General features: G+C 45.1%; 1 protein-coding gene and 1 non-coding gene across 2 annotated transcripts; both read right to left on the bottom strand.

Moving 5' to 3' along the window:
• Positions 1-60,361: 60,361 nt before the first annotated feature.
• HS1BP3 (HCLS1 binding protein 3) lies at positions 60,362-132,273 on the bottom strand. Its single transcript, XM_065402058.1, is given in 7 exon segments — positions 60,362-60,593; positions 80,559-80,694; positions 81,170-81,327; positions 107,596-107,800; positions 110,125-110,332; positions 123,010-123,175; positions 132,233-132,273. Coding segments are annotated over 7 exon segments (1,146 nt in total).
• Positions 132,274-133,525: 1,252 nt separating this feature from the next.
• On the bottom strand, positions 133,526-133,607 carry TRNAS-AGA (transfer RNA serine (anticodon AGA)). Its single transcript has one exon. It is a non-coding gene; the product is annotated as a tRNA-Ser (tRNA).
• Positions 133,608-144,179: the final 10,572 nt, after the last annotated feature.

Raw genomic sequence — 144,179 nt, 5'->3', positions numbered from 1 at the left:
TTTGTACATACCAACAGGAATGGGAATGGGAACAGCCACCCAGGAAAACAAGTGGGAGCCATTGTGAGCTAAAAAAACATAACAACTATTTATGTTCCACAACTCTGTGTGTGTCTGTGTGTGTGTGTATGTGTGTGTGTGTGCACGCTCAAATTACATGCATGCCTTAGTTCTATTGGGGGTGGTGACCCCTATGTCTGTCTATACCTAGTGAGCCTTCTATACTCTTGTAACATGTAATTGGTAAGGTCACCCTTGCCCCTGCATTACTTATTTTACCGTATGGATACTGCCTGCCCTCTGCTGGGTACACAGGTTTGCAAACCATATGGCTAAAGGACCTTTCCTGTTCCCCAGCGGCACATCGCTGCCATTGTTCCTGTCTCTCCTCACCCCCCTCTTCTCTGACCGTGCCCTGCCTGCTTCTCTATAGCTGTGCTTGGCACATTTGTTACAGCTGTTTCATGGCAATGCACCTTGGGCTAATGGCAAACATGCCCTAGTAACAGTCAGGACTATGTAAAACGCTGCATATGCTATCAAGGAATACTCTTGAGTCACAATTTATCCATTTGCCAAACTATGTGCATCTAATTAATGGTGTTAAGTTTTTTTCCTTGAAATGCCCTTTTTTGGCTAGCTTTCTCCCTTTCCCCTGTGCTCTATGCAATTAGGCTCATTTGCAGTAGTTTTGCACTCTCAACAGAATGCTTGCTTCATGAGGTCAGTTTAAAGATATTTGATACTTACACCCTTCCCCCCACTTTTTAAAGGACCCATCAAATGCACAAATGGTGACATCATTGACAGCAGTGGTAGATGCGGCTACTCCTCACCGCTCAGGATCAGGCCTATAATAAGGAGCAGGCCCGACAACAGCAATTCCAGGCCCCAGGACAGAACAGTCAGTGGGCTCCCATGCATGCACAAGCCGCACTGGTGCGGACACGGTCCGCCTGACATTTGGGCGGTGCTGCGCCTGTGCTGGCTGATGCCCAGTGAGCTGCTGGCTGCGCTGCTGGGCGCACTCTTCCAGCAGGGCCAGGGCTTCCACATGCCCGCCCGGTAGCGTTGCCAACTGTCTAATTGCGCAAACCCAAAGACCCTTGCCCTGCCCTCTGCCCCGCCCCTTCCCTGAGGCCCTGCCCCTGTCCTGCCCCTTCTCACTCCATCCCCCTTCCCTCTGCCCGTCGCTCTCCCCCACCCTCACTCACTTTCACCAGGCTGGATAGGGGGTTGGGGTGTGGGATGTAGGCTCTGGGAGGGAGTTTGGTGCGGGAGGGGGTGCGGGTTGCGGGCTCTGGGAGGGAGTTTGGGTGCAGGAGGGGGCGTGGGGTCAGGCTCTGGGAGGGAGTTTGGGTGCAGGAGGGGGTGTGGGGTGCAGGCTCTGGGAGGGGGTGCAGGGTGTTGGTTTGCGCAGTTCCTGGCCAATGGGAGCAGTGGAGTCGACATTCGAGGCGGGGGCAGCGCACGGAGAACCCCTTACCCCCCCACACTCCCGCAGGGGCCATAGGGCCAATCCGGCCTGTTCCGGGAGTGGCGTAGAGTGAGGGCGGGCAGGAAGCCTGCCTTAGTTCTGCTCGCTGCTGGGGGCTGCTGGGGGACCCTGGGCCCTTTTAAAGCACCCAGGCCCCTGGGCAATTGCCCCCTTTGCCCTCCCCCCACTCGTTGATGGACCTGATAAGGAGAAAGAGTTGCTTCCAAGCTTGTAAAACGTTTGCAGAAAAGAACACAATGCTTTCAAAAGCAAAGTTTGTTTCCAGATTCCAGCATGCTTCTGAGGGCAGATATTTTTCTTAAGTAGCCAGAAATAGGCTATTTAAAAAGAACACAATGCTTTCAAAAGCAAAGTGCCAATTTTATTTATTTTTCTTTACAGAATTTATTAGCTGAATTAAATGTTAAAGTTGTTAGGGTACTTTTCCTCCATTAGTTAGATGAAAGGAGAAAGATCTCTGAAGCTTGTAATATTGAACAGTTAATCTGGTTTTGATAGATAGGAGAAAGATAGTAAAGGGAAAAAAAGGCTTTTTACACTATTCACTTCTTGAGCTTTTTAAGTTCATCAAGGATTTAACAGCCTGTTGGGAATAGCCTGATGAAAAGTTTTAAATCCTTTAAGAGAGCCTGGGAAAGCTATTTAAGCCTTTCAGTCTATACTGCACCTCTGACATTTAGGAACTATAAATCTAGCCAAACCCATTTTACAGAAGTAAAGAAAGAATAAAGAAAGACACAGAGAAGTTAAGCTACTAGCCGAGGCCACACAGTGAGACAATAACAAATCAGGAATAGAACCCATCTGTCACAAGTCCTAATGCCTTTCTCTAACCACCCGACAACTTTGGCTCACTAAGACCCTACAGCAACCTCAGTTCAGAGTTTCTTTGTGACATTTCAGGTTAGATTTTATATTTTGCATTTTTGCACTGAACGTACTTTATGCAACTTATTTGGATTTTCCATATTTCCCCATTATGGCCCCAGTTCAGCAACATACGTAGGCATCTGCCTAACTTTGAATTCACAGGGACTAACACACATGCTTGAAGTTACAGATGTGCTTAAGGGCATGTCTACACTGTAATTAGACACCCATGGCTAGCCCATGCCAGCTGACTCAGGCTAAGGGGCTGTGACGCTGTATGGAATCTGGGGAACACTTTAGGATATTATGAATACCAATATTGTAAAATTGCAATGAGTTGTGCCGTATATGCTGTGTAAAGTATCTGTGAAAATGTTATAATTTGCCAAGTATAATAATCTTGTTTATATGTTTGTATCACCTTTGTATTATGAGTTATAGATATGTATGGTATATCTGTATTTCCAAACTTGTGCTGTGTTTCTGTGTGACACCCCCAGACAGATTCGCATCAGCACTAGGCCTGCTTGATGGCCCACCAAGGGACATCAACTGTACAATGAATCCATTGAAAGGGCAGGGACTACACCTTATGACTCAGCAAGGCATGCAGGGGCATGCCTCTGGAGAGAACTCTAAGGCCTTTCAATGCTATGTGCTATGAGTTTGTGTTTGGAACAAAGGAAGCACAAGCCACATGGCAAAAGACTATAAAAGGCAGCTGCATCATCTCCATCTTGTCTTCAATCCTCCTTCTTACCTTTTTTGCAAACTGAAAAGCTGAACAAAGGACTGAATGACCCATCCAATGGATGTGTTCCAGAGGGACTTTCAAGCCAGAAAACTCACTAATACCGCTAAGAAGCTGATATATGTACTTTGAAGTCTTTGTATGTTTGTGACTGCTTTACATTTAACTCTCTTCTTTTTCTTTCTTTTTTCTTTATAATAAACCTTTAGTTTTAGATGCTAAAGGATTGGCTGCCAGCGTGGTATTTTGGGTAAGATCCAACCTAAAATTGACCTGGCAATGTGGTTGGCCCTTAGGGGGTCAGAAGAACATTTTGTGAGCAGAATTTTTAAATAACTCCTCACCTGACTGGACCTAGGTGCTGACTGGGAGCCAGAGAACTGGAATGCAATAAAGGGGGCTGTGTGATTTCTTTTTTTGCTTCTTGATAACCAGTGTGGGGGATCAGGAGCACAGTTTGTGACTGGTTGGGGAGATTAACTTCAGTGTTACCCACCAGTCTTGGGAGTATTTGCTCTCCTTTTTACAGCATGCCCTGACCTTGGCATTTCCAGTGAAGGCTACCCCAGGCACCCTGTGTCACAGGGGCTCAGGCTGTGGGGCTATGTAGACGTTTGGGCTTGGGCTGCAGCCCAAGCTCTGGAATCCTCCCACTTTGCAGGGTTCTAGATCCCAGGGTCCAGCCTGAGCCCAAACATCTACACCACAATTAAACAGCCCTTTATTCCAAGCCCCTTAGCCAGAGTCAGCTGGCACGGGCTGGCTGCAGGTGACTAATTGCAGTGTAGACATACCCTAAGTGTCTTACTGAATTACGGCCTCTCAGCTGCATAATATACTTAGTACTGTACTAAAAGCAGGATTCCCAACATTCTAGGATTTATGGATATGTCTACATGGTAATGTAAGCCCAGGGTTAGCAGACCTTGAGTAGCAGGCCCTGGGTTTGTTAACCTAGGGCTTGAGTATCTACACTCATTTGTAACCCCAGGTGAGGAACTGTTGAACCCCAGGTCCCAACCTGGGGCTCCAGTGTCTACACTGCACTATGCAGGCCAGAGTCTAACCACCCATATCCCAGGCTTCTTAATGCCCTCCCAAAATGTGCTGCTCTAGCCCTTTGTTTGTGGTGCAGTGTGGGAATTGGGAAAACTTGACTGTCCACAATCTTGACTGACCAGACGACAAAGAAAGTCAGCCCATGGGATTGTGGAATCCCGACCATGTGTGGCTGTGTCTACACTGAAAAAGCAATAGGGCTTGAACCCTGGGTCCCAGCTTAACTCAGACTCAAACCCTCCACCCTCCCTGGGGTCCAAGCCCTGGGTTAATGCAATGTGTGTGAAGATGGAAAAGGGTTAGGCTTGAGCCAGAGTTCTAACCCTAGGCTTGCATTGCAATGTAGACATACTGTAAGAATGTCTTTTTGAATGCAAGAAATAGTGATCACCCAAACACTTTTGCTCATAAAACCCTGCTAATCAGTTTGTTTCAGCTAGCTCAGTGGTTTGAGCATTGGCCTGCTAAACCCAGGGTTGCAAATTCAATCCTTGAGGAGGCCATTTAGGGATCTGGGGCAAAAATCTGTCTGGGGAGTGGCCCTGCTTTAAGCAGTGGGTTGGACTAGATGACCTCCTGAGGTCCCTTCCAACCCTGAGATTCTATGATTCCAATTTGTAGGATTTTAAGGGGGTGAGGGGATAGCTCAGTGGTTTGCGCATTGGCCTACTAAACCCAGGGTTGTGAGTTCAATCCTTAAGGGGGCCATTTAGGGAACTGGGGTAAAAGTCTGTCTGGGGAATTGGTCCTACTTTGAGCAGGGGGTTGGACTTAGATGACCTCCTGAGGTCCCTTCCAACCCTGATATTCTATGATTTTTTATATGAAATGTAGTCTTCTTATCTATGTCCAGTTATGCTCCTTTCCATAATTGCTGCATTTCAATTATTAATGAATCCAAGGCAAAAGCTTTCTGAAAATCAAAGCTACTCTTTTACAATGGATATATCTTAAAAAGAAAAAAGCCACACACACACACACACCAGCTTGTCAGGGATGCCTGTACTTCCTTTTCTGAAATGATCCTTTTTATTAGGGCTGGTTGAGTAGAAAAACAAAATTTTGAATAAAAATGCTGAGTTTGGATCCCTTTGATTCCTGGGGATATTTTATTTGTTATTCATGATTATTCATATGGCTACTGAGTATTTACGAGTCCAAGCAATTTTACAATTTTAGTACAAATTATTCATCCAAAAATCATTAGGAAAGTTCATTATTTGTTATCCTTGCATTCAAAAAGTTTCAACCATCCAGTCAGGGAGCTGCTACAACAACATATGATTTAGGTGACCAATCACCTAACTTAAATAACAAAACCACCAGTATGAGAACCACCTATAGGTAGATCATTAAATGAATATATTTGGTGATTACTTATCAATAATGAACACATTCACTGAAATCAGGATTGGTTCATGAAAGGGCTAAATTCGTAACTATCACTGGCCCTCATTCGGGGAAAGCACTTAGGTACGTGCTTAACTTTGAACAGGTGCAAATGCCCAGGATTTAGGCACATTCTGAAGTCCCATTGAAGTCCCATGACTTCAATGGGACTTCAGAATGTGCCTAAATCCTGTCTTGAATACAGATGCTTTGCTGAATGAAGGCCACTTGTTTTAACAGATACTTGGATCTACTCTCTCCTTATTCTCAATTAGAAATTGTTTCATATGCTTCCTAATTTGTTCCTTTAAAACTTCCCCACAGCTAATATCAAATGGACTTAGGAGCTGCTGCTGTTACGCTCCTGGGCCTTTCATTTAGTACTATTTATTTGCTTAAGCTAATATTGTCCTATCCCCTCATCAGTGTAATGATTCTCTTCTGAAGTTTCTGACCTTGGAAAATCCTGCCAACGCTTTCGTTACCACCCCCACTTCCTTTTGCACTCTTGGACGGATGTTGTCTGCACTTAATGCCTTGTCAATACCAAGAGGCTCTAAATTGTCAAAGGATTTCTCTGCAGACTTCCTAGTTCTCCAGCGTCTCTCCCTGTAAATCTTATCACTGGTTTACGTAAAAGTCCACCCTTTTCAGTCCTAAAGCCAGATAAACAGTGGTCTAATAACTCTGCTATTCTGTTATTTTTAGACTATATTTCCCTACTATCATTCCTTCAAGGAATAATCTTTTCTGTCTCTGTCTGCAGCATACATTATAAATATGCATTCAGGTCTCTCCAGTTAATACTGCTTTCCCAGGATACTTCAAGCTTATTTTTCATTTTTTGTTCTTCTATATTTCATGTTTTTTCTAGCTATATTTGTCTTTCCCCCATCTTCTCCTCCAATTTATTAGTTGCCAGAGCTTTCCTATTTGTATAGTACTTCATATTTATATAGTATGGATCACCCAGAGACCTCAAACCATTTTACAATTAATTAAGGGAGTGAGTTAGAGCAGGGAACTGGGATTTGCTATCCTGGGTTCTAGTCCCAGCTCTGCCAGTGACTAGCTATGTAAACATAGGAAAGTCCCTTAACAACTCTATGCCTTACTATATCCATCTTAGAAATGAGCAGAATAATTACAAATCTCTTCTGGGTATTCAGAGATTTACTGTTTGTATAGCGTGCTGACAGTCTTGGATGAAAGGCACTGTATAAGTGTTCAGATATTATGGTGATGAGCATGGCATTAAAAACTAGACAGGGGTTAAGTAACAGTAAACCCATTTTACAGATGGGCAAACTGAGGGACAGATAAGTTAAATGATAGCGTAGTCCCTTTTATCTATACTATGAGGATCCCAGCGTACCATAGTAGTTACATATATAGTTATAGACACAGCACAGAAGACTGAAATTTTCTTTCTTGTCACAACCTTTAGTAAAAGATTAAACAAGAGGAAGTGAGCAGAGCTAAGGTTAAATTAAAAACCTTTCCAGACTGTCGGGTATTTGTTTTGTTCTAAAATGTCCAGGTTTTTCTTCCTTTAAGCTTAACTCTAGATTTCCATACTTTAAAAATGAAAACATTTTCAACAACATATCTATTCACAATTCTGTGCAAACGAAGTTTTCCACCTGGAAATATGGGGCCTGATCTACAACACATTGAAGTTAATAGAAAGACTCCCATTTACTTCAGTGAGGTCCAGATCACTCCCATATAGATAACTCACCCATTGCAGAAGTGAAGCCACTTCATTAAGCAGCCCATTAAACAGCAACACCTCAGCAATTTAAGAAAGGACATGATGAAGAACATTATATCCAATGAAAACTGGTTTTATCATCAAGTGAAAAAGCAAAGGTGAGATCAATGGTCCAGATTTCACTAGACAGCATACGCATTGACATCTCCTTTGCAAAGTGCTTTCAGTGGCCAACTGGGTCATGTCCTGGAAAACAGTACTAGCAGATTAATTAGTAATAGATTTCTAACAATAGTGTAGCAGATATGAACAGCAGAGAAAGATCAAGTTCTTGAATTGAATTATTATACTTGCATAGGTTCTTAGATTGAGCACTTTATGCTTTTGATCAAATTATTATAATTAATATATGCTTTTCAAGCAGCAATCTTCCTCAAAAGATTATTTTCTCTCAACCTTTTTCTATGGAGTAATTTCCATGACAACAATTTGAGTGATGTCAGAAGAAGAAAAAGTATGGCTCTCCAATACACAAGAGATTAAAAAAACTAGCTTAATTCTAAAGAAAGAAGCTTTTGGTTTTATTAGAAATAAATACTTGCTGTTGAAATATTCACAATTATGTTAAAAGGAAATGTAGTCACAAACTAGATCTTTTGCAGTATTTCTTTCTGGCAAAAAATATGCCAGATATGCATCCGAAGAAGTGGGCTGTAGCCCACGAAAGCTTATGCTCTAATAAATTTGTTAGTCTCTAAGGTGCCACAAGTACTCCTGTTCTTTTTCTGGCAAAAGTTACTTTCAAAGAAGGGTTACAAATGGGCTATTAACATCTGGCTTGAACCTTTATTTAAAAGTGTTTTTCTAGTAGGGTGCCCATACGTCTCATTTTGGCGTATGGGCACCCTGGGACTGTCCCAGATGTCACGATTTTTTTGGCAAAACTGGGCATTTGTCCCATTTGCTCTTGCCGACTGATGACTTGTATGCTATTCAGAATAGACTATTCTACTCGTAAGAAAATCATTTTTTTTATTATTCAGACCGTCCAGGATACAGTAAAAAATAAAAAAAGCATTTAGATCAGTTAAGTGGTGACTTAACATCATAAACCAGAAGTTTTCAAATTGTGGGGCGGGCACAGAGGAATGTTTTTTTGGGGGGCAAGTGCTGATGCCAGGTAGCTTGGACCAGACCCCTGTGGCAGAGCTCATGCCAGCGGCAATGCCAGGCAGCTTGTGCCAGCCCCATGCAGTGGTGCTTGGGCCAGCAGCAACCCTAGCAGGGCTTGGGGCAGTCCCGTGTGGCTTCACACCCTGAAGAACAGCAGCAAGACAAGGAACAATGCCAGTAACTACTGAATTGTAAGTAAAATATATGAAACTAAAAAGAATATATGAACATATAGATAAAATATATGAAACTGCCTTATCTTTTTTGCATACGGTAAGTAAACTCCCCTGAGCACGTACCCAGTGTCCTGTTTTCAGTTTAAGGAAATATGGTCACCCTACTTTGTAGCTAATGGCATAAGAGGGTCGTGCACTTTTCCTGACGGGGAGGACTGATGCTTTGTCCCGGTCAAAGCACAGAGTCAAGAAAAGAGCCAGGAACAGCCCCCAGGCCCACTCCAGGGCCTAGTCACTGAGCGACACTGCCATCTCTTCACAGCTTTCTGCATCCCGTAAGAGTCTGAAAATCCTCTACAAAATAAAAGAGAATCTGGAAATCTTCAAAATGAGAGTGTTTGCCAAGAAGTTATTGTTAGTGCAGGAAAAGTGGTATCTTTGCTCGTGCTTATTGTGCATTATTTTTCTTCTCTCTCTTCCTTTAGAGTCAAGTAATTCAACTAACTGTCATTTCTCATTCAATGGCTTCATCCAGTGTTGCACTTTCAATTTGGTGATCCTCAACAAAAGGAACAGCTTTGTAATGGTTTAAATTAAGGCTGCAAACGAGCGAGGGTTGCCGTCTTTCTACTCGCACAAAACCGAACACCCTTGCCCCGGCCATGCCCCACCCCTTCTCCGGGGCCCCACCCCCCCGCTCACTCCATCTCCCCCTCCCTCTATCGCTCTCTCTCCCGACCCTCACTCACTCACTCATTTTCACTGGGCTGGCGCAGGGGGCTGGGGAGCGGGAGGGCTCCAGCTGGGGGTGCGGGCACCGGGGTGGGGACAGAAATGAGGAGTTCAGAGTGCGGGAGGGGGCTCCAAGCTGAGGCAGTGGGTTGGGATGCAAGAGGAAGCGAGGGCTCCAGTTGCGGGCTCTGGGGTGGGGCCAGAGATGAGGGATTTGGGATGCAGGAGCGGCCTCGGGGCTGGAGCCAAGGGGTTTGGAGTGTGGGAGGGGGCTCTGGGCTGAGGCAGAGGGTTGGGGTGTGGGAGGAGGTACGGGCTCTAGGCTGGGGGTGTGGGTTCCGGGGTGGGGCCATAAACGAGGGATTCAGGGTGCGGGAGGGGGCTCCAGACTGGGGCAGGGGGTTGAGGGGGTGTGAGGTCTCTGGCTGGGGGTGCAGACTCTGATGTGGGGCCAGGGATGAGGGATTTGGGGTGCAGGAGGGTGCTCCGGGCTGGGACCAAGGGGTTCGGAGTGCAGAAGGGGGATCAGGGCTGGGGCAGGGGCACAGGGGGGGGCGTGAGGGGTCTGGGCTTTGGAGTGGGGCTGGGGATGAGGGTTTGGGGTGTAGGAGGCTGTTCCGGGCTGGGACTGAGGGGTTTGGAGGGTGGCAGGGGGGATCAGGGCTGGAGCTGGTGGTTGGAGCATGGGATGGGGTGAGGGGTGCAGGCTCTGGGAGGTGCTTACCTCAGGTGGTTCCCGGAAGCAGCAGCATGTCCCCGCTCCGGCTCTTACGCAGAGGTGTGGCCAGGTGGCTCTGCACGCTGCCCTGTCCGCAGGTACCACCCCCGCAGCTCCCATTGGCCGTGGTGCCTGGCCAATGGGAGCTGTGGGGGTGGTGCTTGGGGTAGGGGTAGTGTGTGGAGCCCCCTGGCTGCCCCTATGCATAGGAGCCAAAAGGGGGACATGCCGGCTGCTTCCCAGGAGCTGTGTGGCGTGAAGGCTGGCAGGGAGCCTGCCAACCCCACTGCGCAATGCCGCCAACCAGACAGTCATTGGCCCAGTCAGTGATCAGGTGTTCCAGTAGAAAACCGGACACCTGGTCACCCTAGAGCGTATAGGGCCTGATCCTGAAGTCCTTCTGCACACAAAACTTCCATTGCAACCAACGCACGTGAAATAAACTAGAGGATCAGACCTTTAATGTAAATGCAACAAAACAGTACTAATAATTAAACACAGTTAATGATGTTTGTAGCATGGGAGACCAACATGTGTAAGAGACCAAGTGATGCACAGACCACAGAAAGATGCATCTGACTGGAGCTCATCAGTCCCCACATTGGAAACCCTCTTAAAACCCAACAGACCTACCGCTCAGCCTCCCAGATGTTATCAGCAGAGACCAGGAAGCAGGAATGGCGCTCGTAGCATGTTCTGGGCCATGCAGGAACCAACAAACCCTGCTAAAGTTCTACTTTTGGACTCATTCCACGCTCTCTTATCCACTGCAGAAGAACTGACTGTGCTTTGTATAGCTGATTGAAACCACCAGTGCAGACTCTCCAGCACGCCATCGAACCAAGCTGGGAGCAAGTCTAATGAACATAGGTACGTTTCTGAATCAGGGCCTAAGTGTGTGGCTAACTTTAAATAATGGGAGAGCTCATTTGCGTAACATTGCATATATGCTTAAATACCTTGCTGAATCAGCACCATAGTGTGGGACGTGGTGCTGGCAGCCAGAGTTCCATCTATTCTAGAGCTTTCAAGGGTGCTGACATGGCTCAGCTGAATTGGTATTAGCAACAGCAGAAAATTTCCCCAGTGCAGGCAAGATCTAAGCAGCTAATCTGACCATCCCTCAATAAACTAGAAACTGAGCCTGTGTACAACCACATTGCTTTAATGACGTATTTATTGTGCCGTTTTATAAATGCACCATTTTACTTGGGCAGGGTAATTTCTGGGGTCACTGGGATTTGCTTTTATGAAGTAATCAAAACGTGTGCAAGGAGCTGTAGTGAGAATCCACAGAGAATATACCAATTCCTTGTACTATGTCTGAAACCCCTGCAGCATGTGGAATTACAGTTTCATGAATGCAAATGGAGCCTCCTTTTGAGCCCATTTAATCCACCGAGATGAAACTCATTTTGGATGGTTGCCTTCCCTTTAGTCATAACCATAGCCAAAGGAAGAGGCGAATTACAGGCTTGGAGGGAGATCAGCCTTTCTTACATTGTAGAAGCAGTAGTTGGCCTTTTCAGATCTGATCCATCTTTTTTTCTCTTTCAAGATGTTTCTTCCTTTTTAGTACGTTTTCCGATCTAGCTAAAGATTTTTTTTTAAATATTCTAATCCATTCATTTTAGAGTGATAAGCTTCCTCCTAAAAGCTAGTGGCAGAAGTGCTCTTAAATATTGCTTGGAGTGCTCACAATCTTTCAAAGAAAATCAAAATAATGTGTGTGTGTTCGTTCCAATAATTTAAATTAGGTTGGCCAATTGTCAGGAAAACAAAGGATCACTGATTGTAAACAAACCAAGGAAGCTTATTCAATGCAAAATTAAAACGTTTCTGTTTAGATGTGTATTAAAATATTTCTGGAAAAAATGCAGATGCATGAGAAAAGGTAGGCAGGTCTGCTTCTAATAACAATCCCTTGTATTTATACAGTGTTTTTCATTTTAAAAATCCAAAAATAGCATTTTATAGCCTGGCTGAGATTTCAAAAAGCACTCAGCATTGAAGTCAATGGGCGTTCTACCATTGACTTCAATGGGAGCAGAGTTAGGCCAACCTTTGTTCTTCTGAAACTATCACCCTGTATTAGGGTTACCATATTTTAAGTGTCCAAAAAGAGGACACTCCACGGGGCCCCGCCCCCGCCCCAACTCCGCCCCTTCCCCAAAGTCCCCGCCCCAACTCCGCCCCCTCCCCTGAACGCTTCGCCCCCCTGCTCCTCCCCCTCCCCTGCTTCCCGCGAACATTTGATTCGCGGGAAGCCTGAAGCAGGCAGGCAGCAGGTAAGCTGGGTCTGGGTCTGGGGCTGAGGGGGGGGGGGGGCGCGAGGAAGCGCAGCCCAGTCCGGCACCCCCAGCCGAGCGGCTCCCTCCGGCGGCCGGCCCCGGCCAAGAGGCTCTGGCCCCAGCGTCTCCGACCTGGCTCAGCTCGGGCCTTGGGGCGCCAGCCCCGGTTCCGGCCGAGCGCGCCGGCCCCAACCCCGGCCCGGCCCCAGCCCCGGCCCTGGGCAAGCGGCACCGGCCGGCGGCCGAGCAGCCCCGGTCCCAGCAACTCCGGCCGGCTTGGCTCGGGCCCCAGTTCCGGCCGAGCAGCTCCGGCCCAGCCCCGGCCCTGGGCGAGCGGCGCCGGCCGGTGGCCGAGCAGCCCCGGTCCCAGCGGCTCCGGCCAGCTCGGCTCGGGCCCTGGTTCCGGCCGAGCGGCTCCGGCCCGGCCCTGGCAGAGTGAGCGGCGCCGGCTGGCAGCCGAGCATCCGCCGGCCCCAGCGGCTCCGGCTCCGGCCCCAGCCCCAGCGGCTCCAGCCCGGACCCGAGCCCCACGACCCCTCCCTCCCTATTTTCCCAGACATGTCCGACTTTTTGGCAATTCCCCCCGGACGGGGATTTGAGGACCAAAAAGCCAGACATGTCCGGGAAAATCTGGACATATGGTAACCCTACACTATATGTATGGGAAACCTCCATCCCCCTGTGAAACACACTATAGTATGGCTGTATTAGCAATGCTAGACAACAGGGATATTTCAGGAGGGGACAATGCAGATATCCATATTAGAATCCTATCTAAACCAACAAGGATATAAATAACTGCATCAGGAGGCTTTCTGGGTCATCTCTGGGTGATTAAAAAGCCACTCTTTTTGTAACAATTTATGTTCTTTGGGTGAGGAGAGACAATCTGACTATTAAGAAAAGGTTTTTAAGGAGCATTGAATGTATAGGATTGGGGGGCTGAGGATAGAGGGGATTTTTTTAGTAGGAGAGGATGATTAGGTACTCAGCGATCACGGTGTTGGGTGTAATACAGAAATTAAGCAGAATAGAAGATAAGGTCTTTCTTTTCCTCCTGGCTCCAGGAAGTTGTGCGTTTGCCTGGCAGCTGGGGGATCGGATATGGGACACAAATTCATTGCCCTGATTAAACGATGAGGGTTGCTAATCTCAAGCAAAGCTCTCCAACGTAAATTCCTCTTTTGTAAATTTACCTTTAAGAGTTAATACTCACAGCAACTCCCATGTAGCTCATTCCTCTGGCTTCTGCAGGCCTATGGAAAAGTTGCCACACCCCAATAAACTGTAGCGCTGCAACAACTTTTGCCTCAGTTTCCCCAACCTTCTTTTGCCCTATTCTGGCCATAGACGTTTCCTGGCCCTCCAGCCAGGCCACTTGACAGTGCCCAGCTCCTTATGTCTACATGTAATTAGATACCCACAGCTGGTCTATGCCAGCCAGCTCGGGCTAAGGGGCTTTTAATTGCAGTATAGCTGTTCAGCCTCAGGCTGGACCCAGGCTCTAGAACCCTGTGACGTGGGAGGGTCCCAGAGCTCAGGCTGAAGCCTGAGCCCAAACATCTACATCACAATTAAATAGCCCCTTAGTCCGAGCCCTGCGAGCCGGAGACAGCTAGCACAGGCCAGCCGCAGCGAGCACAGCCCGCCCACGGGTGTCTAATTGCACTGTAGACAAACCCTCAGCCTTCATTTCAGGTTTTTTCCCAGCGAGAGGGCACTTCCCACCCCCTGTCCTCTGGGTCTTCTTTCCCCAGTTGGGCTCACCCAACTCTTTATGGAGTCAAACCCTCCTCTCCCGCAAGCTGGGCTTTATTTCTAATTAGTCCTGGCCCACCTTCGAGGCTAGTTAATCAGCCTCTCAGGCCCATATTAAGCCTTTCACAACGTGTGTGAAGTAAACACCCCATCACAAGGCCCTATGACATCAGGCAAAGCTATGTTAAAGGGACAGCTGTTACTGCAGTTTATCAAATGTTTTTGGAATGATGCATCTTCCACTAAGGCTGTTCGTCTCTATTCTGTTCTTCAGGAAGAGCGTCGGCCTAGGTTTTGGCATTGGCTCAAACAAAAAATGCCACTGAAAACTTTGAGGAGCAGACTCTCCATTTCCTCTCATAATCCACTAAACAAATTTGGGCCTGATTTATCCCTGGCTAATCTCTTGCGAATCCAGTGGATAAATCTGGCCCAATAAATCTCTCTTTATGATAACAAGAAGTGGCCTTGACCTAGTCTTAATGTCCTTGTCTTCTGTTGATGCAAAGAAAACAAAATTCAGATTTTCTAATCTGAGCCTCGGTGGGTGGTGGCTGGATGTTCAGCATTGAAATATGCTTCATAGAGAACGTCCATCTTCCCTGACACATATACTGGGCTCATTTATTAGCAGTCAGATGAATACTGACTCTTCTATTATAACTGTAGCAATGTAAGTCAGTGGTCTCCAACCTTTTTACGCCCGAGATCACTTTTTGAATCTAAGGGCAATCCAGGATCTACCCCGCCCTTTCCCCTAGGCCCTGCACCGTCCCCGAAGCCCCACCCTGCTAACTCCATCCCCCCACTCTCCGTTGCTCACTCTCCCCCACCCTCACTCACTTTCACCGGGCTGGGGCAGAAGGTTGGGGTTCGGGAGGGGGTGCAGGCTCTGGGCTGGGGTTCGCAGTGTGAGAGGAGGCTCTGGGCTGAGCCTGGGGCAGGGGGTTGGGTGCAGGAGGGGGTGAGGGGTGCAAGCTCTAGGAGGGAGTTTGGGTGCAGGAGGGGGCTCCGGGCTGGGGCAGAGTGTTGGGGTGCAGGAAGGGGAACAGGTTGCTGGCTCTGGGAGAGGGGTCAGGGCTGGTGCAGAGTGTTGGGGTGCAGGAGGGGGTACAGGATGCTGGCTCTGGGAGTGGGGCAGGGCTGGGGCTTGGGGTGCAGGAGACAGTTCGGGGTGCAGAAGGGAGTATGGGATGCTGGCTCCGGAAAGAGGCTCAGGGCTGGGGGTTGGGGTGCTGGCTCTGGGAGGGGGCTCAGGGTGGGACTTGGGGGGCAGGAGGGAGTATGGGGTGCTGGCTCCGGGAGGCTCCTGGTCGGTGGCAAGCGTAGTGAGGCTAAAGCAGGCTTCCTGCCTACCTCAGCCCCATACCGCTCCCGGAAGGGGCCAACGCATCCCTGCAGACCCTGGGGTGAGGGGGCAGCTGGCACGTGGCGCTGCACGCTGCCCCTCTCTGCAAGCACACACACCCCCAGCTCTCCCGGCCAATGGGAGCTGCAGGGGCAGTGCTTGCACGCAGAAGCAGTGCACGGAGGGAGACCCCTGCCCCCCGTACCCAGGGCTGCAGTGGCTGCTTCCAGGAGCGGTGTGGGGGGCGGGGTAGGCAGGGAGTCTGCCTTAGCGGCAGCCACACTCCACTACCGCTGGAGATCACGATCAACTGGTTGGTGACCATTGATGTAAGTGACTGAACCACACACAGCTGTTAATGAGTGACACGTTAAGTCATATTGCTTAATATTCCGCAGCTCCCGGAAGCAGCAGCATGGCCCCGTGCCAGCCAGGGAGCAGGGTTGGGGGCCACTCCACACAGCTCCCGGAAGCAGCTTCATGGCCCCCCTCCGGCTCCTACGTGCTCCAATGGCCCCCTCTGGCACTCCAATGGGAGCTGCAGGGGCAGTGCCTGCGGACGGGGCAATGTGCAGAGCTGCCTGGCCGCGCCTCTGCATAGGAACCGGACAAGGGACATGCCACTGCTTCCGGGCCTTGGAGCCTCCACCCCTGAGCCTCTGCCCGCACCCCAATCCCCTGCCCCAGCCCTGATCCCCCTCCCGCCCTGCAAACTCCTTGATCCCAGCCCGGAGCACCCTCCTGTACCCCAAACCCCTCATCCCTAGCCTCACCCCAGAGCCCACACCCCCAGCCGGAGCCTGCACCCCTTCCCACACCCCAACCCCCTGCCCCACCCCTGATCCCGCCCTCCAAACCACTCGCTCCCAGCCCAGAGTAGCCTCCTAGACCCCAAACTCCTCATTCCCAGCCCCACCCCAGAGTCCGCACCCCCAGCCAGAGCCTTCACACACCCCTACCCCAGCCCAGAGCCCCCTCCTGCACCCTGAACTCCTCATTTCTGGCCCCACCTCAGAGCCCACACCCCCTCCCACATCCCCTCCCACACCCCAACCCCAATTTTGTGAGCATTCATGGCCCGCCATACAATTTTAATTGCCAGATGTGGCCCTCGGGCCACCTCTGGTGTAAGCTCATGAAATTCGCCCCCTCCCTCAATGTGGAGAGAGACATGCAACAGCTTTTTGCTTCCCAGTTATGAATTCCACACACTGGGTTTTAGACAAAAACAAAAACAAGTTTATTAACTACAAATGATAGATTTTAAGAGATTATAAGGGATAGCAAACAGATCAAAGCAGATTACCCAGCAAATAAAACAAAAACACAATCTAAGCTTAAAATACTAAAGAAACTGGTTACAAGTAGTAATTTCTCACCCTAAACGTTGTTTTAGGCAGATTGCAGAGATTCTTTAAGGCCAGCTGCACTTGCCTCCAGCTTAAATCTTCAGATATTTCATTCACAGGCTAGATGACCTTCCAGCCTGGGCTCAGTTCTTCTCTCCTCATTCAGTCTTTGTTTCTTAGATGTTTACAGCAGTCATCTTGGGCGGGGATACAGTGAAGAACAAACCCTGATTATATCACTCCCCTGCCTTAAATAGGTTTTACATATGGTGGGAATCCTTTATCTTCCGTTGTGATTCCCCCCACCCCCATCTTTGGAAAAATACTAGCATTATCATGGTGTCCAGAATCAAGTGACTTGATCACATGACCCTGCAGCCATAACTCAAAGGCTGTTTGTAGTGTCGCCAGAAAGACTTCTCTGTGGATGATAAACATCTTCTGAGACCTATTGTTCTCTTTAACGGCTCTTCCTCACAGCAAGCCATCTACACTGATTGCATTCTATCTGGTGGACGTTCTCCAATGTAAACACACATGTAATTGATACATAATCAATATTCCTAACTTCAGATTCAGAAATGATACATGCAAACAAATAGGATAATCACATTCAGTAAAACATACGCTTTCCAAGGTTATCTCACATGCCTTATCCTGCACAAAATACATCATAATTATGACACGCTCACATCATAACAATATCTCGATGAAGAATAGGAGGAGGTAGTGTCACACTGAAATTTCATATGGAATATTGGGTTTTGTGCTGCATCAATTGGCTGTGTTCTCTGGTGTAAGGTTTCAATATGATCATAAGCAATTTATTGATTAGCAAGAACCTTTTCCAATCTTCTCATTGTTTCCATTGCTTACAGGGCACTCTTATGAGTTTTAATAACTGAATGGAAAACAGACTATTTCCAAGCATGCTAGGGCATGCGTAAAATCAGAACTGAGCATTACAGTAAAATAATCTCAGTGAGATGAAAGCATTAGTTCTGAAACCAACGTATAAGACAAGGGCAATGTACAGCCATCCGCATCAAGCTTAAGCCAGAAATTGGCATTTGTGGCAATATTAGTTTAATTGCTAATTGAAAGGGTGACTGCTTTCCATACCTCAAGGCAGAAACTCTCTGGACAGTTTCTCGCCACTCTTCTGCTACCTCAGATAAATCCCGTGAATGAAAACCCACTTGTACCAAAAATGTCCACACTGATCACTCTTCCAAACACAGCTGGCAGACATCGTTGCATCTTGCCATTAGCCCAGTCTGCTAATTAGTTGCAAAACAATTCAAGTGGGCTCCAGGACTCATGAAATGATAGTAGAAAGATATGACATTCTTAGTCCCCCTTTGTGAGAGTTTCCTGTGGAAGTTTAGCATTGCACTTTATCTCCCAGTACAGGTGGGTCAACTCTGTCAAACCAGTTCTCAATAGCTCAGGTAAACAGGAGCCTGAGTTTCATATGCTCTCAGAAGGTAACCAGATCATCACATGGAAAAATATCAGATACCTCAGTCTCTTTGGACCTGATTCAGGTCTCATTTCCATTGGCTTCAGAGGTGTTAATCTGGATTTAAATCAGGACTTTTCAAAACAGGAGTCTCTAAACAGATTATTTAAGGCTGCTTTGTCCAAGAATAGTAAAGGGCAAGAGCCGTTACAGTAGCTGGACTCAAGTGACGTGTTTTCCTTTACAGTTAGGACTTGTGTGATCTCTCATCTCCCAAGCCTTCATGATTCTATATTTATGGCCAATATTATGTGTCTGCTTTAACTATGTGAGGCAATACAATAAAGAATATATGAGTGAATATAATGGCTACCCCTTTGTGTATTACACTGAGAGATGGATTATCCAAACCTACGTTATATGAAACTACCTATTATTTGAAATGGAATCATGTTCCCTGAGAACAATTAATTACATTGATGACTGTGTATGCTCTCAGAATGTGTTGTGTCCACTCTTCACCCACTGGGGGGAGGGATAACTCAGTGGTTTGAGCATTAGCCTGCTCAACCCAGTGTTGTGAGTTCAATCCTTGAGGGGGCCACTTAGGGATCTGGGGCAAAATCAGTACTTGGTCCTGCTAGTGAAGGCAGGGGGCTGGACTTGATGACCTTTCAGGGTCCCTTCCAGCTCTATGAAATAGGTATATATAAGACACAATGTGCGCTATCCTGCCTGGAGCTGAGCACTCTCAACTCACAGCATTGAGCCCTACGCATTGTAATGAATGCAAGATACATAAGTTAACACCTAGGCACAGAAAACAAAGACCAGCTCAGTACAACATGTGCCAAAGTTGCCTGAAAACAGTTGCTGCCTGTTCAAACATGCAGGCCACAGACATGCAAAGAAAGTAAAGCCAGCCAAAAAAGAAAACCTTGAAAAGGAAAAGGCTCTACATTAATCCTCATCTGCAATTGAGAGTCTGTTTTGCACCAGCTGAAATTCAATTTGTAAGTGTTAATCAAATTGTTCACCTTACTTCGTAGGAAATAAGCACACTGAGTATTCGCTGATAAACAGTGTGGGATTTGAATGCAGAGGGCAGACAGCTTTATATGAGGAGAGCTGTGCTAACAGGCAGCCTTTACATTAGAATGCATGTGAAAGCACTCAGATGCTGCGGATTCACGCATAAACAGATGTCTTTGAAACCTCAAGGCCTATCTAGGCACTCAACCTCTTTCCATCAGTAAGTGCTTGTTGCTTTAAAAAGATGCACACTTAGGGCTGCAGTAACTGATGTCCTCGCCCTAGTCACCACACAGGTGGCATTAGATCAAGTTCCCCAACAAATATGCCTCACCTGGAAAGCTCATCCTCAGATATGGAGGGTAGATGCACCTTCCTTGGCCACTCACTCCAGTAATTGCTCTTTCAGGTTTGGTACACATAGCTGAATGAGAGTGGAGTGGAAATTGATGGACTCACGGTCAGGTCAGTCAGGTTATAGTGAGTAAACAGACTAATAAAATGGTTCCCAGAAGCAAGTCATTGATGTTAATACCACCAGGGAGAATTCCACCAGGGTTCTTTGATTTCAGTAGCACACTCTAGCTCTTTTCTTTGAGATTACAGATTTGGTTGCTAAAGGTAACTGTGGTGACACCATAGCTTTCTGTAAATGGACATTCAGCAGGGAGGACTGAACAACCTTAGAATTTATCTTTGCCTTTCCTGCTCTTATGGAAGCCATATGACTTTCCATAGTTGTTACTCATTTCCCTTGGCAAGGCTGTATCCTGAGTTGCTCAAATCTAAATATTCCAAAAGCTGAGCTAATTCACCCTTGTCAGGATGTCCTAAATGGCAACTATTTGAATGACCCCTCCCAATTCCTGGCTTTCTTCCCAGGTGCCCTTCCCACAAACACAATCTCATGCTGTTTTTAGCCTCTCTGCTGCAGAACCTGGGATCTCTTCTCCCTGGCTAGTAGCACTCAGCTGTACCTTGCGGCAGCTGGATGATAAGGTGCTGTAACACTTTACCCTTTATCTCTGTTTCCATGGCAAACATTTTGGACCCTGTCCTTCCCTCAGTAAACCCACCATCAATAAACGAGGAAACGATTGGCTGATCCTTAATGAAACTGAAAGCAATTCTCATTTACAGTACTGCCATGAGGCCAGTCACAATGAGTGTGGTTTCTTGTCACACACTGAGTCAGCTGCCTCTGGGTAACTTATGCTGGACACATTTCTCACAGTCTTGTTTGGACACTATCACATTTATTACAGGAAGGATGAATTTGTGGTCAAGGCACAGGATTGGGTGTCAGGAGACCTGGGTTTTTCCCTGGCTCTGTGGCCGCCTTCCTGTGGGTCCTGGTCAAGTCACTTAACTTTTCTGTGCTACCTCACAGGTGTATTGTGAAGGGACAGATTGTGTCTGGGCCATGCTGTAGAACTGAAGCCATGCCCCCCCCCCACAAATATGAATCACATTCCCCAATGTCCTGCCCCCCCAACACAGACTGCTCTCTCCTAGCACCACCCCCCATAATACAAGCCACTCCAAAAGCAACAGATAGTAGATGTGGCCTTTGTACTCCCCCGTGTGCTAGCCAGCCATGGAGAGAGAGTCACGCTGCACCAGGATGGAGATATCTACCCAGACCCTCAACAAGCTCTTCACCCCAACCCTCTCTTCAAGCTCTACACACTGGCTGCTGTGCAGTATATTCAGACACTTGGTATGTTTTACAGGAACATTTCCCGCACAAGCCTAATCTATGTTTGGCAGCCAATTTCTGGTGCCCTCCCCTCTTCAGTTATGGACAACGAAGCAACTCTGAAAACAATGAATAGGCTCTCAAGCCTCCCCTCTTCTTTTCAAGCCAATGCACCCTTTTCCCAGAAGACCTTGGTAATATATTGTCAGCACATCACTATGGAACTCCAGGAAGAATTGGACTCCTTCACAGAGTGCTTCCCACCCCCCTTCCCCCTTCCCAGGCATGTGCCTTCCTGGCACGAATAAGCCCTTAATGTTTGTAAAATACTTCACAGATAAAGGCTGCCTCAGAAGAGTATTATTATGACTCCAGACTCCAGCCTTTGCTATTTTGACTCCATCCAGTCATTCACAAGTAACAGCTAGCAATTCTCGGTTGCAGTTTACAAAATGCTGTGAGAACTATGGCAGAAAAAAAAAACATTCAAGACATTGAAAGCCACAGCTTTGTGCCCCCAACACTTCACTTCCTGCTTGGCACTAGCCTTCCAGGAATCTTGGTAACTGGCGTGCTCAAATGTGGCCCAGTTCCGTAATCAAGTGGTGATAGTCATTCAGCCTCTCTTTTGGCAGAGGAAATGCCTTAGTACTCATCCCAACAATAAATAAAGCAAAAAAAAAAAAAAAGATAATTAGGGTCGGAGATCCAAGGGAGATGGAAATTAGCCTCCCAGTGAAAAGACCTGTATAGATCCTGGGATTATGTGTACTTATTACTACCATTAAATGTGGCATATTAAGAGGTTGCTGTTGCCAAAAATGCTCTTCTTACCCTCTCTCTCGCTGGCTTTGCTGGGTTAGTTCTTGATCTAAAGGTCAGAGAAAAGAAGAGGGCGAAAGCATTATATTTATTTACCACTCTTGGCTATTGGAAATGCTGCCATATATATCTATGGAGCATGCAATACCCTGAAATACATCTTGGGAAAGTTTCCTACACAACAAATCACTAGTAAAACTCCACAGGTCAGCATTTCTCAGTCTCTCCTGGCTGGTCTCTCTCACCTTTGCACAGATGCTTCCCTATACTGTCTAGCTATTGTTCTTCCATTATCTTCACAGCCATCTCTGCTGCTTCCTCGTGCGGCTTTCTCTCTTTGTATTATAGTGTTTGACCCTTTGCATGATCTGTGATGAAATAAAGGCCAAATCACATCCTTGATGCTGGATTAGTCATCAAATAGAGGATGCTCCTTAAAATAGGGATGGGTGGTTACCCTGACATGAAAAAGTCATTGAAAAGCCAGAATACAGCCAATGTAATTTTGTACTCTACAGCACAGTTTTACAGTGAGGCATCAGATGCAGGAAGTTAGAAACTTGGGGGCACACAGGTTTTACTAGGGAGTCCCAGTTGCAAGTTAAGGTCCTACTTCAGTAAAGCACTCGATCACATGTGTAGCTCCTATTGACTTCAATGGGATTAAATCAAATGCTTAAAGTTAAGCATGTGCTTAAGTGCTTTGCTAAGTCTATCCCTAACTGCAGATCTGGTCCCATCCTCTTGAACATGCCCATAGCTGATTTGCAATTCTGGGGTCTATTCTCTGGGATGGGGGTGACCCTGCTGATTATTTCAGTGGAGGGTTGGTCCTGGTTTCAATATAATAGTGGCTAGTCAACTGGTGATTCCCCACTGCATCATTCTCACATGAACCTAATGGAACTCCAAGCCCATCTGCTGCTGGACTGGGTGTTGGCACAGTGCCACTTTTGAATGGGATCCATTCTGGCACCCATTATAGTCTGGGATATTACACATCCCCAAGTGTCAATTCCGCACCTCAAACAAAGATTTCCTTTCCCATCAGGGTATTGAGATAGCAACAGTTTTGAGTGTGGAAGGGAGAGATCTTCTGGAGACAGATTAGCTGATGGCAGTGATATATGGGGCAAGGATCTGGTGAGCAAAGAAAACACGGGAAGTTGGAAGGCATGTCCAGTGAAAAGGGATTTTGTTCCCAGGTGAGTGCTCACTTAACTGGAGATGGGATTGGGGGGCGGGGGGCAGTAGTGGATGTAGAAGGAGGGAGAATAGGGTTCCTACGTCAAGGCAACTAGAGAGTAAATTATAGAAGTGGTCAGTGGGGAGCTAGACTTTTTAGGCCCAATCCTGATCCAAGTTTTGTCAAGGTGAGTTTTGCCATTGACTTCAATGGGAGCAGAATGGGGCCTATGTTTGCCTTCCTTGTTCTGTATAACTGCATAGGTAGCCATGCATGGAGCTTAGTAAACCTCACTTATTTCTTATGTGTTCTAGGAGACACAGACTTTGGCCCTAAACAGCAGCTACATGGTTCAACTTCAGCAAAAAGAAAAATAAACATAAAAAAACCCCACCCCACTTTACAAACATCTGCTAATTAGCCCTCATAAGCCCTTTGTACGGTTGGTAGATGTTACATTCTCCATTTTATAGATGGAGAAAACTGCGGCCAACGCTATGGAAGGAGCCATATTAAAAAAGTAGACCCAGTGCTGTGTTCAATGCTCTTTCTGCTAATTTAAAGACTCAGGAGCTCATTCTGCTCTCATGCTGGTGTAAATCAGGATTAACTCCATTTAAGTCAATGTAGATATCCAGTGTAAAACTAGTGTGAATCAGAATCAGGCCAACTGAGGACACACTAGGTGGCCTAGCCTGTTAGTTATCATTACTCAAAACTGTACATACAGAACTAAAAGCCTGATTGAAACACAAGATAATAAGTGCTTCAAGCTAGAATTTATGAGAAATGGGTCATGTAATGGGAAACAGTTCTTTTACCCATAGTCCACAAGTTACTAAATAACATAAAGTTTGCAGCTTTGCCAGTCACCTTTCAACATGGTGAGTACAAATATATTCTTGTCATGTCATTATTTGACCTATGGGAGCTAATGGGCAGTTCCTGGAAATTTCTTGTTTGGGAAATATTTTTTATGAGATCTGGATTTGGGTCTGAGTCATTGTAAGGAAGTGTAGGAAAAACAAGGCAGTCACAGGCACTGTCTGCACTCACACAATAACCATGTTCTAAAACTACATCCCCCGGGGATCTGTAGAAAAAATGTGACTAGGTCTCATGTAGTGACAATCGCACTGCACTGGAAAGAAAGATAGCTGAGCAGAACTTTCAGCCATTCTCTGTCTCAAAAATCTAGAATGGTAACTGGTTCTCAAACCATGGTCCATGAACCACCAGCATTTATCTGCTAGATTAAGGAGCCCTTTACTATCAGAAATCTTCTCCCCATGTAGATACCTATAATTTTGTAAAGGGATCATGTATATACCTATATTTTGTAAAGGTGCTGCTCAGTACAAGAAAAATAAGGCTACTCACAGGAGTGAAGGCTGGGAACTTGCTGCTTTATATAACTACATCACAACAAAGTGAGGAGGAACAGCCACTAGCTAAACATGAAGAAAGGAAGGAGTGGCGCATAGCTCCAACACATAATACTCTGAGTATTGATGATCACTTGATGACCACTTTACTACATATAGACTGTGATCATGTCACTTCTGTTCTCTTCTCTTTTGTATGAGAATTTTGTAACCCTACAAATGTTGCCATGAATGTCCTGGCTTTCGATTTTGAAAGAAAGAAAGAAGACATCTACCTGAATAGCAGAGGCTGTCTTGTTGACAGGAGCAAAAGGGGGTATGTGGGGGGGGGGGGAGGGGGGAGGGAGAATAACACACTAGAAATGTAAAACTTTGCTTATCTCACTATAATGACAGAAATTATTCCTCCTTATCTTAATTTATGCAAAGTATATAGTTAAGAAGTCTGCACAGGCTGTTTCTGTGGAATCAGCCCTGAAGATTGAAAAAAAAATCTGCTTTCTAATTAGAAAACACTAGAAATTAGAATTTTTCACAGTTAAGTTCTATAATTTGAGAAAAGTTAAACAGTGGTTAAAACATCAGCTTACTGTTAAGAGCTGATGTAAAGATCTGCAGAGAGGAAGCCATTTCCAATGCACAACAACTAGTTTTTTTGGTCCTACAAAACTTAGGAACGGTGCTACAATTCTTGAGTGCCACCTACTGGCACTTTATCTGCTAACTATTTACATATATACAGAGATAGCTCAGATCACTAATTAGCCAAAGCAAATGTAAAGGAAAGTTGTAGAACTTACAAATGATTCTGGTGTGTATGTGGCTATGAAGCTGATGCAGCTTTTTCTTTGCACCATACCTTTATGTTTATAAGTTCTCTACCTATATGCAAAGTTCAGATGTCATTTTCAGAGTTGCCATAGCATGTAATGGAGAAGACTTACTTTTGTTCTTCCTTGTTGCTTTTCCTTAACCTAAAATGAAAATAATTGTCGACACAGTATGTGTTTGTTTCTTTACAAAATGTCCAAAATGTCCAAAACCTTCACATAGAGTCTGATTTTTTTACCATCTAAGGGGTGAATAAAGGCTTACTGGTAAGTATTATTAAGATGGGAACCTGCCAAGAGAGAAAAGAGACCTGTTGAAATACTGAAACAGAGAAAGATATTTCTATAAAGTGCTCTGAAATTTCCTTCTCTAATTTACACATAATTCTTTAGCTAAGGGTCTTATCCCACATAGTGTTTAGTGACTGCATCGAATCAGGCCTTATAGTTTTGTGACTAGTCACTCCAGTTTCCTTTTATTGGATGTCATTTAGAATCCAGAGACCTTCTCTCAGATTATAACAATTATGAAATCAGTCAAATTTAGAGCCTGAAATCTGGCAAATATATGATAACTGAGGTTCCCAGAGTGGATATAAATCTCTCGTTGCAATCTCTACTATGTCACAAACCACAGAAACACAATAGGAGCAATTTCTGAACATGAGCAAGAACCCAAGAGAGAATCAGATCAATGCGCACTTGCACGTTAACATCTGTTATTTGCAATGATACATCTATACGTCCCATTATTCTTGAGGATACTTTTTGTCACAAGATTTTGTTTCAACATACTTTTTTTTAAACAAAAATAATTTGTAGATAGAGAGAATTCACTCTGATATTTGAGTTCTGTGTAAGCTCAAAAGCTTGTCTCGCTCACCAACAGAAGTCCAATAAAAGATATTCCCTCACTCACCTTGTGTCTCTGATATTTCAGTCACCATGGCATGGTGCATTTCCAGTGTGACAAAAGCAAAGTCAGAACAGGGAGTCTAGAAACAATAGCTAATAAAGAAACCATTAATGCAACATTAAGGCTAAGAAATCAAGCTCTTAGGAGTTCAGAAATGAGGCCCTTAACCATCACTTTACATGCTCAGCTGGTGTAAATTGGCATAGCTCCATTGACATCAATGGAGTTGTGGTGATTTACTCCAGCAAAGGATCAGCTACCGAAAGTTCAAACTTAAATTTGTCCTCTGCCTTAAAGCACAGCATCATTTAAGCTTCGAATGAGCATCTATAGGGCCCAATCAAGTTGCATTACAGGCCATCCTGCTTTGCTGTGTTGTTTTGAGGATTAATTAATTAATGTTGGTAAAATGCTCTGAGATCCTTGGAGAAATTAACTGAGAAGCATGCTTTATATGCCCCAGTGTTTAGTAGTCTGGAGAGGAATGCAAAACTACTGATCAAAATCTCAGGTACTAGACCTGGCTACATTCAAACCTGCAACGAAACAGTCCCCAGCCTATGGCCTGGGTATAAGGCCTTTTTACAAAGCAGTCAGTGGCCTCTCCCGGGACCTGGATTTGTTATTCTGCTGTCGGCATTCCTTGTGGCGACATACAACTAACTTCAGGGATCAGGCCTGGTTTGGGCTTTGGAAATGGCTGTTCTGGAGTGAAATCCTGGCTCCATTGAGAACAGTGGAAGTTTTGCCCTTAACTTCAACAAAGCCATGATTTCACGTCAAGCATCTTCCTGTGTGTGGAAAAGGAAAAAGGGGTAGAAAAAGGCAAAGATGGCTTCTTCGCTACAGCCAGCAGGATTAACACACAGTTGTATGAAAGATGCTAATTTAGCCGCAAACTAGCCTCATCATGTTCTTGGCCTCTCATCTCTTTCAAAGTGCTACCGGTGATGATGCAGCCCCGCAGTCTTTAGTCTGATAGTCTAGGATTAATGGCGGAGTTGGCCAAAAGCAGCAAGCCAATCTGAAAGTTCTCAGTATCAGCAGGAATTCCATTTTATTGAGCCAATTTACTGGATCTTTTAATCTGGCCTCTAAAGCTTGCAATTTTACCCTGAAGGGCAGGGGAACATTTGAAAAGCCATTTCACTTCCCTCTCCATAGCCATATCTAAGGGAAATGAAAGTTGGCCACAGGAGAAAATGAACAATGGTCAATATCCTCTAAGCCATTCCTTGGAGCTCCAATCTCGTAATACTGCAAATCATAGGCGCCTTAAGCTTTATCCACACGAAATTGCTTTGGGTTTGATTCTGACTTCCCTCATGTTGGCAATATGATCTAGGAGTAACTCAACAGTTACACTTGTGCAAACCCTGTGTGAGGGAGATAAGGATCAGACCCTTTGTTCTTAAACTCATTACCAGATTCTTTAGCTAAGTAAAATGACAATTTCCCCCACTATGATGTAGTGAAGGAGATGCCAAATAATTGTTTGAGACACATAAACCACATCTTAATCCCTGTAAAATCAAAATACCTGTGTAGATTTTTTTAAAAGTAATAGCAGGTTTCAGGTTCTTTTAAGGGTCCTATTTCCATTATATTTTCTTTAAATGTCAAGTTGGTGTCAGTAAGTTTAAACATATCCAAGTCTTAATGCAATAGTTCGTGTTTATATATATTTTGACTTGGGAAGGAGAAAAGGCAGGTTCACAAATGAAGGCACTACCATCACCATTCATACATTGCCTTGTACACTAGGTAGATGGCATTTCCACCCATTCAAAGTGCTAGCAGCTGCTTATCATGTGTCACCAGCTGCCAGAACACATTATTTCTTAGAGTCCAGGTTCATTGTTGGAAATTCCACAGTGTCAAAACCTCAGCACTGAGAATATTTTCCTTTTGGCCTCTTTAATCGTTTGCTTCGTGTCGCCATTATATGCACACTCTTATCTCTCCTGTGGGGGAACCGGGTGACTGTCTATTAAGGAATTTATCAAAGGCACTGATATTAAAAGAAGAAGGGGGAGTGCTTTGTATTCAGTTCACGGGTATTTGCAAAGCAGCAAGAGACATTCTCAACCTCTTCGGTCTCTGCACAAAACATTCATTTAATAAAGGATATAATAATTTACACAGTAAAGAAATGGCATTTGTTAGAAGCAAATAAACATATGGATATAATGCATCTACTGTCCCTTTACATTGAAATCTAATATACTGTGTGTAGGTAAGTGCTGTTTGTAGTGAACATATTTATAATCCAAGAGACATACACCCATAACAGAATTTGCCTTTTCTGGGGAAGGAGAAGTTCAACTACTTGAGGATGTAAGCATGGTACCTTTATACATGCAGGTTTCTCACCTCTTATATTTATTAGGGTAGAGTGTTTCACATGCTTTGTCTTCTTCTTCATCATTTCAGAATAAAACAGCCATGTTCTTAAAGATGTGAACAGAATTGATTTGAGAATATACATTAGTTTTGGGGGTTCCCATCCCCTCAATATGTTGACACCCCACAAATCTCTTTCTCTCATTTTCTCCAGTCTGTATCCTCTGTCTACTCTCCACCCACATTGGAGCTATCAGATTTTCTCCAATAGGAGGTAGGAGGCAGTGTGGGCAAATGGTTAAGGCACTGGGGCTGGGACTCAGGAGACTGGGATCAAGCATTATCAAGCTCAAGCATTCAGTCAGGCCCCAAATGGGCATGAGAGAGATTTAAAAATCATATGATTTTTAAAATACACTTGTACCTCGATATAACGCTGTCCTCGGGAGCCCAAAAAATCTTACCACGTTATAGGTGAAACCGCGTTATATCGAACTTGCTTTGATCCACCGGAGTGCGGAGCGCTGCTTTACCGCGTTATATCCAAATTCGTGTTACATCGGGTCGCGTTATATCGGGGTAGAGGTGTAATAAGTTTTGGGCTCTTCTGATTTGCCTTCTAGCTTCTGAATTTTAGGGTGCACTTGGGTCATGTTCTCAAGCTTTTCTCTGCACCCAGGAGGGCCTTCCTTTTTTAAACGAAAGCTGAGATTCACATCTTATCACTTGTCCCCAAGTGCTGGGGCTTTAACTAAAACATCAGAGAGCATATTATAATCAAAACCACGAGAATGGGCACCATTGGGTTCATCCATAGATGAGATGTTCTACATGAGCTAGATGTTATTAATCTTATTCTTCCCTTCTTCCACATGGTGGCAGAGAGGAGTGGGGGACAGCCTGGAGGCCTGTTTCCCTCCCCCCGGAGAGAATAAATTCCATGTTGCTTTTCGCTTGGCAAAGTACTAGTCGTACATTTGGGACAGAACCCCTAGTCATTGTACATTTGGGACTATGGCAGCCCCCATCAGCGAAAGGTTTTACTAGTATCACAAGTTTACTCTAGGCATTGTGCAGTATCACCTTTAGCTGACACCATCCCCTGTGGCCTGGTTCTGACCAGCATAACAATGCTGAGGCATCTCCTAGTGTCTGTGTGGCTTGAATCAAATACAGTTTGTTAAGTTAAACCAGGGGTGGGCAAACTTTTTGGGCCAAGGGCCGCATCTGGGTGTGGAAATTGTATGGCAGGACATGAATGCTTACAAAATTGGGGGTTGGGATGCAGGAGGGGGTGAGGGCTCTGGCTGGGGATGTGGGCTCTGGGGTGGGGATGGGAATGAGGGGTTGAGGGTGCAGAAGGGTGCTCTGGGCTGGGATCAAGGGGTTTGGAGGGCGGGAGGGGGATCAGGGCTGGGGCAGGGGGTTGGGGCGCAGGAGGGAGTCAGGGGTGCAGGCTCCGGGTGGCGCTTACCTCAAGCAGCTCCCAGAAGCAGCGGCATGTCCCCCCTCCAGCTCCTACACAGAGGCATGGCCAGGCAGCTCTGCACGCTGCCGTCCTCAGGTGCCATCCCTGCAGCTCCCATTGGCCACAGTTCCCAACCATCCCCCTGGATGCCCCTATGCGTAGGAACTAGAGGGGGGACATGCCACCGGTTCCAGGAGCCGAACAGAGAAGGGCTGGAGTGCCGGAGCAGGGCAAGCTCTGAACCCACTCCCCAGCGGGAGCTCGAGGGCCAGATTAAAACTTCTGGAGGACCGAATGTGGCTCCTGGGCTGTAGTTTGCCCACCCCTGTGTTAGACACTAGACAGTGTTTTATCTTTATTTTTCTTGTAACCATTTCTGACTTTTATGCCTGATTACCTGTACTCACTTATAACTTCTCTCTGTGTAGTTAATAAACTTGTTTTATTATTATCTAATCCAGTGTGTTTAAATTAAAGTGCCTGGGTAACTTTATTTGGGAATAGCAGGCTAGTGTATATTATTCCCGTAAAGGAATAATTGACTTAATATATTTGGGCTGTCCCAGAGAGGATTGGGCAGTACAGGACATATATTTCTGGAGGAAAGTGCAGGACTGGGAGTGTGTTGGGGTGGCCCTGCAGTATAACCCAGGCTGGTGAAAGCCAGGATGTGACTGGCAGGCTGCAGTTACACAAACACACCTGGGCATGGCCTGCATGCTGGTGGCTTGTTGTGTGGCTAGAAAGCTTGTCTCTCTTGCCACCAGAAGATGGGCCAATAAAAGTTATTTCCTCACGCAACTTGTCTCTCTAATGCACTTTTATGGCATTTTTGAAACCCCTGAGGCACATTCCTCTGTCCTGTTCACAGCAGATCCCCTGACTCCTGCTATGGATGGAATGAGAGCACCAGCCCGTACAACCAAATGGGAGCAGGGTAGAGTCAGTGTTAGCAGAACTTTAAGGAACCAGACATGTGTGACTTCAGCCAGAGAGCACACCCAACTGCATGCCACGTAACCAAACAAGCAAAAAGCCCAACACCTTCCACCCATTACTGATCCACAGCACTCTGCAACAGACAAGATGCACCGTTGGAACATAAATAGATAAGCTAATTCATCCTGATTATGCCAGATCCAGCACAATTACAGTGATATGTTTGTTTTCCTGAGGGCTAAATCTAGATGTGGTGTGCATAGATACGATTCCATTGACCACTTGCCTCAGGTCTAAGTTTGAGTTTGTATGTATCAGCCCACCACCCCAATCACCCACATTTATCCATTATATATTTTTTCACGTCACAATTATTTCGTTAATGATTCTGAGAAATGGAGACTTGAAGGACAAAAGCATCTGGCTATTAAGTCACAAAGTGGTTCAACAGTCTGTGTTAATTCTTACAGGTTCTCCTGTTCCTGAAGATTCTTATTTGGTTCGACACATCTTTCAGGATAAAAATAATGGCTTAATAATGGTTTCTGACTTCAATTCGACCAGAGTGTAAGTGAGATCAGAAATCTTCTTCTTTTCCTTATTCCCAGTTAGCTGGGGTCAGGTTACTGAATCCATCTGTGATGCTGTATGGAACCTGGGTGACATGTTAGGATATTATGAATACCAATATTGTAAAATTGCAATGAGTTATGCCAGATATAAGATATCTGCAAAAATGTTATTTGCCAGATATGATCATCTTGTTTATGTGTTTGTATCTCCTTTGTATTATGAGTTATAGATATGTGTGTATGTCTATATTTCAAACATGTGCTATGCTTCTGGGTGACATCCCCAGATAGTTTGGCATCAGCACTGCCTAGCCTGCTTGATGGCCCATTAAGGACCATCAGCTATACAATAGACCCATTGAGAGAAGGCAAAGAATACACCTTATGAGTCAGCAAGGCATGTCGGGGCATGCCTATGGATAGAAAAAGCTTCCAAGCCATGTGCTGGGCAGCTTGTGTTTGAAATAAAGGAAGCACAAGCCACATGGCAAAAGACTATAAAAGGCAGCTGCATCTTCTCCATTTTGTCTTCAGTCCTGCTTCTTACCTCTGGAGGAACTTTGCTGGCTTGAAAGTCCCCCTGGAATACATCCACAGGTCATTCAGTCCTTTGTTCAGAGCTTCAGTTTGTAGCAAACTCACCAATACTGCTAGGAACCTGATATATGGACTTTGAAGTCTTTGTATGTATGTGACTGTTCTACCATTTAATTTTTCTCTTCTTGTTCTTTCTTTTTTCTTTATAATAAACCTTTAGTTTTAGACGCTAAAGGATTGGCTGCAGTGTGGTATTTTGGGGAAGATCCAAACTTACACTGACCTGGTAATGTGGCTGACCCTTTGGGGTCAGAAGAACATTTTGTATATGTGAGCAGAGTTTTTTTTAAAATAACTTCTCATTGTACTGGACCTAGGTGCTGACTGGGAGCCAGAGAACTGGAATACAATAAAGGGGGCTGTGTGATTTCTTTTTTGCTTCTTGATAACCAGTGTGGGGAATCAGGAGCACAGTTTGTGACTGGTCGGGGTGTTTAACTTCAGTGTTACCCACCAGTTTTGGGAGTATTTGCTCTCCCTTTTGCAGCCTGCCCTGACCTTGGCATTTCCAGTCAGAGCTGCCCCAGGCACGACGGGTCACACCATCTTTTCCAGGCTTGTGGTCCAATGCCAGTTCCAGATCCTCTCCATCCTCCAACATACAGTCTAGCCACTGTTTTCTTGGCCGTGCTCTTGTTCTCCACCCATAAACTGTATTCTCAAACAGGATTCCCTTCATTTATCCTTTGCATATGCCCACACCATCTCAGCCTCCTTTCTTGCAGCTTCTCTCTGATTCTGAAGACCTTGGTCTCACTCCTGATTTCATCATTCCACAAGCGGTCCTGCAATTTCATCTCCCCTGACTGCCCTGAAACATCTTATTTCAATGGCTTTCAGTCTTCTTAAGTGCCTCTCTTTGATTGACCATGTCTCTGATCCGTACAGATGACCTGGTCTTACCGTGATTTAGTATAGTTGTCCCTCAAGTAGTCTGGGCATCTGTTTATCATAAATCACTCCACTTAGCTTGCACTTGATTTTCCCCACACTCAGCATCCTGGCTTGCTGTTCTCTGTTGATTTCTCCACTTGCTGTTAACCAGTCCCTACTTAAATGCAGAAACCTGATTTAGGCACAAGCTCTCAATGTGGATATTCATCTGTCTTGGTTCCGTGCATGTCACCCACACGACTTCAGTCTTTTCTTTATTCATTTTGAGGCCAGTTTGTTAGTTCCCTGCTCCAGACATCAGTCACCTGGACGAAATCTTTCTCACTATTGGCCATTAGTGCAATATTGTCTGAATAGATCAACTATTTACCATCTTCCATTTGGGTTTGCTTACTCATGAAGTCCATCACAATTATGATTAGTAATGGACTAAGCGCTGATCCCTCATGGGGCCCAACCTTCACCTTGAAACTTTCACCTTGAAAGGGCATCTGCACTTTTGTCATAGTACCATCAGACAACCCATCACCATCTGGACAAGGGCCTCCGGTAGCCCCATAGAATCATAGCAGAGGCCATCACCTAGGTACTTTGTCAAAAGCTTTCTCCAAATCAATGAAAGCCCATCCATGCTCAGTGTTTCCCTCCAGCTTCTTTTCCACCAGCATTCTAGCATCTTGTCATCCCAAAGCCAAACTGCTCCCCTATTTGACAAATGTGACTATCTATGATTCTAACTGTTTAATGAAGTGGTACAGCAACTTAATTCCCTGATGCTTTGAACAGTTGTGTAGGTCACCATTTTATTTATATATTGGTACCAGTGTTGACTTTCTCTAGGCTCTTGGGATTTCCTTCTCTTTCACACTGCATGCAGGACTCATATGACCCACCGTAAATTAACCTCTCTCCTTGATCATTTCCTCTATGACTTCATTCAGACCTACTGCTTTCCCAGGTGCCCTCTTCAGCAGTGACGTCTGCTTCTCACCAGTCGACATCCGTGATTATTGGTTCCCACAATGGTAGTGTGACATATAAAGGGTTCTCCTCATTAAGCAGACCCTAATAGTATTCACTCCATTGCCCATGTACCGTGTCTCCTGACACAAGCAATCTGCCCCCTTCATCCTTTATGAATGGCATATTCAATCTGTCTTACTTCCTTTTGTTTCTTGTCCTCACAATCACATCTATTTCCCTTTTGGCAAGTGTAGGGCAGTTGTTCAACTCATTACGCAGCTTATCTAAAGCTAGGTGTCTCACTTTTCTAACTGCTTGCTTGGAAGCGCTGTAAGTGGCTGTCACAGTACAGGGCAACTGCATCTTTAGTCCCCTTCCATAGTCCCTCAAGGGCACCTATTCTAAGCTCCTGGCTCCTCAGCCCTCATCTCTCTTGGGCAGAGACCCAGGTCTCATTCTCTCCTGACCAGGGTTTTTTCCAGGCTACATACTGAGTTCCCCAGACTGCCTAAAAGCCCCTGTCTGTGCTTTGCTTTCTCTCTGAAGGCTATAAACAGTGTAATTGCCAGCAGTTATGAGTTACCACACAGCTCCTTTTAAGCAAGCTCATTTATTTTTAAGGTGAAAGCATTACAGAGACATATTAACAACAATGAAAGAACCTACACCCATGCTAGAAAGCTTACTAGAGGTCACCCCAACTCCAACCTCAGGCTCTGGTGGGTATCGTTCCTTCAAAACCCACAACAGGGTTACTGTCTCAGATTCAGAACCAGAAAAACCATGAGTTCAGTCTCTCCTTTATACAGCTGGGGCCTTTGGTCTTGGCCTCATGTAACAGGTGGTCAAAGACAGTGGCTCACTCCTGAGGGTGTAGCTTCAAAAGGGTTTTTGCGTAACTGGAGGTGGGAAATTTGCACTCATCTCCCCCTAGATATTCCGCAGGTATCACATCTGTCACATCTCCCCCCTTGAGAGAGTACATATAATCCCTGCCCACTATTATTCATAAACCATTCATTAATACAATGGACCCCAAAGATACTTAAACTTAGTTCAATAAGGTCTCCCAAGGAAATTGCCATATGTCACAGCGGCAACCGCTTCTTCTAAAGGATCATTTTCCCTCACCTTTCTGACTTCTCTCCTATTTCTTACTGCTTTCTGCACCTCCTTGTTCCACCACCGTTCTTCACGAGATCATGATCCATCCAGCTTAGTGCATCCACATAGCATCTCATATCAATACGTTCTTGAAGATACACCCCTCCTCTTTGGTTGTTCAAATTTGGGCATCTCTTGGCTTAAACCTTGTGACTGTCTCCCTAAACTTGTCTGCAGTCACATTGTCTCCACATCTGATGCATGTTGATCAGAAATCAAGCCCTAATAGCTAGGGCCCTACCAAATTCATGGTCCATTTTGGTCAATTTCACGGTGATAGGATTTTAAATATCGTAAATTTCATGATTTCAGCAATTTAAATCTGAAATTTCACGGTGTTGTAATTGTAGGGGTCCTGACCCAAAAAGGAGTGTGTGTGGGGAGGGGGAGGGTTGCAAGGTTATTGTAGGGGAGGTTGCAGTACGGCTATCCTTACTTCTGTGCTGCTGCTGGCGGTGGCGCTGGCTTCAGAGCTGGGCAGCTGGAGAGCAGCAGCTGCTGGACGGGAGCCCAGCTCTGAAGGCAGAGCTGCCGCCAGCAGCAGCACGGAAGTAAGGAAAGCAGGGTATGGTATTGCCACCCTTACTTCTGCACTGCTGCCTGCAGAACTGGGCCCTCAGCCAGCAGCTGCCACTCTCCAGCCTCCCAGCTGTGAAGCCAGCAGCGCAGAAGTAAGGGTTGCATCGTATGACATTGCCATGCTTACTTCTGTGCTGCTGCTGGGGGGTGCTGCCTTCAGAGCTGGGCACCCGGCAAACAGCTGCCGCCCAGCTCTGAAGGCAGTGCAGAAGTAAGGGTGGCAATATCGCGGACCCCCCGCCCCAAATAACCTTGTGACAACATTTCCCCCCCCCAACTCGCTTTTGGGTCAGGACCCCCAATTTGAGAAACGCTGGTCTCCCCCGTGAAATCTGTATAGAGGGTAAAAGCACACAAAAGACCAGATTTCACAGTCCGTGACGCTTTTCATAGACATGAATTTGGTAGGGCCCTACTAATAATCTAATAATACTTTGCACTTACATAGCCTGTTTCATCTAAGAATCTCAGTGCACTATACAAGTAACTCACAACACCTCTATGAAACAGAGAAGTATTATCACTCTTTTACAGTTGGGAGCACTAAGGGCTGGTCTACACTAACCCCCCCACTTCGGACTAAGGTACGCAAATTCAGCTACGTTAATAACGTAGCTGAATTCGAAGTACCTTAGTCCGAAGTTACCGCGGTCCAGACGCGGCAGGAAGGCTCCCCCGTCGATGCTGCGTACTCCGCTCGCCGAGCTGGAGTACCAGCGTCGAAGGCGAGCACTTCCGGGATCGATCCGGGGCACTTCCGGGATCGATCCGGGATCGATTTATCGCGTCTTAACCAGACGCGATAAATCGAACTCAGAAAATCGATTGCTTACATCCGGACCCGGATGTAAGTGAAGACGTACCCTAAGGCACAGAAGTGATAAGTGACTGGCCCAAGACAGAATTTAGTCCTGTGTCCCAATCCCATGTTCTGATCACTAGACCATTCTGTCTTGGCCAGACCAGAATGATATTTAGTGATAAAGAGACGTTCACGTAGATTAGTCTCCACTTTAAAAAAGCAGCCAGCAAGTCACTGCTCTGCAAAGCTCTTCAAGATGAAGCTTCCTCCGTCAGTGCATGCACTAGTATTTGACAGTCTACACCCAGGCAGGGTAAGTCAGGCAGCAGTAGTTTTACAGTCATAAAAAAAAGCCAAACACAAGTGAGCTGATGGTTGCCCCAGCACATTAGCTGCACCTCAAGCAAATTAGTCTCTTCTTCTGAGTCCCAATAACACTGAAATTGTCTGGGTTTGGTGTCTTCGGAGGAGCAGGGTATTATTTCTAAATGTGGATGAAAGGGCCCACAGAGCCTGTGTGCCAACGCCTCCTCCGTCTGTTCGTTGCTATGTTCATTACTGCCATTTTCTCGCTGTAACTCTAAGCTGGTGGCACTATGTTGCTGCGAACAGCAAGGGGTACTCCAAATCCTTAAACACAGATTTAGGTTCCTAAAACATTGTCTCCCATATCAAGTTTATTCTGCCATCCTGCAAATCCTCACTCACATGAAATCAATAGGATTACTCAGGTGACGAGGCACTTGCTGAATTGGGGCAAGAAGTCCCACTTAGACATGTGGCTGTCTGGAAGCAATGGACCTTACACAATACACATGCCCAGTCCAACCCGCATGTAGTAGCAATTCTGCTTGACAAATTTAACATTTACGTTGGAACAGCTCCCTTCCCATTTCCGCATCCTCCCCTCCACTCCCACCACCAACCATTTCCACTTCCTCGCTATAAAATTCAAAGTATAAAGCTGGCAGAGGATGTATGGAACCTGGAGGCTGAACCTTCTATATTATCGCCCTTTCCTTCTCTATCTCACTGTACTGAATCCAGCTGACACCGGTACAGGCATGGCATGTGTGTGTTAGCATACAGAGACGCCCAGGAATATACATCTATAGGGATATGTTCAGTGAAACAGGTCTCCCTACTAGCTTCTGTCTGAACAAACCCATCTAATTGATTTCCAGACGCTGAGTGTGAATTTTGTATTATGGAGCTCGTTGCCGAGAGCACATTGTATTTATTGAATCTGGTTGTGTAAGACAGAGTTTCTGGGATATTTTGCTTACATGAAAATCAAACAATGAGCCAAGATCTCCCCCTGTATTTGGAGTAGCTGCTTTTTACCTTCTTGGGGAACATGACTAGAAGAGCCCAGGTTTTTAAAAAATATGTGGGATTCAGTTAAGTACATAGGGCAAGACTTTTTTTAAAATGGGTGTCTCTAGTTAGACTCCTAAACAGTATTTTAGATGCCTAAATAAGTTCCCAGCTATTCAGACGTATTGAGCACCCAGCAACTCTCACTGACTTCACTACAATTCTCTACTGAACTAAGGGTATGTCTACACTACGAGAGTAGTTCGATTTTAGTTAAATCGAATATGTGGAATCGATATTACAAAGTCGAACGTGTGTGTCCACACTAAGGACAGTAATTCGACTTTTTCAGTCCACACTAACGGGGCAAGCGTCGACATTGGAAGCGGTGCACTGTGGGCAGCTATCCCACAGTTCCCGCAGTCCCCGCTGCCCATTGGAATTCTGGGTCGAGCCGCCATTGCCTTCTGGGTAAAAAAATTTGTCGAGGGTGCTTCTGGGTAACTGTCCTCATCCATCCGTCACACCGCCCTCCCTCCCTCCCTGAAAGCATCGGCGGGAAATCAGTTCGCGCACTTTTCTGGTCAGTGACAGCGCGGACGCCACAGCACTGCAAGCATGGATCCCGCTGCGACCATCGCTGCAGTTGTGGCCGTTGTCAACGCATCGCAGCTCATCATCGACCTTTCCCAGAGGCAGATAGAGAGAAATGAGGCGAGGAGGCTACGGCAGCGGGGTGAGGACCTGAACTCCGAGAGTAGCACACGCCTGTCTGAAACCACGACACCCAGTGCCGAGGACATCACGGTGGCAATGGGGCATATGGATGTTGTTGAACGGCGATTCTGGGCCCGTAAAACAAGCACGGACTGGTGGGACCGCATAGTGCTTCAGGTCTGGGATGAATCCCAGTGGCTGCGAAACTTTCGCATGCGGAAGGGGACTTTCCTCGAACTTTGTGAGTTCTGTCCCCTGCCCTGAAGCGCAAGGACACACGGATGCGAGCAGCCCTGACTGTCCAGAAGCGAGTGGCCATAGCCCTCTGGAAGCTTGCAACGCCGGACAGCTACCGGTCAGTCGCGAACCAGTTTGGCGTGGGCAAATCTACCGTGGGGGTTGTTGTCATGCAAGTAGCCAAGGCAATCGTGAAGGTACTGCTGTCAAAGGTAGTGACCCTGGGAAACGCGCAGGCCATCATAGATGGCTTCGCCGCGATGGGATTCCCAAACTGCGGTGGGGCTATAGATGGGACTCACATCCCTATCCTGGGACCGGACCACCAGGCCAGCCAGTACATCAACCGAAAGGGCTACTTTTCAATGGTGCTGCAAGCACTGGTGGACCATAAGGGACGTTTTACTAACATCAACGTTGGATGGCCGGGCAAGGTTCATGACGCTCGCGTGTTCAGGAACTCTGGTCTGTTTAGACGGCTGCAGGAAGGTATTTACTTCCCGGACCACAAAATAACTCTTGGGGATGTGGAGATGCCTACAGTGATCCTCGGGGACCCAGCATACCCGCTAATGCCCTGGCTCATGAAGCCCTACACTGGCGCCCTGGACACAGAAAAAGAACTGTTCAACTACCAGCTGAGCAAGTGCAGAATGGTGGTGGAGTGTGCTTTTGGCCGTCTCAAGGGGAGATGGAGAAGCTTACTGACTCGCTGTGATCTCAGCGAAACCAATATCCCCATTGTTATTGCAGCTTGCTGTGTGCTCCACAATCTCTGTGAGAGCAAGGGGGAGACCTTTATGGCGGGGTGGGAGGTTGAGGCAAATCGCCTGGCTGCTGATTACTCCCAGCCAGACAGCCGGGAGATTAGAAGAGCCCAGCGGGACGCACTGTGCATCCGGGAGGCTTTGAAAGACAGTTTCCAGTCTGAGCAGGGTCACCAGTGATTTTTAAGTTTGTGGACACAGAAGCTGAACTTGCCACCGTTTCTTTACCCAGTTACCGTTGACTATCCTCTCCAGTTACATACCCCCTTCACCCCCTTCCCAAAAAATAAACTCTGTTCTGTTTTGTTAATGAACACCGTTGTCTTTATTACTGTTTTCGCGGGAATGTTTTAAACCTGGGACGCAGACTGTGGCGGGGTGCGGGTTTAGTGTTGTGATGCAAATGATGCTTCTAAACTCCAGGAATGACAGGCTCCGCAGTGGTGGACTGGTTGTTTCAACAGAGCCTGCCAGCCCTCCTGGGCGGGACAGCGTGTATGTGTCGGCTATGTGACTGTCTGGCAGGGGGAGGAGGGTTACAGCTCCCCTGCTGCGCGGCTCTGTGATGCATTAGATCTGTAACTGCCCTCCCCCGCCACAAAGTCACAGAGCAAACCCCCCCTCCCCCCCCAACATGAAAACCACCTCCCAGATTGACCAGGGTCACTAGTCACTGCACTGGGTATGTGTCCTGATGCTGGACCTGACCCCGCCTCTGTACCCTGCTAAAGGTGACTGTCCTGTCCAATTACCAAGCCCCTTCCCCTCCTTCAGACAGACTGTCCTCCAAAAGAAAATCATGGAAACAGTAATTAACAGAAACGAATATTTTATTATGAACCACACATGAAACGTGGGGGTTGAAACTTGCACGGGGGCTTCTGTGAGGTGTGTAGGAAAGGACTTTTAAAATTTTGGGGAATGAGAGCCTTCTAGTGCTAGAGCAGTCTGCAGGGGTTGACTGAAAGTTTTAACGGCCCTTGCCGCCCCTCCTTCTTTGTACTTTGGGTGAGGGGGGTGTGGGACTTGGTGGCGGGGGAGGGCGGTTAGAGATAGACTGCAGCGGGGCTCTGTCCTCCTGCCTCCGGTCTTGCAGAACATCCACAAGGCGCCGGAGCGTGTCCGTTTGCTCCCTCATTAGTCCAAGCAGCTTTTCAGTAGCCTGCTGGTCCTCCTGACGCCACCTTTCCTCCCGTTCCATGACTGCTCGGTGCATTTGTGACAAGTTCTCCCTCCACTGTGTCTGCTGGGCTGCCTGGGCTCGGGAGCAGCTCATTAGTTCTGAGAACATGTCCTCCCGCGTCTTCTTCTTCCTCCGCCTAATCTGCGCTAGCCTCTGGGCGTGTGCTGACAGGCTGGGTTGGGAGACAGTCGCAGATGTGTCTGTGTGAATGGGAAAAATGGAGTGAATTCCTGAGACAGATAAATGAAGTTGTGTACAAAGAACCTAGTCTTTCTCTGTGAACAAGACCATGCACTGCACCTCTCACATGCGCACTCAGGACAAGGTCGAATTTTCGGCCCTCGCCTTCAGTGCCTGGGGTCTTGCAGTGGTCTTGCAGTTATCTGAGAAGCGTGGCAGGACACCTGAACTTCTGTAGCGTGCAATCATGGTAAGCCGTAGACTTCTGGCTGCTTAAAACTGTACTAGTAGCACTGGCCTCCTTTCACATTGAAAGCAATGCCAGTCTCTGCTGCCAGCAATCAGGACAGCATGAACTCTGCCCCTGTCCCACCCCCTCGCGGCTGTCCCAGGGAAAGATCCCTGTATGCTGCCCCTCTCCCTCCACCGCGTGGCTGTAAAGCAGTCCCAATACTAACATTCCCCTCCCTAATTCAAAGCAGGGCGTAATGAGCGACATCACCCTGCTGAGGATCTCGGAGTCCCAGAGGGAAAGGATGCTTCGAGAAAGCCTTCAGAAACCAGGGCCGTTTGCCGCCATGCTCTGCAGGGCAATGATACCAGAGTACCTGATGGTGTCGTGGCGTGGAAACGTGTCCTACCACGGAGGGCCCAATAAGATCACCCTACCCAGGAACCTGATGAACAGGCTGGAAATGTACCTTCATGAGACCTACGAGGAGTTCTCCTATGAGGATTTCGCCTCTATCCCCGGCCATATTGACCGGATTTTCGCGTAGGTGCACTGGGACTAAAGAGTGGAGCGTCTTGGGCATCAGAATCATGACTTACCGGACATTGTAAAAAAAATTTTAAATACTTGGGACTAAATTGTGAAGAGCCTAAGGCAGACAAATCATGAAAAACCCTTTGTTACTATTGTAAATATTCCAGTTTTTTTGCAGATAATTGTTTACATGTTTAAGCACTTTAGGAAAAAGCCATTGTTAATATTATAAATATTTCAGTTCTTGTAAAAATAAATGTTTAGATATTTAAAGCACTTACTGCTTGATCCTTCCCCTGATTCTGTCTCCGGGGTAAGGGATGGGGACGGTTGGTAGGGGATCTCGGTAAGGGTGATGAAGAGCTCCTGGCTGTCGGGGAAATCAGCGGTGCCAGCGCTGTCGACTGCCTCGTCCTCCTCATCTCCTTCTTCATCTTCCCCGTCCGCTAACATGTCCAACGAGGAACCTGCCGCGGACAATATCCCATCCTCAGAGTCCACGGTCAGTGGTGGGGTAGTGGTGGTGGACGCACCTAGGATGGAATGCAGTGCCTCGTAGAAACGGGATGTGTGGGGATGGGATCCGGAGCGTCCGTTTGCCTCTTTGTTTTTTTGGTAGCCTTGTCTCAGCTCCTTGATTTTCACGCGGCACTGCGTTGCATCCCGGCTGTATCCTCTCTCTGCCATGGCTTTAGAGATCTTCTCGTAGATCTTTGCATTCCGTCTTTTGGAGCGCAGCTCTGAAAGCACGGACTCATCGCCCCACACAGCGATAAGATCCAAGACTTCCCTATCAGTCCATGCTGGGGCCCTCCTTCTATTAGATTGCACGGCCATCTCTGCTGGAGAGCTCTGCATCGTTGCCAGTGCTGCTCAGCTCGCCACGATATCCAAACAGGAAATGAGATTCAAACTGCCCAGACAGGAAAAGGAATTCAAATTTTCCCAGGGCTTTTCCTGTGTAGCTGGTCAGAGCATCCGAGCTCGGACTGCTGTCCAGAGCGTCAACAGAGTGGTGCACTTTGGGATAGCTCCCGGAGCTATTACCGTCGATTTCCATCCACACCTAGCCTAATTCGATATGGCCATTTCGAATTTAGCGCTACTCCTCTCGTTGGGGAGGAGTACAGAAGTCGAATTTAAGAGAGCTCTATGTCGAACTAAATAGCTTCGTGGTGTGGACGGGTGCAGGGTTAATTCGATGTAACGGCGCTAAATTCGACATAAAAGCCTAGTGTAGACCAGGCCTAAGAGTCGCTGTCTTAAGTCCCCAAGACTTTTTATTTTACAAAACAAACTGAGAAGGCGATGGTGTTCATCCAACAAATCAGACTTATTTCAACGAGTGGGGGTGGAGAATGGGTGGCCCATGGAGCTCTCTGTGCCTCAGTTTCCCCATCTGGTAAAATAACACTTAGCATACCAAAAGGGTTTTGCAAAGCTCAATTAATGGTTGTGGACTCCCTTGAGATCCTCTGCTAGAAGACACCATATAAAGGCAAAATATTTTTATATACAAGATTTTATGTAGGTGTGATGCCCTTGGGATGGTTTCCTAGTTAAATGTCTAGACTGTAAAAGATTTTAACAATCCGTTTCAATGCTATTTTATCATTGGAGTGATGTAGGCCCAGAGGCTCAAAGGTACGTAGGGCCTAACTCCCACTCATTTCAATGGGTGTTAGGTGCCTTAATATCTTTGAAGAGCTGGACCAAATTTATTCCCCATCTGTAAACGGGGATAATTATACTTAACTCCTTTGTAAAGTGCTTTACGATCTACTGATGAAAAGTGCTAGGTATTATTCTGCCAGCAGGTGGTGACATTGAGTGCTATTTATTGTAAATTCGGCAAAAAGCAACTGTCATTTTAAGAAATGAAGTCGTAGAGGGCGGGCTCTATTATGGAGTTTACACAAAGGATCAATCATTTTTATTTTTGGATATGTTCATCTACGATAATGTAAACAAAAGAGGGAGCATCCCATGAAAATCACATACACCAGCTGTACTCATTAGATGGTGTAGTCCCTGTTATCATTATTAAAGAATTCACCATTCAGGGCTTCCAAAATACTCTGCTAACCCAATTGAATGTAATGCAATGGAGTTAAAGATATTGTTCTTCTCAAATGCCCACACTTATAATATTCAAATGATTCTTCTTTAAAAGACCAAGACAAATTGAACCTAATACAAACAGCTCTTGATAAAAATGAGAGCCCCTTTCTAAGAAGTTGCCCATCAGCAGACCCAATGACACTAATCTTAATGTGCATTTTAAAAACTGCAGAGCGACACCTACTGGCTATTACATTGTATTGTCTCCTTTCCCTTTCATGTAATCACTGCACACTCTCCATTGAGTGGCTGCCTACCACCTTTTCTCCTGGTATTTCTTGTATATCCTGTGTCATCCTAACACATAAATGTTATAATTGATGTGTGGTTAATTAACAAAATGCTCATAACAAGCATAGGATCAAATGTATCCCTAGTGTTTGTGATGATAAGTTCCCCACCCACCTAACCCTGCAGCTAATGTATGCTTGGCTGTAAATATTCAACAGCTTTGTAGCCAGAGAATGTATGTTCACTTCTTAGCAGTTTTCAGAGTTTTGGGGCAAAACCCTCTTTCTTCATGGAATGGGATACCCCACCCCGAAGGGAGAGATTAGTTCTGAGGGCCACATTCTCAGTCGTTCCTCCGGTCTCGAGCGTGGTGCAGAGATGGAGGGATAGGAGTAGAGATTTTATACGATCTTTGCATTCCCTGTTCAGGGCCTGGCACAGAGACTGCTCTAACCCTGCTTTCCTATGGATGCCCTCCAGCTATGCACCTGGTCTGAGAGCAGAGCTGGCCTAGAGCCCTAATGCTAGATGTGTGCTGGCTGGGAGGCTGCTGTGCGGGGGGACAGCCTCAGGAAAGCCCCCATAGGAGACAATCTAGTCCGTCTCCCCAGTGGATGCGTCAGGTAATACTCACTGCTGGGTACAATGACATTTTTTCTAGAGGTGGTTGGGAATTTTTCAACATGTTTTTGATTCATCAAAACCAAAACCTTTTGCAGGAAAGGGTGACAGATTTCCCATTTCAAAAACATTCTGAACAAAGCTTTGAAATAGTTGAAAAATCCCATTTCAACATTTTTGAAAAAAAAATGTTCTGTTTTTTCCGTTTGAAATGACTTTTCATTTCCAAATGTAAGTTAATTTATTGTATTTTTTAAAAAAATAAAAAGATCAAAATCGAACTTGAAACATTGAGATCGACCCAAACTGAAATATTTGTTGAGTTTTGGTTCACTGAATTATCAAGATTTCAACTTTTTGTCCCTTTTTGGGACTCAAACATTTTTATAATATCGAACATTTTCCCAGGATAGAAAAACCGTTTCCCACCCAGCTCTACATTTCCCCCCTTTTTTTTCTGGATGACTTACAAAGGCCCATTTTGCAAGAAGCTTTTGGAGAACCTCAGACCTTTTAACAAGTTTTTGCTATGAAGATGAGCAAGCGGCAGATAGAGAGGGAGCTATGCTTGGAGGGAATTTTATATAGGAGATGACACACTCTCTTCCCTTGGTCTGAGAGACAGCATTGCGCGTCATCCATGACAAGCTAATGACACACCAGTCTTTCGTCTGAATGGATAGACGAGAAAGAAATCCCTCCTGTACCTGCTGCCAATATATTTTTGGCTGGACAGTCAGTGTCTGGAAATGACTCCAGGCACATGCACAGAATAGGCTCAACACTGTTGTATTGGCAAAGTTCCAGCAAATGCCTCCACAACCTATAACAGTTTGTGTACAACCCATTGAAGCTACTAGCAATGTTTATCCTTCTCACGTTACAGCCACATGGCAGCCTTAAGGAAACACAACATTACAGCCAGCTGTAGGCAAAATTACTCAGCGGGGATAATGCTTAAGATTCTCCATATGCATGTGATAGGCATGTCTGTAGCCAACTCCTCCAACCTAACGTGAACCTCATATGTCGCATCAAAAATGGCTGGGAGAGAGTGTTATCATTATTCAGCTTAGGGAACAGATAGCCTCACGATTCCCAAGCCTCCGTCCAGCTCAGCCACTGTCTTTCTGTATGACTTTGAATGAAGGAATGAGCCCTGTCACACTGTCTGGAGTGGTTCACAACCGTGAGTGCCACCTTCAGGGCAGACTGTCAAGAGGCCGGACAGAGACCCCAAATGGCCTGGGTTGTGTTTTCTATAATTAGGTTTCTCCAATGCAGTAACTAGCGGGAACTCCCAAAGGACTATAACCGTCTTACCATGGAGTCACAGACAGCCCCCTTGGACATTCCAATCTATCTTGCCACTCAGGCAAGCTGGACTTAGTGATAGTTGGTTGATATACACCAAAGATCATAAAATATTCAGGTTGCTTCCAGTCCCAAGAGACCAGTCACTCACCCCAGGTCAATGTACCTTAGATCTCTCACCAAAACCAACGCTTGTAACCAATCCTGTAATAAACTAACTAAAGATTTCTACACTAGGAAAAAGAAATGAGAGAATTAAAGGTTAAAGTATGGCAAACATATACACGAATGAGTTACAGTCTATGGTTTTAAAGGTGACAGAGTTGTAGTAATCTGTCAGCTCTTAATGTCTTTTAGGGCTAGTTCAGATTGACCCTGGGAACATTTGCTTCTGTTTTGTAGCTCCAGCCCTGTGAAAATAAAAACAGCAAAAGAGATGAAAAATTTTCTCGTTAACTATTTTTGTTTCCTTAATCCAGAATTCAAGCTGATGGGATGAGCCCTTTTGCATGTAGCCTCTTCAGGGTGTGAAGGAGCAATTTACAAAGTCTTTGTATTGTGATGTCCCACAATGGCCCATTTAGTTTTGATAGGCCTTCTTGATGGGCAGGAGACGATCCCTAACTTGGTTCACAGTTTTGGAGCTAACAGTTTTTACAATCACAAAGCAAAAACGTAAGTATTATCTTATAGCATGTGATAAAGATATTGTAAGTGAGATCAATGAATCAGGGACATAGCCACAGGTAGGCCTGTGAGGGCCGCAGCCCACCCGCTTAGCATCTAGGCCTACCCAAATCTGAGCAGGTGTGCAGGGCTGCCACAGCGGCCCGGAGCATCACTCGGGCACCTGAAATCCTGGATAGACCTATGTGCCTGCTCTTCAGAAAGCTACACTCTAGCAGCTCTGCCTTGTCATTATCTGAGCCGCAGGCCAGAGGGTCCCCACCGCCCTTACTTCTCGGGGCTGCCCGGCCGCAGGAGCACACGCTGGCACGCAGCAGCCAAACACAATTAAGCGGCGAAGGACAGTGCTGCAGAGACACATTAGAGTCCCAGCTGTTCTGCCGCCCCGCCCCCCTCTGCCCGGCCATATCATCTGGCTGCTAACGCTTGGGGGGAGGAGGATTGGAAAGGAGGTGATGGGAACCACCACCCCACGAACGGAACTTGGGGCCTGGGTCCTCCCCCACGCAGCACGCAACATGGACCATTTGTGCTGAGAAATCAACCCCGTGTGCAGTCAAGGGTGTCCGCTGCGTATCCCCTCCCGCCGCTGGAGGGGGAATGGTTGGGCCCCCACCGGCGGCAGCTCTGAGGGGAGGGGGGTAGCAGGCACGTGGGGGGTGCTGCACCAGGTTCCTGCCGGGTTCAGTAATGCGCAGTGCCACATCTGGCCCCTGTGAGCACAGGGCGAGGAGGAGGCACCACGACTCCCCCCAGGAGAGGTGAGCTGAGCTCGGTGGAGAAGGAGCTGCTGGCGGCGATTGCCCAAGGTGAGGCATGCACGTGCCCAGCTCGGCAGGGGAAGCCCTGTGTCTGGAGGCACTAGGGCTAGGAAGAGGGCGTGGCGTTGGGGGAGAAGCTGAGCTAGCTCAGTCTGTCATTGCCCGTCCACCCGAAAGTCGGGGCGCACCCAAATTTCCACTCCTAGCTATGCCACTGCAATGCAGGCAGCAACTTATAACAATGTAGTTAGTGTTTATACTTTATGAAATGCTTGTAAGTCCAATTGTTATAAGTCTTAACCACACCGGTGAAACAGACTGCTTTCCAGCAATGAATTTGTTAGTGCTCAGCTAAGGCCTAAAGCCTTGGCAAGAGCTGGCATCTGGTCTGCCAGCCTCACAAGCCCTCTGTTTATCCATCTGTACAATGGGCACAATCATATTTAATCTCGTAGCCCAGAGGGTTGGGAGGTTTGACTGATGTTTGTAAAATTCCTCAGGATTCTTGGAGTATGGATATAAATGTGAAGCATTATTTACTAAAACATGCTTATACTGGTGCCCCACTAGAGATTTACTCAACATCAGATACCTATTACCATCATATGAGTGCTTTCCATTCAGAGACTGCTGTTTCAAACTGTGTGACATTGCTGCACTCATCAATAAGATCACAGTTACCATCCAAGCTGCACAGCAAGGATAAAACAAACAAAATAGGCACCTGGAAGCAGAAGCAAAAACTGTGATTTCATGATTTCCTTTTCTACCATTGTCCTAAACGAGTAAATGACGTACCAAAGTCTACACTGGCCAAAGAACACTTCTAACGAACACCATGAAAAGCAAGGCAATCAGAGCAAAGGCATCTGCTGCAGTTACTCAGCATGGATCTGCCCGTGAGAGTAAGGATGGTCCAGTGGTTAGTGTGTCTCCCTGGCCCTCAGGAGGCCTGCATTCTAATCCCTGCTCTGCCACAGACTTTTTGTGTGACCTTGGGCACATCACAGGTCTTTCTGTGCCTCAGGTCCCTATCTGTAAAACAGATACTCTAGCGGTTCCCTACCTCACAGGGGGGTTGTGAGGATACATAATGAGTGGGTCGCACATTTTGTTGCTTATGTAGACCAAGCTGTACCCTGCTGGGCCTTTGCCCCCACTACAGCTGGGACTCTGGCAAGATCCTTATTGATTTTGGTGAAAAGCTTGATTTTTCATTCAAATCAGGTTTTCCCACTCCTAATTTTCACCAAAATCAATAGGGTTCTGACCAGAGTGGGGGCCAGACAGAGTTGGTAGAGGGGTCCGTTAACCGTAACCTACCCCTCATTCTAAACCCTAACCTTGGGGTCACTGCCTCATCCCTGTATCCTGTGTGACCAAATGGTGATGTTAGTGGAAATCTGGTTTTTCCAGCTTTCATCAAAATCAATAGGCATCTCCCCATTGATGTCTAGAACATTCCCTGAGATTCTGGATTTGATCGGATGCAATTTTCACATCATCATATTATGTACAGACAAAGAGAAATGCCCTCAAGTTGCTTTCTCCTCATTGTTCAGTGGGTGACCCTATGCCTTTTTTACTACACACTATTCAAACCCTGCTCTGAAAACAACATTATTAATTTCCTCATGGGCTCTTTTATGGTGCTTATCACTCTAGTTACAGCTGAGTGCTTCAAAAACCTTAATTGATTTTCACAACACTTCTCTGAGGTGAGGAAGTACTACCAGCCCTGTTTTACAGCTATGGAACTGAGGCATAGAGACATTAAGGTCAACGTATCCACCATTTTGGGTGCCCAATTTGAGACACCTAGGACTTGATTGTTCAAAGTACTGAGAATGGCTGAAGTTTGGCAAAGTTATAGTGAACCGAAAACAGGGTCTTATAGTGGAAATTGCTGGGCAACCTTAACTAGAAGCAGCGCTACCTGTGATACCTAATAATAATAATCGTGCTCCCACTGAAGTCGTTAAGTGCAGAAATGTGCCACTGATTTACTTGCAACTGCTTGCGATCTCTAGTCTATAAAGTAGAAGTAGCAGGGAGTATCAGATGATTTGAAAGAGCTCAATTCATATCTCAAATTAAACCAGGGATTTGGATTCCAAAACCTTAATTCTCACTCTCCACACAAGCCCCTCCCCTAAAAAAAATGAGGTGAAATAAAAACAAAAATTACAATGGCAAATTAGAACCACCTTAATCAATTTACCATCCTTCAGTGACCTAACCATTTCTGCTTTAAGTGATTAGCATTGCTCTCTCTCTAGTTCTGAAGTGGGTGGTCATATTCTTGAATAATGACTTGTTAGTAAACATTTCTTCAGTCTGAACTGTATTCACAGATTGTATTCATAAGGGTCAAGACTATTGTAGAATGCAAGTGTGTTGTTTTCAGTCTGGAGGGAGCAAATATAATCCAACTACTACATTGCAGTACTTGAAAACATTTCCATTTTAGGTATGTGGCTGCCACAAAATGTACTGGTTTTAAAAGTTTATTCTTTTCTTTCCAGTGTTTTACTTTAAAAAGTTCCAGGCATCTCAAATGTGGTCTTCCTTAGCTTTGCAGAAGATTTCTTGGAGATGCCAGTGATGTGTATTGTGAGTTCCTACACCCTTATTAAAGGGTTAGGAGAACTGAATTTTTAATAAAGACATCTTTTCTCCCAACTGTTCATTACACATTTTGGAATTAAATAGGTTTTTACCAGAAACAAAATACAACAGTATGTCTAAAAGTCCTACTCTATCTCAAATTGTTCATCTTTCACTTTTGTCAGTTGTACTGTCATCATGTTACTGGTTGTCTAGTGATTATAGAGTCTTCCTGACTTTCTAATACAAGAAAAAAGTGTTAAAATAAACCCTTTTTTGGAAAAATATTTCAGGCCATCTTTATACATCATAAAGAAGCAACAAACAAACAAACACCCTAAAAAAATACCACAAGCCCATTTGTTTTTCATTTTCAGGTTACCTCAAAGGTTCATGGCCAGGGTAAGATGCAGATCTGTGTTTTTTCCTGGCTACAGGTTCTCGTTTAACTGTGTGAAGGTAAATCAGCCTATCTTTCCATTTACTCATCTCTAAAATGGGTATAATATGAAAGAAGAAAGCTGGTCTTGTGGGTTAAGATGCTAGCTTGGGACTCATGCCATCTAGGTTCAATTTCCAGCTATACCACAGATTTCCCATGTAACCATAGACATATCAGCTAGTTTCTTTATGCCTCAGTACCCCATCTGTAAAATGGAGATGATACTTTCTTTTCTCCCATCCTGTCTTGTCAATTGAGATTATAAGTTCTTCAGCTCTTTTTCTTTCTCAGCTCTGTGTTTGTAGAGTGCCTAATACAATGAGACCCCACTATTAACTGGTGCTAGGGTATGTCTACACTACGAGAGTAGTTCGATTTTACTTAAATCGAATATGTGGAATCGATATTACAAAGTCGAACGTGTGTATCCACACTAAGGACAGTAATTCGACTTTGTGAGTCCACACTAACGGGGCAAGCGTCGACATTGGAAGCGGTGCACTGTGGGCAGCTATCCCACAGTTCCCGCAGTCCCCGCTGCCCATTGGAATTCTGGGTCGAGCCCACAATGCTTTCTGGGGAAAAAAATGTGTCGAGGGTGGTTTTGGGTAACTGTCGTCATCCAACCGTCACTCCCGCCATCCCTCCCTGAAAGCGCCGGCGGGCAATCAGTTCGCGCACTTTTCTGGTCAGTGACAGCGCGGACGCCACAGCACTGCGAGCATGGAGCCCTCTGCGACCATCGCTGCAGTTATGGCCGTTGTCAACACCTCGCACCTTATCATCCACCTTTTCCAGAGGCAGATGCTGAGAAATCGGGCGAGGAGGCTACGGCAGCGCGGTGAGGACATGAAGTCTGAGAGTGGCACAGACCTGTCACAAAGCACGGGACCCCGCGCCGTGGACATCATGGTGGCAATGGGTCATGTTGATGCTGTGGAACAGCGATTCTGGGCCCGGGAAACAAGCACGGACTGGTGGGACCGCATAGTGCTGCAGGTCTGGGATGAATCACAGTGGCTGCGAAACTTTCGGATGCGGAAGGGAACTTTCCTGGAACTTTGTGAGTTGCTGTCCCCTGCCCTGAAGTGCAAGGACACCCGGATGCGAGCAGCCCTGACTGTCCAGAAGCGAGTGGCCATAGCCCTCTGGAAGCTTGCAACGCCAGACAGCTACCGGTCAGTCGCGAACCACTTTGGTGTGAGCAAATCTACCGTGGGGGTTGTTGTGATGCAAGTAGCCAACGCAATCGTTGAGGTACTGCTGTCAAAGGTAGTGACCCTGGGAAACGTGCAGGTCATCATAGATGGCTTCGCCGCAATGGGATTCCCAAACTGCGATGGGGCTATAGATGGAACTCACATCCCTATCCTGGGACTGGACCACCAGGCCAGCCAGTACATTAACCGAAAGGGCTACTTTTCAATGGTGCTGCAAGCACTGGTGGACCATAGGGGACATTTTACAAACATCAACGTCGGATGGCCGGGCAAGGTTCATGGCGCTCGTGTTTTCAGGAACTCTGGTCTGTTTAGACGGCTGCAGGAAGGTATTTACTTCCCGGACCACAAAATAACTGTTGGGGATGTGGAGATGCCTATAGTAATCCTTGGGGACCCAGCCTACCCGCTAATGCTCTGGCTCATGAAGCCCTATACAGGCGCCCTGGACAGTGAAAAAGAACTCTTCAACTACCGTCTGAGCAAGTGCAGAATGGTGGTGGAGTGTGCTTTTGGACGTCTCAAGGGGAGATGGAGAAGCTTACTGACTCGATCTGATCTCAGCGAAACCAATATCCCCATTGTTATTGCAGCTTGCTGTGTGCTCCACAATCTGTGTGAGAGCAAGGGGGAGACCTTTATGGCGGGGTGGGATGTTGAGGCAAATAGCCTGGCTGCTGAGTACGCCCAGCCAGACAGCCATGCGATTAGAAGAGCCCAGCGGGACGCGCTGTGCATCCGGGAGGGTTTGAAAGCTAAGTTCCACAGTGAGCAGGGTAACCTGTGACTATTAAGTTTGTTTACAGAGAAGCTGAACCTGCCCCCGTTTCTTTACCCAGTGAATGTTCACTATCCTCTCCAGTTTACATACCCCGTTCACCCCGTTCCCCCCCTTCCAACACACGTTTAAAAATAAAATCACTGGAAATTTGTTAATGAACACAGTTGTCTTTATTACTGTTTTCGTGGTAAAGTGTTGAAACTGGAACGCAGACTGTGGTGGGGAGCGGGTGTAGTGTAGTGATGCAAAGGACGCTTCTAAACTCCAGGAATGACAGGCTCCGCACTGGTGGACTGGTTGTTTCAATGGAGCCTGCCACCCCTCCTGTTCGGGACTCTGTGTGTGGGGGCTATGTGACTTTGTGGCAGGGGGAGGACGGTTACAGATCCCCTGCTGCGTGGCTCTGTGATCCAGGATAAGGACCGCTGCATAAGATCTCTAACCGCCCTCCCCCGCCACAAAGTCACATAGCTCCCCCCCCCCACAGAACATGAAAACCACCTCCCAGACTGACCAGGGTGCCTAGTGACTGCAATGTGTGTGTGACCTGCTGCTGAACCTGCCCCCGTGTCTGTACCCTGGTAAAGGTGACTGTCCTGTCCAATTACCAACCCCCTTCCCCCCCTTCAAACAGACTCTCCTCAAAAAGAACATGATGGAAACAGTAATTAACAGGAACGTATTTTTTATTAGCAACTACACAGTTAGGGGATGAAACTGGGACGGGGGCTTGGGTGAGGCGGGAAGGAAAGGACTTATCAAATTTTGGGGAATGACAGCCTTCTGCTCCTTGAGCAGTCTGCAGGGGTGGAGTGAGAGTTTTCATGGACTCTGCCGCCCCTCCTTCTTGGTACTTTTGGTGAGGGGGGTATGGGACTTTGTGGCGGGGGAGGGCGGTTACAGATAGACTGCAGCGGGGCTCTGTCCTCCTGCCTCCGGTCCTGCAGAACATTCACAAGGCGCCGGAGCGTGTCCGTTTGCTCCCTCATTAGTCCAAGCAGCGTTTGAGTCGCCTGCTGGTCTTCCTGCCGCCACCTCTCCTCCCGTTCAATGTGTGCTCGATGGATTTGGGACATGTTCTCCCTCCACTGGGTCTGCTGGGCTGCCTCGGCTCGGGAGCAGCCCATAAGTTCTGAGAACATGTCGTCCCGTGTCCTTTTCTTTCTACGCCTAATCTGCGCCAGCCTCTGGGAGTGTGATGCCAGGGTAGGTTGGGAGACAGTCGCAGCTGTGGGATGGGAAAAAGGGAGTGAATTCCTCAGAAAGATAAATTTTGTTGTGAACAAAGAACATAGTCTTTCTCTGTGAACAAGACCATGCACAGCACCTATCACATACGCACTCAAGACAAGGTCGAATTATCGGCCTTCGCATTCAGTGCCTGGGGTCTTGCAGTGCAGATCAGAGAAGCGGGGCAGGACAGCGGAATTTGGGTAGCAGGCTGACATGGTAAGCCGTAGACTTGTGGCTGCTTAAAACTTTAATAATAGCACTGGCCTCCTTTCACGGTCAAAGCAATGCTCCTAGCGTTGGCCAGTTCCTGCTGCCAGCAATCCGGCAAGCATGAACTCTGCCCCGTCCCACCCCCTCGCGGCTGTCCCAGGGAAAGATCCCTGTATGCTGCCCCTCTCCCGCCTCCACCGCGTGGCTGTAAACCACCGGTTACAATTCTGTAAAGGAACAGGCAAGTAGTCCCAATACTAACATTCCCCTACCTAATTCAAAGCAGGTCACCATGAGCGACATCACTCTGATGAGGATTTCAGAGACCGAGAAAGAACGGATGCTTCGGGAAAGCCTGCAAAAACCAGGGCCGTATGCCGCCCTGCTCTGCAAGGCAATGATCCCGGAGTACTTGATGATCTCCTGGCACGGAAACGTTTCCTACTACGGAGGACACAATAAGGCCGCTCTCCCAAGGAACCTCATGCAAAGGCTTTCCAATTACCTCCAGGAGAGCTTCATGGAGATGTCCCATGAGGATTTCAGCTCTATCCCCAGACATATAGACCGAATTTTACTGTAGCTGCACTGGCAAGGACTAAACTGTAGAGCGCCTAGGGCAAACCAATCATGATCAACCGGACATTGTTAGATTTTTTTGCAGTAGTTGCACTGCCAAGGACTGAAACGTTAAGCACCTAGGGCAAACAAATCATGAAAAACCCACTGTTAATATTCCTGTTCTGTTCAAAATAAATGTTTACATTTTTAAAACACTTACCGACTGATCCTTCCCCTGATTCTGGGTCAGGGTTAACGCCTGGGGACGGTTGGTAGGGGATCTCTGTGAGGGTGATGAAGAGATCCTGGCTGTCGGGGAAATCAGCCTTGTAAGCGCTGTCGACTGCCTCGTCCTCCTCATCTCCTCCGTCCGCTAACATCTCAGAGGAAGCGGCCGTCGACAATATCCCATCGTCAGAGTCCACGGTCAGTGGTGGGGTAGTGGTGGTGGCCGCACCTAGGATGGAATGCAGTGCCTCGTAGAAACGGCATGTCTGGGGCTGGGATCCGGAGCATCCGTTTGCCTCTTTGGTCTTCTGGTAGCCTTGTGTCAGCTCCTTGATTTTCACGCGGCACTGCGTTGCATCCCGGCTGTATCCTCTCTCTGCCATGGCTTTAGAGATCTTCTCGTAGATCTTTGCATTCCGTCTTTTCGATCGCAGCTCGGAAAGCACGGACTCATCGCCCCACACAGCGATCAGATCCAAGACTTCCCGATCAGTCCATGCTGATCTTTCTATTCTGAGATTGCATGGCCATCTCTGCTGGAGAGCTCTGCATCGTTGCCAGTGCTGCTCAGCTCGCCACGATGTCCAAACAGGAAATGAGATTCAAACTGCCCAGATAGGAAAAGGAATTCAAATTTTCCCGGGGCTTTTCCTGTGTGGCTGGTCAGAGCATCCGAGCTCGGACTGCTGTCCAGAGCGTCAACAGAGTGGGGCACTGTGGGATAGCTCCCGGAGCTATTACCGTCGATTTCCATCCACACCTAGCCTAATTCAACATGGCCATGTCGAATTTAGCACTACTCCCCTCGTTGGGGAGGAGTACAGAAGTCGAATTTAAGAGACCTCTATGTCGAACTAAATAGCTTCGTTGTGTGGATGGGTGCAGGGTTAATTCGATTTAACGCTGCTAAATTCGACATAACCTCCTAGTGTAGACCAGGCCCTACTGTAATACAAATTATAGTAATAAAAATAGTTACCTGCTTTATAGAGGTGTTGTAATGCTGAGTTTGTTAGTGTTTGTATGTCTGAGACCCTTTGGGGTTCTCTACTAGCAGTTGCTGTAGAATTCCAAAGTAGTAGTATTAAAATACAGGTCTTCCCAGGAGAGGAAAACATTGACTTTTTCTACTACACTCACAGTTTTTACTGTCTCTCACCTCAGAAGGTGAGTGAGTCATGAAACATGCACTTCTTTCAGAAAGCTAGTAATTAGCTAGAAATAGAATAGAGCAAAAGTCACAATGTTAAATACAAATCCATACACTTCATTTGGTATCATTATAAGAACCCTGACATGCTATTGCTGGGTCAAACCGAAAGTGGAAAAGCACAGAAAATTGAAATGGATAAAGGAGCAGTGTGAAATACAAATGGTACAGATTTCATTCAATATAATTACTGTGTGAAGCCCTGACAGGCATGAGCTGTTGCATGGTCAACATCTGGAAGGCCAAGTCAATCCTGCAATTACCACACTGTAAAGAAATGGGTCAGGGGAGAGAGGGATAGCTCAGTGGTTTGACCATCAACCTGCTAAACCCAGGGTTGTGAGTTCAATCCTTGAGGGGGCCATTTAGGGAATTGGGGTAAAAATCTGTCTGGGGATTGGCCCTGCTTTGAGCAGGAGGTTAGACTACATGACCTCCTAAGGTCCCTTCTAACCCTGATGTTCTATGATTTATCTCATCATATAGTTTGATGAAATAATAGACAGTATGAGAACCTTGGGAACTGTTGCAAGTTTCCTCATGATCCTGTGAGCATGGTTGCGTTTTGTTTAAATATAGGATCTAAAATGTCTGTCTCTATGGGAATTTCCTGTTCCTTCTCTGGATTTTTCCCTGATAAAGAGCTATTTGGGCTCAGTGTCAAGGCACTTAACTCTATGGAGTGGATGAGTAGGATTGAACCAGTGTAATCCACACTAGCACAGTGTTATTTGCATTGGCCTTGTTAGCACTACAAAAGTAATTTCCCCTCCCTTGGTATTCACCCCTTCTTGTCAACTGTTGAGAATAGGCCACTTCCACCTTAATTGAATTGGTTCGTTAGCACTGACCCCCCACTTGGTAAGGCAACTCCCATATTTTCATGTGCTATAATATACATTCTGCTTACTGTATTTTTCACTCTATGCATCTGATGAAGTGGGTTATAGCCCACGAACGCTTATGCCCAAATAAATTTGTTAGTCTCTAAGGTGCCACAAAGACTCCTCATTGTTTTTGCTGATACAGACTAACACGGCTACCCCTCTGAAACCAGTGTTATTTTTGTCTCCCTCTAATGGCTGATCCACAAAAGGATAAAAGCCTGTCACTACTGCCAGGTAAGGAGGTTGCTCCCTTATTTCACATGATACAGGCTCATACTTTTAAAGTTAAAGGTCCCAGGTTCAAAAACTACTGAAAACTACAACTATAGCCAGATGCAGCACATAGAGGTTAAAAAAAAAAGATAAGCTAAGAAAGGCGCAGGAGCCCAAAACAATAAATAGGGAAATAAACCACAGAAGCCTTGACACTTTCTTGTTCAGGGTCAGCAGTGTATATCTGGGATCCTTGGCATGCCTGGCCAAGGAGTGTTTGCTTATATAATGAGAAGATAGTGATAGCTCTTTTGAGGTGAAATTATTGGCATTAATAATTACCACCAACAAAATAATCTATGGGAATTTTGGGATCATTAGTGACAATGTCCAAGAAACTCAACGAGCGAACAGAAATGATAGGAACAATAAGAAATGTGCTATTTGGGTAAATATAGAGCACAGATAGCTTTGTGAAAGATTTTAATAAACATTTAAAAGAGGACGAAGCACATCTTGCAATAGAAACACTTAACAACCCATTCATTTCAGGGTCCCAACCTTGCTTCTTAAAGGGAAATCAGGTTTTTGTAACAGCCTACATATATCAGGCAGGCATACATTTCCAATTACATCTTGTCATCAGATTTCACCCATTATCACAGACTCAAGATTATCAGACTAGTCACATCCCATCTGTTTAGATCAGGTCAGATTGAGTGGCAACCACAAAGCTGCTAATGATCTACATGAGATTCTAAAAATTAGATTTTTCTAGACACATTTTTCACAGAAAGAAAGTAGGAGGCAGATCTTCAGGGGCCATAAAGTAGCATAGCATCAATGATTTCTATGGGGCTTTGCTAATTTATGCTAGTTGATGATCTAGCCCTAGATTTTTACCACCACATGTTGAAATGGTTGTATGTTTCAGGTATTGTCCAGATTGGGTTTCACTACTCATTAGACTGAGCATGCAACCATCTAAACAATTGCCTGTCCACCATCACTTTAGTGAACGGACACATCAGATAGCCTTGTGTTTCTTAACAGGAGGCATGGTATGCCACTCTCGTGTATTGTTTTTATTACTGAAAAGCTGGAGAACACCATGTCTTCCTGAAAAACCTGACCCCAGAATCCTTGAGCATCCTGTTGAAAAAGGACATTCTTTGATTGCAGAAATTCTGTTTAGGGGTTACTCTACTGGAATTTATTCCTAAATAGCTCTAAGACAATGACTTTTCTTGCAACAGTGAAGTGATACTTGGGAAATCTGTTATTTGTTATTCACCCCTCCTAGCCAAGTAACTTTCATGGTAGCTTCTAATAGTATAATTACAGGAAGCCATATGGTGGCATTTTCAAAAATGCTCCACATTGGCTTAACTCTTCTTCCACTGAAGTCAAAGGGACTTTAATTGTTAATTTTAGAGGGAGCAGAGGTAGGCCAACACTGATCGCTTTTAATTTTATTTCTTTTTGTTGCCAACTCTACATAGCCAGAAGTCACCAGACAAACCCTGAAAAGTCACTAGTCAAAAGGAGTCAAAATTGTCACTAAACAAAATTTCCAGAGAATTATACACACGTGTGCCTAGACGAGTATAGTCACAAAATCTTTCACAAGCAGCTCAATCGTGTTAATAAAATCCATTCCACGCTTGTCTTACTACATTCTGTTGGACACCAAGTCAATATTATGTCTCAACTGAGCATGTCCTCCAAAGGAATCACATTCCAGGGCTTCTTGGGCTGAGGTCACTATAATCTGCGGCGAGGAAAAGAAGTTTGTGGAGGCTAATTAAATATTTTGCTCAGATACTAATGGAAGCCATATAAGAACCATAGATAGACTTCTGTGTCCATCAGTAAGCTTTATCTGAACCATGCTTCAATATTTTCTTATTTATACACATATTTTACTGCACTCATATGGCAATAAAAACGGACCATTCATCACAGCTTAGGTAATTAGAACCCAACTTTCAACTCTCATCAGCCCTTACTTTAGGATATAATAAAGAACAACAGTACTTACCGGTTAGCATGTCATTTTATTATAGTGAATCTTATTTTACATGGTTCAAATCTAATATTGATGTTTTTGTTCCTTTAAACAAAAATGTACTTAATACATTATCTTTTGGAATAAAGAGAAAATTATGAATAGAGAACATGGTAATTATTAAAAAATATATTTTTAAAGTGCTTTATAGGCTTTTTATTATGTTATGCATTAAAAAGGCAGATTTGGGGTGTGTGACATGGTTTAAATATATTAGCATTTCACTGCTGGAGACCTTGAGGTGCTGGGTTAATTTCTTACTTTTCACAGGCACTAAAATTTCACGAAAATATTCAGATTTTTAAAAAAAATATTTTATCACCCCGAAGTTGCTCCTGCCTGGCTATAAAAATTAAACAGATACTGAAGGGCCCACCATTTAGCATCATTCCACTCCCATGTCTTTATAGAGATGGGCCCAAGCCCTGAAGTTTAGATCAGGAAAAAGATCCAAACTTCCTAAACATGTCTGTGTATCTACAGATGGCCTGAAATACAGCTCTAGTCATTTGCTAACTCTGCACCATGTTCCTGTGCTGACTATCCGTAGTCGGAAAATCTGTACATAGATTTGCAGTGTCTAGCCTTGTTTCACTATTGCGCTAGATCTCCCCTGAGCTGGAATTTGTGTATCTAAATAGCCAATGGCAAGACATTGACACTATATGGCTGTATCTATACTGGGGGTAGGGACAACTTTCTCTGGGACTCAGTGAGTGCCTGAATAGGGGAAGAATGGTCAGGAATTTGGGATTTTAATCTCCCTCTCAACTACAAAGGAGGTGGAATTTAGTGTATCCACAGAAGCATTAACTGGCTGCATCTCACTGAAATGACAGCAAGGGAGGGCAGGTTGCTACAAGGATGGACAAGAGAAAAAGGATCACATTTCCAGTTAATTGAAACATACGGTCTCTTATTCAGCTAATGGAGTGAAGGGGGCCCCACTAGACTGTATTCATGCTTGTAGCCTATGCTGTTTGCTCTAGCCCTTTCGGTCTAGTAATAGATTAATGTTACAATAATTTGACATGACTGTAGTACACAGAATCTATAGTGTTGTATATTTTCTACACCTCTTAAAAAAAAAAAACCCTGAAAATATAAGGCAACATTAGATCATAATTGCACTGTGTAGAAACACATACTCTTTACCACTTAGAGCTTATGAAATAATCAGACTTGCTGCTCTCCTAATCATGACAAGTTGACAAATGTAGTGACAATGAAGAATTCGAGCTAACTCCTGCCTCCCTCAACATACGAGGTCAAAGGCGCTTGGATAAGGCAGCCTCGGAAGACAAAAAAGAAATAGATTCTTCAAAAGAGACTCATGTCTTGGTTGCTGATAGATTCGTTGTCCTGAATGTACTGGAGAATGTCTACCTCGTCCATGGTTTGAATCTTGTCTTCTTTCGGCTTTGCTGGAGGGGCTGGACTAATATTGTTCTTAGTGGTGATTAATGGCTTCTTAAGCAATGCCGGTTTACATGGCAGCCTGGGTTTTGGCTTGGAACTCACTCTCCAGAGCCTCTCTAAATCCTCTTCAACCCTAAGGAAAGAAAATAAAAACACAAATGCACACGTGACTCCTCATTGGAGCTGACCAGGAATTTTTTGACCAAAAATATTTTCCCTCAGAAAATGCCAGTTCACTGAAACTTCATGGGAAAGGGTTGATTTCAACCAATTTCCCATTCTGAAAATTCTGGAAACTTTGAAATTGTCACAGAAAACGGTAAAATGAGACACTAAATGAAAAGTTCCATTTTTTTTTATTTGAAATGACTTTTTATTTAGAAATGCAAGTTAATGTAGAGTAAAGAAAAAGTTTAAAAAATTGAAATTGAAACAAAACCTTTCCATTGACCAAACTGATTTTTTTTTTTCCTGTTCACAAAAGTTTGAGATTGATTTTTTGCCTCAATTTGGAATGGGAAAATATTTTTGAAATTTCAACATTTTTCACAGGACAGGCAAACTCTTTCCTACCCAGCTCTGCTTCTCAGACGAACAAGATGAACTACAAATCTAGCTGCTAATGCTGATCTGGATAAAGTTAACCACAGAATGACTTGTTCACACATGCTCCTGTGAAACAGAAGGCTCCTTTGATCTGTGTGGATTATGCTTTTTTAGGGTAACTTTTCCCAACTTTCTAATCAAATAATATTCAAACAACATCAAAACATACAAGGAAAAATTAAAATAAATTAAGAGCATTTATATTGTCAAATAACATCAAAACATACAAGGAAAAAATTAAAATAAATTAAGGGCATTTATATTGTTTGGCTGGATTGAATGACCTAAGTATTAGTGTGAGATTTCAGGGTGGGATAAAGCACTCTGCATTGGTCTAACTCTACTGCCATTGAAGTCAATGGTAAAACATGGGAGCAGGGTCAGTGCTGAACCTTTGAAAAATACCATCTTTGATCATTCTGAAAGCTGCAGCTGGAAAGACTCCCCCCACCCCCCTTGGTACCAGGATGGGGGAAGTTCTGCCATGCACTGGGTAGTGCTAGATTGATTGGGTGCACCCCTCTCTGCAGCAGCAATGGCTCCCCAAGAGCGATATGCACAGAGCAAGTGAAGATGGGGATAAGGGAAGGGGCAAAGCCAGACTCTTCACTTCTGTGTGGATTCTCTGGTCCTCCCACTAATGCTGTGGCACCAGTGGCTGGAATGGGTTTGGTGGAGCAACTCTGCAGCCACTTTACTGCCTGGGGTGGGCAAAGTTCCTATTAATTGTATCCCTTTTCACACTCTGTGTTAGTTGGATGGGGACTACAGCCTTGGATTTGGCCCTTATCTCAGATCAGTTAGCAGGTATTTTGGCTCCCTGTAATGTTATTTATACTTTCTTGTTCATATTTTCCCCACCACATATCTGCTCCTGTTGCGCTAGCTGGTGGCTTTGGGGTATACTGGGTGAAATCCTGGCTCTATTGAAGTCAATGGGAAAACTCCCACTGACTTCAATAGGGCCGGGATTTCACCCCTTATATATTTATTTACTGGTGCCCCCTAGCGGAGATTTAATAATTCTCTCTACTAAGCACAGCAGAGCAATAAAGGAGCCATTGGCAGGCTGCAAAGCAAAGCTGAGATGTTCCGTAACCATAGAAGCAGTTTATTCTGCTTATGGCTCCAGCACCATGGCCATTATTCCACATAGGCGATAACAAAAGAAGAGTCAACAAATCTGAGACGCTTCTCTCATCACATCATCCATCACAGTTGCAATTCTATAAATATTTGAATTTTAAAATACTCAAAGAACTCCCTCGTCATTATTACTACTAGCAGAAATAGTATTAGTTTGACTTTCCTAAAAGATACAACATAGAATTTCTGACTGTACTGACTAGACGAGTGGTTTTCAACCTGTTTTCATTTGCAGATCCCTAAAAAATTTCAAATGGAGATGCAGACCCTTTGGAAATATTAGACATGGTCTGCGGACCCCAGTGGTCTGGGGACCACAGGTTGAAAACCACTGGCGTAGAGAGAATCTAGTTGAACTTAACGTCATTTGGACCATGCAGTGGCTAAGTAGCACCATGACCTTTCTATTTAACAAGTGTCTTTCAGCCTTTTAAGGTTGTTGGAACTTGGCTCCTTATTTGAAGTCAAACATTTTGACAACCCCTTTACGTTTACTATAAAAGTAAAAGTGTATATATGATAAGCCTACATATGACCTCACAAACTTGGAAGGTGTTGCTAACCATGAAATAATTCTGGAAATTTTATTTTCTCTACTTTAGATCGTAATAACATTTTCAATGCCTTGCAACCTCCCTGATTGACTTCCATGTCCCGGTAGGAGTTACAGTTAGAGCTGGGCAAATAAATGATTTCTCAGTACAGCAGCAGTTCCAAAACAATTGGTTTGGTTTCAATCAAGTGCTGGAGGAACCGACTAGGGACCGTGCTCCTCTTGACCTACTGCTTACAAACAGGGAAGAATTGGTAGGGGAAGTAGAAGTGGGTGGCAACCTAGGCAGCAGTGACCATGAGATGGTTGAGTTCAGAATCCTGAAAAAAGGAAGAAAGGAGAGTAGCAAAATACGGACCCTGAACTTCAGAAAAGCAGACTTAGACTCCCTTAGGGAACTGATGGGCAGGATCCCCTGGGAGGCTAATATGAGGGGGCAAGGAGTCCAGGAGAGCTGGCTGTATTTTAAAGAAGCCTTATTGAAGGTGCAGGAACAAACCATCCCGAAGTGCAGAAAGAACAGCAAATATGGCAGGCACCCAGCTTGGCTTAACAGTGAAATCTTTGGTGAGCTTAAACTCAAAAAGGAAGCTTACAATAAGTGGAAATTTGGTCAGATGACACAGGAGGAGTATAAAAATATTGCTAGAGTATGCAGGGGTGTAATCAGGAAGGCCAAGGCACAATTGGAGTTGCAGCTAGCAAAGGATGTGAAGGGTAACAAGAAGAGTTTCTACAGGTATGTTAGGAACAAGGCGGCGGCCAGGGAAAGTGTGAGACCCTTACTGAATGAGGATGGCAACATAGTGACAGATGATGTGGAAAAAGCTGAAGTATTCAATGCTTTTTTTGCCTCGGTCTTCACAGAAAAGGGCAGCTCCCAGACTGCTGCACTGGGCATCACAGCATGGGGAGTAGGTGAGCAGCCCTCACTGGTGAAAGAACAGGTTAAGGACTATTTAGAAAAGCTGGACATGCACAAGTCCATGGGTCCAGATCATAGGCGCCGACTCTGTGGGTGCTCCGGGCCTGGAGCACCCACGGGGAAAAATTGGTGGGTGCTCTGCACCCACCGGCAGCTCCCCACCCACCCCCCTGCCCCAGCTCACCTCCGTCTCCTCCCCTGAGCGCGCCACCGAGTCCTGCTTCTCCCACCTCCCTCCCAGCACTTACGTCGTGAAATAGCTGTTTCGCGCGGCAAGAAGTGGGAGGGAGGGGGGAGGAGAAGGAACGCGGCGCGCTCGCGGAAGAGGTGGGGCCGGGGCGGGGATTTGGTGCGGAGTCCAATAGGGGCAGGGAGGGGCGGAGTCAGGGTGGGGCCGGGGCACGAGCACCCACCGGTACCAAGGAAAGTTGGCGCCTGTGGTCCAGATCTAATGCATCCCAGGGTGCTGAGGGAGTTGGCTGATGTGATTGCAGAGCCATTGCCCATTATCTTTGAAAACTCGTGGTGGGGCGAGGTCCCGGACAATTGAAAAAGGCAAATATAGTGCCCATATTTTAAAAAGGGAAAAAAGAGAACACGGGGAACTACAGACCAGTCAGCCTCACTTCAGTCCCCGGCAAAATCATGGAGCAGGTCCTCAAGGAATCCATTTTGAAGCACTTGGAGGAGAGGAAGGTGATCAGGAACAGTCAACATGGATTCATCCATGGCAAGTCATGCCTGACCAACCTGATTGCCTTCTATGATGACATAACTGGCTCTGTGGATATGGGGAAAGCGGTGGATGTGATATATCTTGATTTTAGAATTCTTGCCCGCAAGTTAAAAAAGTATGGATTGGATGAATGGACTATAAGGTGGATAGAAAGATGGCTAGATTGTCGGGCTCAATGGGTAGTGATCAATGGCTCGATGTCTAGTTGGCAGCCGGTATCAAGCAGAGTGCCCCAGGGGTCAGTCCTGGGGCCGGTTTTGTTCAACATCTTTATTAATGATCTGGATGATGGGATTAATTGCCCATCCTTCAGTCAAACACATACATTGTTGTCTGCAGACCGGGGCCTCAGATTGTGAGCTCCAGGTCAGGAACTATATCATCTTGTCTGTCTGAAAACCATCTAGCACATTGTGGGCAATCCCACAGAACCAACCAACCAACCAGTAATATTTATCATGCCCTGGGTTTTACTATCTTCATCTTAGATTATAAAAACGGAAAAGCTTTATTCTGTATGACTTTTTAAAAAATGATCAGCAAATTTCCTGTAAAATTTACATAGGATGTGTCTCCTCTTACCTCATTTCTCAACGTTCACATGTGTTTTCTGTAATAATCTGCCTGCTAGCCCCAGGGTGAGTCCCATTCCTAGAGGTATCCCTTTGCACAATGACAATTCTCTTTCATTTTTGACTGAATTAAATTCTGAAGCCGGCCTCAATTAAATAATACATTTTCTGCATGAATATTCTTAGGCCATAAGGAAAAAGAGGTCCTGTGTTCACACAATACAATGCAAAAAATGAACCAGAAATATACAACCCACAAAGACATAAAGGACAGAGAAAGACTATGGTACATCAAGGCTTGCCCCAATTATTTTCCTTTAGGCATTGAATTACATGTTCCTGTGTTAAATCAAAACAACACACCTTAGTATACTGCGTGTGCAAACAAGAAGGGTTTGGGCTGTCATCCAAATTGACAAAAACAGAGTTGTTCATCTGTAATAATGAGGGTAAAAGTGGGATAAGATATTTAACTAGCCGTGCTGAGTGTTGCTCACATACACAGGACAGAGCTTCAAGGTAGACAAGGACTTGACTTCCTGGAATATCTCGAAGTGATCTTGGGGTTTTTCACTATCCTCTGGAGCATGTACTAAAACTGGGAAGTGTATCCTCCACTATCTATTTCCTCCGACTGCAGGAGACACATGGGCATAGGTTGAGCGGATGTCCTTGTTTTGATCAAAAGTCCTAAGGTAAAATTTTCAAAACCATGGCCCCGCAGTATGCCAACATTTTTATGGCTGACTTAGAACAACGCTTCCTTAGCTCTCGTCCCCTAACGCCCCTACTCTACTTGCGCTACATTGATGACATCTTCATCATCTGGACCCATGGAAAAGAAGCCCTTGAGGAATTCCACCATGATTTCAATAATTTCCATCCCACCATCAACCTCAGCCTAGATCAATCCACACAAGCGGTCCATTTCCTGGACACTACTGTGCTAATAAGCGATGGTCACATAAATACCACCCTGTACCGGAAACCTACTGACCGCTACACTTACCTACATGCCTCCAGCTTCCATCCAGGACACACCACACGATCCATTGTCTACAGCCAAGCTCTAAGATATAACCGCATTTGCTCCAATCCCTCAGATAGAGACAAGCACCTACAAGATCTCTATCAAGCATTCTTAAAACTACAATACCCACCTGCTGAAGTGAAAAAACAGATTGACAGAGCCAGACGAGTACCCAGAAGTCACCTCCTACAAGACAGGGCCAACAAAGAAAATAACAGAACACCACTAGCTGTCACCTTCAGCCCCCAACTAAAACCTCTCCAGCGCATCATCAGAGATCTACAACCTATCCTGAAAGATGATCCTTTACTCTCACAGATCTTGGGAGACAGACCTGTCCTCGCTTACAGACAACCCCCCAACCTAAAGCAAATACTCACCAGCAACCACACATCACTGAACAAAAACACTGACCCAGGAACCTATCCTTGTAACAAAGCCCGATGCCAACTCTGTCCACATATCTATTCAAGTGACACCATCATAGGGCCTAATCACATCAGCTATACCATCAGTGGCTCGTTCACCTGCACATCTACCAATGTGATATATGCCATCATGTGCCAGCAATGCCCCTCTGCCATGTACATTGGCCAAACCGGACAGTCTCTACGCAAAAGAATTAATGGACACAAATCTGACATCAGGAATCATAATACTCAAAAACCAGTGGGAGAACACTTTAACCTGTCTGGCCATTCTTTGACAGACCTGCGGGTGGCTATCTTAAAACAGAAAAACTTCAAAAACAGACTCCAACGAGAGACTGCTGAGCTGGAATTGATATGCAAACTAGACACAATCAACTCAGGGCTAAATAGGGATTGGGAATGGCTGAGCCATTACAAACATTGAATCTATCTCCCCTTGTAAGTATTTTCACACTTGCTTCTTATCAAACTGTCTGTACTGAACCATCTTGATTATCACTTCAAAAGTTTTTTTTTTCTCTTACTTAATTGGCCTCTCAGAGTTGGTAAGACAACTCCCACCTGTTCATGCTCTCTGTATGTGTGTGTATATATATCTCCTCAATATATGATTCACTCTATATGCATCCGAAGAAGTGGGTTGTAGCCCACGAAAGCTTATGCTCTAATAAATTTGTTAGTCTCTAAGGTGCCACAAGTACTCCTGTTATTTTTGCAAAACCATCTAAGTGATTTAGGTGCCTAACTCCCATTTTCAAGAGTGACATGCTCAAATTTTCAAAGAATTTAAGCATTACCGTGCTCAGCGTCACAATGCCTAACTGATTTAGGAGCCTAACTCATTTTCAGAAGTGACTTAGGCACTTGGGAGCCAAAATCCCATTGATGGTCAATAGGATTTAGACTCCTAAATCAGTAAGGCATTGCAACACTGAGCAGAGCAACGCCTACATGCCTTTACAAATGTGGGCCAGCACTTGGCAGCATAAGCCTCACTGAAAGGCAATGGGACTTCAGAGTCTAAGTCACTGAAGTGTTTCTGAAAATTTTCCCCTAGTGTCCCAGGCAGTTTAGTGAAGCCAGTTTCACCTCAGTTTCACTAGCTCTAGCCAAGTATCCAGCCAGCTGCCTTTCCCACTCCCTAGCTGTGCCTGTGCTCAAGATGCAAAGTATCGTTTGAATTATTAACATAGCAAATATGCTCAGACATTTCTAGCCGTCCAGCAGCTCAGAAGGGAAATTATTAAGGGGTGCAAAAAACTTTTTTTTTTTTTAATTAGAAATAGTTTCAAATAACAAACATAGGAAGCTTTTGAAAAGAAAATTTAAAAGAAGAAATTTGCAACTTTTTCCTCTGCACTGAATCAGAGGGACCAAAGACTCACCTTGGTCTCTCTCACTCCTAGGCTAGCCAGTTGATGCCATAAACTGGGATTCCCAGACATCACATAGATGGCATGGTACTGAAAAATTAATTAAGCTGGCATCAGTGTTCACCATTGCTACGGTCTAGTCAATACTTAGCTTAACGGAGTTCAGACAGTATGAACGAATGTCCAGGCAATTGGCTATCAACTTACAAGTCTCTGCCAAGTTGTTTCAAAACCACAGATATTATAATCTGAAGTAAATATCCCTGAATACCAGAGGGGATAGGAGAAGGGTCTGTGATGCTAGGCAAGGTTACTGAGACATGTGCAATGTGGGTTGTTGTTTTTTTTTAAATAAAATCCCTTTCAGTTCAAACTCAGGGTAGAACAATCACAAAAGTCAGAGATGGAACAGACCTTTTTGGGCATGATCCAGCCAAGCATTTTAGCACATGCTGAACTTTAAGCATGTGAGTAATCCCATTTGTTAGAGTTAAGAATGAGTTTAAGAGTATCAGTGCCCTAGTGCTCAGGGCAGGACTGTTTCATACAGGGCGCCCTCTGGTGCTTTGTCAAGTCTAATCTTAAAAATCTCTCATGGGACTGAGCCTCTAGCCTGTCACCTGGAAGACTATTCCCTGGGCCAGGGGTCCCCAACGCGGTGCCCGCGGGCGCCATGGCGCCTGCCGGGGCGTCTAAGTGCGCCTGCGTACTGGCCGGTGGACAAGCATCCGCTGAAATGCCGCCGACAAGCAGCAGCATCCAGAGGTGTCACCGCCGAAATGCCGCCGATTTTCGGCGGCATTTCGGTGGTGACGCCTCTGGATGACGCTGCTTGTCGGCGGCATTTCAGTGGCGACGCCTATTGACGTTGCGGCTTGTCAACGGCATTTCGGCGGATGCTCGTCCGCCGCCACGGTCCTCCGTGGCTCGTCATCTGGCACCCGCCAGACAAAAAAGGTTAGGGATCACTGCCCTAGGCTAAAAGGCTATGGGTGTGAGGAAACATTTCCTGATCCTTGGCCTAATTTTTTTTTTCTTTTTGTTAATTTCACCTCATCACACCTTAATCCTATGACAGGTTTCAGAGTAGCAGCCGTGTTAGTCTGTATCCGCAAAAATAACAGGAGTACTTGTGGCACCTTAGAGACTAACAAATTTATTAGAGCATAAGCTTTCGTGGGCTACAACCCACTTCTTCGGATGCATAAAGAGTGAACCATATATTGAGGAGATATATACATACAGGCTCTCTGTATGTGTGTGTATATATATCTCCTCAATATATGGTTCACTCTTTATGCATCCGAAGAAGTGGGTTGTAGCCCACGAAAGCTTATGCTCTAATAAATTTGTTAGTCTCTAAGGTGCCACAAGTACTCCTGTTATTTTTGCTTAATCCTATGGATACCCTAAACAATTCCTTCAGATACTTCTAGTCAGTAACCATGTCCCCAAGCTACACAACCGCCCTCCGTCATCCTTCAGTAAAGCTCTACACATAGAGTAAAACTCATCCTTGATGTAATTTCACTGAACTCAGAGTTGTTCCAGGGATAAATTTTACCCATTAGGGGAATATTCAGACCCTTTCCTCTGCCTTCATGGCTCAGGTGGGGTTCTGCTGTGCAAGGGGAAGGATGAATAAGGAGGGAGGGGAAGGAGATCCCCTCCATGGTGTGACACCTTGCTCCATATAATCTTGCTTCACAGCAGAGCACAGGTGAGGGGTAGGGGATGAGGAATAGATCTGGGTGAGGCTAGACAGCCCACGGAGGTTACTTCTGATAGGAGCCTCTATGGAGTGGTTGCACAGGCACTTTGTGCCTGATGTCGATGGTGGGGTTCTCCTCCCTCTCCCATGCACCTTCCAAACACCCAGCCCAGCTACCCAAGCCAAGCACTTGGCTCTGGGTTTTCACCTTAACATCCTCTCCAGAATTTGTCACATCAGCCCTTAATCATGTTTGTATTAGAGTCAGTTGAAAAATTCCCATGTGATATTGAACCAGAGATCAAACTGCTGCCACATATCCCCAGGACAGATTCCCTGTTCTCTGGTACACTATGTAATAAGTAATAATTCTATCCCTTCCTCCCCCACTGCACAAATACTGAGTGAATCAGCAGCCTAGAGTGACAAAGCTCTGGCCATACACAGCGCACACAGAGAGATCAGGTATAGATTTCAGGACTTTAAACTACAAATGTAAAAGCTCGACTAGGTGCTTTCAGTGTTGTTGTAGCCGGGTTGGTCCCAGGACGTGAGAGAGACATTGGACCAACTTCTGCTGGTGAAACAGACAAGCTGTCGAGCTTCACAGAGTTCCTCTTCAAGTCCTGTAGGTCAAGGGTGACCATATTTTCCCCAAGGAAAAAAGGGACACTCCTGGGCTAGTCCAAGCCCTCCTTGAGGTCCCCCAGTCCCCCCATGCTTGGGCTTGCCTGAGCCCTCCCTGCCTCCCGCCCACACGGGGCCAGCCTGAGGTTCCCCTCCCCACTGGTGCCTGGGGCCAGCCCAAGTCACCCCGCTACCTGCCTGCGACACGCCCCCCCTCCAAGCCACCGCACTGCCAGCCTGCGACCCCACCACCACACCTAGTCCAAGCTCCCCTCCACCCCCGCTACCCTCGCTGCATGCACGGCCGCATGGCTGATGGTCCGAGCCCCCCGCCGCATGCCCGCGCATGGGGCCGCCTGAGGTCCTCCTGCACATGGGGTGGGCCGGCCTGCCCGAGCTGCTCTCCGTAGCCCTCCCTCCAGCGCAGGGCTGGTGTTGGCACTGCCCCTGCCACACGTTCCTCCGTGCCCCACTAGGGGTTCCACGTGCAGGGGGGGTCAGCTGCGAGGTGAAACGCTGCTCACAGCCTACTCCCCCTGCCATGCGGCCAGCAGAGCCCCTCCTCCCGGGGGAGCAGGGATCCTCCCACCATGGGTAAGCAGGGACCCCCTTGCCCGTAGGCTGCCCCAGGCCCCAGGTGTGGAGGGGGCACACCGTGCTCTGGGTTCTCACCCGTGCAAGGCGAGAGCTGACGGCGGCACGGCAGGAGTGCTGCCCAGTAGGCAAGGGGGGCGGTGGGACAGGAGCAGCAGCAGGAATTGGGTGGAGCGTCGGAGTCCGGGCTGCTCCTGGGCGCACTCTCACTGCCCATCCCTGGCACTGCTGCCGCTGGAGGAGGCAGCAAGGGAGATTCCGGTGCCAGCGCGTGCTGGGGAGAGTGTGTGGGCGGGGGGCATGGCTGCTTGCTGGTCCCCTCTGCTGGCTCTGTGCTGCGATCCCAGAAAATACAGGACAATTTGCCCGTATTTAACTAAAAGTTGGGACACCTGGAAGAAGGCTTAAAAACAGGACGTCTGGTCACCTTATATACATCCTCCTTTGTACTTCGAAAGCTTGTCCGTTTCACCAACAGTTGGTCCAATGAAAGCTATTACTCACCTTGCTCTCCATTAGGTGTAGCATTTGTCAAGGTCAGACATTCTGTTCCCTAGAGGGCAGGGATACGCATGCCATTGGCCATTAACCTGGTTGGTTATTGTGACTTTCAGAAATTCTGACTCACTTGGAGTTGCACTTTAAATCTTAGTTAGCTTTAGTCATAGCAGCTAAAATGTTTATCGCACAGTCCTAAAACACCAAACAATATACGGCCTCAGAATGCTGCTTAATAGAAATAATAATTTAAAAAAAAACCCAGAACCTGATACCAGAGGACAGTTCAGTTTCAAACAGGTCTATGAACTGGTAGTCCTAGATTTTGAAAGACATGGGTTAGCTAGAGATCTTTTACAGAGAACATATTACATAATGTGTGCTCTTTGTCTCACAAGCCACTTTCAGTGCTGTTGTGCAAGTCAGGATGTCTGATGTTTTGTTGCTTGATCATGAAAGACACGGTTAACAACAACGTGAAATGCCTTAGGCCAAGGTGGAACCAAGGACTTACATTTCTTGGCAAGTAAATATACCATGTATAACTATCACATTTAACTCAGAGCTGGGGAAAAAATGAAACCTAGCAACAGCACGGAGCTCTTCTCACAGGAAAAAAAATGAAAATATTTGTTTAAAAGAAATGAATTCTTCTCCCAAAGTCTGACTTCTCTTGGAAAAGGAGCACTGTAGTGTTTGAAATTCTTGCCATAATAATGTGCTGATTCAACTACAGTGCAGATTCTAAGTAGTAATGGAAAATAGCATTTTTTTTCCTGGCATAAAAAAAGTATCTCCTATTAAAAATAAAAGGCTTATAACAAATTCAGCAGTGTGAGGTAAAGGCTCAGATGTGGATTCTGAAAGGGGAAAAGATTTTATGAAGAGAAACAGGTAATGCTGCCATCACATTGACCAGTCTGTTCATATGTTATAGCCCTTTCCTCCACCCGGTGTCTGTCTTGTCTATTTAGACTGCAAGCTCTTCAGGGCAGAGACGATCTACTACTATGTTTGTACAGTGCCTAGTGCAGTGGGACCCCACTCTTGGTTGGTCCCTAGACATTACTGTAATAAACATGATTAATAAATAATACAAAATGATGTTAGTGGTGAGAAAATGACAAACGTTTCCACTTGGATCAGATAAGCAACAAAAAGTTGCATGCTTTAGCCGGAGATAATGGGAATCTTTTTGAGCTAGAAATTGTGCTGGAAGTTCCATGAGAACAGACTGTCAATCTTGCCCCACCTACAGCCTGGTCTATGCCTAAATATTAGATTGACCTAGCTACATTCCTCAGGGCAGTGAAAAATTGTTCACCTTGTGCAACCTAGTTAGGTCGACCTAACCTCCACTGTAGATGCAGCTAAGCCAATGGAAGAATTCTTCCGTCAACCTAGCTACCACCTCTTAGAGAGGTGGATTACCTACATTGATTGAAAAACCCCTTCCACTGATGCAGGAAGCATCTACACAACATTTCAATCTTGCAGCTGTGCCACTCTTCAGGCCACAGTCCCAACACAATGTTCTCAGGAAAACGTACTGTGTTTTTTTCCCCCATCAAAAACGTTATTCGTCACACTGGACAGGCACAATTTAGATTAATGAGGTGTAGGAAGTTGATTGCATTAAGACTGTGCCGTGCTTTGCCTGGTGCATGAATTTGCACATCTGCAGAATGAGTCACTAGGCTGATGGATGAAACAAGAGGAACCTGAGACACCATAGCCTGAATGTTTTAGCAACACAAATCAAACATGGCTTGGCGTGCAAGCCTACTATTACTTGCATAAAATGGAGCAGTAAATCAGATGAAGAGTTATTAGACTGACATTAAAGCAGTGACTAGGACCAAAAGGAAACATTAAAACAATCTTGTGAATTTTAATATGAAATAGAAAGAGCCGTAGTGCCAAGTATCAGAACTATGGATAGCTAGATGAAAACTGTAGGTGCTGGGTATTATAAGCAGCGACTGGACCTAGGTCCATCCCCAAACCTAATACTAAGAATCTGGGTTCAGTAAATTCCATCCAACCCATTTGCACCCACAAATCAGCAATCTTGTATCACCGGGTAGGATCGTCCACGGTAGCCTGGGCTCCTCCCCTCTGCCCTCATGCTGGAGAGGGACGAGCCATGGGGCATGCTACACCCTGTTACCCCTTGCAGTGCATATTCTGGAAGTGAAAGGATGACCTTCTTCCATTTTTGGTGGTGGCAGCTGGGCATGATGGAACTATACCTCATTGTTGGATCTGGACACAGCAGTTTCATTCATTCTCATAAGAGTGGCCATACCGGGTCAGACCATCTAGCCCAGTATCCCGTCTTCCGACAGTGGCCAATGCCAGGTGCCCCAGAGGAAATGAACAGAACAGGTAATCATGAGGTGATCCATCCCCTGTCACCCACTCCCAGCTTCTGGCAAACAGAGGCTGGGATACCATCCCTGCCCATCCTGGCTAATAGCCATTGATGGACCAGTCCTCCATGAATTTATCTAGTTCTTTTTTGAAACCTGTTATAGTTTTGACCTTCACAACATCCTCTGGCAAGGAGTTCCACAGGCTGACTGTGCGTTATGTGAAAAAATATTTCCTTTTGTTTGTTTTAAACCTTCTGCCTATTAATTTCATTTGGTGACCCCTAGTTCTTGTGTTATGAGAAAGAGTAAATAACACTTCCTTATTTACTTTCTCCATGCCAGTCATGATTTTATAGATCTCTACTATATCCCTCTTTAGTTGTCAATTTTCCAAGCTGAAAAGTCCCAGTTTTATTACTCTCTCCTCATATGGAAGCTGTTCCATACCCCTAATCATTTTGCAGCCCTTTTCTGTACCTTTTGCAATTCCAATATATCTTTTTTGAGATGGGGTGACCACATCTGCATACAGTATTCAAGATATGGGCATACCATGGATTTATATAGATTAGGGCTGTCAAGCAATTTAAAAAATTAATCGCAATTAATGCGCGATTCATCGCGTTGTTAAACAATAATGGAATACCATTTATTTAAATATTTTTGGATGTTTTCTACATTTTCAAATATATTGATTTCAATTACTACAACACAGAATACAAAGTGCATAGTGTTCACTTTATATTTATTTTTGATTACAAATATTTTCACAGTAAAAAAAAAAAAGAAGAAATAGTATTTTTCAATTCACCTCATACAAGTACTGTAGTGCAATCTCCTCATCATGAAAGCTGAACTTACAAATGTAGAATTATGTACAAAAAATAACTGTTTTATTTTTCAATGCAATGTAAAACTTTAGAGCCTACAAGTCCACTCAGTCCTACTTCAGCCAATCGCTCAGACAAACAAACTTGGTTACAATTTGCAGGAGATAATGCTGCCCGCTTCTTGTTTACAATGTCACTTGAAAGTGAGAACAGGCATTTGCATGGCACTGTTGTAGCTGGCATCGCAAGATATTTATGTGCCAGATATGCTAAAGATTCATATATCCCTTCATCTTCAACCACCATTCCAGAGGACATGCGCCCATGCCAATGATGGGTTCTGCTCGATAACAATCCAAAGCAGAGTGGACTGATGCATGTTCATTTTCATCATCTGAGTCAGATGCCACTAGCAGAAAATTTATTTTCTTTTTTGATGGTTCGGGGTCTGTACTTTCCGCATCTGAGTGTTGCTCTTTTCAGACTTCTGAAAGCATGCGCCACACCTCGTCCCTCTCAGATTTTGGAAGGCACTTCTGATTCTTAAACCTTGAGTCGAGTGCTGTAGCTATCTTTAGAAATCTCACATTGGTATCTTGTTTGCATTTTGTCAAATCTGCTATGAAAGTGTTCTTAAAACAAATAAGTGCTGGGTCATCATCCGAGACTGCTATAACAGGAAATATATGGCAGAATGCGGATAAAACAGAGCTGAAGACATACAGTTCTCCCCCAAGGAGTTCAGTCACAAATTTAATTAATGCATTATTTTTTAATGAGCATCATCAGCATGGAAGCATATACTCTGGAATGGTGGCTGAAGCATGAAGAGGCATACAAATGTTTAGCATATCTAACACATAAATACCTTGCAATGCCAGCTACAAAAGTGCTGTGTGAATGCCTGTTCTCACTTTCTGGTGGCATTATAAATAAGCAGCAGCTGGCAGCATCTCTTGTAAATGTAAACAAACTTGTCTCTCTTAGCGATTGGCTGAACAAGAAGTAGGACTGAGTGGACTAGTAGGCTCTAAAGTTTTACATTGTTTTGTTTTTGAGAGCAGTTATGTAAAAAAACAAAATCTACATTTATAAGTTGCACTTTCATGATAAAGAGATTGCACTACAGTACTTGTATGAAGTGAATTGAAAAATACGATTTATTTTGTTTATCATTTTTACAGTGCAAATATTAGTAATAAAAACAAAGTGAGCACTGTACACTTTGTATTGTGTTGTAATAGAAATTAATATATTTGAAAATGTAGAAAAACATCCAAAAATATTTAATCAATTTCAATTGATATTCTATTGTTTAACAGTGCGATTAATTGCGATTAATTTTTTTGAGTTAATCACGTGAGTTAACTGCGATTAATTGACAGCCCTAATATAGAGGCAATATGAAATTTTCTGTCTTATTATCTATCCCTTTCTTAATGATTCCCAACATTCTGTTCGCTTTTTTGACTGCCGCTGCACATTGAGGGGATGTTTTCAGAGAACTATCCACAATGACTCCAAGATCTCTCTGAGTGGTAACAGCTAATTTAGACCCCATCGTTTTATATGTATAGTTGGGATTATGTTTTCCAATGTGCATTACTTTGCATTTATCACCATTGAATTTCATCTGCCATTGCCTCCTATACATTCTGGGGCTACCCAGAGTGAGTTGCCCTGAAGGACCCTGGGGTTATGAGGTTTCAGGCCTCCAGTGCACTTGGAAGCCCCGGAGGGCAGGAAAGAGTGAATGAAGCCACAGTGCCAGAACCCAGGGGGAGGTACCTCATCCAGGTTCCCCATCACCACCACACACACTTGCTAAGAGTCCAGGAAAGCTGACCTCAGAGGAGGTCCTTAATAAGAGCAACACATATGCATGGTAGGGAGGAGCTGTTTTGGAGTGGACTGGGGGATTTTGTGGCAAAGCAAAAGCCTTGTGGTGTGTGGAAAATTATCTCAAATCAGGGGTGGGCAAACTACAGCGGATCCGGCCCGGCAGCTGTTTTAATACAGCCCTCAAGCTCCCGCTGGGGAGTGGGATCTGGGGCCTGCCCCGCTCCAGCCGGGGAGCAGGGTCGGGGGCTGCTCCACATGGCTCCCAGAAGCAGCGGCATGGCCCTGCTCCGGCTCAGCCAGGGGGCTCCGCTCTGCACACTGCCCCTGCCCCAAGCGCCACCCCCGCAGCTCCTATTGACTGGGAACTGAGGCCAATGGGAGCTGCAGGGGCAGCACCTGCCGATGGGGCAGCGTGCAGAGCCGCCTGGCCGTGGCTCCACGTAGGAGGGACATGGCCGCTGCTTCCAAGAGCCACTTGACGTAAGTGCCGCCCGGAACCTGCATCCCTGAGCCTCTCCCCATGCCCCAACCCCCTGCCCCAGCCCTGATCCCTCTTATGCCCTCCAAACCCCTCGATCCCAGCCCGGAGCACCCTCCTGTACCCCAAACCCCTCATCCCCAGCCCCATCCCTGAGCCCACACTCCCAGCCAGAGCCTGCACCCCTTCCCACACACAAACCCACTGCCCCGGCCCTGATCCCCCTTATGCCCTCCAAACCCTCGATCCCAGCCCGGAGCACCCTCTACTCCACAAACGCCTCATCCTCACCCTCACCCCAGAGCCCGCACTCCCAGCCAGAGCCTTCATCCCCTCCCTGCACCCCACTCCCCAGCCCGGAGCCCCCTCCCGCACCCTGAACTCCTCATTTCTGGCTCCATCCTAGAGCCCGCACCCCCAACCAGAGAGCCCTCACCCCCTCCTGCACCCCAACCCCAATTTTGTGAGCATTCATGGCCCGCCATACAATTTCTATTTCCAGATGTGCCCTTGGGCCAAAAAGTTTGCCCACCCCTATGTTAGAGGCCTGTGAAAGTGAATGGAAGGAGGAGGAGGAGGAGCCAATCTACCTACTTTTACTAGGAGCTACTGCTACACAGGAGGAGAAAGCAGCAGCTGCCCTCTGGGACCAAAGCCCCCAGTGGGATGGGAGCTATTAATCTCTTTAAATCATAATCATTTTCCATATTAACAATAATCTGACTATGACACACAATCCTTGTGGGAAAGCATCTGCAGGTAGTAGAAACCTCAAAGGGGGTTTCCCAGTGGAGTCCATTTAGTTACATACATATACAGAGGGCATTGGGTTTACTCACCTAATGTAATAAAGCATAAAACAAGGGATCTGCTGTTCTCTTGATTCATGGGAAAGTTGTGTGGATAAATCCCTTGGTGTTTTCAAGAGAACAGACCCCAAGACTGTACAACAAGTCAATTTAGGGCTAAAATCTAATCTCAGATAAGTGGGCATGTACTGGCATGGTCTTGAGTACTCCACCACTGGGCATGCATGTGTGAGCCGCCCTCCACATAATCTCAGTTAGTGGTTACTACCAGAGGGGGGAAATCAGGACATTTTGTTTGTATTTACAGGTTTTAGAATACAGTCATACTTCACTTATGCTTGTGCTTAGTACAGTATATCCCTTAATCATACTATCCAACACTAAATGCATCTGTTTGATCTAAGGCAAGCTATTTGCAAGGATCTTGACTTCAGGACTTCACTTAGGTTATGGTGCTGACTTGATTTCAGGCTTCCTCTGCTCCATTTTTCATTTCAAGGGGCACTCATAGATGGTTTTAGGCCCTGCATTTAAGCTCTGTAAAATGGGTTTTCAAAAGGGCTTCACGTATATATAATATGATGAGACAACTATGTCTTTTTCAAAGGTGACTTGCAGATCAGTATTAAGTGTATTTTGTGTGCTGCGTGCACTAAACAACAAGGATAAAAGAGCTGTTCACCTCATGTGGTTTTTAAACTCTCCTCCCCTTTGCTTCTCCACCGTACTTCCCACTATTTCATATCCCACCCCGTGGAGTTTCTTTTTCCAAAGCGATGCTCCGGGTTGTGATGTCACAGAGACTCCCCTATCCCCACTGGGGAACAATGATTTGGGGGAAGGCTCAGGAAAGTCCCTTTAAAAAATATTTTATATCCCACATGGATTTGGAGAGAGATATATTAAGATCCCTGTCTGGTCTCCTCTGTCCCTACCCCAGTATGCCAGCTCCAGCAAGGTTCGCAGTAGCTGGGACGCAATGCTTGTTGATGTATCTGGATGGGCTGATTGGAATTCTGGAACTAATGGGGTGGGATGGGGATTAAGTTTAAACCACTTGTGCACTGAGTGGTCTCTGGACTTTGCTGTTTAAATAATTCAGTATTTCACCCTTCATTAGATCCTTACACAAATATCAGTTCCTTGAACAATAAGACAAACTTTGCCCCCAAAAAAGAAAAAGAAAAATCCCACTGCTGTTAGGGGCCGCAGTTTTGGGCGCCCAACTTGAGACAACTTGGGGCTGGATTTTCAGAAGTGCCATGAGGTGCAGTGGGAGCTGCAGATAATCTGTGCTTCTGGAAATCAGGCCACAAGTGTCACTAGTTCGGCATCAAAAACTGAGGTACCCAGAATCAGTGACTACTTGTGAAAGTTAAGCTGCAAGGCTTCAGGGTTCACAGGTAAATTCTCTTTGGGGTGAAAAGAAGAATTCCACTAGGTTAAGCCAGCAGGAGCTCATCTGTCACCTCACATGGTCCCTGTTCTATTTTGCTTCCCATCATGTCCATAATCAGACTCCAACATTTCTTTCTCCCCATGTTCTATGTTTTTCAGGTCCTCTGCTAATTTCCATCCTTCATTATTTCTTGTCCTCCAATAGCTCTTCCTTACTCCTGCTATTTCTCTCAGTTCAGTTTACCTACTCTCTGCTATGTCCATAGGGCACGATCTTTCTACATCCCTACCAGGGATAAGATTTGTCTCTAGAGCAAGAATGATTCCCATGCCATTTTCCAGTAGGGTCACACACTTGATTTTCTGCTGGGCTACACCTACTTGTTTCCAACTGAATGTTGGCATTGCCAGCTGCTGAAGGCATTGATACTGGCACTGTGACAATTCAGGGGGGAAAAATCAGTCATAACTTAAAGAATTAGTATCTTCTCCCTCTTTTTTCATTATCACCAGCTCTGGCAATTGATCAACTGTCGCTATCTTCTTCAACACCAAATCTATATAATGGCATGATCTGCCAGTCAAAGAGTGGGCCTCTTTCACTGTGACTGAGCAGGGAAGACTGCATAATTTGAAATGCATTAATATGACAAATGGTCAGGCTCTTTCCACTGCTTTCATGGCTAATGGGGGAATTGTACTAAATAAGGCACTTTTGTTCTAGTTATATGAACAATTTGGGTGAAGCGTTTTATGCCTAGATTATTAGCACAGGATAAAGCAGACATGAAAAGCTGTGAATGTGCGTGTTCACTCCCAACATGCCACCTCAGTAAATCGAGTTATGTCTTGCCACATCATGTCTTGTAAATATCAGATGTGCCCCCAAAGTGTAAGAGGAGATGGAATATAACCTAACTTAACCTCTGCATAAATTAAGCCAGGTATTTCTGCTGTGATATGTTAGTACTAAGGCATTTTGTATAAACAATAGAGGTTGCAAAACTACCAGCTCCAAGGGATTAACACCACACATCAGAATTTTTGGTCTCTACTCATAATCCAGATCTTGCATAGTTCTGATTAAAATATAAATACATGTCATAAGAGACACTGTTTAAATAAAGAGGCAGCCCAGTCTAGTGGCTTGAGCAGTGTCGGAGCATCGAGCGCCTAAATTATAATCTCAGTTCTGAAACAGAGTTCATCTTTGCCCTTGGACAAGATACTCCTCTGCCTTCATTTCCACATTTGGAAAATGGACAGCTGACCTACCCATCTACCCTCCTGAGGATTATTTGTAAAGCACCTTGAAAAAGTAAAGGTGCTACCGTTTGTCAGTGCCCATTATTGTTAAGCTTTAATAAAGATGTTTTGTGTTTGATTTTCAAACTTTTAAACAAATGTCTGCCCTTGTCTTGGTTAGTATGAATGTCAATCCACTTTCAGCACAGAATGTTTTTTAAGCTTTGCCCTGGAGTTTGTGGCCTTAGGATCTAAATTGTTTCCTGCTCAAGAATGCCTAGTGGACATCATTACCACAGGACCTGTTTTAGATGAATACCTCAATAGCTCCTCTGTGTCCTCTTTGAGGCTGGTACTTAGTGCATAGTCCTTGTTCTCACAGGCCGTTGGCAGCAGTAGAGAGTCGCCTAGTTTAACAGTCCCACCGAGGTCTGGGTCTTCAAATAATTTCAGATCTAAAGATTGAATCATCAGAAAGGTTTAGTCAAGCTTCAACTACAACACCGCCATGACTGTTAGCAGGGGAATCAAGCTGTGTGGCTGAAAGGAAACGTCCTACAGAACATTTATTTTTATAAAAAGTCTTCCATATCCAAAGTAAAAATCCACAAAGCGCTAGGAAATACATTCTTGATACATTGCACTAGCAGGAGCTACTGGCTCTACTCACCCATCAACATAAGCTACACAACAACTACAGATCCATAACAACTGAGAATCTAAAGTCCAACAGCCAGTGTATGGCTATTGCAACTGCAAGCCATGTTTATTTCCACTTCTAGCTAATTTACAGCTGAAGGTCTGGCCCAACATTCTTACGTCAGAACCCAAGTTTCATGTGCTCACCGTTCCATTTTAAATACAAGAGCCTTATAGAAGCTTTAGGGACCACAACCTAACTGTGCATAATGGAAAATGGAACACATTTACTCTCTTTGGCTGACGAGTTCTTCTTGGAACTGGAAGATGAAAAATCTTTTACTGGGCCAAATAATCCTTCCTCGGGATCTACTTCCTCGTCAAAAATGGTTAACTTGGGCTTGTCTTCCTTGGCTGCAGGAGACGTGGGCTTCTTAGGTTTTTTAGATCTAAAAGTACAAGAAACAAGAAAGAAATTCAGCTGATATTTCTTATGTTACAAGAACTAAAACCGGAAATGGAAGCAAGATGTATTTTAAAAACTACAATATTATCACATTTGGTTGCAATTTTCTCCTCCTTTTCAGGACTTTTCATTCATTTGGGAATAAGAATGGTAGACTCCTGAATAAATTTCAGCACCATTGAAATAGAGGGGAGAGGAAGGGAATGGCTTGATATCCACAGAATGGCCTGGACCCATTTGGCCACGCTGCAGACACTGGTTAAATCTTTGTGGTGTTTTAAAAAAATCCCTGTGAGCCTCTCTCCCCAGCCAGTGGCTACTACTTTAGGCCTGTGTACCTCACTGGTGAAGAGAAGGTAGCAGATACTTTATCACTGCAAACTCACCCCCATCAGTGGGCATACGACATTGGGGGCTTCTCCAGGATCTGCACCACCTTTGACTGAGGGAGAGGCAGGCCCATGAGCCCACATCCTTTTAGTCTCTGTAGCAATCTCACTCAAACATTTAGAGGCATTCACGACAGAGCGAGAAGCACAACTGTGACATGCTCACAACCCGCTGACCCACTCAGCAGATGGGCAGCCATGCTCTGTATTAGCTGGAGCTTTAAGGCGGCCTTCAGTTAGGTACCACACATTACAACAGTGCAGCCTGAAGTAACAAAGGGGAAAATTCAAGAGAGAAGTCGGCATGTGGGGAGCCAGAGAAAATGGGAGGCTAAGAGGAAATCTTTGGGTGAGAGAATTTAATTCAAAACAAGGGAATGCCTATTCATTAGGGCATCAAATCATTTGCACAGAATCTCCTGATATTTGGACCTACACATTTAACAGCCACGTCCTCGCAAGGTACCAGTGCACCCCCAACAGGCACTTTTTGCACTAAAAGATCTGCTCTTCTTCTTTACCCAGTACAAGGTCAGGTTTCAGTCTATAGTAAAACCAATTAGCAGCATTTAAAATACTATTGCCATCAAAAAAACAAGGCAATAAAGTCAAAGAGATTACAAGTGCATTCCAGTCACGTTAAACAGGCCAATAAAATACTCACCGGATTATGGCCACACACAAAGGGTAAGCGGAGTCCGGTTACTTTTCATAAGAGTTTATTATCAACAGAACATAAGCCCTGGTGAATAGCATGTTCCTGTTGTTGCTTCATCTCTTAGCAACAGCATAAGATGCACTTTAAATGACTACACAAGATCAATATGTAATGCTTAATCACTGAATGTTTTGGAAATGTACGGCGCTGACGGGAAATGACAAGGAAGCAATTGCTAAACAGCTTGCTAAACAATTTAAAATGGCAACAAATTGAGTTTGTGTTTTGGTGCTCAGCTGCTACAATGGTTCGGGGCAAGGGGCTTCCTGTGGTTAGGGTGTTAGCTAGAGACCTGGACTCAATACCCTGCTCAGCCTCAAACTTCCTGTGTGACCATGGGCAAGGCACTTAATCTCTCTGTGCGTCAGTTCCCCATCTGCAAAATGGAGATAATAGCACTTTCCTACCTCACAGCGGTGTTGAGGATAAATACATTAAAGACTGCGGTGCTCAGATACTACAGAGCTGGGGACCATATAGGTACCTAAGATTGATGGACAGATCTGTTAACTTCTCTTTCCCAAGTTACAAAGAGCCCGTTTTTCTCCAAATACACAAGCCTTCTAACAGCATGGTCACCTACATAGGTGAGTAGATAGTGGAGTTCATGTGTAAGTTTCTATCCAGTCACCTCTCTGCCTGATCCAGGCTGATAGTATGTATAGTAAAAGCTGCATAGTTCTGCCGCATGGTTTCCGTAATCCTTTCTTTCATGCCCTTCAGCCTCAGTTTTTCCTTTATTTGACTAGATGCAACCATTCATCCATCCACCTCATTCAATTACCTAGTAACATTTCAGCTATTATTGCCAAGCAACTTGTTCCGTTATGATTTTAAGAAGGCAAACACTGGAGAGATGCACATTTTAAATTCTAACATTAAAACATCCCGAGGCAGATATCTGGAGGCAGCTCTTCTCCATGCTGCAATTGCTTAAAACGGTGCACAAAAGAAAAATATACCTTAAATCTCCATATAAATGATCTTCAAATATTACAGCAGGAGTGAAGATGAAAAATCAGGTGCATTGCTACAGAGAGAAATTTCCTTAGCCAGTTGGATATTATGTTTTCTTTTTGCATCTTTTTGCACTTATTCTGCATTTGTGCTGGGATTTTCCTATTTTAAAAGTAGATTTTAGTGCTCAGTTATTAGGTACTGGCTTAACAGCTGCGGAGAGTGAAGATCTTTGTAGCCTCAAAACAGGTACTGCACAGTGCTTCCAAGCACTGCCCCATCAATGTGTCTTACTTCTGATCTGAAGAGAGCACCTCCAGGGGATAAGAGGATCATTAGGAAGCTTCCAGAAAATGATTATTTCCTCCTGAACAAATTAGATGGTACACACCTTTTTTGGGCCAGATCCTCAGCTGGTGTAAATCAGCAGAGCTCCATTCACGCCGTATTTGTGCCCAAGCCGTCACTGGCATAGAAGGAATAGTTTATTGCTGCTTTTCTTTAAAAAAGTTTGACTTGGAAGCTGGTGAAAGCAACTCCTGCAGGGCATCAAGTCCACTAAAGTCAATGGAAGCGGAGAGCCGTTTGAACTCCCTCAGATAAAGTCAATGGAAGTTGATCGGTCTTAGCACCTTACAACCTTTGAACATGCAGGCTGGAATTCTCAACAGAACCTAAGAGAGTTAGATGCCAAAATATCATTGGGATTTGGGCACCTAACTCCCTTAAGCTCCTTAGGAAATCCCAGCTGTAACATTCCAAGGTTGAGATTGTGAACCCTTTACCTCCAGTGGAAAGCAGCTACTCACACAAGCTGTCCCTTTGAAAGTCAGCAGATGAGGAAGGGCTTCATGATCTGGCTCTGAGAGTATTGTCATTTAAGAGCATTGTAGTGGCGGGAAATTGCAGGGGAAGGGAGTAGAGCCAGAACAACACTGTCACAGCAAATAGTGTATAAAAGAAAATGAACTGAACTGCAAAGACTTGCTGATAATCCTCTGTTTAGTCTAGCAATCGAAACTATCCCAGTTACACTCGGTCATTTTTAGTCTTGCCAGGATACATCACTGGGCCGTTGCAAGGCCCAGGACTGAGAGCACAGAAAGTGACTTGCCGCATTTTCTAAACGTTACCAGGATGAACAAGAAAAGGCTATTTCTTCATGGTGGATCTGCTTCACCTTACTACCCTTCTAAGGACACCAGCACTGTACTGCCAAGCGATTCATGTTTACCAGCAACGTGGATTTCTTGAGAGCAGAATCTAAGCCAGAAAAGATTCCCACAGTTCTGTATTTAGCTGGCTGGTCCCATGCCACCCACTGCAATAGCAATAAGATTATTTTGAGGGGGAAAACATGAGTGTATAAATGTTGCACCGCTACAAATCCAGGGCTCAGTCTTACAAGAGTGCAGAACAAGGAGTTGCCAGTAAGATGGCTCTGTCACTCATGACCCAACAAGTGAGGTCAGCTGAGGCGAACAGAGAGTGGTTAAAAGCAGCATTGTACCCAGCAAGTGTTATGAGGAATGAAGCAGCTGGCTGGGAGAGTAACTTGCCATGGGAACCTTCGGGGCGCCGGAATAGGAGGGCCCAGGAGGCCATGGCCCTCCCACTTTTTGAAAGTGGATGGGCCTGGTTCGGCAGGTGCTCCACCCTTCCTCTTCCCTCTGAGCCCTCCCCCAGCCAGGCAATGTCTCTGACCCCTCCCCCTGCCCAGAGCAGGAGGAGCCACAGCTCCCCACAGCTGCCCGTGGCTCTTACCTGGTCCCGGCTCTGGCTGGGGTGCCCGCAGCCTGTCCATGGTAAGAGCCGCGCAGGCAGCAGTGGGGAGCTGCGCTGTGGAACCTCCACTTGCCCTAGGCAGGGGGCCCGTAGGGTGAGGACACGGTCCAGGGGCTGCTCTTGACACCCTCTCCCCCCCCAGCTTGCAGCTTGGCCATGGGCGGGGCCTTGGGCAGAAGAGATGGGGCGCTTGGGCCCTGCCCCCCCCCCCCCCCACTTTTGGGCAGGCTCTACCATCCTTGGGAACCTTCAGAAGTATTTCTATGTCTGGACCCCAGGGTTGCCTCAGTTATTAATTTCTCCTTCACGGAGCTCATCGATCTACATTACACTCATCACCTTGGTATCCGGTACCTGAAGGTTATTTGAATAAGACACTGCATCTGATTGGCAGTAGGATTAATGGACCCTCCTAAAAATGGCTCTTGCTCATATCATTTACATTTCTTGGGAAGCACTTAAGCCCCTATGCTCGGCCCTGTCCTATCACACATCCACTTCTCCCTACACAGCAGTGCTCACAGTTCAGGCAGAAATGCTGAGCACTGTGCATATTTCTTCACACTATGTGATGACCTCTCTGCACAAAGGCTGAGCAAATACTTGCACTTTGGCTCTCTGCACTTCTTTCATCAGCTTACAGATTCCAATGCTAATAGAGCTGGAATCAGCCATGCCACTCACTGGTCACTGATCCTTAGAAAACTGACACTCATTTGGAAAGAGTCCTGGAGCCCTGAAGCATGCTATAGTTCTATGTGATTGAACACAAAATGTTACCGCTGCTATAAGGTGGTCCAAAAAATCCCTAAAGCTAAGATACTTTATGTTCAATTCAATAGGTTTTCAGAATAATTTCTACATACCCTTATTAAAGTTCTGACCTTACCAATTTCACCCCTTTTGAGTTCCATAAGTGTAATACTAATTAGGCAACTGAACGTTCTCAGAGATCAAGTGAAGACATTTTGAAGATTATGAGCTTCAAAAAAGACTCAACAATGTTAAAACTTTTTGTTGTATAAAACCCTGTACATAAAACCCATCTGTGTAAGCATTAAGGGCCAAATTTTAAATCCATTTTTATGGGCACTATTATTTGCATCTGCAGTTTATAGAGACAAGGTGGGTGAGGTAGTATCTTTTATTGGAGCAATTTCTGTTGGGAGAGAGAGACAGACTTTTGTCTACAGGTTACTTCGGTATAACTCAGGGGTGTGAATAATCCACATCTCTGAGTGACATAAGATACATCAACCTAAGGGCCAGTGTAGACAGCACTATCAGTGCTGTAAGTGCTGTAGTGTAGATGTAGCCACAACCTTTCGAGCTTACACAAAGCTCTTTTTCAGGTCTGGGAAACGTGCTCAGAGGGTCACAGCTAAATACAAGGTGGAACAGAAGTGGCCCATTAACACCTCTTCAGTCAAAGGGGGAGGAAACTTGGGGAAGGGGGGGAGTTAGTGGGTTACAGATTGCTGTCTTAAGCCACAAATCCAGTGCGTCTATTCAGCCAATGATTTTTAGTGTCTTGCAACATCATGAATTTTGGCTCCAAGGCTCATCTTTAGAAAGTGTTGTGCAGGTTTCCTGTGAGGATGAGGACTGATAGGTCAGATAAAGAGTGAGCGCTTTGTGAAAAGTGTCACCCACAGGTGATGCAGTGTTTCTTCATCTTTTATCAATTTTTTGTGTGAACTCATGCGATAGCGTAGTGATCGTCTTGTTCACCCACTCAATTGTTATTGGGGCATTTAGGGCACTGGATGAAGTACATCCAGTAGGACTCTTGGATCCTAAAGGTGTGTTGTGTGGGGAGATGTGACTGCAGGTTTTGCATCTGTTGTTCTGGCAGGGTCTGGTGCCGCTGATATCCTGGGCCCAACACAGTTTTAGGAAGCTGGCTGACTGGTCACTGGTTAATCCTGTCATTGCCCCTGAGAAAACAAGACAGCAGGTGCTGAACTGAAGGCAGGCTTGCCGAGATGATCACAGTGAATTATGGCCTAAATTCCTGGTCTCTGCCCTCAGAAAGATAACAGGTCTGAGACCTAAGGAGCTCACAACAGGATAAGTGATGTAGCCCCTTGGGAACTCACACAAGTGACTTCAAGAGCTGTATCAGGGACACTCCTAACCCATAGGACCGGATTTTCAGACCTGCATGCATGTATATTTATGAACACAATTACTGAGACTGCACACACAATTGCAAATTAGTGAACAAACAGGCCTGGATTGTTAACACAGTTTGAAAATCTGGGTGATGATTTTTTCTGAAATACAGGCAGAAAACAAAAAAGTTCCAGTAATATATGAAAGAATTATATTAACATGTTAGGACTAGCACTCGAATTCATAATTTGAAGGAAAAAGCTAATTAATATAAACCTGCATCTCAATCTCCATTTAGAAAACAGGCTTGAACAACTAAAGTGGTACTATACTAACACTTCTTCAGCTTAAACCACTGCTATAAAACAAAGCGCCTCTGCACATTGGTTCACACAGAAAACAAAATGTCATCTGCTGCTCTCTCTCTATTCCAAGTGTTCACTTTCCGAAGCTGTATGATAACAGACAAGACAAAAGGGTCATTCTCATCTGCCTAGGAGGAGGGGTGCCGAATGGGAAATCTAAGCCAGCCAGCTCACCCAGAGTGACGGCTCATCACTAAGCAATGTTGACAAGCGCTTACTGTAGGGCAAGTTCACCTCAAAAAGTCGTCGGGCTTTTCTTGCAGACACCAGGGCAGAAAAATCAGTTAATAGTGATTGAAATGCGTTCAGGGTCTCAAAAAGCAAGAGAAGAAGTTATAAAAGGTAGAAAAGTACCCTCATTTTGAAAACAATTTTAAATGAGAAAATTATCAAGTAGGGAAAATTTCCTTCTCTGAGATCTTCGGACCAGGCTGCTCTTGGATTATATAGTTCCAACCAACCAACAGCCGGGGACAAATCATTAAGGGCAAGTTTTACAAGAGTTCAGCTCCCATTTAGGAACCTAAATACATGGCCAGGTTTTCTGAAGCACTCAGCACCCAGGAGTTTCTATTGTTCTGAATGGAAACTATTGGATGCTGAGCGCTTCAGAAAATCTGGCCCTTAGCTTTTAATGACGCTACACTCCTATGTCATTTGAAAGCAGACCTCCAACCGACTGTAGTGAAACTATTTTTGTTGATATACAATAACCAATATCTTTAATCATAAATATGAATAGTTCCATGAAAACTCTGATTTTAATCTACACAGGCACTAATTTACACAGGGAAGGAACCTGGACTGGTATACAAGATCTTAAAGGAAGAAAACTGCCAGGTATGAAATATTTTCTCATCTTTCTGGATCTCCTAGACCAGTCCAGACATTTGGAACGGGCTAAAACAAGGTTAAGGCTAACAAGATAAAATTTTCAAAATATATCAGGATGACACATTCACAGCATACAGTGATAATGAAATACTTTCTATTGCAACTGTAACTAGCATTGATATTAAAACAGCAACTGCTACAGTTAAAAATGTTCAAATCTGTAGGGCTGGATAAACTGTATCCAGGGGTTTTCAAAAGAATTGGCCAAGAAGCCCCCTGAGCCACTGATGTTGATATTTTAACAATGTTTTGAATTCTGGGTAAGTTCCAGAGGAATAATTTTTTTAAAAGCTAATATTGTGCCAATATGTAACAAGGTTAAATGGGACAACGTGGGTATCTTTACATTGGTTAGCTTGATATCAATCCTGGATAAAATCATGGAAAGGCTGATAAGGGACGCAATCAGTAAAGAATTAAGAGGATGGTCCCATAATTAATACCAATCAGCATGGTTTTATGGAAAATAAGTCTTGTCAGACAAACATGATATTGTTTATTAATGAGATTACAAATTTGGTTGATAAAGGTAACTGACATAAAGTCTGACATAGTATACTGAATATGTCCAAACCCTTGTTCTTGTCTTATGAGGCAGGAGAACAAAACCTCTCGGTCCACCTTCTCTGGGCGGCAGGGATGCTGTTGTGGCCAAAGCCACTACAGATGTAGCCTTCTTGGTGCTCCTCTGCAGCTGGTTCAAGTCCCTCCTCTGAATAAGGCAGAGTAGAGACCCGACCTTGGATTCCCCACATCCCAGGTGAGTGCCTTAACACTTAGCTAATGGTTTTCTGGGGTCTCTGTCTCTCTCTCTCTCTGACCAAAAATTCCACCCTGGATCCGAGAAACCTTCCAGATGAAAGCTTCAACAAAACAGACTCTTTCCTGCAAAAAGTCTCATTTTCAATGAGCTGGCATTTTCTGATGAAAAGCTGTTTCATCAAAAAAAAATCCCAACCAGCTGTAGGCCCAACCCTACACAGGAGTTATTCACAAATGTTTTAATCCCAAACACAGATTTAGCATCCATCACTAACTGTTCCAGGTGTGGGCCTTTAGACAGTAAACTCTTGAGCAAGGTCTGCATCTCACATCTGCAAAGCACTGTGCACATGCTGTATACATATCTAACCATAAAAAAAAAAAAAGAATATACAAGGAAATAGGCGTGACTAACGTAATGAAATCCAACCAACCTTACACTTTATATGTCCTCCTCTTTTAAATGTCCTGAGCAGCTTTATGATCTATGTCAATTAAGTTGATATGGAGAGAATGTAAAACGCCTCACCTAATAAACGTGTATTTACTGTGTACTGGAGAGGTTCAGAGCAGCAGACACAAAAAGAGAGAACAAGGTTCCACAAATAAACAGCTTATAGTAATATATTAATCTAAACATAGGGTAATCTCTCTCTGACTTGACTCTGCCCTGGCACCTCTTTACATTTCACTTTGTACATCACATATCGCTGCTGGAAAATGTGAATGTGGTTGGGAAAATCTGAAATGCAGAGGTCTCCACATGTGTGCATTTACGGTATCAAATTTAATGAAACCTTTAATATCAGTGAGTACGATTACTACAGCTTCTAAAAAATAACAATGATGAATGCAAACAGCAATCATTTCTGGCGTTAGTGACCCGTTCCTTGAACAATGAAACTGGTAACAGTTGTTTCTAGTTTAGAGTCATATTTGAATAATTTTTCAGAACCACTCAATCAAGGAATTTATTTGAATGTGAAATTAACCCAGGGCCTGATTTTCAGAAGTGCTGAATACCTACAATTCTAAGTGAAAGCAATAGGCGCTGCAGGAATCCAACACCTCTGAACATCAAGCCCTAAATACAGGATGCTATTCTTACAGAAGAGCGACACTTAATCATTTAGAAACTGCTTTGCAGGGGTTTAATTTCATGCTGCCTAATCATCCAGTGCACTTCATCTCCTGGCAGTCCACAGTGGATCCTGCTGCACATGCCAGTCAGCCCCTCCATTACTCGCTGTGCTCATTGGCATAAGAGACAAGATTTCCACTGTGCTGCCGCCTCAACTGAATTTGCTGCGAAGTGTGCTCCATCACTACTGCATCCAAATGCTGAGCAGACACGAGAACCAGGGACATGGGAAGATCTCTGATTTTGTGTGTACAAAGTGGACGGAGAAGCCTAGAAGAAAAGGGCCCGTTTCCTTCTACTCCCCCAGCCCCAACCCTCACTCTAGCCTTCAAGGTTCCTTGGAAAATTATGTCTCAAGCACAGTTACCAACTTTCACGTGGTAAATAAGCACCCCGACTTTCACAATAAGCCAAAAATCAAGCAAATCCCATTTCAAAACAAGGCCAAAACAAGCCAATCCCTAAGAACCCCAACGCTCTATGTGACTAGATCCCCCCAGCGTGCAGTCTGGGACTGTGGTGGGCCCACTGTGCACACCTGACTCTCTCCCCCCCTTGCCCCTGCTTGCTGGGAGCCAATCAAAAAAGAAAGAAAAAAAGAGAGGCAACAAGATACAAGCAAAAAACTAGCCAACAAGCAACTCACAAGCCAATTAAGCCCAAAACAAACCCAATTTCTGAGGTTTTTTTTCGTGGGTTTGGCATGTCTCATCTCAAGATATCCACTCCTCTGGTCCTGGTATATACACAGTCCCACCCCCGTCCTAAGAGAGACCTCTGGCAAAGTACAAGGGATGCTCCAGTCTAAAACTTCCCCTGATATACCTGTTATACCACATCTCAGTAGCTTGTTATAAGCAAGACAAATGCTGGTTACTAAGGCAGTGGACAGATTCCAGCAATAGCTAGGTAGTATATGTAGACAAAATTACACCATTTTAAAGGTATAATACCTTGACTAGTTGATGATATGGCCCCAGGAAGCACCTGGCTTAGACTGGTCTTCCCTGCCCTCGCCTCAACCACATACTCTTCAGATGGGTCAGTTTTCTTCTTTATTGTTTTGCCTGCTGTGTCACTAGATAAAATGAACCAATTGCCAAAACCGAGCAATGGCTCCGCAGGAAACAACATAAAGCAAGACACACCGGAACACTGTAGGAGCTAAGTGATGGTGTGAATGTAGACAGAACAGCACACACTGGTGGTTGGTCACCGACTACTGGCTCCCTGCCAGCCAAGAGATCATCTGAACAATCTGCTTTTGTAATGTGAATTTAACAGCTTTCCAAAATTGAGGACTTAAAAAAATGAATATCTGTGCAATGGATCCTAGAAATAATTTGTATGTGGGCCCCTAATGTCATGAATAAAACCAATGCAAGAATAAAATTCTATTTCTCACACAAAAGACTTCATTAAGATTGTATGTATAGATGCAACAATTCATGTTAGAGGGGAAAAAGCCTCCCTCACATGTTCAAAACTGAGGAAATACAGAGATAAGTCGACACTTGTCATGCCAGGCATCCACCCTCCTTAACTTTACCCATGCGGGGAGGACAGTTTATCATTTTCCTTTCTTGGCAGAGAAAGGATTGAAATAGTCAACACAACTCACTGACTCATTGCTTTTAGAATTAGATTCATATATCCGTGACTCCGACACTTCTCAACCCACAAACCTTTGCATTTTGCATGTAAATAATTTCAGGACATGGGCACATGAGGTTTGTATATGGAATCACAATAGTTGGATAATTGGCTGCTATATGGAGTCATAGGACCCTATTTGGTGAAATTCTGTTTGCCCTCTGCATCTTGCAAGATCAGGCCTTTAAATGAAGAATAATTCAACCTAAACTGCACAAAGGCACTAAGTGTGGAATGAGTGTCCACATGGAGACTTAGTCGGAATATCCACTGTGTTTTAAATTCACATCCTAGCAATTTCACACTAATTTCTCCATGAATACCCTGTGTAGATAAGCCCTAAGAATGAGAGCCAAATGCCAGTGCTCCACAATGTAATGGGTTATGGTAGTACTCCATTCTCCAGCCAGGACTGATGCTACTAGACTAGCCTCCTTGCTTCCTCTCTCCAGTTGGCCATTGCGCCCACCTTTTCTCCAGGTAATGAGTGAGGCACCATCATTGCCTCCACAGAAGGGTTAGTACTGATGACAGAGTGCTGCAAACAGCAACTTTTATTACAAAGTGAATGACATGTACAACAGGGCCCAGTCTTCACCAGCATTAAGGCCTTTAAATATGTATTTAAGTTCATCCCTGTTCAGCAAAGCACTTAAGCACATGCTTATAGTTAAGCATTTTGTTGAACTCAGGCCTAAGTGCGTCTGAAGTCTGAACCCAACCTTCAACCCCCTTGACAGAGCATAACACAATAGTCTCAAAATGTCTGTCTAGTCATCAGACTCCCAGCTCCACCACGGACTCCTGTGAGACCTTGGACAGGTCACTATCTTGGTGACTGTTGCTCACCTCTACAATAACAATAGCATGACCTACCTCCCAGGTGTGTTGTGTGCTCCAGCTGCAATATATTATTGGTGCTTTCCAAAGCAGACTAGTATTTTTAAAGTTAATTTAGCATGGTTGTAAAACACCCAAAGGACAGACCCAGAGACTGTGTCTTATTTATTCATTGAACAGATACCTCATTGGCACAGACAGTACAAACTTCCCATACTGCTCCACCAGCTTTCTCAGTGCTAACCAGAATGGACCACTTTAGGAGTAGGTGTGCTTCAGCCGCTTGGCCTCTCTTCTGCTAAGTGTGTAACCTGCTATGGTACTTTGTAATGAATATCTGTCACTGGGCCTGGGCTAGCTTCAAACATACAGTGTTAACATAATGGGCTCTGCATCCCTTTCCTGATGGCTCAGAACCATCAAGTCCCAGGCAGGAGTCTCAGTTTAACGTGAAAAGATCAAAACCATGGTTAAAAAGGGCATATATAGTAATCCTACTGCTTTCAAAAAGAAAAATGAATATCCACAGTATAGTTTGTAATTAACCTCTCAAAGTCAGAATAGATTTATTGTCCTCTCTATAGATCAATTCCTACTGTATAATCAAATAATAAATCTGGATAGGAAGAAGTCACACTCTGGGAAGGGAAAAGCAAAAAAGTTCCATCTTAGCTCCAACAGAGCCCACACAGAGCTTTGTTTAACACATCAGAAAGGAACAGCTGTGGGGTGTATTTTATGCTATGCCTATTTTTCATGGCACAGTTCCTAAAACACAATTTCTAAACATATTTTCTATCGACAATAACCTCCGCAGGATCAGATAATGTGCAGTAACACTTGCTATTCCAGCAGCGCGTTGCAGAGACTGGAGACAGATCAGCTCAGCAAGGCCTCTATGGTTCCATATGCCCAGAGAATTATTATTTTATACAACAGCCGTATGATTTATTACAGGATTTTCCCCTTGCTCCCACATAGCTAACTGATGGTGTGCTACGGTCTCTCACTGCTGGCTCCCCCCTCCCCCTTTCCTTCATTTGGGGATAAGGATTAGGGGGGGGGGAGGGAGTAGATGCAACAGGGACAGGGAGCACAAATAGGTTTTCATGGACCCACAGGTACAAACCTCAAGCATTTGAATCCCAAGCGATCTCTGCACTGGGGAGTGAGGTGGAAAGAGGCCTGCGGCTGTGTATGGGCCTGCTCAGGAAGAGCTCCTTGCTGCTGACTCAGTGTGTGAACTTGGGCAAGTAGTTTGACCTTTCAGTGCCTCAGTTTACTCACCTGCAAAACTGAGATAATGGGCGAGATCCTCAGCTGGTATAACTTGGTGCCCAGCCAGTACAGCCAATGCAAATTTACATCAGTGGAAAATCTGGCCCAATAACACTTGTCTACTGTTACTCACAGCGGTGCTATAAATTAACTAATGTTCATAAAATGCCTGGCAATCCTTTGGACGAAAGGCCCTGTGCAGTAAAGAAAGTACATGATTATTCTACCCTGATGTAATGAACCAACCTTACTTGGAATAAATGCTGATAACAAAAAGAGCAAAGATGTAAAAAACAATTCTACACCATTTAGTTTTTGCTTTAGCAGTTATTCTTGCCATGTCATTAATTCAGGGTAAATTATATGAACTTCTGCTAAAAATCAACAAAATTTCCATATCCAGATCCGTAAGCTGAAGTGTTTCTGATCAAAATTCAAACGTCCCCACATAAATTTAAATGATTACCACTTCTATCTATCTTACCTCCGCATCTGACCCCATTATCGTAGCATCTGAGTGCCTCAGGCTTTGATGTATTTATCCTCAGAGCATCCCTGGGAGGTAGGAACGTACTGTCCCCATTTTACACCTGGGGAACTGTCACAGGGTGCCCTACTCACAGCTGTAGTGCCTCCTTCTGGCCATGTTTTGGGATTAGCTCTGCCTGGCCGATGCCCCTTCTTGCAGTTGGACTCTGTCACTCTCTCTGTGTCTCACTCTCTCAGGGCTCAGCTTTACCCCCTCTGTGGCTTGGCTCTCTGGCCAAGTCACCGTAGTCCTTCCTTTCTGGGATACCAAAGTGTCTCGCGGCCCACTGACCTAGGCAGTCTTCTCATTCACTCCCCCCCTTAATGGTGCCACTTCGGCAGTGCCTGGCAGGGGAACCCAGGCCCACTCTTTACACTGGGTTCCAGCCCAGAGACCCTACAACAAGCAGCCAAGGTCTGCACAGTCCTGAACCTTACTGCTATATCACTGGGCTGTTTCCTACCTTGCCTTCTCTCTAACCCTGAAAGTGACCACAGCCTCACTCTCCCATCTGCCCTCAGCTGCTGGGCTTTATACAGGTCCCTCCTCTTCCTGTCCAGATAAGCCTCATCTCTAATTAGTCCTTGCCCCATGGCTCCTCCTCCAGGTGCAGCCTAGGCAGTTAATTGGCCCACCTAGCCACCTTAACCCCTTCAGGCCTTGTGTGGGGTGCAAACCCCATGACAAGAACTGAGGTACAGAGGGGCTAAGTGACTTGCCCACGGTCACACAGGAAGTCTGTGACAGAGCAGAGAATTGAAACCAGTTAGAACTGGTTGGAAATACTAACTACACAGTTTTTCAGTGGAATGGCCTACTGAAATCAAAACATTCAACAGAGATAGTTTGATTTAGACAAAGTTTCTCTAGAAACTAGCCAAGGTTCTTATGGGAAGCTGGCTGGTTTCCTGCTAGCTTGCTTGCCTGGCTTCTCAGCAGCCCAGACTGAGGAGCCCAGGCTGCCAGGGTCTGCAGCTCTGGAGCAGATTGCCCTCAAGTCGGGGACCCCACGGCTTCCATCCCCTTTTGCAGAGAATTTAATTTTTTTTTTGTAAACACAAAATAGCAAAATCCTCCATGAAATGGAATTATCTTTCTCCATCCAGCTCTAAAACCAGTTCTCCAGAGTCCCAGGTTAGTGCCCCCTGCACACACTGGACCACCTGTCCTCCTCTCTACTTAATTCATAAACTAAACTGTAAACTCTTTTGGGAAGGGACTGCTTGTTTATAATATTTGTACAGAGCCTAGCACAGTGGGACCCCGGCCTCTAAGTATTACTGGAATACAAGTAATAAATAACAACAATAGAGGGTCAAATCTAATTGCCCTTGAAATAAATGGAAAGACTCAGTTGGAGCTGGATTTAGACCTCAAGGACTAGATTCTTAAAAGGTATCTAGGCATTACTTGTGCTCAGCATTACAATGCCTAACTGATTTAGGAGCTTAAACCTCATTTTCAAGTGGTACTCGAGCAAGAACTTCTATGACAAGCTCATTACACTCAGGTCCGGCCCATGCTAGAAGTATAGCCAAGCAGCAAACCTCTCACAGAATTGAAAAACAAGACCTCTTTAGCAAATGGATTGAGATAATCTTGTAAAGTTATTGTGAGGTCAAGAGGCAGTGCTGTGTGTTCAAGGAAGCTTTCAAGACTCTCTAAGTAAACACTATTCCAGACAAAAATATTTGCAGTTCAACAAAGGAGGGCACAGAATCGGTTTGGAAATCGTCTCTTTGCTTGGCTGCTCCAACCAGTTTAGCTACCATGTTTGGCTAACTGCAGAGTTGCGAGGGAAAGCAGCACTGGAGGTAGCAAACCTAGTACAGATTCAAATAAATGGACTGTTGTTTCAAGAATTTAGTTATTTACGTGAGGGATTTTAGCAAATGATTTCAATCTGTGCACTTGGTCCACTGCTTCTTGTCCTAAGTCCTACCAAACACTGTGTTCCCAGCCTATAGTTAATCAAATGTTAGAATAAAAGCCTTAAAATTCCACCTGGGGACTTTTTCATTTATGTACTTATTTTTCCTTTTAGTGCCCACGAAACATCTTGAACTACTGGGAGGTGTGATGGGGCGCCTGCCGCACACTGGGCTCTAAGGGGGTAATAGAGCCCTTGGGAGGCTGCATAGGAGGCAGCCAATCCGAGAGGGGCTGCGAGGAGCAGCCAATCAGGGCCGGGCTGGCCCATATAAGAAGGGCTGCAGAACAGAGCAGATTCAGTCACTCCCTGGAGCTTGAGGAGGGAGGTGGACTGGCTGCCTTACAGGCTGAAGGCAGCAAGCACCCTGGACAGAGCAGTGCTGCAGGCAGAGACCCAGGGAGCTAAAGGCACCTCCTGGTGGGCTGCAGACATTTGCAGGCTAAGGCCCTAAGGCAAAGAGGGTGCTGGGGCTGCGGGGAAGAGGCCCAGGGAAATCTACTGAGCAGTTGGGGGGGCACTGCAAGCAGCGGCCATCTGCAGGGTCCCTGGGCCAGGACCTGGAGTAGTGGGCAGGCCTGGGTCCCAACTCCCACTTGCCACTGAGGAAGTGGCTGGACTGAGGGACTGTGATACTGTCCCCTGGAAGGGGGAGGGAACACAGAGTGTGGCACACCCAGAGGGCTGTGTCCCGAACAAGATGCTGCAGTCCTGGGAGTGACGTGGGTCTCTGGAGCAGAAGCGATGGTGGCGAGACATCACCAGAAGAGGGCACACTGGTGTACATAGCTAATCCCCAGGACAGCCAGCAGGAGGCGCCGCAGTGGTGAGTCCCGTCCTGTCATAGGAGGACATCTAGCACCGCCTGCTGCTAGGCAAGCTTCCTCAACCCTGAACTTGCTTCACACATGATCAGTCCTTGTCCTCTCTCCTGAGACTGCCACAGGGGTGTTCGTTATGGCTGCAGTAGTTTTCAATGACAGTCACACCCGTCTACTAGGATCTGGACAGAGGCTGGCCGTCCGTTTTAGATATTCCGCTCAACGTGAAAAAGCATTTGGAGGTTGATCCAAAACCCACTGAAGTTAATGGAAAGATTCCCATGAACTTCAATGCCCTTCATCGTCGTTAATAACAGCCTGGATTTGATTTTGCATTTCTAGAATGCCTTCCATTACAGGATCGCAAAGCTTTTGGCAGAGCTGAATTCAGCCTCACAAACCCACCTACAAAGTAAGTATTAACCTCTGTTTTCCCATTGGGAAACCAAGGCATACAGCTGTTAAATGACTTACCCAAGATCACCCTGTGTCAGATCCAGGAGCAGAACCTAGATGTGCCAATTCCCAGTTTGTACTTTAAGCTCTGTACTTTTACAAGGCCATTCTTCCTCCTTGAGCTGGCAGTCTAGATGGGAAAAGTTCCACAATGTGTTACCAGACTACAGATCAATCCAATTACCACAGGAGAATCAGATCCTAGGCTGCTTTAATTTGCACCAGCTAATAACTGTATAGTTATACCAGACAATGAATGGCACTTCTGGAAATGTTTTATGGTTTGCTCCCAAAAATCATTTTGCAATGGCCAATTCTTTGGGCCTTTAAAATAGGGTAAATATCTTTGTAGCAAGTATGTTGTTCCAGGAGACCATAGAACCAACGTTCAGTCTGTTGGGTTGGGCGCTTAATTGTTCAGATGGATGGGGATGCAAGATTTGCCACAGGGATTTAAACTGAAGGAACATTCACTCCCCCAAACAGGCTTCTTTCAAAGCAAATGATTCATTTAAACTCATTAAATAGAAAACAACAGGTAACTGAAATTCATCCCCTATTAGCAATTTGTCTCCGCTAGAAAGCAGTTCCCTAGATCTATTGATTAAACATTTCCTGAGGCTCAGTACAGACATCAGGCTAATCAATGAGGTAATGCTTTTTTAAAAATTCTAATTGAGGGCTTGAGTCAACCCATTATGCTAAAGCCCATGAGACAAAACATGTTTAAAAGCTGCCCAATTACATCATGCTTGGCTCTCATAACAAAGCTGGAGTATAAAGGGACTTTGGATTTTGTTTAGCTGTGAAATTACCCTGCACAGCTTTTAAGGAATCTGCTGCTTTCTACATATTTACATCAGTTAGCCTAAGGCTTGTCCTCTATGCTTGCAAGGCTGTAGCTTCTGTTTGACTTTCATGTTATGTTTTGTTCTACATGGCTACAGGTGACTGTCTATATTATTGTTAAATAAGAAGAAAGAACCATAGAACAAGGGAAAATAACAACAGAGAGGTTTGCCAAAAGGATTATAGAAATTATTTAATAGTCTGTTCAAACTAGTAGCAATATTATTGCAGTTTTATTAACTGGTGTTATTTGGTTCTCTGCAATTCTTCTATACATAAAGTGGGTGGCAAATTTTATTGTTTTATATATTAAAATATTACAAACAAGGAATAGGATCCACTGAAGATCTCATGGCAATTTTTTCAAAAGCAGTAGGTACCTCTGCTTTTGAAAAAATTGCCATGAGATCTTCAGTGGATCCTATTCCTTGTTTGTAATATTTTAATATATAAAACAATAAAATTTGCCACCCACTTTATGTATAGAAGAATTGCAGAGAACCAAATAACACCAGTTAATAAAACTGCAATAATATTGCTACTAGTTTGAACAGACTATTAAATAATTTCTATAATCCTTTTGGCAAACCTCTCTGTTGTTATTTTCCCTTGTTCTATGGTTCTTTCTTCTTATTTAACAATAATATAGACAGTCACCTGTAGCCATGTAGAACAAAACATAACATGAAAGTCAAACAGAAGCTACAGCCTTGCAAGCATAGAGGACAAGCCTTAGGCTAACTGATGTAAATATGTAGAAAGCAGCAGATTCCTTAAAAGCTGTGCAGGGTAATTTCACAGCTAAACAAAATCCAAAGTCCCTTTATACTCCAGCTTTGTTATGAGAGCCAAGCATGATGTAATTGGGCAGCTTTTAAACATGTTTTGTCTCATGGGCTTTGCGGCAAATTCCAACTTAGATACTTCTATTACATCTACCTACAATTCTCCCAGCATTTCCCTTGAATAAGGTATTCTCCACTTATTTTCCTAGGCTGCAATGTGGTAATACTATAAAGTAGTAAACAATCACTGAGTTTTACCCCAGAGGTAGCTGCATTTTTATTATGGATGAAGAGATCACGCTATACACCGTGCCGTTTAAATTTGCATAGCTCTTTGTAATCCTCTGGGATGAGAAAGTAATTTTTGTGTTTATATAACCTATTTATAAGCACTACCAAATATATTCCGGGGTCTAATCAGAAGGAAAATGAAGCATACTAAAAATAATTTACTTAAATTCCTTCCCAAAGGATCTTGAAGTGCTTTACAAACTTTAATTATATACATAAATTTGGAATAACTCTATCCATCTATGAAATGCACATACCGCTGTGCTAAAATATGGCAACTGCTTAAGAGTACAACAGCAATTCTCCCCAGAGCCTGGGAAATAATGACCAGAGGATCTTTTATAACCAGAAATTTAACAATAGATCAAGAGATGCACAAGCAGCAGCAGAATGTGCCCTCGCTAAAAGCTTGCTCCGATATTGGTCCCTCACTGACAGAAGAAAAACTGAAATTTGTCCAAGGAATAGGAAAGCAATTAATTATATCTGAAAAAAAGGAATACACAGAGACCAATTTTAGGTTCCTAAATTATCATAGAGCAGACATTTTGCTACATGGTTAGCACCTCAATGCCAATTTGAGAGCTGTGGCATCCAATTCAGAATGCTTATTCACTATTTTTCTTTTTGCATTTGGCTGCCAAATTTGATATCCTGAATGAGCAGCAGTGGATGGAACATGGGAGTGGGAGTCAGGAACTCCCAAATTCAAATCCAAGTACCTAACCAGACTTGAGCTATGACCTTCAGGAAGCCTATTTATACTGAGGAAGAAACCATTACAGGGAGCATGAGTTACAGAAGATGGTTGGTTCTTCAGCACATCCACACAGCAACACTGTTTGAGAGGACCCACAGAGGAAAGGTTCTATAACTAGGGCTCTACCAAATTTAGGGTCCCCTTTGGTCAATTTCACAGTCAGAGGATTTTTTAAATTGTTAATGTCGTGATTTCAGCTATTTAAATCTGAAATGTCACGGTGTTGTAATTGTAGGGTCCTGACCCAAAAAGGAGTTGTGGGGGGAGGGTCGCAAGGTTATTGTAGGGGGGGTTGCGGTACTGCTACCCTTACTTCTGCGCTGCTGCTGGCGGCGGCGCTGCCTTCAGAGCTAAGCGGCTTGAGAGCGGTGCCCAGCTCTGAAGGCAGAGCCACCGCCAGCAGCAGCGCAGAAGTAAGGAAGGCAGGGTATTGTATTGCCACCTTTACTTCTGCGCTGCAGCCTGTAGAGCTGGGCCCTCAGTCAGCAGCCGTCTTTCTCCAGCCCCCCAGCTCTGAAGTCAGCACAGAAGTAAGGATGGTAATACTGACACCCCCCTAAAATAACCTTGCAACCTCCCCACCCCCTACAACTCCCTTTTGGGTCAGCACCCCTTATTTGAGAAACACTGGTCTCCCCTGTGAAATCTGTAGAGTACAGAGTAAAAGCACACAAAAGACCCGCTTTCATGGGAGGAGACCAGATTTCACGGTCCATGACGCATTTTTCACAGACGTGAATTTGGTAGGGCCCTATCTATAACCCATGACCCACTCCCTGAGCCATCCAGTCCCCCTGTATAGCACTCCACACCAATTACATCATGCTCCGCTTGGACAGGAAAAATCCCTTTCTGACTCTTGCAGCAATTAATGAGTGATGAAGCAGTGCCAGAAGTGGAGTGAGGGCGCCATGGGGTTTAGCATGTGGCTTATTAGCTCAACTCTGTTTTGTTCTGAAGCAGGCTTTGCTTGTTTGTTTTTAAATAATCTTCCCACCCCCACCCTTACATACACAGAAAGTGTGTGGCAAATTTTATTGTTTATTATGTTAAAATATTAAACAAGGAATAGGATCCACTGAAGATCTCATGGCAATCTTTCAAAAGCAGAGGTACCTATTGCAACAAATTCCAACTTCGATACTTCTATTGTATCTTATATCTACACTGTCCTCCCCCAGAGGGTTTATAGGTCTCTTGGACAAAGCGTATTAAAGCAGGGACGATGTACAAGAATGACAGACCGCGTCAGGGAGTGGGATCCAGGCCTAGGAGGTAACAGGGAAACGAACAGTGGGAGGCAGGGGCGGCTCCAGGCACCAGCGCACCAAGCGCATGCCTGGGGCAGCAAGCCACAGGGGGCGGCCTGCCGGTCACCGTGAGGGCGGCAGTCAGGCTGCCTTCGGAGGCATGCCTGCGGGAGGTCTGCCGGTCCCCCGGTTTCGGCGGCGGGTACGCCTAAGGCGCGGGACTGGCGACCTCCCACAGGCATGCCGCCGAATCCGCGTTACCAGCGGACCTCCCGCAGGCATGCCGCCGAAAGCCGCCTGACTGCCGTGCTTGGGGCGGCAAAATACATAGAGCCGCCCCTGGTGGGAGGAGTCCATAATGGGGGCAAAAAGTTACATAGCAAAGAAAGACAAATAAGGAACAGAAGGTGATGGAACAGGTGGGAGTCAGGCTGTGGAAAGCCTTTAAGGACCTCAGCTTTGATGCAGAAGGAAAGGGGAAGCCCATGACGGGATCTGAATCAAGGGGGTATCCAAGAAATGAACACAGCTAAAACACAGATCAAGCTGTATCAACAGACACACAGATAAACTATAGCAATAAAATTCCTAGAGGAATGAGAGCACCTCTCCCATGCTCCTATCTATTAGGTTTGAAAGGGAACAGAAATGCTATGTCAGACGTTTAAAAACAGCAGGGGAGCCTATCCAGAAAAACATTTAATCAAAGATTTTTTAGAACTGATCCCATGAGGCTGAGAACTGAGGCTCCAAATAAAGCCAAAGGAAGCTGGCTTAAAGGGGAGTGGCTCAGCCCCTCTCCGGATCAGCAATACACACGCCACAGTTAAAAAAAAAGAGCTATGGCACCAAGCCACTGTCTCCAATTTGAAAATCTCTTGAGGTTGTTGCCCTAAAATGTTTCACAAGAGGAGTGAATGGACTGGAGGAACGGAAGGGTTGTTTAATGGGGTTTGTAAGTTGCAGTTCCGACAGCAACTGGATTGGAATCAGCACAAATATTTGTGTCACTTGGCAGCAGTGATGTCCAAGCATGGTTTGCGACCTTCACTGGTGACTCAACAATTGACAGCAAATAAAGATCTGCCTGTTTAGAACTCTAAAGGCTTCACAGCTGGACGTACATACTGCCCTACAACTGCACGCTAGGAAAATACAGCATTTGAAAGGAGTTCTCCTTTGCTTGTTTTTCTTGTCCAAAGTACATTTAAACAACCACCTTGTAACATGGGCCTTCCCCTTTCCTTGCTGCCTTGGCCCCAGTTCCTAATGATAGTGCCCTGGCAGAAGGGAATGGGACAGAGCAGCAGGGTCGTTGCTGATGTGGGAGAGTTCAACTGGATTCAGAGGAGAGATCATACACTTTGCTAGCCAGGGCCCAAAGACTAGGGTGACTAGATGTCCTGTTTTTAATGGGACAGTCCCGTATTTAAGCATTCTTCCAGATATCCTGACTTTTTGTTAAATATGGGCAAATTGTCCCGTATTTTCTGGGATCGCAGCACAGAGCCAGCAGCGGGGGGCAGCAAGCGGCCCTGCCGCCCCCCTTTGTCTCGCCAGTGTACGCCCGCGACAGAATCTCCCTTGCAGCCTTCTCCAGCGGCAGCAGCAGCACCAGTGCCAGGGATGGGCAGTGACAGCACGGCCAGGAGCAGCCCAGGCTCCACTACTCCCCCTGTTCCTGCTGCTGCACCTGCCCCGCCACCCTCCTGGGCAGCACTCCAACTTCGCTGCCATCAGCTCCCACCTTGCATGGGGGAGAAGCCAGAGCTGGGCGTGCCCTTCCTCCTCTGTGCACCTGCTGTGCTCCCTGCTCCTCCGGGCAGAGGGGGCAGTGGGAGCAGGCTGTGAGCAGCGTTTCACCTCACAGCCTACCCGCCCCCCCGCCGCACATGGGACCCTTAGTGGGGTGTGGAGGAACGTGGTGGGTCATGACAATGCCAGCCCTGCACTGGAGGGAGGGCTAGGAAGAGCGGATTGGGCTGGCCAGTCTGCCCTACATGGGGGGCCTCAGGCAGCCCCACGCGCGGGCATGGGGGTGGGGGGTGGCTCGGACCCCCAGCCCTGCAGGCAGGTGATGGGGGGCTCTGACCCCCAGCCCCGCATGCGGGGGGGGGGGGGCTTGGAGGACCAGCCTCGTGCGCAGGGGAGAAGGGGGGGTCAGACCAGCCCTAGGGGGGGTAGAGAGGATCACAGGGGATCGCAGGCAGGCAGCTGGGTGCTCGGACCAGGTTGGGGGGTCGCAGGCAGGTAGTGGGGGCATCAGATTGGGGGGGGGGTCACTTGCAGGCGGCGGGATGGCTTGGGCCAGCCCAAGAGCATGGGGGCTGGGGGACCTCAGGGAGGGCTTGGGCCAGCCTGGGGGTGTCCTGTTTTCCCTTTGGGAAAATATGGTCACCCTACCAAAGACCCATAAGAAATTGCTAACATAGGACCAAATACAACTGTGAATTCATGGGGGGGGGGGCAAGAGGAGGGAGAATGCAAGGGGGAGTGTTTCTGAGGGACCAAAATTGAGACATGTCCAATTTTGGTCCCTCAGAAACACTCCCCCTTGCATCAGGAAAGAAAGGTAAAAAGTTCTAAAATCATCTGTTGCCTGCATACCTGCAGAGAGCAGGCCCCTATCAGACTCCACTGGAGACAGAGCAGACCCATATGACAGACATAAGAATGCCAGTGGCGTAGCCAGGTGGAGGGAAGAGGGGGAGTGGGGGGGAAAAAAAGGCGCCACCCGCTGTGGCGCTTTTACTCACGGGGCGGTGCTCCGGGTCTTCGGCGGCACCTCGGCGGCGGGACCTTCACTCGCTTCGGGTGTCTTCGGCGGCACTGAAGCTTCATCGCCGAAATGCCGCCGAAGACACCCGAAGCGAGTGAAGGTCCCGCCGCCGAGGTGCCGCCGAAGACCCGGAGCGCCGCCCCGTCAGTAAAAGCGCCGCAGCGGGTGGCGCCCAGTTCACACCCACACCGCGGCAAGGAGCGGAACATCAGGCCTGGCTGGGCCACACGTGGAAGGAAAGGGGCGGCTGGAGCTCACGGGGCGCTGGGACCCCGCACGCCGGGGCATCCCCGGGGGAGGGGAGGGTGGACGACATGTGGGGAGGGGGCGCTGCCGGGGGGACCCTGGATCCCAGCGGGGGGGGGCTCCCAGCGGGGGGCAGCAGCACTGCCTTGAGGGCAGCGTGGACTCGGAGTCGATGGGCCAGACCCAGCGCAGCGCACACTGAGCAGGGGACCCCTGAGCTGGGCTGTACCATCTCCCATTGGCCTGGAGCAGCAAACCGCGGCCACTGGGAGCCGCAATCGGCCGAACCTGCAGACGCAGCAGGTAAACAAACCGGTCCGGCCCACCAGGGGCTTTCCCTGCACAAGCGGTGGAACAAGTTTGGGAACCACTGGTCTAGATAATACTTAGTCCTGCCTTGAGTGCAGGGGACTGGACTAGATGACCTCTCTAGTTCTATGATAATTTCCCCTAATATATGAAGAAGCCAGTGTTATCTAGGAAGTTTGCAAAATCCACCTCTGAAAAAGTAACTTGTACATATACACCATAACTGCTCCAGAGCCAACTGGACCTTTACATTCACACGTGCAGATAAAACATTACAACCGACAAGGGGCAGAAAACTCCAGAGTTAAGGCTGAAGATCTGCCTTCATCTCAGGGACTGGGTTTTCTTTCTGGACCTTACATAGTTCATTCACAGGAGACCCAGAACAGTGGGAGATTGTAAAAGGTATCTACAGGCTATCAACATGTACAGATGTTATTTGCTGTGGGGGAGGGGAGTAAATGGCTGGTATTTATATATTTTATTGTGGTAAAAACCAGGCCATTTTATTTGAGATGTTACTGTGAAATTTAATTATGGCAGAGTGCCTAAAGCCAGGGTTCAGCTCCTATTTATGTTTTTGTACAGTGCTTTGCACAATGGGGTCCTGGGCTTCAAAGTACCACAGTAATACAAATAAATAATAATAATAAATAAAGATATATAGCACAAGATCAGCAATGCAGGCACAAAAGGAGCTGCTCAAGACATGAGGCTTGGTTCTGATCTCCATTTTCCTTGGTGTAAAATGGGAGTTACTTCCACTGAAGCTGGTGGAGTTACACCAGTGCAACAGCAGCATAAGATCAGATTCAGGCTGATCATTTCAACTTTAAATTTCTGGCTTTTGTAACACCCTTAATATTGGTGCTTTGTGCACAACTTTTTTTTTTTTAAAAGAACCAGATTAGCTGGATGCCAGAACAGCCACCTGTTAAACTTGAGTTTACTGTTCAAAGCATTTGATTTTTTTAAAAATTCACCAACAATGCAGAAATTCCCACTGTAGCGGAGTACATATTTTTAAGTGCCTTATTTGCTCTTACTTAGGCAAAACTCCATTGATTTTAGTAAGAATGTTGCTTTGGTAGGAAGTGTTGAACAGGAAGCTAAATGTGGATTAAGTGCCAGATCTGGTCATCCCTCAATACACTAAAGAGATCCAAAGATTCAGACTTTTAGACGCAAGTCAAACCACCGCAGAACAGAAACGCAAACTTCTTGTTTGTTTTGGCACTGTGAATTCTTTCCAGCTTATCTTTGGTGTAAGTGGGAAATCCAACAATACATTTTCTAACTCAAAAGATCATTTTCCTATCCAAAAAAGGACAGCTTCTTTTGTAAGTTCACCAGCTGGGGATCATTTTGTGCGAAGTATTGCTATACCTAGAGTCTCATTGTAAACAGTAATTTAACCATTTTTTAAAAATCCATCTTTAAAAAAAAAAAAAAAGAAATAATTTGGATACTTGGCAAAGAACCTGTTCAATTGCTAAATGAGTAAAGGTTAAAATATTCCAATGACAAGCAAGGAATGAAATACACTAAGTAAAAAGAACAATGTCTGAAAGTTAGTAATTGCAACTTGTTCTAATAGTGGCAATGAGCTCTAAAACATGCTTCCAGAATTAAACATTTCTGCTTGGCCCGACTGCAGCGTGGGAGACCCAGGCTCGGGAATGACCTTAGGTTAAATCATGTTCAGATTTAAGTGGGAGAAGTAAAAGGAAAGGTCCATACCATGTCGCCATCCTAGGGAGGAACCAGTTCAGAGCAGTATTAAAGTCCTAAGCCAAGATTTTCAGAAGTAACTGGTGATTTTGGGTGTCTGACTTGACACACCTTAAAGGAGCCTGATTTTCAGAGGAGGGTGCTTAGCATTTTCTGAATATCAAGATCCTTTAAATTATCTCAAGTTGGGCACTGCTGACAATCCACAATATTGCTGTTGTCACTGCTGACAATCCTAGTGACAGAGGTAAGCCAATTTAGCCGCAGGGTTTCTGTTGCAATTTAGAAGGGTTTTGGGAATTAGTGAGGGATTTCAGATTTAAATAAAGAAAATAATTGCCTTAGAATTACAAGATAAGTAGGTATCTAGGTTTGTTTACCTAAGTAGGTCTTGATTTAATTATTTAGAGTCTCCAGATACTGTTGCTTATGCTTAGGAGCATATGAGCTCTTCGGAGTCAGGAAGAAGAACGGGAAAGCCCACACGTGGACACCATAATAAAAATGCTTCCACACTGGGTTTATACTGTTGCAACTCCAACTTCAATAGTGTAAGTGAAACCTGGCCCGTATACTCTACGTAAAAATGGCATAAACAGAGGAAGAAGACAGTCATACCGGATTATGCCAAGAGGATCTACATCTTCTTCCTCCTCTTCCTCCTCTTTTCTGGCATCTTGATCTTTTACTAACCCAAACCGAGGGATTATGTCGGATGTCCTCTCCTCTTTGAAGAAATCTAACTCTTCATTTTCTTCATCTTCCTCCTCCTCCTCAGGAACATTTTTACCTTTCAAGTCAATGACACTAGTAGATTTTGTCCCTGCGAAAAACAATAATGCACGAAGAACTGAGCATGCCAATTTAAACTCACAGCCATACTTTTTTGTCAATTTCTTCCACTTGTTCCCAATAGTTCGGCTTGGGGAATGTGTTCCTAGCTTTACAATCAGCTATTGTCAACTATATCCAGCAATCTGGACTGGAGAGTTAGTTCCCCCTATCCACTAACATGCCATTATATGCACCTCTAGATCTGAAATATTTGATACTGACTTAACATATCTGGACTGCTCTCAGGTCAAACCCCATCAGAGAGTGAAAACTAAAAGTACAATCCTGGACTGCATGAAAAATGAAGTTGAGATCAGCATGTGGTACAATTCTTCAATTCGCACACATAAATAAAAATCTAAAATGGGTAGAAGAGACTGTGCCCACTAGAACAGAGGTTCCCAAACTGTGGTACACATACCCCTGGGGGTACGCAAGACATCTCTGGGGAGCACATGGGAGAAACAGTATAATGGTGGATTTTATTTATTAATTATTTTATTTATTGCATTTTCATAATAGGCTACTCAGATGCAGCTTTAAAACTCTGTGGGAATTTGTTATATATAATATGGTAGTTAATTTACTTCAAGATGTACCAGTGAGAACACACAGATACGCAGAGACGCTGACATACACAGCCCTCATCTCCAACCACCATACAGCGTGGGTTCAGTTGCCGTCTAACTGAGCTCAGAACTTAGTCAAGGGGTTTTATTTAGGTTATGTACATTGCATTATAAATATATCTGTATGTAACAGTGAAATATGGACAGATGGCTAAAGACAGGTAGTGTTGAGAAGAACACACAAAGTATCAGTGATGAGAAGGGAAGGGATACACAGGCGGCTGGTAAATCTGTAAGGAGATACGCAATAAGAAAAGTTTGGGAACCTCTGCATTAGATCATGCACTGGAATGGAACCCAAGCTTCCCAAGTCTCATCATTCCTCTGCTGCCAGAAAATATCTGAAAGCCTCTGGCAAAGTGTTGCATCCCCCTCTAGTGCTGGTCCACACAGAGGATAAGGGCCTACCACTGCTATCAATTACTCTGTTAACTCAAGTGGCAGAGGTCTGTGCAGTGGATGTAAAGGTTCCAACTCTTCCGATAATCCAGGTGGGTGTCAATCTGATGCCACATGATTGTATTAATTTTTTCCAGTTTGCTTTTTAAAAAAAACCTAGAAAATTACACACAAAAATACTGTGTTATAAGAACATTATTAAGGTTGCAATGTCAAACACCCCAAAGATAGGAAATGCCAGAATTAAGATTACCTGTGCAACCCCTTATGAGTATGCATTATGATACAGGCTTTAATTATTTGGTCACATCCTATTTTTTCCACAGGACCCTCTGCTTCATTCATTTAGTGAGCAGCTATTCAATATTGTCTTTTCTCCTCATTGTTCAGTGTGTGGCCCCAGACCTTATTTATTGCACACTGTTCAAATCCTACCATGAAGACAGAATTATTAATTTCCTCATGGGCTTTCCTATGGCATTTATCACTGTAGTATCCACGTGCTTCACAAACATTAATTAATTGATTTTCACAACACCTATGCGAGGAAAGTGGGTGTATTATCCTACGATTACAGATGGGGAACTGAGGCACAGAGAGATCAGAGTCAAACCATTCATTAATATTGGATGCCCAATCTGAGATGCCTAGGGCCCGGTTTTTCAGAGCATTATACAGCATTTTATATGTTCATGGCACAGCTCCCATTGACTTCAGTTGCAGCTGTGAGTGCTCTGCATTTCTACAAATCAGACCCCAGTATCTCAAGTCAGGCATCCAGAAAATGAGGAACACACAATTAGTGACCACTTGTGAAAAGACTGCTTTAAGTGGCTTGCCCAGATCACACAGGAACCCTGCGGCAGGGGCAGGAGCAAAATCCAATTCTCCAGGGCAGCATTCAACTGTCTGAACCATGAGACCATCCTTTCTCTTCCTGCAGTCCCCTGCTTCTTTCACTACACATCTTCCAACTTCAGCAACAAACAAAGCAAGGTCTATAGACAATAGCCTCCTTCAATATGCAGCCCTCATTCATCTCCAGAGCAGGTCCATCCTGTGCAATGAATGAGGCAAGGAAAAAATAGCATGTGATCATGTCATTAAAGATTGTACCATAATGCATATGCACAAGGGGGGCTGAATTAAGGTTACACAGAAGACCTTAATTCTAGTATTTCCTAACTTTTGAGTGCTTGACTTAATATCATTTTAACAGGTGTGTGTGTGTCTGTGTCTGTGTCCGCGTGCATGCGTGCGTGTGCAATATAATTATTTTAGTTACCTAAGAATTCCAGTAATTCAGAACTTGTTGCTAGTTCCAGATCTTTGGCGATGAGCCTCATGATGTCATTGAACACCACTCTTCGTTCTCGGATATCAGATTCCCCGACAAACAGAGCTTTCCTGGGTAATGGTGGAAGAGATGCCTGTGGGTAGTGGGCAGTCAGCTTTTGGTAAAACTCGTCAATCTCACTGTACTTCTTAGAGACCTGTAATGAAATATGCATGTTGGATTAGTTTATGAACAGACAAGAGTGAAGGACAGACCGCAAACATGCAGGGAGCTATGCTCCATGAAACATTTCCCCTGGATGCCTCAGTGTAAAATATGCAGTACCAAAAAGCTTTCCATCTGGCCTGGTGTCAGCTTGTCATCTTTGTAGTTCACCACACAGCGTTACTGTGATCCCCTACTGTAATGAAATAAAAATCCAGCACAGTATTCAGTCAGACAGCATGGGCATCAGCTAGTTGCATACATAGAGGATCAGAACTCGAGATATTCTTCTTTGAAAGCACAGGCCCCTAACATTCAGCTACAAACAGACTCTTTGCTGCCTGCCCTGAGAGAGGTCAGGAAGTAGGAACCTCTCCAGGCTAGCATCCTAATGGAAAAAGCTGCAGGGATCTTATTCCTAGTTTGCTGCTTCTCTTTAAGGCAGATTTGCCAACCTTGGTAGGTAGCTGCTCTACGCTGTTGGTGCCTGAGTGTCTGCCGCATTTGCTAATGTGCCCGATAACCAGCACAGAACCTCAGAACTTGTCACTACCTCTATTGGGAAGCAATGACTCTGAAAAAAGATTTGGGAGTCATCAGCTGAACATGAGCTCCCAGTACAACGCTATGGACGAAATAGCCAATGCAATCCTGGAATACATAAGCAGGAATCATAAGTTGGAGCAGAGAGGTTACTTTACCTTTATATTTGGCACTGGTGTGACCGCTGCTGGAATACTGTGCCCAGTTCTGGTGCTCACAATTCAAGAAGGATGTTGATAAATTAGACAGAGTTCAAAGAAGAGCCACAAGAACAATAAAAGGATTAGAAAACATGTCTTATAGTGACAGACTCAAAGAGCTCAATCTATTTAGCATAACAAAACAGAAGATTAAGGGGTGCCTTGATTATAGTCTATAAGTATCTACATAAGGAACTCAATGCCCACAAATACGAAGGAGGCATCACAGCAATACACTCTGCTACTCCAGACACAATTATCTGGCTTAACCATCTTAATGTAAAACTATAGTAGTTGCTCTACATTTACTTCAGCCAGAAAAAGACCGAGTGAGGCAATTCCTCATCTGCTGGACAGCAAGGGGTGTCAACTGAGACAGTATCTCATTTACATATAAACACCAGGTACTTTGAGAACACGGGGGTATAATTTGACCCAAGTTTTGTACTTGGGGCCCATAATTTTTGAGATTACCCTTTTGGGAACCCACCTGCACAAAGCCTGGACGATGACTGGGGAGGAATCACCCTGATTAAGCCAATGTTTGCTGGGGTGGGGGAAGAGGCCGTGACAGACAGACCCAGGGGATAGAAGTACAAAGGCTGGATGGATTCTTAAAACCACTGAAACCCTTGTATCTGAAATTGCTGTGCTAAGACCTATCATTGCCTTATGTGAGCAGAGCTCACCTAAGGTTCCTACCAGTGGCAAGCAGAGGCCAGAGCCCAGCCGCAGTTCTGGTCATCTGAGCAGCAGGCAAAGAAAAGTTGGAGTTGGGCCCAGCCATAGCACCCAATAGGCAAAGAAAAGCAGCAGTTGGTTTCACCCACAGGTCACAGCTTCTAGCAGCAGAGTGAGAGCAACAGAGCGCACTACAGCGAGAGCAGAGGAATTTGTAGCAACAGTCTGTGTCAGCTTAGCAACTAGGATGAGGTCTGCCTCTCCTAGGTGCTGAAATCAATAAAGCAGGAGGAGTGGTAGAGCCCCAGAGCTGCCTACAAAACAGGGACTCTGATTTTCCTGAACTCTTGGAATCACAAACTGTAAGTGTGGAAGCTGGGGAACCATGAACTGAGAGTGGGAGGCTGGAAGGCAGAACAAAGTGCATCAGCCATTCAGGGTCCAATTGTTTGGGACTGTGACTTATGCACCCTGGGGTAAACGGTGGTGGAAGGTGTGAAATTGTAAATGTTTGTCCCATTCAACCTGGCCTTTCCCTTTTCTCCTCCACACCCTCCCCTCCCAAATGAAGTTTGTTTGTTTAAACATCTGTGCTTGCAAGCGGGTACAGATTTGCCTAGTAAAGGTACTTAGAGTGGTTATAGGTAGTGATCACTTGGTGGATGTTCGAGCCAAAAATTAAGAAACTGCAGAGAATCCCCTAAAATAAGGACCCGGCCCTTGTTGCTGCCAAAGGCCACTGGTAGAAGGGTTACACTTTACCGGCAGAACTCCTCCTTCTGTTGGCATATGTTGCGTCTACACTGGGGGCTGTGGCATAGGCTCTGCAGTGTAGACATAGCCAGAGTGGGGACAGGAGATTCCTCATTTCTTCTCCAAAAAAACAGATATTGTTCTTCAATGATGTGCACAATATGTCAAATGTAGAATTAATTGTAATAAGTAGCAAGTTAATTTATTAAAGTAATATGAAAGAGCAACTAATCCATAGAACTACCCCCCAAAATATTACACTCAAATTCAAAACTGAGCATTGGGATGAGACAAAAAAACCTTAAATATTACTTTTTTTCTCTTCACCCCAGAAAATGTTAATCTTCCTATGCAAACCAAATGTGCACATTTTTCATAAATCTCAATTTGTGTTTACACTATTGAATTTAGAGCAAATGTGCACCCTCGTACACTATTACTAATTAAACCATTGAAAATCCCTGTAGGCTTCCCACAACAACCAACCATCATGTGCAATACAGCACACAGAATGTGCTAAATACCCTATCCCAAGCATACTAATTTGCTACTTGAAAGTCTGCATGTTATTACACCATGCAAAATAATTTGAGACAGTGCTTAAGTGCCCTCTGCTGGAATAGTCTATCATGTACCAGACTCAGGATTAAATATCTAAATATCTTTTTTTATTCTAGCAAATAAATAAAAATCAATACTATTAATCTGTAATATGTGGTTCAAACGATTTTCTCCTATTACCTATGATTCTTCTAGGCCCCAATTCTGCAAACACTTATACACATGCTTAACTTTACTCATGCAAGTAGTATCCTTTGGCCAGATTCTCAGATGGTGTAAACTGGCATAATTGGCTTAAATAGAATTCACACCATCTAAGACTCTGGCTAATCAACTTCAAAGAGACTACTCATCTGAATAAAACTAAGCACAAACGTATTTGCATGACAGGGGTCCTATTTACAACATTCATTTTGAAAAGACAGCATGCACTTTAGGAAGAAGGATTTTATTGCTAGAAACACATAAATAAATTTATCAGGAATAAAAACATGCTGAAATAGCTGGAAGAGTAAGAAAACTGCCCAGAAGTTCAAGGTGGAGACTGAAACTTTGGCTCCAACCCTACAAGTGATACACATGAGGAATCCCACTGAAGTTATCAAGATGTATGTGAAGTTAAGTACCGCCCGCCGGCCTCCCGCTACTGTGAGAAGCTAATTTAAAGAGCCCGTGTAGGCAGTTAATTGAATAAGGTGCATTTGGGCCTGATAAAAGGCCTTCAGGGCTCAGTTTCAGTGAAGTGTTCTCAGAGAAACCACCTCTCCAAAGAGAGAGGAACTCCCAGAGACCACAGGCCACAAGGTGGGGGGCTGTGCAACCCTGAGCCCAAAGGGAGAAACTTCTGGCCAGAGAGCCCAGGACCGAAACTACAAGCCCCAAGAAGGAGCAGGGCCGGGCAGCCCTGATCCCACAGGGAGAGACCTTATTTCAAGGTTATTTGGCTTTAATAAAGTAGTACCCCAGTCAGGGGAATTTTGTCTTACATCCCCCTTTGGGCTGTGTGGAGTTGTTAAGGGGCCCCAGAGCAGGGAGTGCCTGCAGGGCCTCATTAGGTCAGCAAAGGGCACTATAGGACAGGCACACCCCACAACAAAGCCTTTGTCCCAAACTCATGCTCTTGTGCTTTTTGTTCACAAGGATTTCAGTGTGCAGAAGACATGGTGTATCCTTAACTCACTGCCCAACAGCTTTCTGAGTACTACTCTTCATTTTATAGTATTTTACAGTATGCACATTTGAACTGTGTTTTCCATTTTTAAAAAGCACTTCTTCATGCTACAGGAAAATGGAGGCCTGGCATTGTGGCCTTTGAATTGAAACAATTGCAGGCTTTGGCTAACGGCATTTTGGGCTGTATAAGTAGGGGCATTGCCAGCAGATCGAGGGATGTGATCATTCCCCTCTATTCGCCATTGGTGAGGCCACATCTGAAGTACTGTGTCCAGTTTTGGGCCCCACACTACACGAAGGATGTGGAAAAATTGGAAAGAGTCCAGCGGAGGGCAACAAAAATGATTAGGGTGCTGGAGCACATGACTTATGAGGAGAGGCTGAGGGAACTGGGATTATTTAGTCTGCAGAAGAGAAGAATGAGGGGGGATTTGATAGCAGTCTTTAACTAACTGAAAGAGGGTTCCAAAGAGGATGGATCTAGACTGTTCTCAGTGGTACCAGATGACAGAACAAGGAGTTGCAGTGGGGGAGGCTTAGGTTGGATATTAGGAAAAACTTTTTCACTAGGAGGGTGGTGAAGCACTGGAATGGGTTACCTAGGGAGGTGGTGGAATCTCCTTCCTTAGAGGTTTTTAAGGTCAGGCTTGACAAAGCCCTGGCTGGGATGATTTAGTTGGGAATTGGTCCTGCTTTGAGCAGGGGGTTGGACTAGATGACCTCCTGAGGTCCCTTCCAACCCTGATATTCTATGATAATCTCTTTATACAGAGATTCCAATCCCAGGTTGCAAAGTCAAGTACTCAAAAGATAAAAAGTTAAGATGTAATTAAGGTTGTCCCTGCAATCTTGTGCCTCAGTATTATGATAGTTACATGATCACATGCTATATTTTCCACCCTGCCTCATTAAGTGCAAATAGGATGAGGCTCAATATTTCTTTTCAGCAACATGTGGCCCCACGTCTTATTTACTGCACACCAACCAACTGCTGCACTGAGTGTGGAATTGTTTTATTACCCCATGGGCTTTTCAGCTGCATTTATCTCCTAGAATTTGAGTGCTCCACAAACGATGAACTTATCTTCACAACATCCCTCTAAAGTGGGGAAATGTTATCCCACATTCACAGATGGGATACCAAGTCACAAGGAGATTTTAGGCCAAAATTTGCATGCATGCACAGATAAAATATACATACATACAGAGAGACAGAGAACTATTAGTGTGTGTGGTGCATACATAATAAAGCTGCATTTTGTATGTAAGACAACAAGACAGTAAGGGCAGGGCTATTTTAGCATTTAATAAACTTCATTAGCAAATTAAATTGTGAACTAATATGTAATTACACTGAGTATTAGGCTGATACATAAAACAAAACATCAACGGCTGGGTGCGTTCTAAAAGGAGAGTGGGCAGTGGAGGACTTCTGGAAAGACAAGGTGTGAGCAGTAGAAACGCATTTGCGATAAGAGAAGCCGGTGTATCTCTGCCCCAGAAAATGGCAGTTTGTGTGCAATAATTAAGCTTTACCTTCTCAATGGCCGCTATGATTCAGTTTTAAAAATAAAGCAACTCCATTGTTTCTATATACCGAGAACATTCCGAACTTTAAAAGGAAACACAGCCGAGTTTTCCTTTAGTTTAGCAAGTGTGACCCCAAGGTTAATGCTTATCCACAGCCCACACTACAATCTGCAGTGCTTTACAAACGGAAGTGTTTAAATAACTTCAGATTCACAAAGACTCTGATTTGAAGACTCAGCTTGGAAGCGAACTGCTCGTGCTGATACTCAATATGAACATTGTATTTTAAATGTACTGATACCGAATGCTATGCAAACACACACACATGCAAACTGCAGGTTAATAGCTAAAGTTATATTGTTCAAATCAAAGAAATGGTAGGGCTAGAGTATTTCACATTTGTAAGTGAAATAGGTCTTCCTTGTTAAAGTAGTTTTGATTATACGCACACAGTATATCTTGTAGAACAAGTCAATAAAAAGCTGTTACCCCACTGTCACAGTTCAAGGCATCTGCACCAATCCCTCTGTGGTCCTTTGAAGGACCCACTCTAGGCTGACTGCTCCTGTCTTGAGCAGAGACCCGCATATCTCTCCCTCCCAACCAGGGGTTTTACAAGGTTGTGCAGTTCCCTGTCTACAATGTGATATTCCCAGCAAGCCAGACTGCCTAAACAGGTCAGTGTCTGCGCTTTGCTTTCTCTTCAACACAGTGTACTGCCTGCAGTTAGAGTTCTTTCTAAGCAAGTACATTTATTGTTAAGGTGAAAGCATTACAGAGAAAACATATTAAAAACAATAAAAGAGCCTACACACATGCTAAAAAGCTTATCAGAGGTCACCCCAACTCCTGCCTTGGGCTCTGGTAGATATCATTCCTTCAAAACCCACAACTGGGTGATAAGTTCATAACTGTCTCAGATTCAGAACCAGAACTACCATGAATAGTGCAGTCTTTCATTTATATAGCTTGGGCCTTTGATCTTGCCCTCATTGAGCTGTGATCAGAAGATAATGGCCCCCTCCCCAGGATGTAGCTTCAAAAGGCTGGGGTTTTGCATAAACGCAGGTGGGGACTTTGCATTCACCTCTCCCTAGATATTCCCCAGGAAAACCACTTCGTTTTTGTTCCAAAAGTCCATTCTTGTCTGGCACATCGTTCCATATAGAACCCCAGGTTTCACATCGTCACATCTCTCCATTTGAGAGGTTACATACAATCCTGACCCACAATAAGACATAAGCCATTCATTTACTACAATGGACCCCAAAGATACTTAAACTTAATTCAATATGATCTCCCAAGGATATGACGGAAAACTGACATCTCTGTTACACATGCCGCCGCCACCTCCACCCCTTTGCCCAGTCCATCGCTAAAAAAACACAACCATCCACAATCTCTTCATATCTCCCTCCCTCCAGCTCCTAGTTCTCACAGAGACCTGCATTCCTCCATCTGACACTGCAGCTGCACTCTCTTATAGAGGCCTCTTCTTCTCTCACAGTCCCCACCCTACATCAGATGGTGGTGGGGCTGTAGGGCTTCTCCTCTCCTGTTCCTGCTGCTTCCAAACCTTCCCTCTTCCCCTTTCTCACTGTTCCTCCCCCCTCCATGTCACTGTCATCTACCATCGCCCAACTCCTTCCCATCAGCCTTCTTTTCTGATTTTGATTCCTTGCTCTCTCTCTCTCTCCCTTTCCTCACAATCTCCCACACTCATCCTTGGTGACTTCAACCCCATGCTGATGACCCATCCAACCCCCTAGCTAAATGTTTCCTCGCCCACACCTCTTAATTTGACCTGTAGTTCTTGTTCAGCTCTCTCACTCACAAAAAGGGCTCTTCACTCAACTTCGTCTTTACCAGTCTCTGCCCTCTTTTGCTAAGGTCCACCTCTCTGACCATCACCTAATCTCTTTCAACATCTCCCATCAGCCCCTTCCCTCACGCCCTGCCACTCAGCCTTTCTGTGCCTTCCAGTCTATCAGTGTTGATGACTTCTCATTTGCTCTCAGCCCTCCCTCCCTAGTCTCTTCCACTGATATTGTTATTGATTCTCTCCATGCTTCACTCTCCTCCATCCTTGAGTCTTTTGCCTCTCTCTCCCATTGCAAGTGTAACCCACACACCTCCTGGGTGTGGTGTTCTGTCCCCTCTAGTGGCACCAAGACCACTTAGAGAGAGAGATTAATGAGTCTGCTCTACAGCCTTAGCGAACAGCTATATGTCTTTTAGCTCATGCAGTAGAATCATCGAATCATAGAAGATTAGGATTGGAAGAGACCTCAGGAGGTCATGTAGTCCAACCCCCTGCTCAAAGCAGGACCAATCCCCAACTAAATCATCCCAGCCAGGGCTTTGTCAAGCCAGGCCTTAAAAACCTCAAAGGATAGAGTTTGCACCACCTCCATAGGTAGCCCATTCCAGTGCTTCACCACCCTCCTAGTGAAATAGTGTTTCCTAATAACCAACCTAAACCTCCCCCACTGCAACTTGAGACCACTGCTCCTTGATCTGTCATCTGCCACCACTGAGAACAGCCGAGCTCCATCCTCTTTGGAACCCCCCTTCAGGTAGTTGAAGGCTGCTATTAAATCCCCCCTCACTCTTCTCTTCTGCAGATTAAACAAGCCCAGTTCTCTCAGCCTCTCCTCGTAAGTCATGTGCCCCAGCCCCCTGATCAATTTCGTTGTCCTCCGTTGGACTTTCCAATTTGTCCACATCCTTTCTGTAGTAGGGAGCCCAAAGATGGATGCAATACTCCAGATGTGACCTCACCAGTGCTGAATAGAGGGGAATAATCACTTCCCTCAATCTGCTGGCAATGCTCCTACTAATGCAGCCCAATATGCCATTAGCCTTCTTGGCAACAAGGGCACACTGCTGAGTCATATCCAGCTTCTCATCCACTGTAATCCCCAGGTCCTTTTCTGCAGATCTGCTGCTTAGCCACTTGGTCCCCAGCCAGTAGCAGTGCATGGGATTCTTCCGTCCTAAGTGCAGGACTCTGCACTTGTCCTTGTTGAACCTCATCAGATTTCTTTTGACCCAATCCTCCAATTTGTCTAGGTCACTCTGGACCCTATCCCTACCCTCCAGCGTAGCTACCTCTCCCCTCAGCCTAGTGTCATCTGCGAACTTGCTGAGGGTGCAATCCATCCCATCATCCAGATCGTTAATAAAGTTGTTGAACAAACCCGGCCCCAGGACCAACTCCTGGGGTACTCCGCTTGATACCGGCTGCCAACTAGACATCGAGCCGTTGATCACTACCTGTTGAGCCCGACAGTCTAGCCAGCTTTCTATCCACCTAATAGTCCATTCATCCAATCCATACTTTTTTAACTTGCTGGCAAGAACACTGTGGGAGACCGTATCAAAAGCTTTGCTAAAATCAAGATATGTCACGTCCACTGCTTTCCCCATATCCACAGAGCCAGTTATCTCATCATAGAAGTAGAGGCTCATGCATTCCAGAGATCCCAGGTTCGATCCCGCCCGCCGATGACCAGGGTCTGTCAGTGTTACATAAGGTTTTCCCTGCCAACCCGACATCTGTTTCCTCTGCTCCTGCTCTCGCGCTGCAGAGCGTCTCTGGCAGAAATCCTGAAACCAGCTGACTTCCTCCATGACTAATTCATTCATCTCTTTCAGTTCTGCCATCTTCTGAGCTAAGCAACTCTACTTCTCCAACTCAATTGAATATCACACCTGCAATCCCAGCTGCTGTTCACGCCTTTGACTCACTTCTCAAACCCTTCCCTCCTCCAGCCTCTACTTCTCCCTTTCACAGGATCTCAACATTTTCTGCCAAGAAAAAACTGACAATATACGTGACCTTCCCCTGCCCTTTGGCTCTCCTCCTTTTCCCTCATCCCCTCCTACAACTCTCTTCGCCTTCCCTCTGGTCAGATGCAGAATTTTCTCATCTGCTCTTCTCCTGTAACCCCCTCCACTTGTCAGAGTGATCCTATCCCATTCCCAGATCTCCCTTGCACCCACTCTCAGCCCCCTCCCTTACTCTTCTCCTTAACTGCTCGCTCTTCTCTAGCCCTTTCCCCCCAGAACACAAGCATGCTTTAGTCTCTCATTTAAAAAAACAACAAAAAACTTATCTTTGACTCCACTTGCCTCTCCTGCTGCTGCCCCATCTGCCTTCTCCCTTTCATTTCTAAGCTCATTGAACACACTGCTTATAATTGCTGTCTGTAATTCCTCTTCTCCAATTCCACCCTAGACCCTCTCGGATCTGGCTTCCACCCTTTTCACTCTGCTGAAACCGCTGTCTCCAAAGTCTCTAATGACCTCCTGCTAGCCAAAGCTCAGAACGAATATTCCATACTCATACTCCTTGACCTGTCGGCCACCTTTGACACCACAGACCATGTTCCACTTCTTGAAATTCTGTCCTCCCTTGGCTCCCATGACTCTGTCATCTCCATCCTCTCTAATTGCTCCTTCTGCATGTCCTTTGGATGATCCTCCTCATCCACCTGCCAACTTTCTGTGCGGGCTCCACAGGACTCTGTCTTTGGTCCCCTTCTCTTCTCCACCTACACCTTATCTCTGGGCACTCTCATCTGCAAACAAGCATTCAGCTACCATCTCTATGCTGACAATTCACAGATCTGCCTTTCTACTCCAGACCTCTCTCTTTCTTGGCTGATCTCTCTGACATCTTCTTGTGAATGCCTAGCAGTAAGTTCAATTTCAACAAGGCTAAAATGGAATTCTTAATCTCCCCTGCCTCACAAAAGCCCTGCCTGCTACCTCTTTTCTCAAGCAGTAATAATATCACCACCATCCTGCCTGCCAGTCAGGCCCATAACTTGGGGGTCATCTTCGACTTGGACCTCTCTCTAGATTAGGATGGAGAAAAAGATACATTAGAATTGGAAAAGGTACAGAGAAGGGCAACAAAAATGATTACGGGTATGGAACAACTTCCATATGAGGGGAGATTTAAAAGACTGGGACTTCTCAGCTTGGAAAAGAAATGACTAAGATAGGATATGATAGCAGTCTATAAAATCATGAATGGTGTGGAGAAAGTGAATAAGTGTTATTTATAACTTCACATAACACAAGAACCTGGGGTCACCCAATGAAATTAATAGGCAGCAGGTTTAAAACTAACAAAAGGAAGTACTTCCTCACACATCGCATAGTCAACCTGTGGAGCGCTTTGCCAGGGCATGTTGTGAAGGCCAAAACTATAATGAGGTTCAACAAAGAATTAGATAAGTTCATGGAGGATAGGTCTATCAATAGCTATTAGCCAAGATGGTCAGAGATGCTCTGGGTATCCCTAGCCTCTGACTGCCAGAAGCTGGGAGTGGACGACAGGGAATGGCTATCTTGATGATTGTCTGTTCTGTTCATTCCCTCTGAAGCATCTGGTATTGGCCACTGTCATAAGACAGGATACTGGGCTAGATGGACCATTGGTCTGACCCACTATGGCTGTTCTTACATTCTTATGAAGTGTTAAACCAGCTTTTGGCTGCAGTAGCCTCTTTTTCAGGTGTAGAAAAACTATTTTCTTCATTTCAGTTTATTCCACTAGTTCAGTTCAATGACTTGTTCATTCATAGTTAGGAAACCAATTGGGAGTTGAAAAATCAGGAAAGCTTGTTTTCCTCTTCCAACCTATGAATAAAAACTCAGTGTGTGAGGATGAGCTCTATTACTTCTAAAACCTTGAAGGACTTGATGACCAGAAACAATCAGTTCAATTGACTAACTACAGATAATACTCCCTTTGTTGAATACATCAGCTAACACCAAAAAAATGCAGTCTTTCCTATCCACACAGCTAAAACTCTCATCTAGGCTTTTAACATCTCATGTCTTGATTACTCCTCTCTGGCCTCGACAAATGCAATCTTGCCCCGCTCATGTCTATTCAGAACAGGGCTTTGGAGCGGAGCAACTCCGGAGCAGTGGAGCTGCAGGTTTTTGCCTGGAGCAGGAGCGGAGCCAGAGCTCCAAAGCCCTGATTCAGAATGCTGCTGCAAAGATGATTTTCCAATCCCATCATTTTGTTCGTGTCACCATCTCCCTGAATCACAGATTCATAGATTCCATGACCAGAAAGGACCACTGTGATCATCTAGTCTGATCTCCTATATAATGCAGGCCAAACTTCCCCAAAATAATTCCCTTCTCTGTCACATCAAACATAAGCTTTCACTTTCAAGACCCTTTACAGCTTATCCCCACCCTACCTATCATCTCTCATTCACTGTCAAAAGGTCAACTCCTGACTCTGATAGGCCCATGATCCAGTCTCCACTGCCCTCTTGTTACATTTCAAATTAGCACCTTCATGCTTCCTCCTATGCTGCCCCTCATGTTTGGGAAGCGCTCCCCACAGACAGGCACAAAGCCACCTCATTATCCTCCTTCAAAACCTTCTCAAAGCTCTTCTTTGCCATAATGTCTACAAAAAAACTTAACAATGGTTAGGCTGCCTGTCATACTGACCAATAATGTCTCATTTTACTCCTCTGCCTGTCCTATACTTAGATTGTCAGCTCCGTGGGGCAGGGACCATCTTTTTGTTCTGTGTTTGTACAGTATCTAGCACAATGGAGTCCTTGTCTACGACTAAGTCCAAGGTGCTATGGTAATAGAATAACAACAACAAACCAACGTGAAGCATATACCTTACCACTCTACAAACTCAGGGTTTAAAATTACTTCCACATGCTCAAACTATTTTCCAACAAGTCAGGGGACAACTGAGCAAAAAATATTTGATGGGATAAAATTCCAGTCCTATAAATCAGCTTTACTTTATGACTTCCCCAGGAAGGGTGAAATGCCAGGATGACTAACAATAAACAGGGTATTAGACCAATCTCACTGTAGTACATATTAAATTCAAGAACTCACATTATTACTTAGCAAGAACAGCTTGGGGAGCACAGGTAGCCTCAGAAGATGTTGAAGATAGGGTAAAAAATCTCTGTACGCCATGTCTTATGTGGAGATAATATTCATCTACTTTTGTAAAGTGCTTTGAAATGTTTGGCTGAAAAGCACAATTATAGATGCAAAGTACTGTTATTTCTGTAACAGCCCAGACTGCCCTGTCATATTGAAGATTATGAATATGATCAAAACATGTAATATTACAACAGTATAAAAATAATGAACGCTGACAGAGGGGAAAAAAAACAAAAGATTTCTTTATCAAACACAGCAATGATTAACTACTTACCATAAACTGAACCACATCTTCAGGTTTGTGCTTTGCTGATTTGAATGCAGCCAGTCGGGTAACAGCTACAATGTGATATTCCACATGGCCGGACATCATCTTCCCATGGATTTCCTGGTACTCTGGAACTGACAAGTCTATCCCTGTGTGAGCATTCTGAACTTGCCTATGAATGAAAACAAAAAGTGAGTTCAAATATAGACAGCACTGACAGGAACACCTTTATTGATTGCCTCAAAGAACACTTGATCAAAGGTCCCCTGAATTCAATGAAAAGACTCCAATTTTAATAGGCTTTGGAGCTGGAATTAAATTTGGTCCTTAAACCATTGCTATTTAGTGAAAATATGACACCACCAACTATGCTATGAAAGAAATAACAAATGTTGCTTATGTCATGTATAAGTATTTAGAGTAGCACTGATTACACTAAGCTTAACAAGATATACTGCAAAACCTATACACTTCAGCATCAAGACTGAAAAGTATTTTGCATTCATTTTTAATTGCAAACTTTAAATTTGCTGCAGCCAAACAAAACTTCTCCAATATGTTGTGAACCTCCACAGGATTTTAGCCTAAGGGTCATATTTTCAAAGGTATTTAGGTGCCTAAAGATGCAGATCAGCACCTAACTCCCATTTCAGAAGCCCCTAAATCCCATTTAAATATATATTAAATTTAAATGTTCACTTTACATTATTTGAGATTATCTGTAAAAAGGTTAATCATCCTCTATTCTGCTGAGAAATTCCTTCTATTGTACCTTGTATTACTCTGTTTCTTATTTAAAATGTATGCACCCTTTGCAAGGAACAGCAAGTCCAATTAACCAAAGCAAAACCACTTTTCATAGCATTCAAGCAGGTCTACCAATATTCACGGCCACATCGCCTAAATGTGCACAAATGAACTACCTGCCATTTGCTCACCTTCTGCATGCTCCACCCACAGATGAGATGGAGAAAGGACCATCAGCCTCAGCCTCATTGGCTGAAGTGTCATTGCTGGCTTCGAACCCTCAGATATCTTAGAACACTTTTTCTTTACAAATACCATGGGGGCCAAAGCAACCAAAATTATTATTCCTGCAAAGGCTGTTTGTTGCCACAGTGAATTACGGGAGTGGACCTCCAGGCCTGATCCTCCTCTCTGGTATACACATAACTTCCATTGACTACTGTTGGAATTATTTATTATTTATGCAGGATATTATCATGACACTAATTTAACCATAAATTCCTTTATTAAATCCAAAGGCTGAATGATATTTATACAATTGCTCTAAACATGCCTAAAAAGCCCAAATAATAAGCAAGAAATAATATGCAATGTACTGCATCCAAACAGTAGCAAAACATTTATAAGAATTTGATCAAGAGACTTACAAAAGGGCTAAGCCCAGTGGTGCTTAGACCCATATTGGTTGGCTCCAACATGGTCAAGCAGGTATTAGTAATGAACCCTTTAAGAGTTTGCTTTTTATACCCCTTAACAAACAGGCGATGTATTGCCAATTACTGACTTCAGTTAAAAACCAATTTGAGACCGTTCACTTTTATTTCCATTCTTAATCCAGGTAAGATTTACAACAGCGTTTCTCCTTAAGCTCTTTCCTCCCTATCTCTTCCCCTCGTTCTTGCTGACCAACAGTTTTTCCTTTGCACCTGCGTTCACATAGGCCCCAATGTTTGGGTTGGTCTACACTACGTGAATAGCGTAGCTGAAGTCGAAGTATCTTAGATCGATTTACCTTGGGTCCTCACGGCGCGGGATCGACGGCCGCGGCTCCCCGTCAACTCCGCTACCGCTGCTCGCTCCGGTGGAGTTCCAGAGTCGATGGGGAGCGCGTTCAGGGATCGATATAGCGCGTCTTAATGAGACGCGCTATATCGATCCCCGATAAATCGATCGCTACCCGCCGTATCGGCGGGTAATCTGGATGTACTCTTTGAGATAACGCTGGTATGTGGAGTGGGAAAGCCCATGTTGGCTCTTTTTACAACAAATTCTCTTTGTCTTATTTAAAGCCTCTGCAGTCACCCCTATCAGTCAGAGCCCTTCTTTTTAGAAATTTCCCATTTTCATTAGTGATTCTTTGAACCAGACATCCTCCCTACTTCATTCCTTCTCGCCTTTTAACTCATTACTTTCACGGCATTTCTTTATAACACATATTCCTTTAACCAAACTTGAGCTAACTTTAATTCTCTAATTTTATACTTATTCTACAACTACAGTGAAAGTTACTCATATTCTGGGGCAGGAGAATAGGATCCCTGGATTTTACACCTCGAGGTATAAGCAGAGCTTCAGCTGGCTAAAATTCACGAGACCTATGCAACACTCCGTAACCAGGCAAAGTCCACAGTAACGGCTGAAAGTTAAATCCTAACAATAAACAGGGTCATTGAAGTCAATGGGAGCTTTGCCACTAACTTCAAGGGGCCAGGATTTCACCTGGAGAGTTCTGCCTGAGTGAGGAGGAAATAAGGAACACAGACAGAAAAAACAGGAATCTGCTTGAAAGCAGGGACAGCCTGAGACACGTGAACATGTGCTTGAGAGCCAAAGAGAGAATCAGATTCTAAGGTTTTGTCTTTACAGATAAAAAAAGGTGTGTTATTACCATGGGATAACTAACGTGCATCAGCTATCCTACTGTAAAGTCCTAGTGGAGGCAAAGCACTGTAGTTTTACCGTGGCAACTAGGCAAGGTCAACCATGGGTGGTGAGTACAGTGCTGACCTCACCTAGCTACCTGGCAGTAAAAACTACAGTGCCTTGTCTCTACTACGATTTTTCAGTGACGTAACTATTGCACAATAGCTATCTCACTGTAAAACACACACACAGGCGATGTCTACACTTTAAACTGTGCAGCTGCACCGCGGTAGCGCTTCAGTGTATACACCCACTCCAGTGATGGGAGGGATTTTCCCCTCACTGTATTTAATCCAGCTCTCCGAAAGGCAGTAACTAGGTCAACAGAAAAATTCTACCGTCAGCCTACACTGTCTACACCAAGGGTTAGGTTGGCTTGGATGTGGGTATGTGGATTCTTCACACTGAGTTGATCTAATTTTCTAGTGTAGACCAGACACACACAATGAAGACAAAGCCTCAACTCTGCAGTTCATCAGCCAGCCCATTCCCTTTCTGACAGCTTGGGGCCCTGTCTTTACATGGGGTCCACAAATCATAAAGCCAGACCCTACTGACAAGGTAGTGTTTTGATAGAGCTTGGGCCTGCAGAAGAACTGGATTACACATTGCTTGGTAGGTTTTAAAACAACAGCTGTGTCTGGGACTTGCAAACTTGGCCTCTGTTTTAAGTATTGCTATCCAGTACGGTCATGTGTTTGGAAACAGGTCACATTTCATAGTTCTTTTTGCTTCTTTCCAAGGGTCTCCCTACCTCTTATTACACTGATTGATTTATGTGCTTCAGAGGTTTCTTCAGATCACTGGAATTGTGCTGTAGCTCATGAAGTGAACTAGGCAGCTGAGATGAAGAAGAGCATTGAGAACTACCAGCTAATCAGAAATTGATTCAAACTTTAGCTGGGCTGATGTTAGATATTATTAATATAAATTGTTTATTCCCAAGTAAAAGAAACTCGTCTTCCAAATAGAACCACAGTGACCATCTTGAGTTGCCACGGCACCATTTCAAATGCAAATAGGAGCAGTGAGGATACCAGGCATGCACCTGACATAAAAGCTGTTCCAATTCACTTTCCAATAAGACTATCATTCATCTTCCTGTTCTAATCATTGTACATTGTTGCCGTGCTTAGTTAAACAGTTGCTACCTCAGATATGTCTACCTTTCAGTGGTAGGTCAATACCAATTTGTACTTTGATCTCCTATCCATTAGGCTTGATAAGTTTATGGAGGGAATGGTTTGATGGGATAATGTGATTTTAGTCATTTAGGCATTAACGGGCCATCGCGGGTAAAATGAGGGTCCGGCTGTAGAATCTTGCCTGTATGCTCGGGGTTCTGCTGATCGCCATATTTGGGGTCGGGAAGGAATTTTCCTCCAGGGTAGATTGGCAGAGGCCCTGGAGGTTTTTCGCCTTCCTCCGCAGCATAGGGCAGGGGTCGCAGGCTGGAAGATTCTGTTGTGGGTGAGTCAGCTTTTGTGGCCTGCATCATGCGGGAGGTCAGACTAGATGACCATATTGGTCCCTTCTGACCTTAAAGTCTATGAGTCTATGAGTCTATGAGGATGAAAGGCAAGTGTAAGATATTTTAGACAGATTAAGTAGCAGACAGTTATTTACTTTAGGTACTTATATGGCCCCATTAACGTAGTATCTGCGTGCCTCTCAGTCTATACCCTCCCAAAACCCCTAGGAGGTATTCTCCCCATTTTATCCTTAGGGAGGCACAGAGAGACTAAGTGACTTGCCCAGGTCACACACGAAGTCTGTGGCAGAGAATGGAATTGAATTTGGATGTCCTGAGTCCTAGATAAATGCCCTAGCCAATGAGCTTCCTTTCTCTAATGTGAATATGATAGTGCTCTCAAGATCCTTCTTTATTGTTTTGTTGTGGAGTATGGTTAAGGATTAATGGAGGGAGGTTTGGGGAAAAAAGTAGTACACTAAATAGTACAGTACAGTATTTTCCTTAATATTACAAATTCCAGGGTATACACCAGGGTGCTGTGTTCTGGCTGTTCGGACAGTCCCAGAAAGGCTGTATCTACATGTAGGTCAACATGCAATAATTCTAAGGCCAGGTTACACTCAAAAGTTAAGTCAACCCAGCTACGCTGCTCAGGAGTGTGAAAAGTCCACACAGCCCAGGGACACACTTAAGCCAACCTAACCCCTAGCACAGACAGTGCTGGGTCGATGGAAGAATTCTTCTGTTGACCTAGCTGCCACCTCTCGGGGAGGTGGATTCACTATGCCAATAGGAGAATCCCTAAATCACTGTAGTGCAGTGGTCCCTAAACTGTGGGGCATGTGCCTCCCTAGCAGGGCACAGAGAAACATTGGGGGGGGACCTGGGCCAGCCTCCACAAATGCCAGGGAGGGAGCAACACTCAGCCCCGCTCTGCCCCAAGCTCTGGCCCCAGCCACAGCTCCGGCACCGGCCCTGCTCGCGGCCGTGGCTCTAGCCCTGCTCCCAGCTGCAGCTTGGGGGAATGGGGGCGGACAGGTTCCGTTATTGGGGGGGGCACAATGGAAAAAGTGTGAGGACCACTGCTGTAGTGAGTGTCTACACTGAAGCGCTTAAGCTGTGCTACTGTCGGCTTTCAAATCTAAACAAGCCCTAGTAAGTCACTGTAATTCAGAAGGGAGAAAAAGAATGGCTACATGTGTATGTGCTGTATCACTACGTGTACGCACAATGCATAAAAAAAATACATGGAGCACATCCTCAGCTGGTGTAAATTGCTGTAGCTCCCTTGACTGCCACAGAGATATACCAATTTACATCAGCTGAGGATCTAGCCCTATGTTTGAAATTCATTTCGATAACACTTTTCAATTATGCCAACGTGCTGTACAGAAACCAGCAATACCATGACTATAACCATCCAAAGCTGATGCTAGAAATAGCATGATTAGTTTTTCAACGTAACTTTAAAAAAAGAAAGAAAAGCACAAGTACTATACAGAGAAGAATTTTACCCAGTAAATGCTAAGTAGGCAAAGACCCAGAAGGCAGCAGTATTGATATTTCAGAAAAGAGTGTACAGTGAAAGATTACCCACTGTCCTAAAAGTTAATGAAAAAGGGATCATGTCATAGGCAAAAGAAAGCTATGTTAATGAGACCATGAGCAGGTTTATCTCAGTTTGCCAAAAGAAATTAAGAAAGTTTAATATAAAACAATTAACAATATTTTAGTGTCAAAATGTTCTTAATTTAAGGTCGTATACAGTACTCAGATAATACACCTATAACTATGTTTGTTGAAAGAGAAAAAGAGACAAAGATGAAACTATTTGCAAATGGTAAAGTCCAACAGACCAAGGAAATGTTACTGAGCATTGACACCTGGCTTAGTAAGATCAATGGTAATGTTTTGCACAAAAGAAAATTAAAATTATTTGGCAGATGCTTCAACATACACACGTGTTCCAAAATGCTTAAAAAGTTAGACAAGAACACAATCAATATGCTCATTTAGTCCCACTCCAACTTGTTTTCTTCTTCTGCCATTTTAGGATCCACAGTATTATCTCCCATCTGGTTCCATATCTGAGAAGCTATCCCAAATTATCTACGATATTTTTGGAGAGGGAATGCCAGCATCCCATTGTTCACTGGTAGAAAGCAAGACATTTTATAAGGGCCAAAGCGAACTTTGTGTTCAACAAAACAGATAGTGTATTATCACTGGCTGGAAAATAAAACACTATGCACAGATATGGTGATGTTTTCCTGTTTCACCAGTGTACATCTACACTAATTCCACTGACACTGTTGGTGTAACTCTAGCTTTACATTATTACCAAAAAGAAATTTGGTCCATCAAGTGGCATTTTTGTAATCAATAGCATTAAATATTATTTGAACACGCATCTCCCTGTGTTTCCTTCCCTGCCTGTTTTTTAAAAGTGAAATGAAAGGGGGGGGAAGGGTTTAAAAAATTGAGTTTCTTTTGAATTAAATGTTTTTTTCTGCTTGTTTTTACCCTTAAAAATAAAAGGAATGACAAATCTGGTCTTCCCTGGATTTGTTTGAGAATTTCTTGAGGCTCAGAGGTGTTTATTATATGTTTTCACGCCTCAATTGTTACAGGCAGGCTGTGGAATTTTCAACAAGGACCACCTTTCTTCCAAGTGTTCATTAGGTATTAGAGTTTTAAATGTGCTTAAAAAAAACAAAAAGGAAATAGTTTTAAATAATCTAACCATAAATCCCTCCCCCTCTCAACATGTCAGGTTTCCCTGTGTGCTTTTATGTGATATCATAATAGAACTAGTTCTTTAAATACTGATGAGTTTACCCGAGAAGACAAGACATAATTTCTAATGTAAAAACCAAGTTGAATTATTTTTTTTAAACAAAAAGACTGAGGTTTCTTTATAAATCATAAAAAAAAAAAAACAAGCACACTAGCCCAATTTCTCACCCACCCTTCTTTGCAGATCGTGTTGAAAAGGAACCTGATCCTAGCCCCACTGACTTCACTGAGGCCAGGATTTCACCCTAGGTAACTAACGTTATATGCTTTATGTGGTATTCTGTCTTGTCCCAATTCCCTTTTCTTTCTCTGAACGCTGGCAGAGACTCATTTTAAAATCAAGCCAAATTCTGTTCTCAGTTACACTGGTGCATTGACTTTACCAGGGTTGTCAACAGAATTTTGCCCATACTGCTTAGATGTTTGCACAAGATTGCTTTTCTCACATATAAATTATGGCTGTTATTTGGAGTGTCTTCTCCAGCAGTGGCAGCCAACAATGCTGAGTAAGGGACATCTGACAGTAAAATTTGTTTTGTTTTAAATATAGATTTATGTTAGAGACAACACTCCCCAAATGCTTACTCACTCAGATTGCAGCTGTAAGAGTTAGTCAACAGTTCAGCAGGCTGGTAGTTTTGACTAAGTTCTGCTTTTGGTAACAAATCCTTAGACACATCTCTATATTGCAGATTCATAAAGCAATCTGTTCTCCCTCTCCCCACCCCCAACAATAAGAAAAAGAAAATGTACTGACAAACCATCCACTATTATTCCAGCTTCCTCAGAACATGGAACAACTCTTTTGTCTAGATGAAATCTAGCAGCTTGTCAACACTCTTGTATATTAGGATAGCAACTGACTTCAAATGTATTGGGTTCAAAACACTAGTTTAATTACAAGGGTTACTGAATCAGAGTTCTTAAAGGGCTATCCACCCAAAAAAAAAATCACACTGATTTTTGGGCTTTTTTCATATTGTTAGAAATAACAGCTAAGATTACTATAACTGAAAGAGTTTAGAGAGGGAAATGATATTTTTGTTTGCAGTTTGTTAACTTTGTGCCTTTGATAGCACTTTGCATATGGTCAGTTTCATTGTCATTGTTTCCCATGTGCAGTTTCCGTTATTTGGGAAAACCTCTCCCACAGAAACAGGAGAGAGAATTTTATTTATTTATTTATTTTTAATTAGGAAATTGTGATCCTAAAACCACAAGAACTGGCAGGGAAATTCAGGAAGATGCATTATCTGAAGCGACTTTAGAGTTTTTGAATTGCCTAAGTTTCAAAATGAATATCCCTAGCACATTTTGGATCTATCAGTATTGTTATTAATTTAATTTTGGTAGCACCCAGAGGCCCCACTATGCTCAGCCTTCTATAATTACACTGAGTAAGAGACGATCCCTGCCCAGAAGAGTTTACAATCCAAGGCCCCGACCCTGCAACATTAGAGAAATGCTTAAACTTTACCATGAGTCATTCCATTGATATCTGTAGGACTACTCATAGTAGTAAACAGGGGCATCATTTGTTATGGGACAAGGGATGCGGTTGCCCGCCACCAGACCTTGGTACCCCACACAGACTTGTCAGGGGTCTATACGTGCCAATATATCGTCCACTTCATCCTGCCCAGACTTTGCAGGATATGATATAATCACATATAATGTTCTACATACTGACACAACTTTGGTCTCCCCCCAGACCAGTGCTCAAGCCGGTAGGCATGCTGCCTAGTTAAATATCACCAAGCTTACAGTAGAATATAAACAGAATTAAAGATGAAGGCTGGTCTATGCACATCTGATAATGGGTACTATCAAAAGCAGATGCAGATTTTTTCCTATACATAATTTACAAGATTTATTTATTATTTGTACGGTTGCAACAAGGATACCTGCTCATGGATCAGGATCACATTGTGGGAGGTGCTGTCCAAACACAGAACAAAAAGATGGTATTTCTACTGTACCTTGTACATACTCATACCTTGAAACATACTCATTCTCCAACAAGCATGCAAACAAACATGCCAATCCCACAATTTTAGGAACTCAGCAATTTTTGCTGCGATCTACAAATTCTAAACTTTTCTTATAAAAAGAAATTAGGTTTATATTATTTATTATTATTATTATCCTCTTGACTGAGGAGCAGCCAAATGCCCTCAGCACCTGGCAGGATTAGGGTCTTACTGAAGAGTGAGCAATGTTTACTTTCAGAATATTATTTGTCTAATCACACATTTGTAAAATTGTTTTAGGTGCATTACCTACGGCCACAAAGACGATCATAACGCAGCCTGTGCCCTTCCCAGCTCCATGATTATAAATAAATAATGTTGATGAATTTATACACTACTCTATAGGGGTAGATAGCTGTACTCTACAGCTGCAGCGAACCTCGAACACTTTAAGAGAAACCACACATTTTTCACTTGTAATCTCACATCCAGAATTTCTAGCAGGATGAAATTAAAATGGATTAATTTACACTGATTAAGAAGGCAGTGCTGGCACTGCCATCCAGCATCATAACAGGCTTTTGCAGAAAATTTCGCCTGGCTGTACAGCCATTCAGAGGCAGGCTAATGTTATGTAAAGGGAGTCCTGCTGCACAGAAAAAGATGGATTGTTGCCATAGTTCTGTGTTTCCCACTTGCAGAGCCCAAAACCCAAGTGTCAGCGCGGAAACCTTTGATGTTCAAGAGTTTGTTGCCAGTCCCATAACTTTGGATACCAGTAAAGGGACTAACGACCTCCCAGGCGTGGTTTTAGAATGGCTACGCTATCTGGGAAAGAGAAAGCCTCGAGCGCAGGGAGCTGGCCTGGTACATTTTCAGGGGGAGGGAGGAAGGAAGGTAATTCAGAACTGCTAGGCGGTCAGATCTCCTTCAGATCATCTCCCACCTCCACTGTGGAAAGGGATCGCCGCCGATTCCTACTAGTGCTGCCTAACCCACTCCCTCCTCCCCGCAAGGCAGAGCGCCCGCGGCTCCCCGGAAAGCCCAGAAGCTCGGGGCAGCCAGGCCCGGCGGAGGCCCTAGCGCGGCGGCACAGAGGCTTCACCAGGCCGGCTGTAGGCAGCGCTCTGGCGGGGCGCCCGGCCGAGGCTCCACCATGAGGGCGCCGCAGCCCCCGGCAGTGCCCGCAGCCCCCGGCAGGTCGGAGCCAGGCTGCCGGGGCAGATCCCGCGGAGGGAAGGCGCAGGCCGTAGCCCCCAGTCCCCCGGGGCCGTCTCCCAGCGCGGGCTGCGGCCGCAGGAGCGAGGCGCCTCGGCAAAGCGGCAGCTGCCCTGAGCCGCTGCGGGCCCGGGGGAAGTTCCCCGCCCCGCGGGCCGCCTCACCTGCTGGTGACCAGCACGGCTGGCGCCGCGCCCTGCTGCATCCTGCCGCCCCGCACAGCACAGCGCAGCCCCCGGCCCGGAGTCCCGAGATCGCTCCCTTGCTAAGAGCCAGCTGCGGCGCAGGGACTCCGTGCTGGGCTGGCCCGGCTCCCCCAGCCTGTTTTCCGGCTGCTCTGCCCCATGGGGGCGGTTGCTTAAATTACATGGGGGAAAAGGAGCCAAAAGAAACCCGTAGTCGGCAGGATTCGAACCTGCGCGGGGAGACCCCAATGGATTTCTAGTCCATCGCCTTAACCACTCGGCCACGACTACAACTTGCTTTGGCTTGTTTCAAAGGATTGCTCTACAAATTCCTCTCTCTTGTGTTCGTTTTTGGCATATTGGAAGTATTCTTATGTCACAAGCTGAACAGGCTGCTCATCTGTTCTCTTTGTACTTTAACTAGTTCCCTCGGCATGCCTTTACAAATCTTAGTAATAGTGCTACCCAGTGTCATTACCTTTAATAAAAGAATCCACTAACTAAAATGTGTCATAATTGTTCTCAATATGTTTGTCACTGAAGGATCCATGCCCCCACTTAATATCCTTTGCCCTCTGATGAGCTACAGAATATTGCCAGCACACAGGTGATTCAGCCATGTTTGAAACTATTTGCAGTTCAGCACAAAAGGAGCACTTTGATCCTGACCTAGATGCACTTTTGTTTGGCACCAGTAGTAGCTGAACTCATGAAAACACAAACTGTACCATGAGTCTTTGTTCTTCTGTAGAAATGAAATAAACCCAAAAATATGTTATTAAAACTTGGGGCCTGATTTTGCAAACTCATATGTACTGGCCAGGCAATAAAGTTAGTAAAGGATGTCAATGTTTTCAGGATCGAGCCTTTACTATCTCACTTTCAAAGAAACACACCAACCACACATACATCCTTCCCCACCCCTCCAAAAAAACAAACAAACATGGGAGTCACACATAATATACATCTATGTAACTATTCCCAGGCAATGTTCCCTCTAATTTTTTCCATCCATCTACAGAATGAATTTTGTTATGTGCACCAATATGGAGTTGATGTGTGGCAAGGGAGGGGCCAAGAGGTTCGGAGTGTGGGAGGGGGCTCAGGCCTGGGCAGAGGGTTGGAGTTGGGGGGTGTGGACTCCAGCTAGGGTTGCGGGCTTGGGGAAGGGCCAGGGATGAGGGGTTGAGGGTGCAGGAGGAGGCTTAGGACTGGAGCAGAGGGTTGGGGTGCGGAGGAGTGAGGGCTCCGGCTGGGGGTACGGGCTCTGAGGTGGGGCCGGAGATGAGGTGTTTAGGGTGCAGGCTGCCCCGGGGCTGCAGCGGGGAAAGAGGACTCCCCCCAGCCCTCTCTCCCCGCAGCAGCCCTGGGGCTGGGGAAGAGCGTCTTTCCCCATCGCAGCAGCTCCAGGTCTGAGGCCAGGGGAGAGGCATCTCTCCCCACCATGGCAGCCCTGTACACCCCAAGCTCCCCGCCCACCCCCTACTCCCCACACCTTTCTCCTGCTCAGGGGTGTGAAAAATCCACACACGTGAGCAATATAGTTATACTGACCTAACGTCCTGTGTAGACAATGCTATGTCGACAGGAGATCTTCTCCTGTCAGCATAGCTACCAGCTCTCCGGGAGGTGGATTAACCACATCGATGGTAGAAGCTTTCCTGTCAGCATAGGAGCGACTTCACTTAAGCTCTACAGCAGTACATCTGCATCCGTGCAGCTGCGCCGATGCAGCGTTTTTAGTGTTGACCTGCCTTGAAATATCCCTGCTGCCCCAAGAGGCTGAGTCCCTCGGAGACATGCTGGTAGAGCAATGTGTGTGGAAAGGTTAGCAGGCTGCTGTCCTGCAAGTGACATTGTTCCCACTGCCTGTCAGTCTGACACCTTTCACCTGCACCAGGGCCGGCTCTAGGCACCAGCGTTCCAAGCATGTGCTTGGGGCGGCCCTTTTCAAGGGGCGGCACTCCGGCTTTTTTTTTTTTTTTTGCTTTGGCGGCAGCACTCCGCCCCCCCCCCTTTTTTTTTGCTTGGGGTGGCAAAAAACCTGGAGCCGGCCCTGACCAGCACTAAATCCACCCGCAACTTCTGGTTTTTTTAAATTGAGGTTTATGATTCTATACAAATATGCAGGTTAGCATCATGGGTACAGGGCTAGTTGCACCTTTGTCCCCTTTGTGGGTGCACCCCCTCTCGGCTTCGTGCCTTTACCTCTCTGAGGTGGAATTCTGCGCTTCACCCACCCCTGAACTGGACCCTGGGTTACAATACCCTGTGTATGAACTGTTCTTACCCAGCAGGTCCGACTGTGATTCTTCACTTCAGGAGTCTGTGACCAGTGGTGCATATAATAACCAAACCAGCTTCTTAAACCAGGTATTGTTTATTTATCAGTGCAAAGCATTTAGAGAAACAAGAATTGTAAACAAGTCCACACACATGGCTTTAGAATCATAGAAATGTAGGACTGGAAGGGACCTTGATAGGTCATCTAGTCCCGTCTCCTGCACTGAGACTACATATTATCAAGACTGTCCCTGACAGGTGTTTGTCTAACCAGTTCTTAAAAATATCCACTGACAGAGATTCCAGGTAATTTGTTCCAGTGCTTTACTACCTTTATAGCTAAGAAATTTTTCCTCATGTCTAACCTAAATCTCCCTTGCCGAAATTTCTTCTTGTCCTATCCTCAGTGGTCAAGGAAAACAAAGTATCATCCCATTGGTGCTGGAAGTATGGGTGCTGCCACACCCCTTTGCTTGAAGTGGTTTCCATCATATATAAGGTCTATAGTTTGGTTCAATGGCTCTTAGCACCCCCACTATAAAAATTTATCCAGCCCCGCATAGCATCCTCCTGTTTATAGCACCCTTTTACATATCTGAAGAGTGTTATCCTATCCCCACTCAGTCTTCTCTTCTCCAGATTAAACAAAACCAATTTTTTCAATCTTTCCTCCCAGGTCATGTTTTCCAGACCTATGATCATTTCTGTTGCACCTCTTCGGACATTCTCCAGTTTCTCCACATCTTTCCCAAAGTGCGGTGCTCAGAACTGGTCACAGTACTCCATCTGAGGCCTTATCAGTGCTGAGAAGAGTGGAAGAATTACTTCTCGTGTCTTGCTTACAAACATTCCAGAATGATATTTGCCTTTTTTTTTTTTTTTTTTGCACAACAGTATTACATATTACCTACAGTCTTCCTGGTGGTAACCTAAACAGGCCTGACTTCATATACCCCAGCAGGTGCTTGCATCTTAGTCTGGTTCCCCTGAACAACTACCCCCATTTAGAGAGACAGTGTCCATTTTGAAACTACAGTAACTCCTCACTTAAAGTCTTCCCAGTTAACATTGTTACGTTGCTGATCAATTAGGGAACATGCTCATTTAAAGTTGTGCAATGCTCCCTTCTAATGTCGTTTGGCAGCCTCCTGCTTTGTCCACTGCTTTCAGGAAGAGCAGCCCGTTGGAGCTAGCTGGTGGGGGCTAGGAACCAGGGTGGACCGGCAGCCCCCCTATCAGCTCCCCGCTCCCCTAAGTTCCCTGTGCAGCAGCTGCCCAGCAGGCTATCAATTGCCAGGCAGTTCAGCTGTCCCGCCCCCCACTGCCATGTACTGCTCCTGCCCTCTGCCTTGGAGCTTCTCCCCGAGCCTCCTGCTTGCTGTGGGGGGGGAGGGGCTAATGTCAGGGTGTCCCCCTCCCCCCTGCTCCTATACCCTGCTTACCCCTTCTCCATATAGAGCAGGGTGGGAACACGGATGGAGAGAGACAGAGAGAGTTTGGGGCAGCAGCTGCTGTCTCAACTTCCTGATCCACTTAAAAAGACAATGCACTTCAGAGTGGGTCAGCTTACTTAAAGGGGCAGTGTGCATCTCTCTCTCCCCCACACACACAAGATGTGTCTCTGTCTCTGTCTGCTATGCTATCCCCTCTCCCCTCCATTCCTGCTGCCTAGTAGAGTGTGAGAGGCTACATTAACAACAATGTGTTAACCCTTGAGGGCTCAGCCGAGTGCTAGTTCATCATTTAGCAGCAAGGCATTCCCTGGGAAATATCCCACCCTCTTCCACCCTCTAACTTTACCACCTCAACCGAGCTTCACAATCAAAGCTGTGAACAGTATTAAATTGTTTGTTTAAAACGTTTTGTTTGGTGAAAAAAATTTCCCTGGAACCTAACCCCCACCCTATTTACATTAATTCTTATGGGGAAATTGGATTCGCTTAACATCATTTCGCTTAAAGTAACATTTTTCAGGAACATAACTATAACATTAAGCGAGGAGTTACTGTACTGTAGTCCTTTTGTTGTTCTGCATTCCCAGGACTTTTCCTGTCCTGGCATTGTCTGTTAATGACTCTCAAGTGTTTGCTGAGTCATGGCTAACCTCAAGCCATTCTTTTGCTTTCCTGCTTGTTTTTCCTTACACCCACCTGTTAAACTAAACCAATACATTCATACACTAGACCTCCCAATAAGTAGTGCGACAACACACCTCTTTTGTCACATCAGGGCTCAGTGTTTCTCCCTCTGGCATTGAGGGGTTCTGGGATAAATCAATCCCACTTCAGAGATTTAATATTTCACATTGGTTTATTTACAGGGTAGGCCTTAGGTTTGGCCTGAGAGCTTCTTTAAACAAAACCAAAATAATTACATTTCTTAACTCACACTGCAGTACTGCCTCTTCTTATGCCAATCACCATCTATTGAGATGGTTGCAAGGCCGACCAGTCTCTCCTGTGTCATTGTGGAATGTAGATGTGTTTTTATTAACTTCAGCTTGGAGAAGCTGCATTCTCCACTGGCAACTGTTACAGGAAGTGTTAGAAGCATGCGCAGAGCAACAAAAGCATTTGGATAGAGGGTGGTCATTTTATTTGTGCACATACATTCCAGAACAGCCTTTGGAGTTGATCCTGCTGAAATGTATCTTGAAAGGGCTTTCAGTTCATCACCTAAATCACTCGCATCAATATCGCACATGTCATCATGTGTCAACACTGTCTCTAGTGCCCTGCATTGCTGGTGTAGGTCTTCTTCAGGTATAGTAAGAAGTTTTGGAATATCACACAACATCCCAAATATACTGCTGTGTTCCTTGAGCTGCATGAAACGTTCTTTGACTGACTGTATTGCACAATCTAGCACCTGGTTAAAGAATTCAACTTTGAATTGTTGTTTGGGGTCTCTTATGGGATTATCCCATGCCTCGTAATCAAAATGTCTTCTTCTTCAGTGACTCTTGTATTCTTGACTGGGTGGGAAAATAGCTTCAGTGTGAAGTTCCTCTGCCAACTTCTGTGCACTCTTCAGAACATTTTGAAATCCCTCATCTGACCAGTAAGACTGTAGGTATGACTTGCTTTGTCCAGTTGTTCCATTGCTCCAGCTATATCAAGGTCAACACCTTGGAGTCTCTTGCTTACAACATTTATTTCAAACAATATGTCATGCCACAACACTAAGCCACACAGAAATTTGAAGTTATGTATGTTTCTGGTGATTCCACTTCGCTCTGCCACCGTTCTCCCACGAACAGTTCCTGTCATCGCATTATCCTCCATAATGGCAACTATGGCATCATCTAACTTCCCAATTTGGTGTTTGATAGGCTTTATCGCCTCCACTCGACTTTCCCATCGTGTGACACTCAGTCGTTTCAGTGTCAGAGAGGATGTTCCCAGATGTTGCTTCAAAATTTGCCATCAATGAGTTGATGCAGAGAAAAATACATAGATGCTTTGAATTACATTAAAAAATTCAGCAGCCTCACTAGAAACTGATGCTGCATCACTGACCACCAAGTTCAATGAATGAGAACTGCATGGGCCAAAAAAAGCTTGAGGGTTTAACTCTTGGATCCGTGTCTGCACTCCTCTGTTCTTTCCTCTCATGTTGGCACCATTATAGTAGCCCTGACCTCTCATGTCAGCTATCGCAATTCCCGTTGTGACGGCGTACCCCATAAGGCTTTATGGGGAGGGGGTGCTTATAAATGTATGTATGACATAACTGGAATATGTTTTGTGCTGCCTGTGCCAGGTAACATATCTCCGTAAAGGTTATGGTCTACTATATCTATTCATCCTATTTGTACATATATATATCATTTTCTACTTGAGGTTAAGAATATGGGCTGTATGCTTGCTTGGTTTCTAAGTAAGCTTTGGGAGGCATTTGGTCAGCTTCCTTAGGAAGGAATTCGCCAGGTTAAGTACCTGATCAGGAAACACTTGGGGAACAATGCATCTTGGAATGCTCCAATCCACATAAGAAGTCTTCCTGGAGACATGCAAGATACCATGTGGACAATGGCCTCGGCCTGTAAAGACTGAGTCATGCAGGGGCATGTGACTTGCCCAGGTGTCTCCAAAACTCCATCTTGGAGCTGGACTTTGCATAGGAGGGAGGAGGGGGGTCTCCTCCCACAAGAGAGAGACTATTTATACCTGGGGGAGACCCCTCCATTTTGTCTTCAGCTGGCTAAGGAAGGAGCCTCTCCACCCCCCCAGGATACTTGAAAGAAACTGAAACAAAAGACAGACTACAGGGGTTGTGAGAGATTGCTGGACCCAGGCTAAAGGGAGAGTAGCCTGTAAAAGGGAGCATTCTGGAACTGGTGAGGAACTTATCTGTATTTAGTTTGATTAGGCATAGATTTGCGCATTTTATTTTATTTTGCTTGTGACTTACTTTGTTCTGTCTGTTACTACTTTGAACCACTTAAATCCTACTGTCTGTGTTTAATAAAATCACTTTTTATTTAGTAATTTACTCAGAGTATGTATTAATACCTGGGGGAGCAAACAACTGTGCATATCTCTCTATCAGTGTTATAGAGGGCGAACAATTTATGAGTTTACTCTGCATAAGCTTTATGCAGGGTAAAACGGATTTATCTGGGTTTAGACCCCATTGGGAGTTGGGCATCTGAGTGCTAAGGACAAGCACACTCCTGTGAGCTGGTTTTCAGGTAAACTTGCAGCTTTGGGACAAGCGATCCAGACCCTGAGTCTTTGTTAGAGCAGACTGGAGTGTCTGGCTCAGCAAGACAGGGTGCTGGAATCCTGAGCTGGCAGGGAAAACAGAAGCAGGGGTAGTCTTTGCACATTGGGTGGCGGCTCCCAAGGGGGTTTCTGTGATCCAACCCGTCACACCCGTATCTTCCAGCTTTTTAAGAAGTACATTTGTCATACCAGCTCCTGTAGTATCATCAATGTCCATAAAATTTAGAAAATGCTCTCTGACAGTCACCATTGCAGAGACATTTTCACTAGGTTCTGTTGTTGTTACAAAACGCTCCATTAAAGTCATTTTTTCCGTATGGCTGATGTCAGGTGTGCAGTCCAGAATAACAGTGTAATATCTTGCTGACTTCAGATTTGCCACAATCTTCTGTTTGACTTTTGTTGCCAGTAACTGTATGATCTCATTTTGAATTGTTTTTCCAAGGTAGTGGTGGGTGTACATTTCTTGGGTGGTGACTCTTCTTAGATGCTCCTGGAGTACAGCATCAAACTCAGCCATCAGCTCCACAATTTTAAGGAAGTTTCCATTGTTTGGCACATACAGCTGATCTGAAGTGCCACGCAGTGCTAGGTTTTGGGTAGCAAGCATTCTCACAATGGCAATGAGCCTTTTCAGAATATTTTGCCAGTAAAGAGACTCTGATGCAATCTTCTCTTGATGCTGATCATCTATGGTGGCCTTTAACCCTAGTCTCATCTCAAGCTCTTTCCACCTATGGAATGCTCTCTGGTGATTTGCTGCCTTCTCATGGCATGCCAGATTTCTAGCCAGATTTTCCCAGTCCTTTGTTCCTGTAGAACCCAATGTGGCTGGAACATTAGACTGGAAGAGTTTGCAACAAAAACAGTATGCAGCATTTTGGGTTTTTGAGTACATAAGCCATGGCCTCTCCACTTTGTCTGCATTGGGGATTTCATGCCAGTAATGTGTTGGATGGAAACTTCTATTTTCATTGTCTTTGGGGAACATGAAGTTTTTCACTTGCTGTGGCCCGTGCAGTACAAGGAAGTCCCTCCGGCTACTGCTCAAGAGGGTCCTGTGACGGGTTGGATCACAGAAACCCCCTTGGGAGCTGCCACCTAATGTGCAAAGACTACCCCTGCTCCTGTTTTCCCTGCCAGCTCAGGACTCCAGCACCCTGTCTTGCTGAGTCAGACACTCCTGTCTGGCTCCAACACAGACCAAGGGTCTGAATCACTTGTCCTAAAGCTGCAAGTTTACCCAAAAACAGCTCACAGGAGTGTGCTTGTCTTTAGCACTCAGATGCCCAACTCCCAATGGGGTCTAAACCCAAATAAATCCGTTTTACCCTGCATAAAGCTTATGCAGAGTAAACTCATAAATTGTTCGCCCTCTATAACACTGATAGAGAGATATGCACAGTTGTTTGCTCCCCCAGGTATTAATACATACTCTGAGTAAATTACTAAATAAAAAGTGATTTTATTAAATACAGACAGTAGGATTTAAGTGGTTCCAAGTAGTAACAGACAGAACAAAGTAAGTCACAAGCAAAATAAAATAAAATGCGCAAATCTATGCCTAATCAAACTGAATACAGATAATCTCACCCTCAGAGATGCTTCAGTAAGTTTTTCTCAGACTGGACACCTTCCAGGCCTGGGCACAATTCTTTCCCCTGGTACAGCTCTTGTTCCAGCTTAGGTGTTAGCTAGGGGATTCTCCATGATGGCTCCTCCCTCTCTTCTGTTCCACCCCTTTATATATCTTTTGCATAGGGCAGGAACCCTTTGTCCCTCTGGGTTTCCACCCCCCCTCACTGGAAAAGCACCAGGTTAAAGATGGATTCCAGTTCAGGTGACATGATCACATGTCACCGCAAGACTTCATTACTTACTTGCCAGCACACACATATACAGGGAGACTCACAGGTAAACAGCCATCTGCAGACAATGGGAGTCATCAAGATTCCAAACCATCATTAATGGCCCACACTTTACATAATTACAATAGGCCCTCAGAGTTACATTTTATATTTCTAGTTTTAGATACAAGAGTGGTACATTTATACAAATCAGATGATCATACTCAGTAGATTATAAGCTTTGTAATGATACCTTACAAGAGACCTTTTGCATGAAGCATATCCCAGTTACGTTACATTCACTTATTACCGTATTTTCTCTAAAACTATCCCAGTTACATTATATTGACTTATTATCAAGTTTTTATAAAACCATATAGACTGCACAACGTCACAATGAAGTTTTTCACTTGCTGTGGCCCGTGCAGTACAAGGAAGTCCCTCAGGCTACTGCTCAAGAGGGTCCACAGTCCTGGATCATCTAGACTTAAGGAACTAAACTCAGCAGCAGCTGTTTTGTGAACCTCCACCATACTTTTCTCTGATCTACACTTTTCTTCAGGAATGTGCATGGTTACATCCATTTGAGATGGAGATATGGATGCTGCAGTAGCTGCCAGGTCACCTGCACTCTGACTAACTGGAAGATCAGGAATCTCCTCACCACTCACATCCTTACTGGAGCCGGAAGGCTCACCGTTAACATTTGTGTCTATGTATCTCAAGAGAGCTCCTTCCAGCTTAGATAGAAAAGCTTCCTTTGCTTTCTTTCTTTTTCTGAATGCTGCCCCAGAGGGGCATTTTCTTCTTTCACTCATGACTGCTATAGTGGCTCTCAACACTCAATTGAAGGGGACAAATAAGCAGGCTGGTAGCAGGGCCTGAGTGAGGGAAGATATCAGCGTCTTAAGGGCCTAACTGGCTCCTACTACTTCAGTTGACTGCCTGTGCTCCTCAAGTGGGTTCAGGGAAGCAGCAGGAAACAGGAAGCTCCCTGAGAAGCTGGTGTTAATCAGTCCAGGCTCCTGGGGTGCTAGAGAGGTACATAAGAGGCTCCTCCTCCTCTCTCTCCCTGCAGCTCCTGCTGCTTTCTGTTATTCCCTCTCACCTTTTCTCCTGCCTGCCTGTTATGTCTCTTGTGCCCTCCTTCCTCCAGCACAGCACTCCACCATCTCTGGGCATCTAGAGCAGAGAGAATACATATGCACCAGCAGCAGACACAATTTTCTACACTCTGGGTCCTAGTGGCACCCCCCCCCCCCCCACAGTCTGGCACCTGAGGCGGCCACCTCAGTTCACCTCATGGTAAAACCAGCCCTGCAGAGGCTCACAATACAACTGCTCAAAAACTACATTACACTGAAAAACACAGATATGACAAGTAAGATTAATGCAGGCAGCATCTCACAGGCACTCAGTGGAGGCTAAACACTTTTTAAAATGCTAACACCTATTTTATCAATATTAATCCACAAGTGAGCCAGAGAGATTCCAACTATGTATCTGTCAGTGTCCAGCTAAGACACAGGTGTGATGCTGACAGGCCAGCTCAGATCAAAGTCATAGACTAATTCACTTGTGGATGAATATCAAAGAAATGTTAAGTGTACCGTATCTGTGGACCAATTCATTTGTGTGTGGATATCAAAGAAATAATGGTATTGTCTTCACTTATCTATAACCTGTCATTTACTATCGCATTACATTGTCTATACCCGGTTTTTAGATATCCCTAGATTAAAGTGTGTGTTAGTGTTAAGATGTGAATGTACTGGATGTGTAAACTTCATGAAAACTAATGAAAGATTGTTTCTGGCTATCACATTGTGTTTACATTATGTTCATCCATCACACAAGATTGGAGCCTTGGAAATGTACAAGAATGTTATCTTCAAAGCATGGGTCACTGTCTTTGACAATGGAAATTCACAGACTCTTTGCATTTAATCAACAAAGGAAGAGCCCATGCTGTGAATAAAAACACCCGCCAGATTGCCTTCCATGGA

This window comes from Emys orbicularis, chromosome 3 (genome assembly GCF_028017835.1).
Source record: "Emys orbicularis isolate rEmyOrb1 chromosome 3, rEmyOrb1.hap1, whole genome shotgun sequence".
Taxonomy (NCBI): domain Eukaryota; kingdom Metazoa; phylum Chordata; order Testudines; family Emydidae; genus Emys; species Emys orbicularis.
The sequence above is the reverse complement of the archived record's forward strand: the minus strand, read 5'-3'. Positions and strand labels throughout refer to the sequence as shown.